The sequence below is a fragment of the Eublepharis macularius genome, chromosome 13, assembly GCF_028583425.1.
Source record: "Eublepharis macularius isolate TG4126 chromosome 13, MPM_Emac_v1.0, whole genome shotgun sequence".
NCBI lineage: Eukaryota > Metazoa > Chordata > Lepidosauria > Squamata > Eublepharidae > Eublepharis > Eublepharis macularius.
In genome coordinates this window covers 55,467,400-55,611,578 of record NC_072802.1, presented here as the reverse complement: position 1 = coordinate 55,611,578, position 144,179 = coordinate 55,467,400, and the positions used below count along the sequence as shown (strand labels likewise).

Genomic DNA, 144,179 nt, shown 5'->3' with positions numbered 1-144,179 from the left:
CCTATCATTAATAGACTTGCTCAGATCCGGCAATTGGAGGACGTGGCTTCTTTTACTGAGTCAAGCGATCTCGTTTTAGGTCTTCCTCTTTTCCTACTGCCTTCCACTTTTCCTAGCATTATTGACTTTTCCAGAGACACTTGTCTTCTCATGATGTGATCAAAGTACGATAGCCTCAGTATGTCATTTCAGCTTCTAGGGAGAAGTCAGGCTTGATTTTATCTAATACTCTCTGCATAAAGCTAGTCAAGAAGGTCACTTTGGGGGTTTATTTTTCCCCCTGTGCTGTTTTCCACCCAACAGAGCAAAAAAGCAGCCCCCAGGTCAAGAAGTGGCTTAGGTGGAAAGAGTTAAATCTCCTTCCCCCCCCTGTCATGTTTCTAATTTAAATTTAGTCTCCCTGTTTTTGCTGTTTAACAATTTAAATAACCATGCTTGCAATCTGTTCATGGGAATTCCAGCATTTTGCCTGGTTTGACTTTTGGCATGATTGATTTTCAGGGGTATTCCTTGTGCTTTTGCAAATTTGCACTCATTTGTATCTATTATGGGAAATAAAATCCTGCCCTCAAGTCATAGCAGACTTATGGCAACCCCTGGTGAGGTTTTCATGGCAAGAGACTGACAGAGGTAGTTTCCCATTGCCTGCCTCTGCAGTCCTGGTCTTCACTGGAGGTCTCCCATCTAATTGGTAACGAAGGCTGACCCTGCTTAGTTTCTGAGATCTGATGAGATCAGGCTCTCATGCGCTATCCAGGTCATATAGAAGGAGTTTGTTTCAGTTTTGTATGGTGTGCTTTAAAAAAAAAAAAAGAGCCTGCAATCTCCTGATCTGTGTTTTTAAATTTACCGAGCAAGAGTGCGTATTCAGGATCTTTTTCAAGCTTAGGAGTAATTAATCTGTGTTTAGATGAGTACGCACTTTTGGTTAGGAACATAAGAAGTGCCTTGCTCCTTCATATTGCGATCTGTCCAGCCCAGCATTCTTTCCAAGAATCGCTGCAACCAGCAGATATTACATGATCCAGTAGGCCATGATCTACTTCTGCCTGCCAATGCTGTAGTAGCGAAAGTTGACATGGTGTAGTGGTTAAAGTGTTGGATGAGGATCTGGAAGACACAGGTTCAGATCCCAACTCTGCCAGGAAGCTCACTGGGTGATCTCTCTCTCAGCCTAACCTACCTCACAGGGTGTGGTTCGAAGACAGTGTAAAGAAAGGAGAGCCGTGTTTTTCACCCTGAGCTCCTTGGAACAAGAGTGAGATAAAAATAAATAACAGCCAAGCCTGTGAATTGGAAACAAGTTCTCCCCGCTATGCTTTGATGTCCTGCATGAGGATCAATAAGTTTAGATTCATAAGCAGCTTGGGTCCCATTGCTCCACAGGGATCCTGGCATTTAGGAACAACAGCACTGTAAAACTACAAATTGTGCAGCCCGAAAATTCTTGTCTTTAAAATAAAGACAAAAAGCAGCAACCCTTCAACTGGGAATAAAAACAACAACAACAACAACTTACTCAGTAATAATAATAATGTCATTTATAGTCTGCCTTTGTCACTGAAATTCAAGGCGGATTATACAGTATGAGATTAGTACAGTCGATATCAAGAGCATTTCCGTAAACAATGCCACAGGGTAAATAGATACAAGTTCACAAAGACGTAGCATTAGCAGGAATCCAATACAGCATAGTGGTGAAATAAGTAAGTCTGTGGTTCCTAACTCATTAGCGGATCATCTGAGATCCCCTCCCTACTACAATACAGCCCTCTTATCTGAGTAAAAAGCCTTTTTGAATCATTCAGTTTTGCATCATTTGTGGAAAGCCAGGAGAGTGGGAACTCTCCTGGCCTCTTCAGGCAGGCCATTCCACGGGGTGGGGGCCACCACAGAGAAAGCCTTACTCCACTGCATAAAAGGATACGATGATGGCCAGTGGCTGAGACAACAATCACACAGATTCATGATCTATCAACAGCTATTAGCCATGATAGTTAAGTAGAGCTTCCATGTTCAGAGGCTAGCTCTCCCTATATATAGCTTCTGAACATGAACATATATATGTGTGGTGGATCATAGCTTTATTTAATGATCAAGGTTCGAATTGCCAGGGGTTTTACCAGTTTTTGCCAAAGGTTTTACCGGTTTATGTCCCCCTAATATCAGGTAGATTTTCAGACATTATCAGTACAGGGTAATTCTAGTCGTCCAGAGCTTTGATTGCTGATATCTGCAGACTGAGTGGCTGTAATGATACAAAAGCAACCCAAGTATATTATTTTGGTTCATAGGCAGCCCTTAGACCCAACCTTAGTGGAAGCTCCCCTCTCTCAAACTTGTTTTAGCAGAAAATGTTCTCATTCTCTGAACAAGAGATAAGGAATTCCTGCAGCAAGCACCCAAGTCTGTGCTGGATTCCCACAATTGTGTTAAGACCCACAGTTTACATTGCAGAGCTCCCTATGCAAGGCAGCCCTGGGAGTGCGTTGAAAAGAGGGAGGGCATGTTTGAAGCTCTGTGGAGGCCTGGCCTGAGTAACAGGCACTCCCCATTGTTTGCCGGTGTTTAGCTCTCTTTGCCTGCTGGGTTGGGCTGGTTCAGTTCCTCACCTTCCTCCAGGGTTGTGCCAGCAGGGAGGCATTTGGCCCTCCCGTGTGCGTGAAAATGTCTCTGATCTGGCAGGCAGGCTCTCCTGCTGGGTGTGTTTGGAGCAGATGCCTTTCTATTGAATTAGTCCTCTCTGCATCCAAATGGGGGGATAATTAGGTTTCCATTAGTCGGGGATGATGTATAACATCTGGATGTCCCAGGCAGGCCGAGGGGTGGAGGGGAACTGGGCCCCTTTGGCATTCTTCTACTGTCTTTGGTGAAGCAGTTTTTATTTCTCTTGTCCTCATACTTTGTTTAGGATGAGTGATCTTCCTAGATGTGGAACCTTGAGCTTCATCCTTCTACCCCACACCACCCCTTGGAGGCTACTGGGACCAAATTATTTTGGTACCCAAGTTGGAAGATGCAAACCGTCTCATTAATTAAACATGGCATTCTGTCCAGCAAACGCCCAGCATCGAACGGAGGGAGAAAAACAGGACACTGATTTTTTTGGTGTAGTTTCATTGCTGGGTTTATTCACTTGCTTGTTTTCAAATTTGTTTGACAAAGAGGTTGCGATATTTATTGGGGCAGCATTTCCCTGTGTGTAAAAATAGTTTTATTGCATTTTATTGTATGCTGGAAACCAATCTGAGCATAGGAAGAAGGGGCACTTCTTAAGTAAATGCATCCTTTTCGGTGGGCCTTACGGAGAAAGCCTTCCTGGTGGATCAGTACAAGAGGCCAACTGTTGAATATACAAAGCTGCCTTTGGACCATCAGCCGTCTACCGTACCTGGCAGCAGTTCTCCAAATTCTTGGACAGAAGGTTCTTCCCAGCACTGCTAACCCTAGGAGTCTGCCTTACGATACTAAAAACTCGAATAAAAAAGATATTAAAAAAAAGATACTAAAAACTCGAATAAAAAAGATATTAAAAAAAAGATACTAAAAACTCAAATAAAAAAGATATTAAAAAAGATACTAAAAACTCGAATAAAAAAGATATTAAAAAAAAGATACTAAAAACTCGAATAAAAAAGATATTAAACTCGAATAAAAAAAGATAGATAGATAGATAGATAGATAGATAGATAGATAGATAGATAGATAGATAGATAGATAGATAGATAGATAGATAGATAGATAGATAGATAGATAGATAGATAGATAGATAGATAGATAGATAGATAGATAGATAGATAGATAGATAGATAGATAGATAGATAGATAGATAGATAGATAGATAGATAGATATAAAAGGAGTTTGCCTTATACCAAATCAGACCATTGGTCCATCAGAGTCAGTATTGTCTATTGTTATAACTTGGGCTCTCCAGGTTATAACAACAGCGTTTGATTTATACACCGCCCTTCAGGACAACTTAACACCCACTCAGGCCGGTTTACAAAGTGTGTTGTTATTATCCTCACAACAATCACTCTGTGAGGTGGTTGGGACTGAGAGAGCTCTGAGGAGCTGTGACTGACCCAAGGTCACCCAGCTGGCTTCAAGTGGAGGAGTGGGGAATCAAACTCGGCTCTCCAGAGTCCTGCTGCTCTTAATCACTAAACTGGCTCTTGGGCAGAGGACTTTCATATCACCTAGTGTTGTACTCTGTTCCTTCTTTCAGCATCATCTGCCTATATTTAGTGTCAGGGAAACTAGATGGTATCTTACCTAGGGTGCCTGCCCCCCGGAAACCAGGAACCCCTGCCCTGTCCAAGTGAAGAGCCTTTGTTTTATTTGCCTTTTGTGGCAGATTTGACTCTCTGCCTTGCTGTGCTATTTGTGTCAGGCATTCAACTTGTTTTAAAATATGTCTATTTTCTCCTTCAAAATGCTCGTACCAATGCGGGCATTTGATTTTTAATAGTAAAAACTGAGTGGCAGTTGAAGGGTTAAGTCCCCTCTCTCTTCCCTGCACAAGCCGAGGCAAATGGAGTCTGCAGGAGCCTGCAGTTTTGCATCTGATGGAGGGACCAAGATATGCGGTGCTCTTCAACATGTCTGTTTCTGGAGATGTGGACCCAGGTTTCCTAGTCCACTCTAACCATAGCACTGCACTGTTGGCTGTTGCTTAGCCCCTTCTGAGCCCCTGTGCAGGCTCTGGGTATCAGTTCAGGCCCCAAACAGGAAACTCTCAAGGCATGTTTAGTTGGGGTACTGGTTTTGCAAAAAAACCACTCCCAGTCTGTTCCTTGTTGGAGTTCAGCAGGCACAGAAGACTTTTTTTCTTTCACAAAGCTTCAATAAGAAAGTAACTTCTAAGACTCTTCCTAGCAGACTTGACATTCTATCCAGGCCTGCTCTGCAGGGTTCAGTAAACTTCTTCTCTTCTTAAGGAAGATGTAAAGTTCATTACAGTCAAAAGACAGCCTACGCATGGCATCAGTTCAGTCAGCTGGAAGCAGAAATCACTTCCCATTAGCACATTCCTGTTAAGCTGTTCAGTGATTGATAACTTAAAATGGAAAGAAGGGGCCCAGGAGTTGTGCATGCAGTCTGCTCCTGTGCAGGTTTACTTAGCAGCAGTCTCCACTGAATGCAGTGGGGCTGAAGTTTGGTGTAGTGGTTAAGAGTGGCAGGACTCTAAACTGGAGAACCAGGTTTGATTCCCTGCTCCTCTGCTTGAAACCAGCTGGGTGGCCTTGGGTCAGTCGCAGCTCTTTCAGAGCTCTCTCAGTCCCACCCGCCTCACAGGGTGATTGTTGTGAGGATAATAATAACACATTTGCAAACCACTCTGAGTGGGCTTTAAGTTGTCATGGAGGGCAGTGTACAAATCAAATGTTGTTGTTGTTATAACCTGGAGAGCCCAGTCTGAGTAGACTCAGTAGAGTGAGACTGAGTAGACTGAGTAGACTGAGTAGATTGTTGTGGGGACAATAATAACATACTTTGTAAACCACTCTGAGTGGGTGTTAAGTTGTCCTGAAGGGTGGTATATAAGTCAAATGTTGTTGTTGTTATTGTTGTTAGGCATATCTCACACACTGCATAGGATAAGGTTAGGCTGAAGCTGAGATCCAGTGTGGTATGGTGGTTGGACTAGAATCTGGCAGAACCAAGGTCAGATCCCCATTTTGCCATGGAAACTCAGTGGGTAACCCTGGGCCATTCACACACTCTCAGCTAGCCTGCCTCACAGGGTTGTTTTGTGAATAAAATGGAGAAGAGCTACATGAGCCACTTTGGGTCATCAGTGGGGAGAAAGGTGCAGTATAAATAAAGTAAATAATAAAATAATAATGACGTCCTCTGCAGACTTGGAAGTTTGCTCCTTTTGAACTTAGCAGTCTTAAATCCACAGAATTGGGCTCTCCGTATTTGGCTGATCTGTGAGGTTTCAGGTGATGGGTCTGGAGCAGAGGAAATGGGAGGAGGCAGCAGGAGAACCTTCTGGCCTGGGCCTCAAAAGTGTCCCTGGATTTTAGACGGTTGTTAATTTTTTGGCATTTGAGAAGTTGTGGAACTTGGGTTTAGGTGCATCATTCCCCCCCCAAAGACCTCTAAAGCTGGACGTGGCCTGGATGTCTCTGGGCCTGGTCAGGAGTGTAGGAAAGATGCTCTGTATATGGTCAGAGATAGTCTTTTTTCCTATGTGTGTGTACCTACAGCGGCGGCGGCTTTATCTTGGCACTGAAAACCAGCTCTTGGGTTCCAAAAAGGCTGTTTTTGTTAATAAAGTTTTGTGATGCTTAAACATAGTGGAGAGCAGAAGGGTCAGTTGGTTTCCTTTGCTGGCAGTAATTGAGGGAACCTGAAAGCTCTGTGCCCAAAGTGCCACCCCTCCCTTTGGTATTTAGGTAAGTCTTCTGGGACTGGAAAGACCAGGTTTCTGCAGAGCCTCCCTGCCTTGGGCTGAAAGGGGCAGATTTGCATGTGCCAACCGCAAGGACTGGCCCTTTAGATCTGGCTCCCTTTCCCCTCCTTCTCTTCCCCCTTTCTTCTTTTGAATTATTTTTTTTAATCAGGTGAAAAGAAAACTCTTGATCAAGAACAGACTTTGTGTATATATATCTGTGTATGTGTGTGTGTGAGTGTGTGTGTGATGTTACCATGGAAATGAGGAATCATTACAAAGACGGAGGGATGATGTCAAACGTGAGATCCTCCGTACTTGAGCAAGTGCAGGTATGGAGGGAGTAAAGATAAAAAGGTGGTGCGGGAAATCTTTGATTTTACCTGCGGCTGTCCGAATCAAACAGCTCCCGTTTCTACTAGGGGCAGCTCACTCTTTGTTGAACTCATTGAGGTTACAGTGTAGTATGCAATAGATAGGGTGTTGTACTTGGTTTCTGGAAGGGCCTGACATCAAATGACTTCTTACCCATTAAATTTGGGAGGGGGGAGGGGGTTGAGAGGCTGGGCTCTTGTCTCTTAGCCAAACCTAGCCAAAATAAAACAAGAGTCCAGTGACACATTGGTCAGCGTTAGATAGAAGGAAGGTGTATATATGTGATCAATATTGTTGGAGACAGAGGAAGAATAGCACATCATATAATTATCTTGTTCACGAGAGTGATGTTTTTAAAACCGACGTTTATCTTAGCGTACAGTGGTGCCCCACATACCCAAGTATCAGGATGCTCCATGTGTGTGATAATCTTAGTCTATAATCAGCCAAGACTATTTGGGAATTGTGTCTTGGCACCCAAATTCTTTCTTCTTTACCCTCCCCCCCCTTTGTTAAAGTCAACACTTGTTTTTAGATTTGTGCATTGTAATCCAAATTGGTGACGGTAAATGTAAACGTAGGTGTTAATCCTGATTAAAATCGATGGCCTATGCCTGCTAGGTAAATCCTACTAAATTTGTAGGGGGGTTACAGCTAGGGAGCACGCCCCACCAAGCCCTCTGTGGTTTACTCAGGAGTAAACACGCACAGACTCAGCCTGTATCAAGCAGGTCCCGACAACTGGGTGTCCACCAAAGGAAGAGAGTCCCATTGAGCTCAACGGGGCTTACTTGTAAGTAAACGTGCAGAGGCTGGGCCCCCTCCAGAGGCCTTTGAATGACGGAGCTCCTTCCGAGCTCTCGCCCTCTTTGCGGGTCTGGCAAGAGAGCCAACTTCAGGTTCCCTCGGCGGGGCGTGGAGCTGACGACGCGCTTATATAAAAAGCCCGCCTGACGAGGTGGCGGCGAGGCCGCCTCGTCGCTCGCTGCGCCCCACTGGTTGGCCGTCGGGCTTAATTCGGTTCCGGGCAGAGCGCATAAAGGAGGCCCGGCGAGGGAGCGGAGGGCGCAGCTCGGCTCCGCAGCCGACTGGCCGGCTGGGCTCGCGTCTGCCATCCCCACCCCAGTCCGGAGCAGCAGCCACGAAGGGGCGGGGAAGGGAAGGGAAGGGAAGCGGGGCGCCCTGGAAGGCTGCGGAGGAGCGCCGGGCAGGACTGGACGGGAGCTGCGGCGCCCGGCCCCAGGTGAGCGCCGGGCAAGGGTGGCTGCAGAGCTAGGGAGTCTACTCTGGTGCATTTCATGGGGGCTGGGGCGGGCTGCGAAGGGGCTTCTTCTCACCACCCCCGGGAGGGGGGGGAGGAAGAGTCCGGTTCCAAACTCTGGGTTCGCTTCAGCCGTCGAGATTCAAGCGCGCCCTTTGTACGTGCTCAGAGGCCCTCTTGATTTGGGGGTGGGGCCGGGGAATGGGCGGCGGGTGCAAGGCTGCGCAGGGTTTCCCCCCGCCCCCATCCTCGTGTGGAAGCCCGGCTCCAAACTCTGGGCTCGCTTAATCTGCCGAGATTCAAGCGCGCCCTTTGCCCATGCTCAGGGGCCCTCGTGATTTTCCGAGACTGAGCACTGGCGGGGAGGGTGCCGGGACCGAGCTGCGCCCCGTGTTTCGGCTCTGTTTTGAACAGGCGAGGAACCAGGGGAGGGTGCGGAACTAGCAGCCGGTTTTTAGTGCAGCGGTCGACGGAGGACGCAAGAGGCGGAATGCAGCGCAACCTGGCTGCAGACGGCCCCGCGCCCTCCTCTCTCGTTTTTGCTCCCCTAGTCCTCTTTGTAAAGATTCCTTCGACGCCTCTGCGAACGGATCAGAACCGACCGAAGTACGGCTGGCGCCCTTGGTCCCACAGCCGGGCTTGGGTCAAAGTCGCCGGCCGAGAAGGTTTGGGTGTTCTGCAAACTTCGTGGCGGTGGAGAAGTGACCCCTCCTTCTGTCGACCCAACCGGAGCGCCCTTGAGCGATTTCTTCCCCAGTCCCCTCTTCCCGGTTTCGCCTTCTCTGAACCTTTTTCTCCCAGGAAGAATCTGGGGTTGGGAAGAGAACGGAACCAGCAGCGACGCCCCCAGCCTGGTTCTCGCCTTGCCAGGGTGGGTAGAACTCTCTGCCTGCTTCGTGGAGTTCCTCGGAACTCTGAAGCTGTCAACCACGGAGATCTGCAGCAAGAGGGTCGTTCTTTTACGTTGCTTTCTGTCTCCGCCAAGGAATGGGAGCTGCTGGGAGGTCGGGATTCTGGGAGCACTAAATCCGGTCGAGAGTAAACCCCATAGAACAAACTCGGGCTGATTTAGGAGCAAAAGGGGGTCAGGCTGCCCTTCCCCTCTGTCCTTCCCTCAGTCTTTACCATGGCAAAGGGCGTTCCGTAGGTGTTCAAAGCAAGGTCTGCCTGTGCAGTTTTCCATACATGGCTCTTGACATAAACAGGTTTGGGGGACGAGCCCTAAATCACACACCTTTCCCCCTTCTAGTTGCTAATTGAAGACGGGACCAGGGGAGGTTCGCATCTCCGGATGCCCTCTAGTCCCGTGCCGTTTCATGCCCCGGGCTCCAGTTGGGGACTCCGACCTTCCCGAATCTGCGTCGGTTTCTGCGCTGTGGCTTCTCCTTTTCGCGTGGAAAGAAACGGCAACTGCCAGCCCGAATTAGTCTCCATAAATTAACCTCTCCAGCTGCTAGGAGATGAAAGGATAGAAAGGGGAGGCGCGAAAGAAACGAATACAGGCAGGGTTCTGGGGTTTGGGGTCGTTTTGTTTGCATCAAGGTTCGGATTTCGAGGGGCGGGTCGTTTCTGGATTTCTTCCTCCATCCGCATCACATTGTAAGGTTTCCTTCTTCCCATTTCGCAGACGATAAGCGAGTTCGAAGGGGATGGCTTGTCAATCCATCGCGCTATTGAGGATCAGGCCCAAGAGTAGCACCCTTTGAGCTAGCTGGCATATCTGGTGGGAATGGTCCGAGGAGAACCCGTGCCAAATTCTTGGGAAAGGGACTGCAGCTGAAACTAGCCAGCCTCCGAGAGACGATAATGCACATAAGGAGATTAAATGTATTTCAATAGAATATGTGGTCCCCAAATCTTTGCATGTTTGTGGGGAGTAATATGTGGATGTACACAGGAAGTTATGTTCATCCTAAACTCGAAGTTTTTTTAAAAAAAAAACTTGTAGAGAAGTGACGAATTTATAGGCAACTTCAGGAAAAGATTGTCCCATAGGGAAACAGAAACAGAGCTGACCCCGGGTGGCTCCAGCGCCTTCACACTTCGTGGAGAATCGACCCCCCAGTTTAAAATTGACCGTCCCCCACTCCCTGTAGCCAGTGTCCCCTGCAGAGGCTAAGCGTCCTCCGCCCATCGCTAGTGGCTCCGACAGCGCCTGCGATCGCTTGCTTGGCCGGTTGCGAGTTGAACAGGCAGAGGCGAGCTCAACTCCGGAGCGCTTAGTGGAGGAAAAGAAGGGGGGAGAGAATTTAAAGAGGTTCTAGGAGGCAATGAAGGAGCTTTACGAGACGCGCCGGAGAGTTGCTTCCGCGCGCTGGAATTTCTTGGTCTTTGCTAAGACGCTTTCTGCGCCTTTCGAAGAAAGATGTCGCGATCAGCACCACTGACAGCTCCCCGCGGCAGTTATCCGGAGTCGCTTCTGCCCGGGCAGAGCGTTTGCGCCGAGCTAAAACTCCGATTCGGCTCCGGCGCTGGAGCCGAGGAGAACATCAGGTCTTACTTCCTATCCTAGTAAGCAAGAATACTAGAGAGTCTTTTTTCTCCATATGTTCTCTCTCAGAGGGTTTACTTCTCATGTCGGTGTGTTCAGAATGTGAGGAGCTAGCACTCTACTACTTCTTTGCCATTAACTTTAACCAGTTTCCGCCCCCCCCAAAACAATCCATTTCCTGAGGTTCACCTGTGCTTTTCACAGCTCACTTACTCTGAAACTAGTTTTTGACCTCTTGTCAGCCATCCAGGATTTGTTTCTTTATAAACCATTCAACCACCTGTAAAACATCTTAATTGCATTTTTCCTTCTGCGGTGCTAATGGCCTTTGGCAGGGGGAGGTTTTAGATTGGGCATGGTGGCAGCAGGAATAAGGACTAAACAGTCTCTTGGATCTTCTGCTTAACGAGTAATGTGGCTCTGAAATGTAGTATAAAGATGGGGGCAGGGGAGGCTCTGATGGTCTTTGAACCAAAAACATTTAATCCTTACAAGAACCAACCCACTGAGGTAGGTTAGGTAAGCAAGTATGACTGGCCCAAGGTTACTCAGTGGGCTTCCATTGCAGAGTAGGTAATTCGAACTTGGATCTCCCAGATCCTAGTTCAAAATATTGACCACTACACCAGACTGGCTCTGTTAAGGAGCTGGAAACCAGCTTTAGTACAAGCGATCCTTGAACAGGACCTCAGTAAAACATCTGATTTGCCTTGTGGAATATGCTCACATATGAACAAGTTTTACAAAAGCAATCTCACAGCATGACTAGAGGAAACTTCCTTCCACGGAAAGGTGCTTCAGAACCATGTCTTATTTTTCTAAAGGCAAAAATGGGTGATAGTGCTTTCTGACATAAGGCCATGTCACCCATGTTTTGTCTTAGACACAAACAGCCCAAATGTGCTGGGTACACATCTTTGGTGGCCATAGCCACACCAAAATTACAGAAGCAGCAAATAGCAATTCCAATAATAGCAGCAACAGCTCTTCTTTCCTTTGCTATGATCATGGGAATGGTCAGCCAGATTACGGCTGTGGTCAGCCAGTTCCCACATTATGATTGCCAGCTGGAACAGATGTCAGAAGGTAGTTTGGACTCTCCTGTAGTGCGAAGTATTTTCTGTGAACTGCTCTAGCTGGCTTGTAATAGCATGATCAATTGTAGGAAACAGCCTACTTTGCCAGAAGCACAAAGAGGGTTTAGCTGCATTACATAATTCATGCACTGCTGTGTTGACATGCTGTGCAGTTTAAACCATCTTGGTGATTAACGCTACTGACAATAAGAAAATCAATGTGAGAAAGTTGTTGGGGTATCAGGCTATCGCTAGGGAGATCCAGGTTCAATCCCTGCACTGCCAAGAAGCTTTCTATGCAACCTTGGACAGTCACTATTTCTTAGCCTAGTCCATATTCTGGGGACAGGGCTTGGGGGAACCATTTATACCCTAGAGGAGCAGGGTAAAAATATAAGAAATGGCTCATAAATGTAAGTAGTTTAAGAAGTAACAACCTTAAATGGGGGAGGGAAACATTTCGGCTCCCAAGTAGAAGAATCAGATTCTTCATAATGCAGTTTTCCTTCTAGAAGTAATTAAATGTGTCCTACATGGTTGTATGTATGCGTGATACATTTAGCACTCTAATCAAGTAAAGTGTGCTTCATTATCTTAAGGTATTGAGTATGATGCAGTGACTGCTTAGAGCCTAGCAGTTTGGCAATCGGATCTCTGTGGGGAACCAGTTATCTGTTGCGCTGCCCACCTGATGAAGCTAAGCCTTGCTGCCACAGGGCTGCTCTTGGAAAGGTTCTTTCCCCTTACTCATTGCTTTCATTATTTGGATCCATTTTTATTTGTATATATCTGTTAATCTGCAGGATCTCCTGTGTGCTAGGACACCGTCTATTTCTTAGGGCACCTTAAGCCGAAAACTTGCCTGTTCGTGCACACTCACTGTTGTGCATTCTTAGGCTCGGGAAAGGTTTGTTTTGCACATCTTGATACAAATTGCCAAGATTCCCTGTTAAGATTCTAATGCTGTTTTCTTCTTGAAGGGCACGTTTCTGAGAGCAGTTAACAGATAAGTAACAGTTATTCATTAACACCCTATTTCATCAAGGTGGCCAAAGTGTGTATTATCACCAGTCTTTCAATGTACGTATTGTTCCCCTCCCTTCTCCAGATAATCCTGGAAGAATCAATGCACCTGCATTTAAGGATTTGGCCTTGCATACACTATATAACTGAAATAACTACCTGAAACACCACACCCTTGTTGCTGGCTCCTTATCAGTACCAGGCACAGGATGTTTGACTGTCTTTAATGTTTCAGTTCTTCCGTCGTTGTATCGCAATGTCCACAAATGGTTTTCTGGTGAAGCTGCTTCAGCTATAGCAACTTTGTTCTGGATTGTCCCAGTTCCTTTAGTGCAGAAGTCTATCTTTTCTGTATTCAACCACTTTTATCTAAGTTGGATATTTTGCTTGTCCCCCCCCACCCCGCCCTTGTTGGCAAAAGACCACCGTTGCCTCTCTGTATCCTTATGCGATTCTCTCTATTGTAAGCAAACAAAAATATGAGATTCTGTCTGCAGCAATAAGCATGCCACCCATCCCTTAGCAGTGAGAAATCCAGAGGCAGTGCTACAGGGCTTAGATTGCTTTGGGTGAGACAGCGTTGGAGTCTTGGTGCATCTTCCTGTTTATCTGTTTCTTATTTATAAATGTGCAAACAGAGCGTAGTGGAGTTGGGCGACACAAGCATTGATTCTACATCATATTGCAAGATAAAGCAACTGCTGAAACCTCCCAAAGCCCTAGTTTTAGCTAACTCCAGCTAAAAACTGCAACTGTATTTCCCCCTTGCTCTCTTCCAGCTTGTAAGCTGTTTTTCTACCCTTTCTTCTAGCTGAAGGATCTCCCTTTCAAAGTCGGGGGAGAGAATTCCAACCATTCATGGACATCATCTTTTAAAGCCCCCAGCTACTGTTAATTGGTCAGGGAAAACCAGAGAGAGGGGCATGCTAATTGTCACAGCCAGATCTCTAACACCATACCTGTGCACATTTGCAAGAGATAGAGGGCATTACTAGAACTTTTGAAAATGACTTTTTTTCTATTTTCTATTCAGTGAATTTTTGTTCAGTGGAAGGATTTTATTATGACACAACATTGCTCTTCTCCCAGCTGCAGAGAATAGAAATATCTGCTCTGGAGCATTTATTCCACCTTTAAGGTTATCAACATACCATTATGCCTTTTCTGAAACAGGATCTTCTTACTGTCATTCTTCAGATCATAGCAACATGGGCCCTTTCTGTGTGTGTGTATATGTGTGTGCGCGCGCGGACATACTTTCAAAGTCCAGACTGTTCTGTTATAAACCTTACAACAGCCCTGTAAGGTAGGCCAGTACTTTTATCCCCATATTGTGGATGGAGAAGAAACTGAGAAGGGTGCCAAAAGTTTGAGCTCCCAAATCCTAGTCCAACCACTATACCATGCTGGCTCCAAGCAGATTGCCTTCGTATGTGTAGGTGTTTCTGGCTATTACCTGCATGTATTTTCCCTGGGGATTCTTATACTTTAGGGACTCTTGTGTTGCTTGTCAGGTCAGTCAAGTGCCCTTGACAAAAACTGGGTACAGCAGTTTTGCCGGCTGTTTTATAATGAGGATTGTCAGGAAGACAAGCCAGATGGCTGTGCTTTTCTAAATTGACGCCTATGTGTTTGCACTGGAAGATACAAGTGGCAGGCATTGCCAGCTCCCTGGGGGATAGAGGGTGGCTCGTATAAATCCATTCCTAAGTCAGCTCACATGAAAGGTGCTCATGAATTTCCAGGGAAATCTAGATGAGTGTTCACAGGTTGGTAATCAGGGGTCTGTACCTTGGGTGGCAGACAAATAGTAAGGGAATGGTGACAGCCGATGGCTGCAGTCACACTACAGAGTACAAAAAATGTCCTGTTGAAGTGCTTATTTAAACCTACAAGTGTCAAGAGCCCTGGAACTGTAAATGCAGCCTCTTCCAAAATCACAGGTGGCCCCTGCTCAAACTCCAAAGGAAAGAAACAGAGGACCTTCGTGCGTTCTAGCAGCTGGCCTCCTTTGAACTGAGTTGCTGTTTGATCTGATGCAAAGACTGTGGCTTGCCTTTCATGGCAGGGACCTCGCCTGTTCTCCAGGTTCCGGGAAATGTTGCTTAGAGTAACGAGAGGCATGGGGGTGGGATAAAGGGAGAGATCTGAGGACTTGCAGTGAAGTCACTACAGGGTGTGAATACAGTACTGGCTGATCCCATTCTGAAAGTGTTAGTGAGCTGACCAAAGCATTAGAGCCGGAGACCTAGAGAGCTTTCAGAAGGTTTTGTTTAAAGTCACGTAATAAGTGGTAATGACACTTTTGAAAAAAGTATTCACTTTTCTTAAGTGCTGAAAATGCTTTGCATACATTGACTTGGTAATTGTTATGTCAAATTGTAAAGTAAACTAGCTCTCTCTCTCTCTTTCTCTGTATGTTAGATGGGGTGGAAGGGAGGGGAGAAGGAAGGAGGCATGGTTTAGCCCGATCTCATTAGATCTCAGAAGCTAAGCAGAGTCAGTACTTGGGTGGGGGACTACCAAAGAAGGCTCTGCAGAGGCAGGCAATGGGAAAGCACCTCTGCTTCTCACTTGCCTGGACGTCCCCTTGCTGGGGTTGCCATAAATCTGGGGTTGCATGCACAGAAGGGAAGGGGATGTGGCTGAGGGGGAAAATGACTTGTCTAAGGTTGTGGCTGTGTTTTAATTATTTATATGTATGGAGAGAGAACACATGCAAGCGAGCACTTTTGTGGTGGAAGAACAGCCTGTAGATTTCATTATCAATAAAGTGGCTGAAATGAGAACTGAACCAGTAACGTTCTGGTGCACAGTTTAACTTCCACACGAAGTACTGTCTTGCTAGTCATCTCTGAAAGGCACAGAGGAACCTTACAGATATATGTGTGTGTTATGAACCATCAAGTTGCCTCCAACCTATGACAACTCTATGAATGAAAGGCCACCAAAATGTCCTATCATTAACAGACATGCTCTGATCCTGCAAAACTGGAGGACATGGCTTCTTCTATTGAGTCAAGCCCATCTCATTTTCGGTGTTCCTCTTTTCCTACTGCCTTCTGCTTTTCCTAGTATTATTGACTTTTCCGAAGAGTCTTGTCTTCTCATGATGTGACCAAAATCCTATAGCTTCAGTTCTGTCATTTTAGTTTCTAGGGAGAATTCAGGCTTGATTGGATCTAGTACCCACTTATTTGTCTTTTTTGGCCATCTATAGTATCCGCAAAACTCTCCTCCAGCACCTTACAAATACTCACTGGAAAAAAATGGAGCGAAAGCAAGCTCATTGACCTCGTGATAGAGGGATGGAAAACATGAAAGTGTTGATGAAGAACATTTTTAAAAAGGCACTTGATCTCAATCCAACTACTTTCAAGCCGATCTGTGATAGAAAAGATTTCCTGCACTTTGAAAGAGAGGTGCAAGAGACCCATGGATCTGAGCAATCCAAATAAAATCCAGGAATTAACTGACATGGTTCATAATAAGACTCATTTGTTTAAGTTGGAATTAAAAAGTTGTTTCTACTAGTGGGAAGGAGTTATGGACATTTGCTGCATTCATGCTGCAGAGTGTAGTATGTACTGAGTCATGGTCTATATGGCTTGGTCTTGTTTACTCTCACTGGCAGTAATTCTCTAGGATCTTCAAGTCTGTTTCTATTCCTCCTTTCTGAGGTCCCGGAAATGCCAGCGATTGAGCCCGGGACCTCTGGCCTGCAAAACATGTGCTCTTCTACTAAAGTGCAGCATGCTTCGAAACATCCATGCTCCAAGCGCTCTGAATTTCTGTCTTCATTACCCCAAAATGTTGGGAAGTGGGTTGGAGGAATTAAGCTTAGTACTTAATTCAAAACTTTCAGCTTCTAGAAATTAGAGAGACGACTCTTTGGGGAAATTGCAGCCTTATGACATTTTTGGCATTTTGGGAAACCCTTGATGAATGCCAAATACTCTTTCTTTTTTTTTTACTGAATAAATACTATTTCTTTTGTTCCAGTGTATCAGCAACAATAGGCAGCATCTCTGACTTGCTCACATAATGCATAGCCTTTGCACATGTGTTCACTTTATATAAATTAAAGTTCTTTTTGGTGGAAGCAAGCTGGCTTGGTCAGCAACTCGAAGGGGCACATTTTCCCAGAGGTATGCCAGCAGGGTTCCAAAACCTTGCTGGGATTGGATAGTGTTCTACAGAGTTGCGTTGCTGGGTCAATCCTCTTGGAATAAGAAAGCAAGTCAAAGAAGGAAAGCATCAACAAGTCTTGAATGGGCCGTCCTCTGTCCATGAAAGAGAATACGGAAGAGAAAGAGAATATAATAATATATTGCTATATTATAATTTTGATTAAAAATCCAGAAGTCTTTTCTATGTCTGCTGTAGACTCCACACAGTCAAACTCTTGTCTGTTTTCCCAACCAAAACAAAATTAGTTATCACTGTTTTAATGTCGTAGTTCTAAAACCTTTATTGCACAGTCAACAGACCTCTAAAATGCCACAATTGGTCGTTTAAAGGGACATGATTATAATAGCCCTCAAGTATTGCTGATGGCAAAATGTTACAATGTGGTGGTAGGAGGCTCTCCTATATTTTGGGATACTTGGTGTCCAGTAAATTTTGATTGATATCCTTCACTGCCACTGTCACCACAACCTCCTTAATGCATACTCAAAGCTTCCAGGATATCTGGGAGGAGTCTCGATCCAGAGGAGTTAGCCATGTTAGTCTGTAGTAGCAAAATAGTAGAGTCCAGTAGCACCTTTAAGGCTATGCATCTGACAAAGAGAGCTGTGGTTCTTGAAAGCTTATGCTACAATAAAGTTGGTTAGTCTTAAAGGTGCTGCTGGACTCTTTACTATTTTGGGAGGAGATTGTCTATCATAACTTGTATGCACTCTAGAAAAGGACAAACAAGAATAGATACGTTTTCTGCTGCATCCTTTCTAACTCGTCCCCGAAGCCTGACCCTGCAGTCTCATACAATCTTAGTGAAGCATAACACTACCTAAACACGTTATACAGTGATACTCTTTTGAAAAAAGACCGTTATCTTCTCTTTATATCTGTATACCTAGTGGGCTTGATTGATTGGTTTTCAAGAGATGGGGTCTGGCGGCCAGGAATGAGGTTATCCCTCCTCCATTGCACTCCAGTGATATTCCTGAATAGACATGTGCAAGAAAAAAATCCAAACATGGTGTTCGTTGTCCGTTGCATCAATGAACAACGAACATTGACGAACATGACCTGTTCACGAACATGTTCATTGTTCGTGGGGGCCAGCAGGCTCTCCTCCAGCCATCAAAATCCCTACCACACCACTCCCAGAAGCCTTACTTGAGCAGGCAGCAGGAAATGTACCAATAATAAATAATAGCTTGGCCCCAGAGCCTGGCAGCAGCCCTGGAACCTGAAGGGGTAGATCCCTACCGCACCACTCCCAGAAACCTTACCTGAGCAGGCAGGAGGAAAAGTACCAGTAATAAATAATAGCTTGGCCCAGAGCCTGGCAGCAGCCCTGGAACTTGAAGAGGTTCCACACAAAAAGAAAATTCAAGCTCCAATGCACTCTCCCTGTCTCTCTCTCAAAATGCCAACAACAAATGTCTCTCCCTCTCCACTGTCTGCAAAACCAGAGCTGGGAGCCCCCCTTACCCCTTCTCTTTGCTTCCTTGTAACAAATTTGGAGCTCCACACTTGAAAGGAAGACCTGCCTATCAAGCTAAATTGGGCTTAGATTGGGGTTTCCAGGGCAACAGCAGGAGTTCAGACAGAGTTCAGGCAGTCCCTGCCTCTGGTTGCCAAGGGAATTGATTGCAGGTGCCAGGCTTGCAACGACCACCTGTTCGTTTATAGTTCGTTTAGAATGGGGCCTCACAAACAGCTTGTTTGCGAACAGCTGATCGGGCTGTTCGTGGGTTCGTATTGCTGTTCGTGCCCATCTCTATTCCTGAATGCCCTTCCCTTTTCCCAATAAAAGTGGAAATGTTTGTAAGGGAGAAATCAAAACACTAGACTGATAGGTGGGGGGGGGAACCTGTTAAATAAAGTATTGCATTAGGAGCAATACTTTCTGCATCTGACACTGGGTAGCTTGGCTGTCATTGAAGGTGGGGTGGGGGAGGTCTTACAGCAGGGTGAAATATGTCTCTGTGAGGAACCAAATGCACTGCACCGTTCCTGATGGCTGCTTGCAATAGGTAAACTCACCTTCTATACCTTATATATCCACAAGCTTCACCCGGTATAACTAGGCATTTTGCTAGTTACTAGGTTTTCTTTTCAATTCACTTTTGCCGTAAAATGCATGGATTTTTTTTTGTGAATTCTGTTTGTGCAGTGGTCTGGCTAGGTTGAAATTTTGTAAACAAAAAAAAAATTGCTAAAATGCTGGGTGCACATTTCAGAGACAATGTGCCCCCAAGATTTAAGAGAGACCTGAAAGGAGCAGCTTAGTATTTGGAGCACCACTCATCCGAAGCTGAGCGGTTTTCAGATCCGTTCATTGCAATGGGAGAGTTAAGCATTCACTTACATTTATGTATTTGTTTGCATTATTTGTACCCTGCCTTTCCCCCCCAGTGAGGATGCAAAGCAGCTTACGTTGTCCTCCACACCTCTGTTTCATCCTCATAACTACCAGCTGAGTGTTTATGACTGGCCCAAGGTCACTCCGCAAGCTTCGGTGGCAGAGTGGGGATTCAAACCTGGGTCTCCCAGATTTTCATCTGATACTGTAACCTCTCTTGCTGAAGTTAGTTGGCCTTTAGAATACTTAGCTTTTGGTTTTTACAGTGGAATCCTATGCATAGTTACTCCAGTCTAAGCCCATTGAAACCAATGGACTTAGACTGGAGTAACTCTGGTTAGGATCTCACTATTACTGATTCCATTGCAATTGGTTGTCCCTTATATGAGCTGGTGCTGGAACAATATATATGTCATATGTTCATTTTGGTCAATGCATTGGCCAAATGTTGTAGAAGCAATAATTTTATTAGAACAATCCAATATCCTTTAATTATCAAAAGAATAGATAGGCAAATAGTTACAAAAATAGTTACAATGAAGCAATGCAATTGACTTTCTAAAACTTATAATGAATGTTAAGTTTAACAATGTTAGGTAAGGTTTTCTTTAAAAATTATTTTAAATATGAATGATTCACTGAACGCTTCTTCTCCCTGGCTTTTATCCCAGAACACCAGAGTCGGTATATAGTTTGCTTTATTCTATTTTAATTTCCTTTTCAAAATATTCACAGAGTAATAGCTTACTATTTTAAAAAAAAAAAACGAAATTCAGTTTTAAAGGCAATTGTGCTGAGTAGGTGGCAGGCCAAATTTGTCCTTTTTAGGGGGATAGTTAGCCCATGAGCGAAGTTTTGCTACTCTGCTTGGCATGCCCATGCTTGCTGTGGGGTTAGGGGGCACGGCACCATGAGCCCTCACCAGCAACATTCCTAATTAAATTGCAAAGGAAAGTTGCCATCTACATGAAATATTTGACCATGGTCACATTGTGTGTGTGTGTGTGTGTGTTATGTGCCGTCCAGTCGCCTCCGTCCTGTGGCAAGTCTGGCGACCCTATGAATGAAAAACCTCCAAAGTGTCCTATCATTAACAGACTTGCCCAGAACTTGCAAACTGAAGAACGTGGCTTCTTTTATTGAGCCCAGCCATCTCGTTTTGGGTCTTCCTCTTTTCCTTTTGCCTTCCACCATTACTCGCATTATTGACTTTTCCAGAGAGTCGTGTCTTCTCATGATGAGACCGAAGTATGATAGCCTCGGTTTTGACATTTTAGCTTCTAGGATGAATTCAGGCTTGATTTGATTTGGGTGGTCAAGTGGCCAGTGTGCCAATCCTAGTAGACCAACTTGTGTTTTTCTTGAAATTAAATTTCAGTACAAAAAAAGAGGTCAAGATTCCCTTTACTGCCTCTTGCTATTAAAGATAAAACTATTGTGCCCTGACTTGGATGGCGCAGGCTAATCTGATCTCGTCAGATCTCAGAGGCTAAGCAGATGAACCCTGGTTAGTTCCTGGATGGAAGACCACGGAGAAAGTCCAGGGTTGCTATGCTATGCAGAGGCAGGCAATGACAACCCACCTCTTGTTTGTCTCTTGCCTTGAAAGCCCTGTGGGGCTGCCATAAGTCATCTGTTACTTGACGGCAGTTTCCCCCACCAGAGCTGCCACGGAGTATGCTGAAAATCTGGATGCCGCATGCTTTTGCCCTTTGTGGAGGACTGTTGGTGAACTAGTGCATTTTGGACTGCAATTATAAAGAGGAGGCAGCTTTTGGCAAAGTGTTAACTTCCCAGTGTGGAGAGAGAATCTAGCATTTCTAGCTGATTCCTAGAACGGATTGCTTGGAGAGATCATTCAAGGCTTGTTTGTACATATAGATTTGTTATGTAGAGCCAAGCTACAAGTGACAAATTACACTTGCCTGGCAAGTGAACAGACTCACGTGTATTCACTTGTGCTCCACTTAATCAAGTGGAGAGCAAGTGAATGGCAAGTGAACAGGGAGGAATACATGTGAGTCTGTTCACTTGGCAGGCAAGTGTAATTCATCCCTTGTAGCTTGGCTCTTAGTTGCTGCAGTTTCACAGGGGAAGTTGCATGTAACGCACAGCTCTGCCCTAAGCTGCGACAGATGAGATACCGATGAGACAATCCTATTCTCTTGTTTTGTTTGAGACTTGATGACTTCCAGTGAAGTCTGTGGACAAGTCCAATAGTGAGTGGTCAAGTGATGTATATAATTCCAGAAAGGCTGCCACATTAGCGTGTTGAAGCAAAATTAAATGGGTGTCCTGTGGCCCCCTTAAAGACGAACAACATTTATTCCGTCATGAACTTTGGTGAGTCAAAGCTCACTTCTTCGGACGTGTTGGCGAGTCTGTCCAAAGCAGCTGCTTAATTCTTGGAGTTCAAGCAACAGAAAAAGGGGCTGGGGAGAAGTTTTGCACTGCTTGAACTCCGAGTATGTATTGAACTGCTTTGGATGGACATTCTTCCGCACCTGAAGAAGCAAGCTGTTTAAGACACGAGGTGTTTGTGCCTGGATGAACCGGCCTTAGTCTGAGACCATCCTTGCTAGCTGAGTTCAGGATGGAGACAGGTCCCAAGCAAGAAAGGACTGTAATGTCTGTTTCTGTCCCTCTTTCTGTGACTTGACGCTAATGCTAATGTTTCTCCATTATTTGAGGAAGAGGAGCAGTGTGTATGCCTCAGAACTGCGATGCAGACACATCTCAGAAGGCAATCCCATGCAAGGCCGTATCCTGATGGTCTGATTCTCAGCAGAGGGACCACTGCTGGCCCATCCACTCCCATCTGGAACAGGAAGTTCCTCCAGCAGCCCTTATACTTTCATATGGGCCACTCAGGCACTCTCCAATTTCATACTGAGAGCCGAGCTACAAGTGACGCCTTACACAGGTTGGACACTTGTCAGCTTCCCTCAAGTTTTGATGGGAAATGTAGGCATCCTGGTCTTGCAGCTGTAGTGGAGAGCCAAGCTGTAAAACCAGGACGCCTACATTTCCCATCAAAACTTGAGGGAAGCTGACAAGTGTCCAACCTGTGTCAGGCGTCACTTGTAGCTTGGCTCTGAGAGAGACAACTTTGGGGAATAGTGCAATTTTTGTAATGCTCCTTTTAGCCTTGTTAGTGGAGATTAAAGCACAGTGAAAGAGCTGGGCTTTTCTCCTTCCTCTAGAAGGGTGCATGTATTTATGCTTAATTGGGGGGCATTGGAGGGGGGCATCTTGCTCAGGCCCCTCTCTTCTCAAACCTGGAGCTGGAAGCTAAATTGACCAAAGAAGGCTTTTGTTGATCATCCTCACCAGGTGAAACTCTCTCCCTCCCAGAAGTGGCTTTAAAAAAAATATTTACTCACTATATTCTGCATTTCAAGCTGAATGCTGAATCTTTATAAAAGTTCTGGAAATCTGGCAAAAAAAAGTCTGACTGAAAACAACTATATTTAGCTCTGCTCACATATTGTCAGCTTTTTCCTCTTCCAAGTTAGGCGCATAATGTTCAATATGTGTTAATACGGAGCAGAAAAACCTTTTTGAGCAGGGAACTGAAGCTGTGGCCGTGGTGTTAGCCATGCCACGTTTACTGCATCCATGCATTAAATCCCGCAGATGTGGATTACCGAGGCTCTTACAGTGCCGTAAATAAATACGCAGGGCCCTAAAAATAGACATGACCAGAAGCTGGTGTCTTCATTGAAACAAAGTGATTCCTCCCACCTGCTTGACTGAAGCAGATGCTCCAATGCACACCAGACCTGTCCTGGCCAAATGTGCTTTGGCCGGGTGTGATTTTTGGCACAGGAATATGTCTTGCTAGATAGCAGCTTTGCAGGAAGCCGAGCTAAGCCTGGTGTTCTTACTGTTCCTACCGCTGGTTGACTTTCCTAAGGACTGCAGCAGCATCTGAACACTGCATTCTTTCTTTTGCCTGTTCCACAGGTTAAGTGTGTGGGGCTGGCAGCGGGGATAGCCAGAGTTGCATACCTCTTTTTATCGGAAAGCATCATTTCTAAACTGCCCTTAAAGGAAAGCAAGATGTCCCTATAGGCCTATCTCCTCCAATTTTGTGACATTTTTTCTGGCAAGGGACACAGTAAATCAATGTGAAATAGCAACAGCTAAAATCTAGATCTATTGACTATTGACATTTATATTTTCAGAGTGGGAACAGCCCACTCCACGCTTCTGTAGTGGGAGCACTCCACACTTCTGTAGTAGTTACATAATGATAATATTTGTCCAAATATGCATTTTATTTAAAAAAAACAGTTCTGGAACACAGCAATGGGAGATGAGCAGAAAGAATACACATGCAGTTGTATTCTGCAGTATAAGCAATTTGGATTGGAATGTTTTGTTCTCTGACACAAATTATTGTTGCGGAGGAATTAGGGGAAAAAAAACCCAACATATATAACATTTGCTTTAACCTCTTTTGTACCTAGTACCATCTATTAAGTGGCTGCAGCATCACTGGACTGTAAGACTCTTTCAGGGGGTTTTCATCATCTCTTGAAACATCTTTCTTCCCCCTAATCTTTTTTGAAAAAAATTTTGGAACGGGCAGAAGGTTACTGGAATCCAGACTGATGAAGACTTCTGTGCCAGTCTAGAACTTGCTTGATCAACTTTGTGATGTTTTAGTTGGTCCTCATGATTTGTGAAAGGTTTTTGTGTGACTGTTTCTAGCGATCAAGTACAGCTTTCTGAAGTTTGGAGTTATTTCTTAATGTAGTTAATTTTTATAGAACTGTAGTAGATGGAATAGTCCAGGAAGGTGCCTTTATAATGGAACAGGATTGTAATCCACTGGAGGGATTATTATTTTGATAAAATCTTGCTTTTACTTCGTTGTCTTCTGCCTTTGTAATTCCAGTATACCTTGCCTGGGCAGCTGTGGTTCTGCATTGTAGAGACAAATTCTTTAAATCTAGTCCAGTTGCATTGTTCAGGGGATGCCTTATGTTGGATCAGCATTGTTTTCTTTTATTCTGTAATCCTCTTCCAGTCTCAATAAGAAAGGCAGACTGTAAATAAAGTAAGTGAATTCAATTATTGAATTCTAATAAATTAACAATGCTGTTCTAGTACTCATCCAGAATCCCAGTATTTTTGCATCCATTTCCATTTAAGTAATGGAAGGGAGGAATAAGCTTCCTCCTTCTTCATCAAATTAGTAGAACTTAAATCGGCTATTGTTCCTTATATTTTTTGCAAGTTAAGAGGTGTTCAGACTTCTTTGGAAGTTGAAAGTTCAAGGAAGGCTCTGCAATATATCCAAGAGGACTATTTCTCCCATCCCTCGTATTTTACTGCATTGTGTCTAACTAGCAGAGTTGCAGTGTGACCTACAGTTTTAATAACAGATGTTTACAAACCCCCAAATCTTATGTACAATCCAGGGCAATTGTATTTTGTGTCCTTTAAATCCTTTAAAAATATGGTTGTCTTCATTTAAAATGCTCCTAGCAGAGCAGAGGAACCAGTTTTGGATAGTGAAAGGAAGCTAAAGTTGAAAGGATAAACCTGCTCTTGTGTTCCTGCAGAGCTCCGAGGCAAATTGAGGCTGCATGAGTCCGCAATTTAATTTTTTTTTTTTGCCCCATTCAACCATGGTACTTGCTTACTGGATAATGTTGGTCAGTCTGTCTCTTAGTGTAACCTATCACACAGGGTTATTGTAAGGGTGAAAATGGTTTAAAGTGCGATGCTAGAAGAAGAAAAGCAGTCTCGCTGTGGAATATTGTTGGCCCAGTCCAGAAAGCAGATTTCTTCCTGCTAAGAAACCTGCTGGGGCATCAGTTGTGGTTGATGCCTGAGAATCTGACGTTATTTGCAAAGATGCTGAATAGTTATGAGTCATTCTTTATGAACATCTCTGACAATGAGGTTCATTGCCAATTTGTGTCTTAATTGGTCTCCTCATTCTGTTAGGAACATTTAAACAGTGACTATCCTGGGATCTTGCAACAAAAGGAATGTGGCTTTCTCTGAAGTTAACACCCATGCACCTGGTCTGGGGTCTGAACTAGCTGAGACTGCAACTGAAAGAGATCTTGGCATTGTTGTGAACCACAGTTCTCTTCATCAGATGCATGATGAAGAGAACTGTGGTTCTTTAAAGCTTTTGCTACTATAAAGTGGGTTAGTCTTAAAGGCGCTACTGGACTCTTTTCTATTTTGCGACTACAGACTAACACAGCTAACTCCTCTGGGGTTGTTGTGGAAAGCTTGATGAAAATGTCGCCCCAGTTCGTGGCAATGGTGAAAATAGGCAAACTCCACGATAGGAATTATTAGAAAAGGGATTGTAAATAGAACGACCAATACTGTAATGCCCTTGCATAAAGCTGTGCTGCAGGTGGCCTCAGTTGGAATGCTGTGTGCCGTTCTGGTCACTATAACTATAACAAGGGCATTGCGGAGTTTGGAAAGGGTACAGACTGGGGGGGGGGGTTGCAGCACCTTTCCTATGAGGAAAGCAGAGTCACCTAGGATTTTTCAGTCTAGAAAAAAGTTGGCTCAGGGGAGATGCGATAGAGGTTTATAAAATTATGCATGGGCAGAAAAAGTGGATGGAGGGAGCTTTTTCTCCCACTCCCGTAATACTAGAACTTGGGGGCACCCAGTGAAATTAATGGGCAATAGATTCAGGACAGACAAAAGGAAATACTTCTTTACTCAATGAGTAATTAAACTGTGGAATGAATAATTAAACTATGGAGTTCACTGACAAGAGGAGGTAATGATGGCCACGAGCATAGATAGCTTTAAAAGGGAGTTAGATCCATGGAATAGTGGGGTTTACCGTTTATCAATGGCTATGAACCAAAGTGTGTAAAGAGAGCCTCCATATTCAGAGGCAGCAAACCTCTGATTAGTGATGCTGGCAGGCATCAGCAGCAGAGAGCCTCAGTCACCGTGCCCTGTTTGTTTGACCCTCCAGGGCAACTGGTTGGCTGCTGTGTGAAACAGATGCCGGACTAGACGGACAACTGGTCTGCTCCCACAGGTTCTTCTTATGTTCTTATTTCCCTTCTAACATTTTAAACCCGGTTTTTGCTATTGGTGTGCCTGGCCTCTAAGTCGGCTCAACTTTGCTGTGACGATAAACGTCTTATTAAACGTGGGCATGTTTCTTCTCATGAGCCATGATTGGATTTCAAAGCCGTCTCTGGAGTGACATTTTCTCATTTATTTTTCCATCCGTCTCTGTTGTGGTTTTTTGGAGAGAAGTTTTTTAGGGGGGCAAAAGCAGCATCGTGTCGGCTCCATCCTATTTGTTAAATTGGAGGCTTCCAATAGAGCCACCTTTCGGCTTTGTAAATTGATCTCAAGAAAATTTCATGCGGCTGAGCCCTACTCTAACAAGGACATTAATTTTGCTTTTGGGCGGGTTGAAATTGACTATTTAATGAAAATGGTTTCATCTCAGATTCCAGGTGCCCTTACATTCTCTGTGAATTAGTGCAATAGAAGTGGCGATTGCCTTACTGAAGTATGTTGAAGTCCTTGGGATTCTAGAAAGCCGTTTTTTATCACAGGTAAAAAGCAAATTGAATGGCGTAGTTTAAACTCTTTGAAAAAATGTTTTTAAAATTCATTTTGCTCAGTCCACAAAGATAGCCACAGTCAATTTGAGATGCAAGGTATTCAAAACCAAAGTTTTGAATATGTAACCAGCCATACGGCTTTTCTCCCCAGGAGGAAAAAAAAGGAATTCTATGCAGTATTTTAGAAACTTTCATTGATATTGTACCTAAAGAACTAGCTTGAATTTTCCCCAGACAAACGGCATTGTGTTGGTGAAAAAAATCCCCTGGTGTTCTTCTGTTACAAGGCTGCAATCCATAATCTAGTTAGTATGAGTTACTTGAATTCAAATTGCTTCAAAATAGGTTTTAAATTCATAGGCCTAAAAAACTCAGAACTGATACAAACAAAGGTCCTGGGCAGTCCTTTGAAATACCTGTGATACATAAGCTTTAGTATCAATGTGTAGAGTGCAATCCTGAGAAACTCCAATTTTATTTAGCGAGTCTTAATTTAAGAGGGAGAGTGGCATGGGATAGCCTTATCTCATCAGATCTCGGAAGCTAAGTGGGGTCGGTACTTGGATGGGAGACCACCAAAGAAGACTCTGCAGAGGAAGGCAAGGGCAAACCACCTCTGCATCTCACTTGCCTAGAAGACCCCTTGCACCTTACACTCACGTTCTTAATTTGCATCCTAAGGTTGAAAATGAAGTAGTCAGGGAAGGGCCAGGGCTCAGTGGTAGGGCATCTGTGCAGACAGTTGCAGGTTCAATCCCCAGTATCTCCAGTTAAAAGGATAAGAGAACGGGTGATGTGAAGGACCTCTACCTGAGACCCTGGAGAGCTGCTTCCAGTCCAAGTAGTCCAGACCAAGGGCCTGATTCAGCATACAGCAGCTGTGTGTGTTCATGTTGTCTGCAGGGTGGGTGATTATTCCTCTGATTCAGTTTTATTCCATCTTTCCTCTAAGGAGCTCAGGGGGGTACCAGTTCAAAATGTGATGGAGTGAGGTCATGCATAACTTGCATAGTAACTCATCATCATTTCAAGCAGAAGCTCTGTTTAACAGGATGCCTTTTAAAATGAACATATTTACAAACATTTCCTTGAATACACCTTCAGTCACACATATCACTATTTAATGAAAGGGCCTTGAAAGCCCCTTGCTGGGGTCGTCATAAGTTGATTGTGACTAGGCGGCATGTAACGCCAAAGCAGCTTTTAAAAACCTGCACAGCCAGTCAGATCTCCAGTGGCCAGTCAGAAGCCCTACTGGGCAAAAAGTCCCACGTGACCCTGCCCACTTAGTGGGCACCAGGAAAAGTTCCATGTTGGGGACTCCTGCTAACAGTTCCCTTGTGCCACTGGGGACTGTTCTCAGTAATCATAAGAAGTCCCCTGTTGGATCAATTTCATCTAGCAATTTTTTTTCTCATAGTGGCCAGCCAGATGTCCTTGGAAGGCTTACACACTTACATGGAGACCAAGCCCCTGTTTCTCTTCCCCCAGCAACTGGTATTCAGAAGTATATTTTGAACTTTAAGTTCTATTTAGCCATCATGGATAATAGTCATTGATGGCTCTCTCTTCCACATATTCATCTAATTCCCCTCTTAACTCCATCTAAGCTAGTGGCTATCACCACATCCTGTAGCTGTGAGTTCCACAAGAAGACTAAGTGTTCTTTGAAGAAGTACTTTTGTCTCCCTTGCCCCAGTCAAGGCCGGTATGCTGTCATTAGTCCTAGTTGTGTTGGCAGGGAAGGAAAGGTGGCATAGTATAGCCTGATCTCATCAGATCTCGGAAGCTAAGCAGGGTCAGTACTTGAATGGGTGACCACCAAGGAAGACTCTGTGAGGAAGGCAATGGAAAGCCACCTCTGCTTCTCACTTGCCTTGAAAGCCCCTTGCTGGGGTCATCATAAGTTGATTGTGACTAGAGATGGGCACGAACTGAAATACGAACCAAAGTTCATCATGAACCAGGCTGGTTCGTGGTTTGCAAACCAGCGGTTCATCAGAGCCCATTTCTGATAAACCACCACGAACTTTAGGGCAGTTGGTTTGGTTCGTTTTTGGTTTGTCACTGCAGACAGCCTGGTGCCAATCAATCAGTTTCCTAGGCAATGGGGGTTGGACTTTCTGCAGACCTTATGCTGACCCAGAAGTGACCTGTTGCTGACCTGGAAGTGGTGATTTGCTGGCTAGGAAGCGATGTCTTCATGAACCAAAACAAACCAGTTCACGAACTGGGGCAGGTTCGTGAAAGTTCATGGTTCATGAAACGTAACGAACCACGAACCGCATGGTTCGGTTTTTTTCTGGTTCGTACCCATCTCTAATTGCGACCAGACAGCATGTAACACACAAAGTTGTATTGGCACATATTTCTTTTCTGCCAATAAGAGGAGTTGCCCGGTGAGGTGACTCTGGGAGGCTATCCCTTCATCTTGAGAGCTCCCAAGATACGGCTTCAGGCTCCTGTCACAGGTTGTTTATCTGGAGTTCTGTGGCAACAGGATGCATTCAGGACTCTCAATTTTATCCTTCTCTTTCTTCTTCCAAAGAGGGCCGGGCAGCAGCAATAGTTCTGTCCTCCTGCATTTTATGCTCAAAACAAGTCCAAGAGGTAGGTTAGGCTGGGAGCATGAGGTTGGCCCAAGATCACATAGTGAGCTTCATAAATGAGATGGGGAGACTAGAATCTGGATCTCCCCAGTCTTGGCCAGATGCATTTCACAGGCTGTGCTAGGAAGACCACATTCCTTGGCCTTGGGGCTACATGAGTGCCAAGGGCAAGCCCAGCAAACTAAGTGTTTAAAAAGTGCCACTTCTTGAGCTGTCTGGTAAATCCCAGCTCTGTAGGTTATGTGATGGGTCTGAAGAAGGAGACGAGAATGATGGCTGTCGTTTGAATTACTGACCCGTAAAGAAGGGAGTCACTCTTGTAGAACTGTCAAGAAAAATTAACTGGCACTGGGAATAGGGGAGGGATTCATCTGTCCTTTCCTTAGGGTGATTGAAAAGGAGAAGGAAACCACCTGCTGGCTTTCTTGCTCCCCCCTGAGAAAAGTTGCTCTCTGCGGTGGAGAATGATTTTTTTTCTCCAGCTTCCAGGTGGTGGTGGCATATGTGTGTGTTTTTTAAAAAGGAACCACCATTGACACTGGCAAAGCACCCGATGCAACAGCAAAGCCCTGCCTGTCTCGTTTTTTAAACTGATGCTGGCAGGGATACAGGCGGCTGTCAGTGAGTCATCTCTATGCTCCACTTTCAGATCGGCGTGCGCAGTGCTAGCTGTGCATATGCTGCTTCCCATTGCCCTTCGTCAAGATCCACTCGGCTTGTAAAAATTAAAACTGCATAAATCCATCAGCCTCGGGGCTCTTTGTCTAACAACATAAATCCCGTGAAAACTGATTAAGCGAGACAATAGTGAGCGTTTAAATCTGGCTCGTAAAAATGGATGCCATTAAACTAGACAAGACGGATGGAGAAGGAGAGGCGATTGACTTTGGGAAAGGCTGTTTCTGGGGTTGGCGGGAAAGGCGCTTTGCTCCACAGGGAGATGCAGCCCTCCGGGGGCACTTAGATAAAGACCTGGCAGATTTAAATACCTGCAGTCCTACTTCTAAATTAGATCTGATCATTAATGTACATGCTCTGGTGTTCTTGACTGACCGGCTCTCTATCTAAGCTCTTTGTTAGGGGTTTTAAAAGGTCTTTCTCCTGTGTTTTTTAAGGCCGAAACTTTAATGCTCTTTAAGAAGTTGTATCTCCAGCAGCAGTTATCTATTGTTCAAAAGCCAAGACAGCTGAGAACTGATGAAGCCAAGTAGCTAAAACAATGAACAATAAATCAGGAGGTCCCCATTTTAGAATGTTCCATCTACTGTAAACCTCCCAGGTGACATTTTCATTGAGCCACTCTCTTCGGTATCCTTAAAATATAACCCTTTAAAAAAAAAGAATTTCAGTATGGTTAGTTTGTGAAACCAGGCTTTGGCTGGCTCACAGAAGATTGCATAAATCCTAGTTTAAATTGCCTTTCTCTGGCCAGGCTTCCCTGTAGCTGTGGAATGAGAGGTTATCTCAGGGGAACAAGCTAGAATGTTTGCATTTGAGCATCACAGGAAATCTTAGTTAAGGCTAACTGTGGTTAAGGAACTAACTTCACACCAGGGATTCAGCTCCTTGTCTGACATTCCCTAGTTCACTCTAGCTAGCGGATCGGCCAGCGTTGGGACAAGCATAATAACCAGAGTTAGTTTAATTAAATCAGGAGTCCCCAACAATTTTGAGGCTGTGAGCACCTTTGGAATTTTGAGAGAGGGTGGTGAATGCCACCCCAAAATGTTTGCCCCAGGAGGTGGAGCCAAATGGAATATCTCCCTCCTCATACCTCCTGGGGAAAAAACATCCCGAAGGGTGAATGAAACTACACACTGACTAAGGAAAGCCCTGTCCTCCTGATCCTCCGTAGAAAACTCTTTCACTTGAAAGAGGACAGCCAATAACAAGCCCCACCTTACAATAGCTGTGCCCACTTTCTTAACAAGTTCTTTGGGTACCAAGGGAAGAACTGGTACGTGCCATGGTGTCCCACTATGGTATGCACAAGAACCTCTCTTGGTGTCCATGGGTGCCATGTTGAAGAACTCTGAATTAAACTATGGTTTTACATGATGGCTGAGCCAAGACTTAGTCTTCACCACTACCCATCTGCAATGTGGGGATAATACTTGCTTACCTTACAGGGTTGTTGTAAGGATTCTATCAAGATAGTGTATTTGAAGCATTTTGAACACTTAAACAACTTCATGCATTTGTATGTTAAGATAGAACATTGCTCTATTATGGTCTGTATTGTCTCCTCTAACTGGCAGTGGCTGTCTAGGTCTTGGGCAGAGATCTTCACGTTGCCTGATACTTTTAACTGGAGTTGCTTGGGATTGAACCTGAGATCTTCTGCATGCAAAGCAGATGCTCTTAGTGCTGAGTCACAGACCGTCATTGCTAGATGCTCTGTCTTAATATTAATAATATTGGATTGTATCCTAGCATTCTGCTCTGCTAAGTGTGGAGCCGTCTTCTGGTGCAAGGTCAACCAGTTTCCTCATTTAACCAGATTTTTAAAAAATTCGTGATGATAAAAAAATACCAACACAATACTATGATACAATTTTAAAGCTAATGATGATCCCATCCAATCAAATATAATACCTATACAGGGCTTTTTTTCTGGGAAAAGAGGTGGTGGAACTCAGTGGTGGAACTCAGGACCGCACAATGACATCACTTTGGGTTAGCTGGAACAAGGGGGGAGTTTTTTAAAGTTTAAATTGCCCTCTGCGAAAATGGTCACATGGCCGGTGGCCCCGCTCCCTGATCTCCAGACAGATGGGAGTTTAGATTGCCCTCCGCGCCGATGAAATCTAAACTTCCCTCTGTCTGGAGATCAGGGGGTGGGGCCACTGGCCATGTGATCATTTTCAAGAGGTGCCGGAACTCCGTTCCACCGCGTTCCCACTGAAAAAAAGCCCTGCCTATACTAATTCTATTTTACATAAACTCCTCCTAGAATGCACTGTTCTGTTATATCTTGCCCAGATTCACCCTAAGGTACAATCTAATCCTGAACTTTATCATTTCAATACCAAATGAACATGGGCTGCTACTCCACAAATTTATCAGAGATAACTTGATCATGATTTCCTATAACAAGTTAATTTTATCATTATCTCTTTCCATATTCTTAAGCATTACTCCTCCGTAGTTGGCAGGTCTGGTTTTCTCCCCATCTTGCTGCCATATACATTTTAGCCATTGTTTAATAATACAAAAATAATTTCCAAGTCTGTTTCTGCTAATCTCCCTTCCAAGTCTCATAACAATATTATTTTAGGGTTACACAGAAGCAAGTATCCTATCATAGCAATCAGGATATTAACCTGAGTATGAAGCTGGTTGAGTGGAGATATCAGGGTTTAAGCAGGTGCTGGCAATATGTCAGGATTAGAGAGGGGCACAAACTGAAATATGAACCAAAGTTCAGCATGAACCGGGCCAGTTTTTGATTTGTAAACTGGCAGTTTGTTGGAGCACATTTCTGATGAATCACAAACCACTATGATTTTTAGAGTGGTTTGTATGGTTCGTTTTTTGGTTCGTCACTGCAGACAGCCTGGTGCTGATCAATCTGTTACTTAGGCAATAGGAGGGCTGGGCTTTCTGCAGACCTTCTGCAGCCCCGGAAACGACGAATTAATGAACCAAACAAACTGGTTTGCGAACCAGGCAAGTTCATGGCTGTTCGTGGTTCGTGAAACGCGATGAACCATGAACCGCCATTTTCCCGGTTTGTGCCCACCTCTAGTCAGAATATAAATATGTTTTCACTCAACCAGCTACTCTGGATGAGGGATGGCAATTTTCTCCTTGGTGAGGCTGGGGGTGTGAAATCTTGCATCCTTGAGCTCTTGACCAGGATGCCAGTCCGCATGCCTCTCCCAGCTTGAAAGCTGGTGGGGTTGCAGACCCCACCAGCTTTCAAGTTTAACCAATCAGTGCTCATGGGCTGACATATGTTAATCACTACCAGAATGTATTTTATAGGCAGGTAGTGAAGCAAGAGAGCTGCAGCCTCTGGATGCATCTTTTACATAGCTCTTATAGGGAAAAATATGAATTAGGAGGCTGCCTTGACTAAGTCTGACCGTCCATCTAACTCTGCTCTGTCTGCTTGGCTTGGCAGTGATTTTCCAGAGACTTGAGCAGAGAAGAGACTTTCCTAACCCTTGTTATCTGAGATCCCTTTAGCCAAAGATGGATCTGGGCCTTTTTGCATGCAAAGCATGATCTACTCTCGAATGGTGGTCCCTTCCCCAAACGATTTGGCAGATGCAGGGAGGCATTCTGAGAAGGGAATTATTTGGGGTAGGGGATTGAGGGGGGGCACAAACAGAGGCCTTTTCCCTCTCCCCCCTTTTAAAGCCTCCAGCCTGATGAAGAGTTCTGGAGAAATGCAAATGCTTGCACACTATGTTGTATGAGCTTGGTTGGTTTTAACAAAAAGTATCACACAATTTTTGTTTGAAAATGTAATGTCTTCCTTTCTCCCTTTTTCATGATGCTGCTAAAACACCCATTGAAACATCTACCTTTTGATGAATGACCTCCCGTTCCTCTCTGGGCCGTTCTTCTGAACACAGACTTCCTAATCTGACTCCCCCACGCCCCCTCCCTTAGTTTGGCCAAGCTATCCTCCCTTTGTCTCCCCTTGACAATTTCCACTGCCCAAACCAGTGCAGTCCAGATTCTGCACCCTGCTCCTGCTAGGGCCACATCACCCTCTTGGTAAAGGCCTCTGTCCATTTTGGCTGTTGAAACTTTACCACTTGGGGCAGAAAGAGGGAAGGGCTGGTTTGTCTGGTTATTTGCAGGTGTCGAGTCATTCTGAGCACCAGTGGTTTGGGGGGATGCATTTGGAGAGTCTGGTCACAGTGAAGGTGAGGGAGTAAGATGTGGACTTTGATCTGAAGGTAGGTCCACAATGATTCCAGACTTTTCCTGAAGAATTGAGGCCATGAGGAGAGCTATGGCTCAGTGGCGGAGCATCTGCTCGGCATGGAGAAGGACCCAGGTTCAGTTCCCAGCACCTGCAGTTGAAAGGATCAGTTATTAGTTGATGTAAAAACCCTCCACCCTCCAAAGCTGCTGCCAGTCTGAGTAGACAATCCCGACCTTAATGGACCGACGGTCTGATATAGTATAAGACAGCTTTGTGTTCAGTGGGGAAACCCAACTTTCATTAAACTGCTGAAAAAGGCGAACTAAGCTTGGGCCATTTTCACACATCATTAACGTCATGCGATGTCGTGCAACATTGTGCAACACTCACGGAACGGTGGCGTCTTCATGGCACGGTTTCTGATGTCACCCCCTCATGATTCCATTTTCATGGCGTGATGACATCAGAAATCGTACCATGATCGTGTTCCGTGAGTGTTGTGTGATGTTGTACGATGTTAACGATGTGTGAAAATGGCCTTAATGCCTGCGGTTTTTGTAAGCTGAATGTTTGTTCGCTGGCCGTCACTCTTAACCTGTCTGTATAAAATACAATTGTGCTTTGATTCTAGTGAAACACATTGTTAATCTACAGGGAAAGTGAATGGGGCCAAACTACTCACCATGGCTGTTTCCATATGTCCCTAAAGGGACGACTCACTCACTGAATGCTGCCAGCTTTTCCCCTTCACTCCGCACGTCTCCAATTTCAAAACAGTAGCAAGCTGTTTGGCTTCTGTTTTGTCGGCGCCTGTTCTGAGAACACACTTTCCCACGGTCCCCAAAAATGCACCGACAAAACAGAAGCCAAAGAACCTGCTACAGTTTCAAAACTGGAGATGTGTGAAGGGGGAAATCCAGCAGAGTTCAGTGAGTGGGCCATCCTTTTAAGGACTTGTGGAAACAGCCAATATTGAAATATGGAACGGACTAGACATTTAACTTAGCAGGAAAGTTCCTGATGTGTCTTTGCCCGAGAGAGCCAGGAGCAAGTAGAGAGAAGGCTCTAGCAGCACTTGGGCTGCTTGGCTTGGGACCCTTCAGTGGTCCTGGCTGTCTTTTTCAACTCACTGGTTGCCTCTTCTTGCAACACCACCATGTGAGAAGATGCAGTGGGCGAGCCTCACTCATTATTTGGTTCTGCTGGCCAGGTTTGAGCTAGAAACTGCTGCACTGCTAGGCCATAGCCATTGCTGACCTTGACTTGCTCCTGAGCTATTTTAGCTTCCTCATATGCCCATTTTAGAGTTCTTTTAAAAAATTGTATCTATTGATTAAATAATAAGTGTTTACAACATATTTACAGTTCTATTTGGAATCCACCGATTTATAATTACAGCATGTCAAAAAAAAGTACGGACATGTCCTGTCTTGGACAGTCCCAGTACATCCGAAATATAGACCAGCGTTCGTAAAATTTATTTACTGCAAAATGTAACATATTATGGGTTTGCAGATAGTATGCTAATTAATGACACTCCTTTTTCACATTCTATTAAACCATTCCAAGCTTTTTAGAGCATTTTAATTCTTCTTGTTCGCAGCCGTATGGATTTTTGCTACCTTTTAATAAATTTACCAGCATTTCCCAGTCTGTTTCAATTACTCTGCCTTTCAAATAGCCTAATAATATTACATTGAGATCCATTGGTAATCCCCTGGTTGGAGTTCTGTAAATGAATCCTCCAATGTGTAATTTAGCCTCAAAGGTCTGCTGGGATGGAGAACAAGGTGAATTGCCACCCTGGAATGGTTCTGGGGAAGTGGGATTTAACTCTTTGCTCTGCACTTTCCATGATTGAAACTGCCCCCCCCTCCCCAGTTGCTTTTAGCTCTGACAGAGGAAAAGACAGAAAATGTATTGTGCCTGTCTTTTTTTTTCTTTAAGCACCCTCACAGGGCTAAAAGCAACCCAGGGGAGCCAGCAATAATCAGAGAAATGGTATTGGGGGGGGGGGGCAGGGAGCTAAACCAGTTTGGTGTAGTTAAGAGCAGCAGGACTCTAATCTGGAGAATTGGGTTTGATTCTCCACTGCTCCGCTTGAAGCCAGCTGGGTGGCCTTGGCTCAGTCAAAACTCTTCCAGAGCGCTCTCAGACCCATCCACATCACAGGGTGATTGTTGTGGGGATAATAATGACATACTTGGTAAACCACTCTGAGCAGGTGTTAAGTTGTCCTGAAGGATGGTATATAAATCGAATGTTGTTGTTATGTTGTTATTCTTGCATATTGGAGAATTTGATTGTGGATCCCTAAGTCCATGCATAGTTTAGCCCTAAATCTTTCCCTTTTCCACAACTGTGGCTTAATTTGGGCACAATGAGCTGTAACCCTTATTTTAATACCATTTTATAAATGTACAGTTACAGTGAGGAAGCTGGTATTGCCTGAGCACATATGCAGAGGGTCTTTTCTTTGCCATTGCATAACCAGAGCCAGCCTCCAGAGATACTTCTGGGGCAGAGGCAATGCCCTGTCTTGCTGTATTTTGCAGGGGTACACTTCAGAGCAATTTTGTAGCATAGTGGTTGAATTAAAATGCCTCCTTTGCAGTCAGCAGCCAGATGCTGTTTCATCTCAGGAGTGACTTAGGGCCAAGCTACACATTCAGGTTTTGTAAGAGTGCAGCTGCAGAGAACATGTTGTTTGACTTGAGGTACAAAGGCAACACTGGAAATAATGAAGTGTTTCTCTTGTTTCCTGTACATTCAAAGTTTTGCCCTGGATATTTCCAGTACTGTTTTGTAAGTAAATTATTCCCAATTGAGCACGCAAGTTTCTGTTTGTTTTCGGGCCATTCTCTCATGACAATAGGCAATGTGGCTTCCAAGGAAGTTTGAACTCCAGCATCTCCCAGGGTAGTCTTAACCAACGGGCAACAAAGGCAGCTGCCCAACATCTATGTGGGGGTGGGGAGCAGTCCTGTCAGCCCCCGCCCCGTCCCCTGATGGAGGGGACAGCTAACTCAGCAGCAGCGGCTGCTCACACCCACTGCATCTGGGGATCTGACAGCCAGCTTCCTGTGGCAGCATTGACTCCTGCCTGCTTCACATGGGGTGATGCTCCCTCCTTGCTTGGACTGCAGTGGCATGTAGGTGTGGTGGTGGGGGGCTGCTTGAGGTAGCAGTGGTTTTGGAGTCCCATCATGTATTTTTGCTGAGGGCCCTAGAATCACTCAGAACTGCCTCTCAAATCTTTTAGTCGATCTGTGGCATTCTGCCCCAACTGGAGTCTCTGATTTGACGTCAAGGGAAGACCTATGTAGAGTGCATTACAGTAGTCTAGTCTCAAAGTCACCGTGGCATGGATCCAGGTGGCTAGATTAGCCACGTCAAGGTAGCAGGTCATCTTCCAGGCTACTTACATATGAGAAACCCTTTGTTGCAGCTGCATTGCCTTTTTGCAGCAGTGTTGGATCCAGTATAACCTCTAAGCACCTAAATGAGTCTGTAAGTGTCAACTGAACCGTGTCGAAAGTGGGGAGCGCAGTATCCTTTGGGATCTCTGCATTTTAAGACCTGGCTGAGAGAGAGTGTTAAATTTCTTGATGAATATTAATTCAGCAGCTTACCTCTGCATTCTCCCAGGAAAGTTCTCCTTTGGGAAAACAGCAGACTTCAAGATCAGCAACCGAAGGCTGCAGCAGAAGTGCTGAACTTTGCTGGTGAATCCAATCATCTTTTTATTATTTGTCTTTCAGTTTTCAAGACATAAAATCCTAATATACTGCTATATTAAATGCTCATGTCAAATATAGCTGACTCTTGAAAAGATTATATGCGTATCTTCGCCTGCCCCAACCGCGGAGAAAAGGATGACAGCACAAAGTACAATGAGAACGGAGGGGGGGGGTGACTCGAATGAACGTTTCCCCCCTTTCAGAGCCTTAAAAAAGGGCCTGATCCTGCAGCATTGAGCCTCTTTTCTTTCTAGGGGTTGTCAGCAGTTTTTTGGATGTGTGAGCTGTTGAATGTTTCCTCTTTCATATGTAAATAGAGGCATCACCCATCAAAGTAAACCAGACTCATCTGCATACCCATTTCAGCCAGTGCAAAGGGAAGACTGTTAATATTCTGCTGATTATTTAAAATGTCCTGGAAACCTCAACTAACAATGCCCCGATTCTCTCCCCACCCCCCACCCCACCCCAATTCTGGGATCTGCCAGACGGTTGAGGATGAAGTTTGAGCCCCAGGTGACTTGAAGCTCTTGGTTCTTTGAGCCTTTCAGGTTGTGAACTAGTAAGAAAATGAGCGCTGAATCAGAAAGATCTCTGGTTCAAATCTCACCTCTGTCGTGAGGTCAAAAGGTAGACTTGGGTTAACCAGAGCCCAGAGATCAGTTGTAATCTTGGGTGACTTCCAAGTGAGGCCTGGAAGTCTCCCAAGATTACAACTGATCTCCAGGCTCTGGACCTGTCATTTTCTCCAGGGGAACTGATCTCTGTAATCTGAAGATCAGCTGTCATTCTGGGGGAACCCAAATGGAGGCTGGCAACTGTAAGAACTCCTTCCTTCATCCCCATATGGTATGAGATGAAGCTGTGATGATGGTCCTAGTATTTTAGGTAGGGAAATTCCCCCTTGGTTCATCTAGAAGTATGTAAAAACACTTGAGACATTACAGGTTGCATAACCATTAGAAATAGTTCCTCCCATAGCTGCTACTATAGAAGGTTTTTTTAAAAAAGTGTTAGTACAACTTGACTTTGTCGACGCAGTTAAGAGTACTACCCCCGCCTCCAGTTCTGAGCTATTAAATTCCAGCATAGTTCTGAAAACAATTTATTAGAACGGTGTGTCTTTGATAAGAAGAGAGCATTTATGGATCTTTTTGGTTTAATGGCTTTTGCATGATTTTAGCACAGACTTGATAGCAGTCTCAAATATGGAGTGGGGGGGGCAATCGATCCCACAAGTCAACCTGCACCCCACCCATATGGGTAGGTTTCCAAAAACAAAATATAAGGGTGGGGGCACACAAAAATATGGGAACTATTGTCCATGGATTGATAGCCTTACAATGAAATCTTCGTTTCAGGGGGGTAGCCATGTTGGGCTGTGGTAGAAGAGCAAGATTCAGGTCCAGCAGCGCCTTAGAGACCAACTAGATTTCCAAGGTGTGAGCTTTGACTCTTGAAAGCTCCCACCCTGGAAATCTAGTTGGTGTCTAAGGTGCTTCTGGACCTGAATGAATTCCTAATAACACTTTTTTTTCCCCCGGGAGTAAGCCCCATTAAATAAAATGAGGTTTATTTTTGAGTAGACCTGCTTAAGATTGCTCCGTTAGTTGCTTTTTCATACTTTAAGGGCACAGCTGCAGGGGGTGGCTTCAGGCTTTTATGAGCACTTGGGATGAGGGGATCCAAGAGGTCAACTTGCACGGTTCCTTCCACCCCATCCCAGTAATGGATTCTATCCCCGGCAATTGTGGATTTTTTCACCCCAATCACAGCACCTTTTGCATGGCATCCTCCCCACCCTCCCTTGCAGCTACGCTAGAAGGAGCACAATGCACATTTTCTGCATTCCTTTTAGCCCTGTTGGTGCCAGAGGGTCTAAAATAAGCAAGAAAGAGATGTTGTGATGTTGCCAAGGGTTCCTGGGCCACTTGGGAGGGGTGCCCGGAGGAATCAACAGAGTGTGATCCTTCACTGTCTCTGCAAGCCTCTCCCATTAGGAAATGGGAGAGCAACTCAGCATCTGCAGAGAGAGGCAGGCTCTTACCTAGCCCGTAGGCTGCCAGCCTCTAATCTGGCCCTGTGTAACACTGTCTTTGTAAGTTATTAACTGTTTTGTGTAGAGCTGTAACATTTCTAGAAATGTCCAGGAAAAAAGGAGGGGGGGGTTGTGCATGTGTGAAATTTGTGCAATACTTTTTAATCAATCCTAAACTTGTAATGCTTTAATAATATAAAATAACACCATTTATAATTTCACCAATCATACAGAATTGTGGTTTATGAAAAGTACAAATGCCTGAATTTTCTACCAACGAAATTTCTAATACAGCCATTACTAAAGAGAAAGCTACAGACTGCTGCACCCCATGATACCCTAGCACCTGGGCTTGTCATTTTCCCATCTGAGAGTTAGGAGACAAAGTTGAAAACAGAGAACATAAATTTAGTAGTAAAGAAAAAGAAAGTGTGTTATTTGGCCAGAAAATGTTGGTGGGGAGAGTTTTCCCCCTAAATATTTCTGGGGGCGGGCGGTGTCTTTGCATCTCTAGAGCTGCTGTGTCATATTGATTAAGTGGCTGGGATGTGAATCAGCATTCTGCTAGTTTGACTCCTGCCACTGCCATGAGCTCTGCAGGTGGCCTTGGGTAACCCACTTCTCTCGGCCCCAGCTCCCTGGTGGTACGGCACGAATAATAATACCACTGACTTTGTTCACTGCTGTGAGTGGGGCACTAATCTGTCCAGAACAACGGTTATAAGTGCAGTTTGTATTATTCAATTTGGGCTTGACCAGGGCTTTTCTGGGAAAAGAGGTGGTGGAACTCAGTGGGTTGCCCTAGGAGAAAATGGTCACATGGCTGGTGGCCCCGCCCCCTGATCTCCAGGCAGAGGGGAGTTTAGATTGCCCTCCACTCCGCTAAGTGGCGCGGAGGGCAATCTAAACTCCCCTCTGTCTGGAGATCAGGGGGCGGGGCCACCAGCCATGTGACCATTTTCAAGAGGTTCTGGAACTCTGTTCCACCGCGTTCCCACTGAAAAAAAGCCCTGGGCTTGACCTTGTGCATTTTCCCGTCAGAAGGGAACACTCCCAGCAAAACATTGCCAGTGTTCCAACCATTGTCAGGAAATGGTTCCGCATTCCAGGTCTAGAAACTGCCCTGCCCTGCAGAGAGCTCTTCCTTTAGGCGTTGAGAGTTTTGGCTTGCCTGGAGAGTGACAGAGCTCACATCTACCTGACATCTCCCCCCCAAATAAAATAAAACATTTTTTGAAAAAGAGTATCTGGGAACTGACACATGATGGTCTCTAATGGAGCTGCGTGTCTTGCAAAACAACCTAATGACCGCGGCGTTGACAAGCAAGCTTCTTGATTTGTGGCTGGCTCCCCTGCCAGTCCCCCCACGCTCTGCCTTCTGCCTTTAGAGCAAACCATCTGTAATGACACTGCCTGGCCCATTAACAGGAGCTTTGGACGGGGCTTGGTAGGCAGGGATGCAAATTCAGGGGTTCAGCTCTGTTGTTGCAGCAAACTGGCGAAGCACCTCCAAAATGCGTAGGGATCCAGGGATGCTAGCAAGAAAGCTGACTGCAAAGAGGCATAGAAGCAAAACAAAGACTGGAGGGGGGGGTGAGGGGAAGGAAGGGTTTCAGAAAGGGCTATCTTGGCTGACTGGGGAACTGCACCAAGTTGTCGGTCACATGTGGACAGATGTTCACTGGGTTTTTTTACCACGGCATCTTCCGGACTGCCATGGAAGCCTGGTTTGATTTAGCCACAGTTAATTAAGAAATACACTTTTGCATTTTGCTTTTGTTTTTATCTAAGCACCGGTGGAGATGAGATCATGGACAGATGTTTGGAACAGAAGATTAGGAAGGGAGTAGATGATACCGTTTGTCACTTTGTTCTTCAAGCAAAGTTCTTTTTAAGAGGGAAAAAACGGTGATTGCTTTTGGAGCACACTTTATTCCTTGGGGGAAACGATATTTTAAGAGAGGAATAATCAGCCACTAAAACCGGTGTCCTCTGGTAGCTTCTGTTTTCCCTGAAAAGCAGCTGGCTAGATCCAGTCGTAGATTTCTCTTACCATATTTCTGTCCTGTCCCCAGGGTGGCAGACCTGCCTCCACTGTAGCCTCAAAACATTCCTGTGAGACTGTAGATGAGGCTGAAAGAGAGGAATTGGCCCAAGGTCATCCAGCTTCATGATGAGGTGGGAATTTGAACCCGAGGTCTTTCCCGTCCTAGTCCAATGCTAACAGCTAGATTGCACTGACTCGCCAGCGTCTTCTGTTCTTGGACAAAAGCCCCAGTGCATACTTTTTAGGGAGTAAGAGTTGGTGCACACATACATTAGAATGAGATGGTAGAATGGACTATGGCACCTTAGGCAGCAGATCTGAATGTTCATTTGGATAAGAAACTCCGTGGAACGAGAAAACTGGCACAAGACAGAGAAAGATTCTCCTCTCTCTTTGCATGCCATGTGGCTTTCCTGTTTGCATTTTGATTAGTTTATTTAGACCTTTATATTCTGCTTTTCTCCCCAAGGAGGTCCCAAAGCAGCTTGCAAAATCATTCTCCCCTCCTCCATTTTATCCTTACAACAACCCTGTGAGGTAGGTTAGGCAGAGACTGACAAGCGGAAGAACTACCAGGGCAGGGAAGAATCAAACCTATGTCTCCCAGATCCTAGTCCAGACTCTAACCACTACACTACACTGGCTGTCTTTGTGGCTTTTCATCTGAAGTAGTGAAGCCTGAGAAGCAATGCAGACAGGCAAACATAAAACAATTTAAAAAATAAATAAATACTCTGCCATCTCATTTTCCTGCATGTGTGAATCTGTCCTAAAGTCTCACTTCTTTTAGTGAAGCTTCCTTCTAAGTAAACATGCAATTCCTGCAGCCAAGGTTGCTTGGAATCTGTAAAAAGCTCAAGATATGACACACTCAAAAAACTAGGCCCTGGGCTCTCCCTGTGGTGATTAATTCGTTTGTGTCTGGAAAATGTGTTAAGTCAGTCCTAAATGTTTTTACTGTGTAACTAGTGTAAAAACAAGGCTTCCTGCCTACCTTCACAAGCCACCTGACAGATTCCCTAGTTTAGGTGCTGTCTTAGTGGAGATCGTTTTTTGTTGTGGTTTACATTTACAGCACCTGATAACAAACTAGGCATTAATCGTGGCAAAAGTCTGTATGGAAGGCTGTGAGGTTTTTATAGATGCACTGTACAAGGTCCATTGTGTTCTTTCTCGGAACAGTAGAATAACGTCCAGATTTAAAAGGAAGCTGCTTCGGTATTTTGTGTGCACCGTTTGCTAGGATAATGGGACCCTTTTGAGTTCTGCTTGGTGGCACATCCTCCCAATGTCTCCATCGACTGGACATGGTCCTGATTTTTGTTGTCCTAGGACCTGTCCCTTTTTTTGCCAGTGTGGTTGCAAGAGGGGTTACTTCAAGCTCCATCTCTATTTCTTTGTGTGGGTGGGTAGCGCATCTTGTCTGTAATGTGCATGTATATAAATGCATGTGCATAAACATTCAGGTGCCATGCATTGCATATCCTGCCATTTCACACTTTGCAGGTGCTCAGGTATATTTGGAACTGTGATAACATACTATTGGGCAATTGTTCCATGTATGTTGGAGGCACCTGACATCTGCGGATTATAGTCTCCTTGAAATGGAGGCCAGGGAGATGGATATTGTAGGCTTAACTAGATTAGATGGCCTAAGGCGCAATATTAAGATGCACCCTTGGTTAGTGGTGTAGAGTAGCAAAAAAAATGAGCACTTTCACTTTGAAGATACATAAGCCGGTATTTAGATCTATTATCAGCATTACTTAGAACGCACAGTCCTTTGAAAGGCAGAGAACAAAAGAAGATCCTGGTATTCTTTGATTAACAACACTGAAGATTAAACTCCCTCCCTCCCTTTTTGGTATCGAACAACAAGCCTGAAGAAGAGTTCTGGAGATCTTGAAAGGTTGCTCATCACTTTTTTAAAGCTTATTGATCCTAATAAAGAAATATTGTATTGACCTTTTGTTTGGGCGTTTTGGGAAGGGGCTGTGGCTCAATGACCGAGCATCTACCCATCACCTCCAGTTCAGTCCCCATCATTTCCAGTTGAAAGGCTCAGGTGGTAGGTGATTGGTTCTCCCCAGTCTTAGGTAGACTGTACTGACTTGGATGGACCAAAGGTCCAATTCAATATAAGGCAGTTTCATGTGTGGTGTTCTGCACCTACAGTTCTTGACTCTTTTGCAAACAAAGATAGCACCTATTTTACAGATGGGAGACTGAGGCTGAGATACACCCCAAAGTCTCTCACCTGGCAAGGATCTGAGACCACTCCCACTTGTGGAACCGCTCGAGCAGGCTTCCATCCTGCTTCTCTTCTCTGATCTGAATGGGAGGGGAAGGGTTTTTGGAATCTTCTTTGCTCTCCAAAATGCAGTGACAATTCCAGTTCTTCAGATCTCTTCTTCCTTTTGACAACTTCACCAGCTCTGTCTGATCGCTTACTTGAGGCTTCTCCCTCCCTCGACCCCAATCCCCACTTTTTCTATAATGAGCCAGCAAAATCAGTAAAGTACGTGACAGCTGAAAAGATGTTACAATTCATTGTTTCTGTTGTCACTCCCTTCAGCTGGATCATTAGAAGGATGGAAAAAGAAAAGCTACTTCACAGCTTGGAAATGTCAAAAAGAGAGAGAACAAGAGATAGCAACGGGTTGTCAATCCATAGAGGTTCTCGCCTGACTCTGCAGAGAGCCTGGAATCACTGGACATTTCTGTTGATTATGAGATTTGTATACCACTTTCCAACACTGATATTCCAGCCTTAATATTCTCAAAGATATTTTGTATTCTCTTTGTATCAGTTACAACATCATAAAACATGAAATTTATTTAAAAAAACAAGAATAAATAAGACTGGGACTTCCCGCAAAGTGGGCTTTTAGCTAGAGGTTCGTCTAGGCAAGTTGCATAGCTGCTCCCTTCCTTCCCCCTCGTATCAGCATGGGCAGATGGAAGCTGGTGGCTAGGTATGCTGAATTTGTGTGTCCTGAAGAGCAGTAAGGAGGAAAATAGTCTTTTCAACCATGCAAAACTTCTAAAGTATGCAGGTGGGTGATAGAATATGTAAACTGAAAGTACTAGTTAGGCTTCATATGCCTGAAAATAAAATATTTTTGTTTATTTATAATATTTTGTAAATACTATTTATAATATTTTATTATAAAATATATTTTTTAAAAAAACTGTTAGTTTTGATCATGGAAATCCCAGGGTCTCAGCTGGTTTGCCCAGAACCTCAGTTGCCATCGCATGGAAAGGGTTGGTGAGGATCCAGTTTCCAATAGTTGCCCTTTTCTCTCTCTCATATGTTCAAGCACATGGTATTTTCTGATATCTATGCCTGCTAAATCATTGTTCCTATATTGTCTTGGGTGACAGTGGCATCTAAGCTTGTTTATTTGTTTAGAGGATTTGTATATGTTGCCTTTCTGTCAACACTGTCATGAATTAAGGTTGTTGAAAGACATCTGTGATGGACAGGACTGGCTCCAGCTCCACCTCTTCTGAGCCAATGGGAGTGGGCGGAATGCTGGGCCAATGACAGTTAGTGTCTGTTGGAGGGAAAAGGAGGCTTTGGGGAGCTGCTGAAGGAGAAGGGTTTTGATTAAGAACATAAGAACATAAGCAAAGCCATGTTGGATCAGGCCAGTGGCCCATCCAGTCCAACATTCTGTCACACACAGTGGCTAGAAATCCAGTGCCATCTAAAGGACTGTCAGTGAGGCCAGGACACCAGAAGCCCTCCCACTGCCTTCCTTCCAGCACCAAGACAACAGAGCACCACCTCCCCACAAAGAGAATACCATCTATCTCCTGTGGCTAATAGCCACTGATGGACCTCTGCTCCATATATTTGTCCAGTCCCCTCTTGAAGCTGGCAATGCTTGTAGCTGCCACCACCTCCTGTGGCAACGAATTCCATGTGTTTATCACCCTTTGTGTAAAGTAGTATTTTCTTCTATCTGTTCTAACCCGACTGCTCAATAATTTCATAGAGTGCCCACGAGTTCTTGTATTGTGAGAAAGGGAGAAAAACACATCTTTCTCGACCTTCTCTAACCCGTGCATTATCTTGTAAACCTCTATCATGTCTCCCCTCAGTCGTCTTTTCTCCAGGCTAAAGAGCCCCAAGCGCCTCAATCTTTCCTCATAGGGAAAGTGTTCCAACCCTTTAATCATTTTAGTTGCCCTTCTCTGTACTTTTTCCAGTGCTATGATATCTTTTTTAAGGTGTGGCGACCAGAACTGTACACAGTACTCCAAATGAGGCCTCACCATCGATTTATACAGAGGCATTATGATACCTACTGAGGTCATTATGATTCTACTGAGGAGAGGCAGCAGAGGCTGCTGGCTGATTCCAACCGTGTTCTTAGATGCAGAGGAGTTAGCCGTGTTAGTCTGTAGTAGCAAAATCAAAGAGTACAGTAGCACCTTTAAGACTAACCAACTTTATTGTAGCATAAGCTTTCGAGAATCACAGTTCTCTTCGTCAGATGCGTGGAGGGCAAGAAGAAACTGGTCAGATATATAGATGGAGAGGGGAGGGCAGAGTAGATGCAAACGGTAGCTTCTGATATGGAGATCAGTTTGCTTCTGTTAAGGAAGTCAGTTACTTTTGATAATGAGATAACCATTCATAGTCTCTATTCAATCCCAGCTTGACTGAGTCAAATTTACATATGAATTCCAATTCAGCACCTTCCTGTTGGATTCTGTTTTTGAAAGGTTTCTGTTGAACTACAGTGACCTTTAAGTCCTTGATGGAATGTCCTGGTAGATTGAAATGTTCTCCCACTGGTTTCTGGATGTTGCCATTTTTAATGTCGGTTTTGTGTCCATTTATTCTTTTGCGCAGAGGTTGGCCTGTTCTGTTACACTGAAACGTTCTCGGTTTAACTCCAATTTGCTTATTAGTTTAAAATCCATTCACTCCTATGTTCCATCTTGTAAATAAAGTTTATTTTTGTTTTGTTTAACCCTGGCTGGCTTGAAAATGTTGGCTGAGGGAAAATATCTTACATACAGGCCTTGAACAGTCTGGTCACGTTAAATGGGCCAAGTTTAAATGGTGGCAGTGTATATATAGGGACAGTGATCTCTTAAGTTCCCTTTTCTCCAATAGCCCTGGGCTGGGTGAGGGGAGGTACATACAGGGAACTAGCTGCCTATTTGGTGGAGCCTCTGGAAGAGGAGAGAGGAGACCCTGTGAGGATTTGGGTCAGGGCTCTTTGCCTGCTGTAGTGGAGACTAGGCAAGTGGCACGTGGTGGATCCCCAGCCTTACCTGCCTGGGAGCTTCAAACTTGAAAAGGGAGGTTTGGGGTGGGTGGCAGGGGGTGTGAAAGGCTGTATGCAGGGCCCCTGCCATAACATCATTATACAAAAAAACCAGAGTCAGTACACCTGTAAGGGATTGTTCATCTTGAAGTCCAGTTCATTCTACTGCCTGTTTATGTGAGCCTCAGAACTGGTGTCTCCTCTCAAAAAGAGTTGGCTTACAGGGGCAACAATGCCATGTCTTCCAGATGCTTGCAAATCTTTGCAATATTTATACTTTTTTTTTCTCCCCGTTTTTGCTCTTTTGTAGATAAAAATGTGAAGTGGAATTCCAAGCCCAAGGGCTGCACCAACACTGTCTTTTCTCTGAGTTGTTGTTCATCTAGGAGATGTTCGGTTCTGCTCATGTTATTTTCTGCCCAGTGTTCCATGTGGGACTACTAACTTCACTGTGTGGTGAAGAGGCCAGAGAATGAAACTGATCCAGAGCTGATGCTCAACAAGTGATGCCCTGCAGCACGTACATCAGGAGCTCAGTGCGACGTGTTTGAAAGCCAAAGAAACGACCTACCGTAGTGTAGCGCTCACAGCAAAAGCACTGTTTTCTTCCCTCTAGTGGCTGGCATCACAGTTGCAGACCAATTGAAAGACACTGTGCGCTACTTCCTTCGGCCACTGGGCTCAAAGATTTAAGGACTACAATGGAAGAGAATGTGTTCAGTGTACAGCAGATTCAACCCAATGTCATCTCGGTGAGGCTTTTCAAGCGCAAGGTTGGGGGTCTCGGGTTTCTTGTGAAGGAACGTGTCAACAAACCTCCGGTGATCATCTCAGATTTGATCCGAGGAGGGGCAGCTGAACAAAGTGGCCTTATTCAGAGAGGGGACATTATTCTAGCAGTCAATGGAAGGCCTTTGGTGGATATGAACTATGGAAATGCGCTGGAGGTCCTGAGGAGTGTCGCCTCGGAAACTTACGTTGTTCTCATCTTGAGAGGCCCAGAAGGCTTCACCACTCATCTCGAGACAACCTTCACCGGCGACGGGACACCAAAGACTATCCGAGTCACCAGGCCCTTGTGCACAACCCCAACTTCAATCGACTTGCCGTCCAGTCCAAGCATCCAAACCAAAGACCAGCAGCTAGGAGGAGACCTCACAACAATGGGCAGCTCCGTCAGTTCTCGATGTACCCGAGAGAATGGGCAGGGGGACAAGGCTTTGGTGCATGTCAATGGGGTGGTTTCGGGCACCATTGCCGAGGACTCCCTGAAAAGTAACAGTGATAATGTTTCTGAGCATTGCCTGAATGGTAGTGTTGAAAACAGTGAACTGTTAAAAGAGATTGAGCCAGTACTGGACCTTCTGAAGAATAACAGCAAGGAACTCAATGGAGAAGCACAGTCCAAGATGGACACACGAGACGCAGAGGTCCAGGTGGACGGGTAGGTCCCTGCATATAATTTTTTCTGTGCAAGTGCAACTTTCCTATTGTAGAGCGGCAGGTAGAGAGACCTACATTCAGTGCTTTGAATGTAGCTCACGCCTTCAAATGCTTGCTGGAGTTACTGGGTATGGTGGTGTCATTGTAGAAATTCCTGCTCAAAGTAAGCTGATTGGGGCTTTGAACCCAAGACCCCAGTTCCTTGTTGCTGTCCCATAGAAAGTAGCATAGAATCAATCAGGACCATTGAGTGATTGTGATTTGCTCAACTAAAATTCTCTCCTTTTCATATTGAATTGGACTGTAATCAGTTGGTGTATGTTTGAAAATTTATTTAATTGCATGCTCTCCAACTGTTTCCTGTGTACCTGGCACAGCTCCCATTTTTACGGGTCCCAGTCTCTGGTGAATCATCCTCCTGTTTTACTCTCTGTATCTGCCTTTTGAGAATGGCTTTTTAAAATGTTGTTAATGTGAGTTTCTAGAGTTGTCATTCTTCAGAGTTCAACATCTTCCCTGGGGGTCTCTAGCAATTAAATTTCTGTATAGGTTTTGGCTTGCATATGCACATCTTGTCTCTAATGTACACATGTGTAAATGCTCATGTGTGACTATCAAGGCGCTGTGTGGTACAGGGATTTTTTTTCTCATGCTGGTGAGGTTTAATTTGAAATTTCTGATAAGAGATTTGTAGAACAAATCTAGATTTCCCCTCCCCCACCGCCGACATATCTTTAACCTAAACAACAAAGCCATTCTTGGCTTTTAAAACAGGCTGTTTCCGAGTCAATTAATAAACTGTATAGCAGGCAGAATAGAACTTTTAGCAATGTTTAAAGGAGGAGGAAGGCGGGGTAGTTCAAGCAATGATCCTTAATATGAGAACAGGGATATTATAAGCGGGTCCCTGTTTTCATCTGTGACACACTGAAGAATATGTAATTGTTGATAACTTTACTGCATTTTGTAAATGGCTTTGAAACGCCTAAAACCAAGTTATGGTATGACAATCTGGTAAATAAGATAAGAAATAAATAAAATTTCAATCCTCGCTACATGTTCCTTTTTGGGCATGCTGGGCCGTGAAAAAGAGAGACACTATTTATTAAGCAAAAGTTATTACTAAAACTCGGCGTTAGACAGCCATCTTGAACAGTTTTGTTTCATTCGCTGTTCTACATCCAGAACTAAAATGGCGCCTGCAAAAGGCCAAATGGTCCCTTCGCATGCAGGCTCACTAAATTTGCCTTTGCCAGTTAAATTTGGCCCCTGCAGATCAATTAATGGAGTCTTTAGTTGGCAGATCTTCCAGTTTGAAGCACGCAGCTCTGAAAGCTGAGGTGGCAGAGAACTGGTGTGGTTCCTCAAGTGTTGGACTAGGTTTAAGGAGACCTGGGTTAAAATTCCCACTTGGCATCAAATCACTTGTTCTCAGCTTAATTTACTTCATGGGGCTGTAATGAGGATAAAATGGGAGATGAAAGATCCATGTATGCTCTGAGCTGCTGGTATGAAAAACATGAGATAAGAGATTAGTAGAGGGGAGTGAAAAACTAAAGACCATGGCTGTTTCCACATGGCTTACCTGAAGCTGCGCCATGCCTCAACGTTGCGGATTGTGCCGGGGAAAACGCGAAATATTGCGTTTTCTTGCGCGAGAAAACGCGATATTTCGCATTTTCCCCGGCACGATCTGGAATGTTGCGGCATGGCGCAGCTTCAGGTAAGCCATGTGGAAACGGCCCATCTCTGTGAAATCCCAGTCTCTGGAATTGTGCAAAGCACTTTCCAACTCAATTTCCTGCACTTTTGACCCAACGAAGGCTCCCAGATCTTTTAAAAAACATAAGCTGCTAAAACTTTTAACAGGGGGCTGAAAAACCCTACAACTTAACAACTTTGGATATTAAAAGCTTCCAAAGACACCTGTCTGATACTTTCCTGTCAGAGTCAACCTTGATAGTAAAAGGCGAACAAATTGGTAGGTATAATCAGAATATCACTTTAGCTTGGAAAAAATTCTAGATTGCAGCTGAGAGTGTCAGACATGGAAGGAGCAGGGCTTTTTTTCAGCTGGAACGTGGTGGAACGGAGTTCTGGAATCTCTTGAAAATGGTCACATGGCTGGTGGCCCTGCCCCCTGATCTCCAGACAGAGGGGAGTTTAGATTGCCCTCCGTGCCACTTAGCGGAGTGGAGGGCAATCTAAACTCCCCTCTGTCTGGAGATCAGGGGGCGGGGCCACCAGCCATGTGACCATTTTCTCCGAGGGCAACCCACTGAGTTCCACCACCTCTTTTCCTAGAAAAAAAGCCCTGGGAAGAAGTACTGCGTTTCATATACCAGTAAGGTTTTCTGACAAAAGAGAGAGGCTATGGAAGCTTACTGGGTGACTTTGGACATGAACTCTGAGCCTAACCTACTTCACAGGGTTGTTGTGACGATCAAACGGAAAGAGGAGGACCACGTATGCTGTCGTGAGGAAATGTGGGATAAAATGAGAGAGCCTCAAAATAGGAGTTGGAACAACGGCCAAAGTTAGGATGGCAATTAGAGCAAACAATACAAAACAAAATTTCTATAGCTAAGGGTCACTTCTTGTGACACTCCCAGATTACGTGAGAGACGAACACATTTAGTACGTGCCTAAACCTGTAACATTTGGAGCACCTACTCGTCACTTTTTTTAAAAAAACAAAGCCATTGTGTTCACTGCTACGGAAACCTACTGTTTAAAAACAAAAAAAGATCTTGCTGAATTCCAATGTTATTTTTTAGATGAGTCTGCATCACAAATTTTGTAACACATACCTGTTAAAAGTATGATGTACGAATCATCTCGGAAGGACAAAAGAACAAAGCAAAATGAACTTATTTGAGACACTGAAAATCCTGGAATCATGACCAGTTGTACTGAGTGACATTTTTAACGTATTTACCCGTAGGTAGGTAGGTAGGATGAGAGAGAGGAAGGTTGAGGGAGAGGAAGGGAAGTGGGAATTATCAGGGCAATAATCTGGGATCGGATTGTGATGTGCAGTTCCACCCTTAGTCTTGGGGTAGTCAGAAGTAGGTTGCCTTGCTAGATACTGTTTACAGGTGCATGCAGTCATTCAAAGGGGATTCAGCTTTGTACGCAGACTGATTCCATCTTCTGGATGTGTACAGATGAGCATCTGTCGAGACCCCTAGGTGCATTGGTTTTATACACTTGATTGGGAATCCAGCAAAAAAGCAGAGGCCCGGTCATGAGTTCAAAACCTATGTGCACAAAATTATATGCACACAGATGTTTGTACGTATAGATGTCTGAAGGCTAAGCCGTCGGCATGGTTTCACTCCCTTCTGCACATGTGGGGTTATACATGTGATTTGAAAGACTTCTATCTGATCCTTTTTATTTATTTTAAAGAGCTCGTCTCAGGCATATCAGGCAGGGCTGAGTGCATGGTATTTTCCATACGGGGACAGGCTTGTGTAATTTCCCCATTGCTGCTGTGGCAGCCAATACAGTGTGGTAGCAATGGAGCTTGCACATTGCAGGTTCCCCTGCCCAGCCCCAGCCAGCAGGCATTCCCTCCCCCCATGCTATCAGGGTTTTTTCAGGCTTTTTAAATAACTAGCAATTGAATATTTTTACATCATTATAACAATCTGTGAATCAGTTTCCCTGAATTTCCAGCTTTTAAAAAAAGTCTCTAGCCCCTTTCATCACAGAGATATGCCTTTCCCCTGCACGAACGTGAAATTAAATGTTTGCAAGACTCCTTCAGAGCACTCATTTAGGATAAAACAATGTACAGAGAGAGGGAGCCGGAATGAGCGCACTGGTTCCACTCCGCCTACATGCACTTGGTGCAATAGGAACGCTGTGCCTATGGAGGTGTAGGCACCATGCTCGCGTTCTGGTAATCTTGCATTTGCGGTGGGTGGGTCAGAGGATGTGGCCAGCACACTTGGCTCCTGCATTGTTATCACCTGAGATCTGTTGTCTCATACAGTGTAATGCGTGAAACACTTTTAATTGTGGGAATCAGGGCAGGCAGTCCCAAGACATTTTGCTACCTGAGGTGGAAAGTTCATGCATCATCCGCCAGCATATTAGCTAACGTGGGATTCAACCTCCTGCAGACATACAATTTTTTTTCATTTTGGGTTCTTCCTATTCCAGTGGAGGAAGGCTAGGATTAGATCCTTACCTTGGTGAAGAAACATGTGGGCGCTAAGAAACTCATCAGCAGGTACTATGGTACCCATGTGTACCATGTTGTGGATTGCTAGCCTGATCTCTCCAGCTTCCACTCTGCCACCCTGAATGGTGCCTAGAAGCTGCTGCCTCTCATCTTTGACTGAGTCCCATAGTCCTTTGCTCAAGGTGACATGACTTTACCCATTTGTTAATTGCGTCCATATGTGTCCTCAAGTTGCAACGGACTTCTGGCAACCCCAGCAAGTGGCTTTCAAGGGAAGTGAAAAGCAGAGGGGGTCTGCCCGTGCCTTCCTCTGCAGAGTCTTCCTTGGTGGTTGCCCGTTTTGAGTACTGACCCTGCTTTAGCTTCCAAGATCTGACAAGATTGGGCAATACCATGCCGCCTTCCCTCCCATTTGTTAATTAGCATGCTTTAAAAATCTGCAATTAAAGCAGCAATTGACTAAGGGCCCCACTTAATCAATTAACACATGCAACTCTAATTTTTTATAATTGTATATATTTTTTTTAAAAAAATCTTGATCCCAGCAGAATTCTTCTCTGTTCATCAGAACTTGCTTCATGGACTGTTTCAGCTTGTTGAGCTGCTTCAGTCTTTCGGGTGCCCCTTTTGAAACACCCCGAGACACTTGGCATCCTCTCTCTTGTTCTTGCTTCTTTCTGCCCCCCTCCCCCTCCACGGCATTCTGTATCGGAGTGACAGGGGGCTGTGATCAAAGCTGCTAGCAATAATTCCTTCCACACTTCAGTTCCGATAAGCAGCTTTGACTCCAAAGCCGGCGGGAAGGGAGGGGAGGGGAAGACTCTGCAAGGAGATCCTGGTTTCTCCGTTGCCAGCACATTGCTCTCATCCCGTGAATCACATGTGGAATACCTTGGGAGGGAACGCGGAAGGGAGAGTCGGGCTGAGAGCAGGGTTCCCCTTTTTTGTTCAAAATGCTCTCCCCTATTTCAGCACTCTTTCACTCTAAACAAGGGTGAAATTGTTTGCCTTGTTTAGTGATTTTGGGGGCCTGGGCAAAAGTCCAGGATGGGCCCCCAGAATCACTGCACTCGCATTGCCCCCAGGCTGAAGCAATGGGCAGCCTTTGGGCCAGCTACCAAGGGGGGAAACTTGCTAGTGAGCTAGCTGGGCGAGCACCGGAGAAGGGGGTTGTGCCGGTGCTGGAAGCCTGCTCTTTCTATTCTTTCTCCTTCCATTGAGGGGACAGGCACATGGGCAGTTGGGGAGCTGCCCAGCCGAGGGCAGCTGCCCCCGATGCCCTATGGCTAAGACCGACCCTGCTTAGCAGCACTATGAGGATCCTGATTTACCCTTTCTCTCAGCAGGAGATGGTCAGAACCGGGGTCTGCATTTTTTGTGGATCATCTGACTTCAAATTTAAAAGTTGTTGAAATTCTACCATGCAGCATGAGAATGAGTATGGTAAGGCACTGTCGTATCAATGGCGCTCAGGGATCTATCATGATGACCCAGACTGGGGTTTACCAGTAAAAGCCCAGCCTATCTTCTGTCCACCCCTGCTGTACCAAACTATAAGGTTCACGCACAGATGCACAACAGTGCAAGGCCCAGAGGCTTTGACAAGGCAAGATTACTTTCATGATGACCCTGGTAGTCATGAGATATTAGCAGGGCTTTTTTTCTGGGAAAAGAGGTGGTGGAACTCAGTGGGTTGCCCTCAGAGAAAATGGTCACATGGCTGGAGGCCCCGCCCCCTGATCTCCAGACAGAGGGGAATTTAGATTGCCCTCCGCACTGCGGCGTGGAGGGCAATCTAACCTTCCCTCCGGAGATGAGGGGGCGGGGCCACCAGCCATGTGACCATTTTCAAGAGGTTCCGGAACTCCGTTCCACTGCATTCCAGCTGAAAAAAAGCCCTGGATATTAGACCAGTCCAGTACTCTTGTGTGTTGCGTTTTTCACTGCTTGCACACAGCTGAGGGACACTGAAAGGGCAAATAGCCAGCCAACCTTGCTAAGTGGGGTGAAGCCCACAGTGGCTTCAACAAAACAAATGGAACCATCTGTGGTTTCCTCACAGCTGACCGAAACTTCTACAATAACCTGGCCAAGCCCAAGCATCATATATGTAGCTGTTTTGTTTATTTTGAAATATATACCATTTTTCTCCCCCCAAAGTGCTTTTCAATATCATTATTTTCTCCTCCATTTTATCTTCACAACAACCCAGTGAAGTAGGTTAGGCTGAGAGAGAGGGTGACTGGCCCAAGATGACCCTGCACATTTCCATGGCAGAGCAGGAATATGAACCTGGGTCTCTCAGATCCGAGCATGACACTCTAAATACTACACTACATTGCCATTAGTGTTAAAAATTAATTTAATAATTCTTATGTTTAAGAACAGCTCTTTTTAAATGTAGACATTTTTATCCACTTGTGATGGGCCCTTTTCTTCAACTTGCCCCTTAATGTCTTTAAGTATCTTACTTACAGTCAAAAAGGGCTTAAGCGTGATAGTGATTTTGGGAAATCCACCGTGAGGCAGGAGAACCGGACCGGTCATAGGAGAGGAATTAGGACAACTGCTATTTTTGATGGGTACCAGCTGCTATTGGATTTTTTAAGACCCACCCCACCCCCCACAAAAGTTCATTCTTTGAGTGGAAATGCCAGAACTTTTTAAAAAAATATTCTTTGAGAAATCCTTAGATGGGGTGAATTAGTGTTTTAGGTGGGGCAGCGTTAGGGTTGCCAGCCTCCGGGTGCTGGCTGAAGATCTCCCAGAATTTAAGCTGATCTCCAGGTGACAGAGATCAGTTCCCCTGGAGAAAATGGCTGTCTTGGAAGGTGGACTCTATGGCATTATAGTCCCTCTCCTTCCCAAACCCTGCCCTCGCCAGGCTCCACTCCCCTAATCTCCAGGAATTTCCCCACCAGGAGCTGGCAACCCTAGGCAGCGTATTTGCTAACCCCACCATTTCTGTAAGAGAAAGGAACCACCACTGCCGTTCCACACTTGGCTTGGAGAGCCCCCCCCCATACATAATGGCTTAGATCAGATGTCACACAATATCCCTATATGCCCGCTACAGATGGCCACCTTTTGGTTATTCCCTCGTTAAAGGTGGCCTGCCTGGTATTGATAAGGGCCTGTGCATTTTCTATGGTTGCTCCTGATCTATGGAATGAATTCCTCGAGGAAGAAAGACGGTGCCATCCTTGAAACTTTTAGAAAGTACTGTAAGGTGGTTTTATAACAAGAGCTTTTAAGTGGCGGGTTGGCAGGTATTTTATTAGCCTGGAGTTCTGTTGTTGGCTGTGATAATTATATATTGTAAAGTGTCCTGAGCCATGGGGAAAGGAAGGGTCTAAATGTTTTAATAAATAATACAGTATCATGGTTTAATAGAACTAACTGTGGTTGTTAGTGTGGTTGTCATTCCACTAACTATGGACAGTCAGGATGCAGCAGATCAAGTTCTGAAATGGTGATTTCATAGGAACATCCATTTCCACACTACTTACCTTCATCTGGAACGCGGCGGAACGTTGTGAAAAAAAAGGCGGAAGATAGCGTCTTCTTGCGCGAGTTTTGCGCAACATCGCGCAAAACTCATGTGAAAAGATGCTATCTTCTGCGGTTTTTTCATGACGTTCCGCAGCATTCCAGATGAAGGTAAGTAGTGTGGAAACAGCCCTTGGCATAAGCCTGCTTTGACCGTACCAAAAGGTAGGCAGCAATATCAGCCGGGTCTTTGCGGGGAGGAAAGAGCAAAACGTAATGAGACCTGCATTTGTCAAAGTGACCTGGGGTTTGAATGATTGTCCCTGAACCAAATTCTGATTTCACAAACTAACCATAGTGTTAATAAAACATGATTTTACATTGTGGGTGAACTGAGCCACAGTGTGTGAGAAATAAATTTCAGTATGGGCTAGGGTGGAATTGCAGCAGCTGTGTTACCACAAGTTAAGCATGCAAAAGATTTATCCCCCAACCTTTTTGCCTATTTGCCTCCCCAGGTAACTTAGAGCAGCCTGAAAATCATACCACCCCACACCCAAAATTACAGATCAAATAGTGTCACATCTGAAATTCTGTGAAAAGCAAACTGGAAATCGGTAGTCTAATCAAATTGGCAGTAGTCTGCTTCAAGTGATAAATGCAGTGGCTCAAAGATTAAATGTCATTGGAAGTTTGGAGGTAAAGCTGTTTTAATCTGGTGCCTCGAAGATAATGCAAGCACGAGATATGTTCGTGCGTAGGGTGAGAGCATTCCATAGGTGGGGGTGCCACAATATTGGTGGAAAGTTCCTGAACAGGATTGGCACAGGTGACATAGCATTGGGGGTGGGGGTGTTAAGCAAATGATTGCTACTTGGGTCAGAGGTACTGGAGCTAAGGTGGTTTCTTTGGAGGGGGTGCAAAATAGAGGCAGCTGGATGCTACCAGGCTTACCTGCTTCCTGATTTGTTCACCCGTAGCCAGAGACACAATGCTGGCATGGAAACATTGCAAAGTACACTGGCACGGAGGTAAGAATAATCTTGATCTCTCCTTTTCCTGAAACATTTTCTTAGTCTCTCAAACTGCAGGGAATCAGGTTTCCCTATTAGCAAGATATATAGCTAATTGTTGAGTTAACCCTAACAATGACCAGGGACACACAATCCATGCCAAGTTTAGAATGCAGCTGGTTGCTTTTCCAACCAAGTGGGACATCATTCCACCTCTGAAACCGAACAGCTCCGGGGTTTGCAAAGAGAAACTGGTAGAGTAGAGCCTGTGGAGGTTGCAGGTGACTGGCACGGAGGAACTTAGAGGGAGGGGACATGACTCCAAAGGTATGTGCTTGTTTGGGGGAACTGGTAGTACTTGAAAAGCTAGCCTTGGCTGGATGCAAACCCACCTACTCTGCTTTTATAGTGGTAAATTAAAAAAAGAAAGCTGGCCCTGTATAAAGTGGTAGCTATAGCAGTAACAGAGCCCCATTTTGGAAGAAAGCCTATATGGAGAGGCTCTTAAAGTAATGAAAGAAATACTAGTGGGAAAATCTTCTTTGTGAACCTTTCAAAGTGTGCCATATAATTCAATACAGTATGTCAGCTTATAACAAGGCTGCTCATAGTAATTCGCATTAGTATACCAATTGGGCAACTGGGATTATGGCAGCTGCCATGGCATGGTGGCGATAAGAATAAGCTCTGATTTGGGAATTCTGCAGTTCAAATTTCCCTTCTGCCACAAACTAAATAATGGCCTACTTTACAGGAACCCTGACATGGACAGGCCCAGGAGAGCCTGATCTTATCAGATCTCAGAAGCTAAGCAGGGTCAGCCTTGGTTAATAATTGGATGGGAGACCTCTAGCAAAGACTAGAGTTGCAGAGGCAGGCAATGGCAAACCACCTCTGATAGTCTTGTCATGAAAATCCCACCAGGGGTCACCATAAGTCCCCTATGACTTGAGGGTACACACGACACACACACCTCTTACAGGAATGTTGCAAGAATTACAAGAAGATCATTTATATGGTGCTTTTATCTGAAAATGCTGTATAGATGCTAAGAGGGTGATGATGATAATATGATATGCCATTGTACATGTATACAGAAAAGACTGGAGAAAAGGTTTGGCACGGGCTGTAATAATACTTATGCATTGCACTGTCTGTCCCCATGCCCCACCCTATACCCATACTTAAAATATGGATGCAGAGAGATGATCCAAAAGGGATGTCATGGATATAGCTAGAACTATAGAGTTGCACGGTCGTATTGCCATGTGTGGATTAGAAGAGGCATCTAACTCATGTCAATATATACAACGTGCCAAGACCCAGGTGCAGGGAATAGGAGTATGGCAGGAATGTCTAACTTCATGGAGGATGGTAACATTATTCAAGGATACTTGCTCTGGTGGAGGGCCAAAAGATATTCAGATGTATGAGAAACTTGTAATCACTAATGTTACATAGACTTTGTTAAGATAAGAAGTAGCAAGAATGAACTAAGATGCTTCAAATATGGATAACTTTGGTGTATGAACTCATATAATATAGTAAGTTAGCCAAGAATTTGAATAATCAAAGCAGCCATTGTTAAGAAAAGGTTCTGAAACCCTATATATATCACAAGCTGAACTGATCCAGAGCTGCTTCTATCAACTAGAGTAAAATTGCCCCCCTCACCGCTGGCAGCATTAAATCCAGTCATAAATTATTTGAGTCACTAACTCCAGAAGAGCAACTCTGTTTCCTTGCATTTACCCTTCCCTCTGTGTGTGTGTGTGTGTGTGTGTGTGTGTGTGTGTGTGTGTGTGTGTGTGTGTGTGTGTGTAGGCGATCAGATTGATAAATATCCAAGTATCTCAGAAGGGTGAGAGATTAGCTCAATTGCCTATTGTCTGTGGATGGGTAAACAGCCTTTAATAGCCCCAATAATAATACACACTAGACAACGTGAGAGTGAGAAGCAATGTTGGTCTCTTTTATGACCAAGAGGCATTTGGGAAACATTTCATCCCTGGGGAAAAACAGAACATGGCTCATTCGTTATCCACTAACCTCATTCTATTTTTGCCCCTTTGCCTAAAGAAAGTTGTCATGTCTGATCTCCTTTACCAGCTTGCCACCTCTTTATTCTACATTTCTCTCCATGTTTTGTGCCTCCTGAGGCTGCGCCATACAATAATTTATGCTGTGGATCAGGCTAGATTATTTGGGCTCCAGGACTAGTGCACCAATGCCTTTAGAAAAATCAGGTGCTATAGCCAGGGCTGGTGGAAACACAAACCAATATACCAGAATTCCAGTGGTGTGTAACTCCTGCTATTTAAATGACTCGTGGAAAGAGCCCCTGCTTGCAATTCTGGATTCAGCCTCTTTTTCTTTGAAAGCTTCCAGCTGAAATGGGTATTCTAAACTAGGTTAACAACAATGGCCAGGAATATGGATGTAGTGTTTAGTCCATAAAACAAATACTGGATTAGTCCACCTACCTGATTCGTTTTACCTGAATGCTAGAGTATTGCCAGTTATGTAGTCACTTCTGATGATGCCCAAAGTGACATTATTCAGTGATCACCATCCTCATTTTTCTCCGGCCACCAAGCTGAGTGCTGGAGGGAAGGGCTAGCCAGGGGTGGAAGATGTCCTGCCAAAACCGGGAACCTAACAACCCCAGCCTCAAAGCACCCATTGCAGGATCAACACACACACACACCACGGTTTTGTATTCATTTAGCCATCATGGCTAATAGTTCTTGGTGGGTCTATCCTCCACACATTTGCTAATTCCTTTAAAGCTATCTAAGCTAATCACTGTGTCCTGTTAGCAGCAAGTTTCATAAATTATGTATTGTTCGGAGAAGTGCTTCCAGCTTAACTAATGTGGAACACAATAGCATGATTTGTTAAATTACTTAAATTAAACATGATGTGAGAAAACAGTATCCTGAGCAACTCGTTCTCATTCAACGTTCTGTTATTGTGCCATCCACCATGAATGATGGCATAGGAGAATGGGAGTTTTAATTTACCTAGGCAGCTAAAATGTCTGGACACTGTCCTCCTAAGAGCAGGCATGTCTCTTCTGCAAACATGTGTTTCCTGGTTAATCATAATGCCGTAATGGAGGGCATTTGCTGGGGGAAGTGGTTGGGGGAGAGGAGGATGGCTTAACCCTTTCTCACAGATTGCCCCCCCCTCAGTACCACTCCCTCAGATTTCTCCCCTCTCTCTTACAGACTTATATCTGGTCTGTGGTACTCAGCTGGGAGAGAAATGGAGGGGAGACAGTGAACAAACAGGAGGAATCACCATTATTATCAGTTGCTTATAGGTTAGCCTTTGACATCACTGATGGGAATCTCATGTTTGCTAAGAATGTACCACTTTTTTACACATACAAAATTGCATTTTAGAATACTTGCCCATGTTAAGAAACCTCTTTGCCTGTAGAAAACTAGCATGCCAGGTTGAATCTTAACCTTGATGTACTGGAGTGCTGACCTGGATAGCCCAGGCAAGCCCGATCTTGTCAGATCTCAGAAACTAAGCAGGGTCAGTCTTGGTTAGTAATTGGATGAGAGACCTCCAAAGAAGACCAGGGTTGGAGAGGCAGCAATGGGAAAATCACCTCTGTTAGTCTCTTGCCTTGAAAAACCCAGCGGGGGGGGGGGGTCACCATAAGTCAGCTGTGACTTGATGGCACTTTCCACCACCACCACTGGTTTGCTACATGGAATTGTTTTTACTACAGGGGAGCGGTGACTTATGGGAGCCCCCACTTGCCCTTGGAAGCAGCACAAGGGCTGTACCACCCAATTCCTCTGGAAGTGTAGCTTCAGCTCTAAACTCTCTCCAATGCATCTGGCAAATCACGCGTCAGTCATTGGGACCACTAAGAGTTTGTGATGAGTCACTCACTGAAAAGAAAGAAGCAACAGAACCTGAGGAGCTCACAACTCCCTTAAGGGGAAAAAAGTCAAATTAAACACCCACACATATACAAGGGGATAAATAACACAGCCATGCAAGCTTCAGTAACCGAGAGGCTGCCTCGGAGGCAGGAAAGAAGTCATGCTTACAAATAGCGAGAAACAGAAAAGGGCAGTATCCCTTACAAGAGAAGCTTCGTCTGGCAAAGGAGTCTGCAGGCCACACCCATCCCTGCACAGAACAGCGGAAAGTGCCAAGCTCCCCGTTATATTGAGATTTCTGCGTCTGAAGCACCCAAGCAGTTTTTAAGCAACGGGGGCACCAGTTCAGATGGAGGGAGCTCATGGTAGAAGGTTAATCCTTTCCCCTCCTCTGAGCCATTTTCCTGACTTGAAATAGCCCCCCACCCCACCTCGTAGCTGCGCTTTGCTCCACTGGGCAATCGCCCAAGCAAAAGGCAGAGCACCTGTACGTTTTTTCCACCAATAAGGCAAACCATAGCTATACTGGGACCGTTCCAGGTCAGGGAAACGGTGTGGAGGAGGGGGAAGGTCAAACCTACCCACTCTGCACCCGAGGCCCCAACTGGTTATTTTAAAAGAAAAAGAAATCCTTATAGATTGGCCCTGTGCCCCAATTTAAATGTGATACTAGTGAGGCTGAATTTACCTATGCACGTCTGCATGCACCCAGTGTCTCGTTTGAACTGGACCGCTACCTGTGCAGAGCAGCTCTTTGGAAAAAGTTAGCATGCTACAGATCCATACATTATCTGTGGGGGTGTTGTGCTAGTGTGCTAAAGTTGCACTTTGCACAGTTAGCAGCCCAGATTAAAAAGACACTGTGCTGAACATGTGCAAAGTTTTATTTTATTTGGATTACTTTAAACCTGCTTTTTTCTGAAACCAGAAACCATGGATGCCGTGAGAGGGAAGGAGGTCATGAGGAAGGGGAAAACAAGCCTTGAGCCCCTCCTGAACCCCTCCTTCCAGTTTTTGGAGCTGTGCAGAACAATCAAGAGGTTTTTAAAGGCTTGTGTGACTGAATTAGGTTGGTCCCCTGTGATCCAACTCCTGTCGCAAGTAGTGTTCCTTTTGGCCCTCCAAGTGGTTTCCAGTAATAATATACCATATTTACGCAAAAGGAATGTGACTCTGAATATAAAATGAAAATATCCCCCCCTATTTTTACTGTGGAAGCCTTTCTATGAACTTTGCACAAGGAAGATATTTTGCTTTGCCAGAATTGTGCAAAATGAGTAAGGCACAGGATAAAGGGAGGTACAGCTCACCTTCCTTGCTCAGTAGGACTGTCATATTTCCATATGGGGGCTTCAGAGAACTGAACAGAGTTGCTGGTGCTCTCACAATAGTTAGAAACGTTGAAAATCCTTACCTTGTGCTCAGTTTTTCATGTCAGAAACGTACAACTAGCATCCAAACAGGTTTTTTAAAAAGTTTTTTACCCACTTAAAATGAACACTTTTCCTAAATAATACACTTCCTTGATCTGCCTCAAGCCCTTTTTAATTGGTAGGCAGGATATAAATATCAAAAATAAATAACAATAAAGTTAATCCTTTAAGCAGCCTTCTATGGTCACAGGCATAGTAACAAAAGATGTTTTTTCCCCTTTCACGATCATTTAAGTGATTAGTGGTTATGAAAAAAATCTATCAGGGGGTGGACAGATTGGTGGAGTGCTTGGAGCTCTAGCAGTTTGGGGGGGGGGGAGGGGAGTATGAGCTACCATTAATTTTTTTAACTGGAATTTTTCATATCCTAAAAAGCAGTTCTCATTTTTTATTACACTGATCTGTCTCAAATTCCAAGGTTAGGGGTTTTTTTAGGTGGGGCTATCACAGCCCTCCCTCCTCAGTTGAAGTTCTGAGTGTGAATATTGCAGGCTTGGTTTTTCTTTCTCCAGGAGTGGGTCATATAATAAAGAGATATGAGCTTACTCAGGGGTCATTGCGTAGAAAAAGAGCTGGAGGAACTCATTAGCATAATCAGTTAGCATCACTGATTTGCATATGCCACACCCCCTGACATCACCTATCCTGGTTGTTTTGGACCCAATCCTGGCCATTCATGGCCGAAATTGGGCCCAAAATGGCAAAAGGGGGCTGAAAATCACCGAAAAGGGGCCCAAAATGGTCAGGATTGGGCCGCTGCTGAGTGATCCACCACCCATCAGAGGCCCGATCTGGGCTGTTTTGGCCCCAATCCAGGCTGAAACGGGCCCCAAATGGCCAAGAGTCAAGTGGGCGGGGCCACCTGGCATGTGACCTCTTTAGGGAACTCCCAGAACTGCGTTCCTGCGCGTTCCCCCTCAAAATGAGCCCTGAGCTTACTTATTCTGCATCTCAGATTCTCTGTTCTTGCTAAGTAGGTGGGAAGGAGAAGGATGGCTGCTGCCCTGAATGCTATAAAACCTGCTCACCCACCTCCTGCAAAATCCAGCTTCTGAAATCTCATTATATGTACTTCCAAGCCGTATGAGCTAGAAATCTGACTTTTTAAAAATCAAACTTTCCTGGGTAATTGAATTCTGTGCCCAGGTCCAAATTTTTATTCATTTTACTTCACTGTAATTTGAATTTCATTCGTTCATCTAACTGTCTCCCAATGGGGACCCAGTGTGGCTTATATCATTATCCTCTCCTCCATTTATTCTTCACAACAATCGTGGGATGAGAGTATCCCAGCAAGCTTCCAGGGCAGAGTGGGGATTCGAACTGGTTCTTCCAGATCCTAGTCTAACGTTCAAACCGCTGCGCCACTCTGGCTGTCTTGTATTGCAGAATGTACCTACTCCTGCAGATGGTTGTGTGAGTTTATGTCCCATCGAACATGCAAAGCCGCCTTAAACCGAGTCAGACCACTACTCTCCCGGATCCTGTTTCTTGTTATCTTGGGGAGTGAACGTACGGTCTTGTCACGTAAACTGTCTCTTTTACCACTGAGATTTCAATATCTGTCTATTATTTGTAACATTCCCCCCACCATTCCTCCAAGGAGCTTAGAGCAGCATGCATAGTTCTGCTTCCCCCACTGTATCCCCATAACAACCCTGTGAGGTAGGTTAGACTGAGAGAGGGAGACTGACCCGAGGATTCCCAATGAGCTCGATGGCAGGGAGTAAGGTTCAACCCAGATCTCCCTGTTCCTAGCCTAACACTCTAACCACTATACCACATTGGCTCTCGTAGCGCAGGAACACACTTGGCTAATGGTGGCGGGAAACCGTATGTGGAAGGCACGCTGTATGTAAATAATGGCTTTGGGGCAGGATTAATGGAAGGGACGGAGATGCTCACCTAGGACTTCACAAGCCATGCTTGGGTACTTCCTGGGCTCTTACATTCTTGTTATGCATCATCCTTAATACCAACTGAGTGCATCTTTATTGGTTCCTTCATGGTATAACCGAGAAGGTATTTTGGCTTCCCCCAGATGTCCCTTCCTGCCTATTGGCCTCATGATCCCTTTATCTTTCCACAGGACAGCCTCATGTTCTTGCGTAGGTAGCATTTGTCCTTTCTGCTTGGTACATTTCAAGCTTGCCTTTCTTAATGATGCCTAGACAGTGGTCCTTCTCTTTTCCTTTGATCCCTTGTAGACTGGGCTGAGTCCCACCTCAGGTCCCCCTTTCAGCATTTCTGTCATCCCTTAATTAGGATTGTGTTCTGGGAGCTAGTAGTAATCCTGTTTGCTGGGTTTTCAGATTAGATCCACTTCTTCCCCTGAAAATGCTTTCAGAATGCATTCCAAGGCCTTCGGCTGCAAAATAAAAAGTTGTTGAAGGCTTGTGAAGAGGTCTAGCTAGGGATAGAGACTGAAGCTTGGGCAGGGGGAGAATGGGTTCTTTTGACCAGAGTTTAAGGGTCTGCTGGGGGCAGTCTGAGTGGGAGGCCCAGAACATAATACAGTCTATTTATATCATTTTTGTTTTTTTTTAAAAATGTGACTCACAAGATTACACATATAGAATGGGATCATGTGCTTGGAAGGGCCAGTATTACAAGTTTGTACTAGGCTCACAGAAGATATGCTTGGCTCAGGGGCATCCATTTTAGCTACAGCTTTTTTTTCTTCTGTTCAAAATCTTTAATCGACAGCTGGAAATGGGAGTTTGGGATGGTGGCAAAATGCTTGAATCTTGAATACAGCTGGTCAGATTCCATTCTAATGCTAGGGTTTGCTAGCTCCAGGATGGAAAATTCTTGAACATCTAGGGGCAGAGCCTGGGACAAGGTTTGGGGAGGGGAGGGGCCTCAGTAGGGTATGATGCTATAACTTCCACCCTCCAAAGCATCCGTTTTCCTCAGCGGACCAGGGGAACTGATGTTTGTAGTCTGGAGATCAGTTGTCATTTCGGGAGCATTGGGGAGAGGCCATGGCTCAGTGATGAGCATCTACTTGGCCTACAAAAGCTCCCAGGTTTAAGCAGGCAATCAGTTGATGATTCCGCACACGTTGGATAATGCACTTCCAATCCTCTTTAGAGATCATTTGGAATGGATTTTTTTATGTGCGGAACAAAAAATCCACCTCAAACGATTGATAAAGTGCATTGAAAGTGTATTATCCAATGAGTGCGGAGTCAACAAGTGTGTGAAAGACCTCTACCTGAGGCTCTGGAGAGCTGCTGCCACTCTAAGTAGACATACTGACTGTCATGGACTAATGGTCTGATCCAGTATAAGGCAGCTTCATGGCATGTGAAATCTCCAGGCCCCACCTGGAGGTTGGCAACTATATCTAAGGCTCAACAAACCAATAAGTCCCTTCTTCCATATTAGACAAACAATTTGTCCCATTTTTCATAATTTCAAATATTTCTATAAACCTTAAACCATATAAACCATACATTCATATAAGTCAACCAATTAAATTATACTCTATATGTTACTTTTTTCGCATATCTTATCTTCATTCTACTTTAGTTATATTTAATTATATTATTATTTTTATTCTACTTATACATCTATATAACTATCATCAAAAATTATCATTCCATTTGACCCATATATATCTTCAGGTATACTTATTCAATTTAGTACATTATACAGTTTTTACCAAAAGTAATATTAGTTAGTCAGTCCTTATAATTAGTTATTTTCTATCAATATTCTATGTATTATTCTATATATAATAATCTAACAAAATAACTGCTTAGAAATTCTCATTTGCCTCTCCACCCCCCGGTAAAGTCACCCCCCTCTGCATTTTATTATGTTTCAATAGTTCTCAAACTGCCACAGTTCTCCTCCCACCTCCCATTTCTTCACCAAATATTGTTTCAGCTTCTCCCAGTCTGTGTTGAACTGTCCTGGGTCAAGGTTTCTCAATTTTCTTGTCATTTTGTCCATTTCCGCCATATACAGCAATTTGTAAATCCAATCCTCAATAGTTGGCACTTCTTGTACTTTCCATTTTTGCGCATACAAAAGTCTAGCCGCTGCTGTCATGTAAAATAACAATGTCCTGTGTTGAGCTGGAATGTCCTCCATTCCCAAGTTCAGTAGCAGGAGTTCTGGGTTCTTACTAATTTGAAATTGTAAAATCTCACTTATTACTCTTATTATTTCCCCCCAGTACTGCCTAGCTACCTCACACGTCCACCACATATGATACAGGGAACCCTCATGTTTTTTACATTTCCAGCATTTGTTAGAAGGGTTCAGATTCCCTAGCGCAATCTTCTTTGGTGTCATGTACCAACGATATATCATTTTGTAAATGTTCTCTTTAATATTAGTACACGTCGTAGTCTTCATTGTATTCTTCCACAAGTATTCCCATGCCTCCATTGTTATTTCTTTGTTGAAATTTATGGCCCACTTCACCATTTGTACTTTAACTATTTCATCTTCGGTATACCATTTCAGCAGTACTTGGTATACCTTGGAAATTTCCTTCTTGCCCTCTTTTAAAAGTGTCTGCTCTAGTTCCGAATTCTCTGTTCTTATGCCTCCCTTTGCACAGTCCGAATTATAGAGATCTCTGATCTGTCTGTACTGAAACCAATCATAGTTTGGTGATAACTCGTCCTGTGTTTTTATTTTAAGTTTAGAAGATTCTATTCGGGTTATCTCCTTATATGTTAAACACTGTTGCTCAGTATCGACAGCTCTCGGATCTATTACCTCATATGGAACCACCCATCTTTTCTCTTGTAGGAAAAAAGGACCTTGTGGGAGGGGGATTTTCAGAGGATCAATGTTAGGGGTAGAAAAGTTTAAGCAGTCCCCCCTTCCCATATACACATACCTCCACTGAAGTTTGCAACTTTCTAGTGCTGCTTTTCATGAGCAGGGGGATGACAAAATCCATGTTCAGTTTTGTGTTATCTATCAGTTATAAACATAGCTGCAAAGGAAGGACTGGGCAGTGTGTAAACCTCCTCCTCTGAGGTTGGTGCTGCTTCTGATTTTGTGACTCTGTGGCATTTCCATGTGTCTGCACGTGCTCCATTACAGGAGCATAAATACAGCTATGGCCTACAAAGGGTTCAAGGCCCCCTCCCTTTTGGAGGGGGCCCTTTGGGCCTTTTTGTAGAATTAGTTGAAAGCCCCCCCCATCATTGACATGTAAACCTTTGTGAAATAGCCCAGCAGCCCTGATCCAAATAATCCCCTCTGCATGATCTTTGTATGACATTATATTTATTTAGCAAAAGATTTACATTATGCCTGCCCTGTCCATAGGGCTGCCAGATCCCCTGGTGTGTGTGTGGGGGTCCCCTGCTTCCAGTCTCTGCCCCCCACCACTCACCTGGTTGGCAGGGAGAAAAGGCCCCAGGGAATGGGCCCGGGAGGCAAAAAACCTCCAAGGCCAGCTCATAGCGGGCCTGCTCCTGTCAGCCACGACAACATCACTTCCGGAAATAACGTCATTGCACCCTGCTGGGCATATGCACACAAGGAAAAACAGAAAGGTAAGTTCCAGGTCAACCCCCCTCCCACCGGGAGAGTAAGGGGGCCTGGCACTCCTACCGCCCATAGGGCTAAAGATGTAAGAACTTGGTTGCTGAAACTTTGATTTAGGATGTGATAGATTGACACGTGTCAATCAACTACTGGTAACTATGTAAGGGTAAGAGAGGCTTCTGGGACACTTTTGTGCTACTCTTCCAAGCAAAAACAAAACAGTGGTTCCACACAGCACTTCACTGCTCTGAGGGACGAGCTATAAGTGATGAAGGACACTTCAATGGCAACTGGATCGAGTGGAGGGCAAGTGAACAGGGAGGAATACACTTGCCATTCAAGTGTCATTCGTCACTTGTAGTTGGGCCCTGAGTTAATGACGACAACAACAACAACAACAACAACAACAACAACAACAACAACAACATAGCGCTGTATTAAATAAGAACATTGTGTTCAGTTTCAATTGTTGCTGTTTTCCTCTTTGCAACCGGAATGTATGCTTATTAAATTCTTGTGTTAGAAGACTAGTAGCATAATCCTAAATAGAGTTGTACCCTTCTAAGACTATTGAAGTCAAAGGGCTTAGAAAAGTGTAACTCTGTTTAGGATGGCATTTCAAAATTTTTGCTTTGAATAGGGCTGCACTGAGTTTTCACGTGCATATGTCTTGGGGCATTAAAAAGGAGTTCTGGAGGGTTCTTCTAAAGACACCGCCCCCCCCAAAAAAAACTTTTACCTAGTTTATATTTGTTTATTCATGTTCTTCATCCTTCCTAGCAGCTTCTTTTGATTTTTGTAAAAGAGTCCCTCTTTCTGGCTACATGATCTACCTGATCAGGGAATCATGTAGCCAGCATGAATTCACAGCGCCACCTAGCCAGTCAGATTTGGCTGTGTGACAACATCATGAAATAGGGTTGCCAGCTCCAGGCTGGGAAATTCCTGGAGTCCTTGGGGGTGGAGCTTGAAGAGGATGGGCTTTGGTGAGGGGAGGGACCTCAGCAGCGTATAATGCCATAGACTCCAGTCTCCAAAGCAGCCATTTTCTCCAGGAGAACTGATCTCTATGACCTGGAGATCAGTTGTAATCCTGGGAGATCTCCAGCCCCCCACAACTGTCTGAAGAAGTCTGAATTGATTCTCATTGCACAGTGTTATATATGCAGGGGTCATTTCGTAGAAAAAGAGCTGGAGGAACTCATTAGCATAACTCATTAGCATATGCCACACCCCTTGCCATCACCTGAAGTGTGCTATTAGCATAACTGATTTGCATATGCCACGCCCCCTGACATCACCTATCCTGGCTGTTTTGGACCGAATCCTGGCCATTCAGGGCCGAAATTGGGCCCAAAATGTCACAAAAGGCTGAAAATAGCTGAAAAGGGGCCCCAAACGGTCAGGATCGGGCCGCTGCTGAGTGGGAGAGTGATCCACCACCCGTCAGACACCCAATCCGAGCCACTTCAGCCCCAATCCAAGCTGAAATGGGCCCAAAATGGCTGAGAGTCAGGTGGGTGGGGCCACCTGACATGTGACCTCTTTGGGGAACTGCTGGAACTGCGTTCCTGTGTGTTCCCCCTTGAAATGAGCCCTGTATATATGTATATACCATATTAATTTCCCAGATTTATGCTATAAAATTTCTACCCTACTTTGTGGTAAAAGCCCCCAAACAGCTTGCAATAAAATTAAATTACAACATATAATTTTAAAAGAAAAGTCAAAGGCAGCTAGCAGATAATAGATAACCAGGAGATCAAGAGACCAAATCCAGCATGTACAGCTACTTCCCCCACAATCCCCAACTAACACAAACCAAAAGCCCGCTCTCTGCCCTCTGCCGCTGCCACCAGGGGAGGTGCTTCGTATCCAGACTGGATCCAGTTTTTTCCATCTGGGAGCCTTTCTCTGTAAGCTTAATAGCGCAAATATCCGTTCGTTGTGATTATTCAGAGGTGAGGACATGGCACTCTTTAGATGCTCAAAAGCACTCTTAATACTTGAGATTTTACTCCAGCTCAGCCCAAATCATGCCCCACCATGCATGAATGGTCTCATCCCTTGCACAGCTTTTTGGACACCGTGTCTCTCTCAACCAGGCCTGTGTTTCAGACTTCCATTTTCTCATGCTGTTACCACCACAGCATGCAGTCTTATTGTGCAGTTATCTTAAGTCCGGGGTGTGTTGTGCTTGGCCAACATGTGAACTGTGGGTGGGGTTCTTCATTCTCTTTTATCTGATCGAGGCCTTTTCTCAGCAACATAAAAGCTAAACTGGGAAAAGAACACTTCCCTCTTCGGTAAAGATGGGAGATCATTTACTGAGCAGTAGAACCTCAAGTTTTAGGACTCAGGTTTTAAAAATGCACTTGAATCATGTTCCCCCACCTTAGTGGGGAACATTAAACTGTACTTGCAGTGTTCCATACTTAAGATGTTGGAAGTGACCTGGTAAAATTTAGGGCAGCCAGTGAAAGGACAGACCACAGAAAGTGCTTCTTCATACAATACATATTCAACTTAGAGAACTCACTGCCACAAAACGGCCAGTTGCTTTTAAAGGGACACAATAAATTCATAGAGGGAAGTTCTATTAACAACTATTGTCATGATGACTAAACAGAACCTCCATGTTTAGAGGCAGTGTACCTCTAAATAATAGTAATGGGGGGTGGCAATAACAAGGGAAAGATGTGCCCTCATGATCTCCTTGTGAGTTTTTGGTTTGTTTTCTTGTGGAATGTTTCCAAAACCAGAAATTAAAGGCTGGGCCATATTAGGTTTTCTATGATATAACCACCCCCCTCCATACATTTACTTCGCACAAACATGAAAGGGTGACAATTAAGTGAGCCCATATTATGGTAAGTTGGCAGCAATTTCTGAATTCCAGCTTTTAATTACACTGTTTCTCCACGGAAGCGCATGCCTATAGTTAAGTCATGCATTAATGCCTTCTCATGGAAGTCGTAAATCTGTGTGTGACCTGCCCATTTCATACTGCAGTTGGAAGTTCACGGCTGAATACTCCTCTGTACAAAACCATTCCTTGCATATAGAAAACTAGAATGTCAGGGACGCCTAAAGCAGTACTGCTCAGGAAGACAGGTGGGGAGCCATATTGGTCTGCTTTAGAACAGCAGGATATGAGATCAACAGGTCAAGGAAGACAGGAAGTGTGCAAATCTACTCTTATAGAATGATTGATTTAAGAATAATCGGTCCAAAACTTGGGTCTCAACCTTTTATTAGGCTTCTGGTCCAACACTAGTATTCCTCCAGAGTCTTTTTAAAGGGAGGAGGCAGCTAGAGGGTACTGGCCCAGGACTACACCTCCTTGTTGATGCTGAAAGCCACCACTCCCTTTAGGCACCCCAGATTTTGATAAGCATGAGGAGGGTAACTAACTGGTATGTTCCAAGGAGCAAGATTTGGCCCAGGGCCTCCAGCTACTGATCTGCATGTGAAGGTATGAACTAGGTTTGCCAGCCTCCAGGTAGTGGCTGGAGATCTCCCGGAATTACAACTGGTCTCCAGGCCACAGAGATCAATTCACCTGGAGAAAATGGCTACTTTGGGGGGTGGACTCTATGGAATTATGCCATGCCAAGGTCCTTTCCCTCCCCAAACCCCACTTTCTCCAGGTTTCTCCAGATTTCACCCCCCCCCCCCAGATTTCCAGGAATTTCCCAACTTGGAGCTGGTAACCCTAGTATGAACCACATTGCAGATGGGTATGTCTGGGATTGCTTTGTGGTGTGTGATATAGGCCACTGGTGACAGAATTTGATCCCATGTAAAATTCTGCCAGAAATCTCTCTTGGGTTTGGAGCAGTTTGTATGATTTATGAGACTGTTCTAAACAGTTACACCCTCTTAAGGGCATGGAATTGGAAGGGTATAACTCTGGTTAGGTTTACAACAGCGTTAGTTACCAACTAATATACCAACGCATATTAGTTTCAGGTTCAGCATCTGGCACTGCTCCCTGAGCAATGGTTGCTGGAGGGGAAGTAGGGTTGCCAACTTCCAGGTGGGGCCTGGAGCACTCCCAGAATTACAGTTTACCTTCAGATCACACAGATCAGTTCCCTTGGAGAAAACAGCTGCTTTGGAGGGTGGACTTTATAGCATTATACCCCACGGAGGTGCCTCTCCTCCCCAGGCTCCATCCCCAACTGTCCAGAAATTTCCCCACCCAGAGTTGGCAACCTTAAGAAGAAACATCAGGAGGAGCCAGAAATGAAATCTGAAGAGCAATCAAACCCAGGATGAATCAAACAACCAAGGAAAAACAGTCTCCTACAGGAAAAGTGTTTTTGCCATATATCAAAGGAATTACTGATCAGATGGGAAAGCTTATGAAAAAGCATAACCTTCAAGCAGTATTCAGACCCACCTGAAAAATACAACAGATGCTATGATCAGCAAAAGACAGTAGAGACCCCCTCACCTCTGCAGGAGTATACCGTATACCCTGCAGCTGTGGACAAGTTTACATCGGGACCACAAAGCGTAGCATCCAGACAAGAATAAAAGAACATGAAAGACACTGCAGACTTGGACAACCTGAAAAATCAGCAGTGGCTGAACATAGCCTAACTCAAACAGGGCACAGTATCTTATTCCAGGACACCAAAATACTGGACAACACTTCCAACTACTTTGTCAGACTGCACAGGGAAGCCATTGAAATTCACAAGCATAAGCAAAACTTCAACAGGAAAGAAGAAACCTTAAGAATGAACAGAGCATGGTTTCCAGTTCTGAAAAACACCAGGCTAACAAAACATTCTATCCCCGACAATAGCCCTGCAGAGAAGATTAGCACATCAAACACCAATCCATATGCAAAAGAACCTCCTCAGGATACAGTGAAGCCTCCCGCCATTAGCATTCCACACCCTGGGAAACTCTTACAGGATGACTCAGCTCAACCCCACCCCTCCTGAGTAGATAAAAATGACCTACATCTTTTCCACACTGTGACACTGAGAGATCTCTGTCTTTTGGTGCTACACCTCTGAAGATGCCAGCCACAGCTGCTGGCGAAACGTCAGGAACTACAATGCCAAGACCACGGCAATACAGCCCGGAAAACCCACAACAACCATGGAGTCTGTATTGTTTTACTGCCTTTCTTGCATTTTTATGTTCCTACAGGGCTGTTCTTATTTTTCTGAATAAACTAGGAATTTTAAACAAGAGCTGAGGGAGTGTCATTTTTTCCTTATTAATCCCACCCCCTAACCCACCAAACACTGTCCCCTGGCCCACCTAGACTCAAAAGGTCCAGTCGTGATAGGGTTGCCAGGTCCCTCCCTCTCCCAGCAGGAGACTTATCTTATTGGGGGGGGGGGGGCTCCCCAGTGATGTGCTGACATCATTTCTGGATGCACAAGAAGTGACATCAGCATGTCAAGACACTGCCTAGTATCCCCTCAGTTCCCTGCCATTTTTCCCCTCCCATCCTCCAGCTTAGCAGCAGCAAGAAGAATCCACCAGTGGAAACTGGTAGTCACAATCCCTGACCTTACACAACTTGCCACGTTTCATCCTGTTTGTTCCTTCTAAAGCTTCCAGGCATTGGCCTCTGACCCACCTCATGCAAATCATTGGCTCTCTATCTCAATATTTTAATAAAACGGGAGATACAGGAAACCTTCCTTACAGGGCAGTAAGCAAATATGAAAGAAGGCAACAACGTTTGTGCGTCTTTAGTAATAATACTAAATAATTTAGATAGTGCTCTTCTAGGGTTGCCAGATCAAAGTTGGGAAATTCCTGGAGATCTGGGGGGTGAAACTTGGAGAAACTTGGAGAAAGTGGTGCTTGGGGAGGGAACGGACCTTGGCATGGCATAATTTCATACAGTCCACCCCCAAAAGTAGCCATTTTCTCCAGGTGATCTCTGTGGCCTGGAGACCAGTTGTAATTCCGGGAGATCTCCAGCCACTACTTGGAGGATGGCAACCCTATGCTCTTCCCATACACTATCCAGTATTCTTTCAACACCCTTGTACAGACATTGTGGTGAGGTTGAGAGAAAAGGGCTCTCTTAAGCCCGCCTAATAAGTATATGGCAGAGAGAGGAGAGATTTACAGTGCAGTCCTAAGCAAAGTTACTCCAGTCTAAGCCCATTGATTTAAATGGGCTTAAACTGGAATAATTGTATTTACGATTACGCTGTTGAACTGGCAACGTAGTTTATAGCTCAGCCTCTCTCAACCTCCTTGGATTAAAAATGAAATAAATAACCCCTTTGAAAGTGGTTTTGTACAAAAGTTTGGCAGCTTGGCTGTGAGAAATCTTTATGCAATCAAAGTTGCTGCTTAGACTAATTGCTTACTTGGTCTTAAAAATAGACAATGAGAGATCTGGTCGAAACGCAGGCCTTTGTGCCAAAAGTACTGTTTTCTGTGAGACTGGTGATTGCTTGCATGTTGAGTTTTCTTTTCCTTTTTTTAAACTATATTGATATAATGAAACAGCAGCAACCCCCTGCTGTGGAAAGGCATTTGATTGATTCTTGAAAATGGGCAGGGGTAAATTTCTGTGAGGTAGAAGTTGTTTAATACTGGGAGAACAAATGAGGATGCTGCAATCATGACGAAAGTTAGAACAAGAAGGACTCTGTTTTTGACAATGGGCTGCGTTCTGCGTTTGGCACTGGTGCTCAAAAATCTGGGCCAAAGGAAGACAACAAGATGGCTGCCTTCAGCATGGAGGTCTGGGCCAAAGGAAGACAACAAGATGGCTGCCTTCAGCATGGAGGTCTGGGCCAAAGGAAGAGAACAAGATGGCTGCCTTCAGCATGGAGGTCTGGGCCAAAGGAAGACAAAAGAGGTCTTTTGGTTTTCCTGCTCCTTTAGTGCAGTTCCAGTGGTGGGGATTTGCTCCATGCTAGGGTTGCTGGGAAGCAGGGATAGATGTTTTCTCTAGCAAGAATTCCAAAATGGAGCTTGCAGGAGCATTTCCTGCTAGCTGTTAATGGCACAGTATAGCTCAATCTTGTCGGATCTTGGAAGCCAAGCAGGTCTACCACCAAGGAAGACTTTGCAGAAGAAGGCTATGGCAAATCACCTCTGCTGCTCACTTGCCTTGAAATCCCTTTGCTGAGATTGCCATAAGTTGATTGCAACTTGACAGCACTCACATACATATAAGGTTCACTTGGGACAGGACACTTCCAGAATTCTCATCTGAATTTCTCCCTGCGTTTTTAAGTTCCTGGTCATGTTTCTGAATTAGAATCAATGCATTAGGAATCCTTCATTTAAAAAAAATGCATTTTGTACTAAGGTGCTGTGCGTGCAGTTTTCTACAGTTCCTTAATTTCCTGTGCATCTTTGTTCTTCTCGGATACTGATGCACACATGCACAGTGATAAAATGCTGCCAAGTCTTGATGTGATTATACATACAGATGTAAGAAGATTCTTTTTGTGTAGTGCACTGTGCAGGAGCACATGTGCAAAACAATGCTCAGGAACATGAGAGTCAAGTTCTGCATTAAAAGAATTGTGAGGCCGTCATATACAACTACAGCAAGGTTCTGGGTTGGGTTTTTTTGTTCTTGTAGTGTTGGTAATATAATGGAAGGTGGGTTGTAAATAAACCCAACTGAAAGATCAATTCATACAAATGCAAATAAACGCATTGGTAGAAGTGGAAGCTGGGGGCAGACTGCATATTCTTGGAAACCAAAATATTGCTGCCAATACTGGAAAAATCCAGTCAGCCCATGATGCATGCATTTTCTCAAGAGAAGGCACCTGGAGCAACAACTGTGTCGGAAAGCAATTGAGTTGGAAATTCCCTATCTTCAAATGTGGGTCTTGCAGTTCAGCGAGTGTGTAGTGACTTTTGGACATTCTGACTATTGTAGTGTTGTTATGACATTTGTGACAACCCCCCCCCCCCCAAAAATATACAGACTTGAATGACTTCTGATGATTAATTTGTGATTTCTGGGTTGCAGGAGAAGTGCATATGGGCTTCAGAAAACATGCCACCAGATTCTTTAAAAGCAACTGGCGTGTACCTCACTAGATGAAGAGATGCTGCAGCCCATGTTTTAGCACGTGGTCCATACCATAGACCTGTATAGCGAAACTAAGGGGTCATTTAAAGGAAAAGAGGAGCAGATGAAACAGGGTGTGTTAAATCCTGCCAGCGACTTTCCCCCCCTACTCTCTGGATTTCTTTTGGCTAGTCTTAGTTCTAGAGCCTGTACGGAAGGAGGCGTTGCAAGGGGCAAACCAGCAAATAAGGAAGATGTTTACTGCCCCCTCTCTTTCCTACACCACTAGGGTTGCCAGAGTCCTGAAAGCTTGGAGGTGGTGCCTTGGGAAGGCAACGTTTGGGAAGGAGAAGGAAGCTCAGTAGAGATGTGATACCATTGAGTCTTGCCTCCAAAGTTGCCTTTTCCTGTAGGGAAACAGATCTTTCTAGTCCAGAGAGCAGTTGTGATTCTAGGAGAACTGTATGCTGCACCTGGAGGTTGGCAACGCTACTCTCTTCCCTCTTTACAGCTTTGCAGCGGATGGGCATTCTAACATACGGATCTGCCGCTCCCATGTATAGTTAAGAGGACCTCATTTGGCTTAATTGCTATAATTTGCATTCTGTGTGCAATTTAAAGTAAAATGGATGTATCTCTCGCCGTTTCTTTGTCAGTAATTGTTAGATCACCTGTAACTACTCCTCGTTCTCCTATTGTGTCTATCCTCATCCTTCATGCTAGAAATAGCTATAATCCCAGACTCCCTTGCAGTACTGTGTACATATTTATGTGTGTGTGTGATGTATGTACAGACCCAATTCAGATCAGGACCATCATCCACAGAAAGAGGGGTCTTGGATTCCCCCCCCTATTTTCTTGGCTTTAGATGGTCCTGAAGGGGTTATTATTTGCCCCAATGCAGCCCCCAACAGGGCACATCATGCATGCACACATACACACATATCCTCAGAAGGCTTTAAAAGCAGATTAGACAAATTAATTGAAGGAAAGGTTTTTCAGCAGCCTTTAGCTAAGATGGCTACACAACCTCCATGCTCAGAGGCAATATACCTTTGCTTGTAGGTGCCCAGGGACATGGGGTTAGCACCTCTAGAAGACAAGGTGCTGGACTATCGAACCCTTGCTCTGATTCCGAAGGGCACTTCCTCAGATGCTGCTGCACATAACAACTGTGTAACTAACACACTGTCTACCAGGAAAGCACATCTCTTCTAGACAATCCTCAGCTTGCTGGAGCCAGGAATCTTCATGGGTTCTCTGTCCTATCTTAGGATACATTGTACTCCAGATGAGAAGCTGGGAAGTGCACTGCTCCGCCCACATCCCTAAATCATTACTGTTTTAAGGACTTTCATTTCCTGGTATTTTTTAGGGTTGGGGCTTGTTTATGTTATGAATTTCCCATTGTTGTTACTCCAGCGAGTGCTCGGGTGATTCATTACTGCGTTGCAATTGGGCCAAGTTCCCTCCCCTCTGGCCCCAAACTTTTCTTGAAAGTGTTCAGCTTTTGTGGGGGAACCAGAGGTATGAAAAGCTTGAGACTTTCTTACCTGGAGGTCACAGCAAGCTGGAGGCCGTGGCAGCATATCTGCTTGAGCTGAGTTTCCAGATGCCTAAAACAGGTCAGCTTTGCACTTGAATTCGTACTGGATATGGCCATTCTGGATTGGAAAGGGATGCTGAAAGGTACTGGGGGGAGCAAGCAAGTCAGGAGGAATTGCCTCTGCTTCTGGCATACATCCCACTGTGTTGCATAGCTCCCTGCAATTGCATAGGTGGGGAAATAAAGAATGGACGCACCTGTTGCTGAGCGTGACCGTGCCTGAGAACCCACAACAGAACGGCCTGGGGCTGGTTAGAAGTTCTCTCACAAAAGTTCCCACGGACTTGGTGCCTTGTAGCACATGGGTGTGTGAATTGTGGTGCTTCTGAAGCAGTTCATTTATGCATGCCCAAATGATATTTATGAAGCTCACAATGTTTTTCGAGGCTCCTTTTAGTTACTGGGATGCTGGCTTTTTCTACCTTATCTGGTGGCGTGCATGGGATCACTTCCAAGGGAGGGGAGCAAGCACAAAATTTTGGCAACTCCATTGGCAAGGCCTTGCAATCCATTGATGATCCTCAACCATATACTGGCCAGGTTCTACCACCTGCTGATTAACCTTCTCCTCTCTTCCAGTTTCAGGGAAGCAGACCGGAAGTCTCTGAAGTCGCTGCCAGCGGGGATGGAGAATGACCGAGTCATTAGTGACCACTGGGGAAAGGCTGACACTTCTGCCATTGTGAGCAACCCCTCTTCTGAGAAGGACCAGGTAGGCATCTGACTTTCAAGTGTGTGCGGAGGGCGACCTTTCCTCAGGTGGAGAACCGGTGGAATCATATCACCCGTTGGCAGTGCTGGCTTCTGCACACTTGTTGGTTTTCTTTGCAACTGTTCATTTTGCTGATGGGCCACCAGTGGAGGGAGCCAGTATAGCACAGGAGCTAAAAGTCTGAGCTGTGAATCCCAGCATCTCCTGGTTGAAATTGGCCTCCACCATGAATTTACTGGGTGGCCTTATGGCCAAACTACGCAGCACATGTGACATGAATCAAGTTGGGAGTACACCAACCCAACCTGCAGTCATACAATACCTTGGGGAACTACAGTTCCCAAGAGCTCTGGGGCCCAGTTTGGCTTGAGACTGGCATCTGGGCATTTACCCACTTTTGAGGGCTCCGGGTTGGACGCTAGATCTTCTTTGTTTCTGGTACTGACAGTTCTGTGTTACTTCCAGAAAACCCTTGTTTGCATTTGGGCTGGCAATGCTGAGGAGCTTCCAGAGGCTGGGGCTTGCTTCAGGCAGAGTTCCAGATGTAGCTCTTTCTTCCGCTTCCCCAGTCGGAATGGTTCTTGGCCATTAGGCTGCTTAATTTTTATGGGGAACCAGCCTAGGCATGTCTTCGATGTGAACAGTTCTGCTTGGACCAGAGGTCCAGCTTTGTCAGTGAGTGGCATTAGACAAGCTGAAATAATCAAGATGTACTAACTGGCATTGGTCAGAATGTTCACTTCCTTTACCAATGTCCTTCCTCCTACATGCATTAATACATCTCCGAGGTTAATGTAAAGAGGTTCAGACTGCCTTGGGAGGTAGTAAACACCTCTTTCAGTGGAATTCTTTAAGCAAAGGCTGGGTGGCCATCTGTAAGGGGTGCTGTTCTTGCATTGAGTGCGGGGGAGGTTGGCTTAGTGACCTCCAAGGTCACCTTCCAACTCTGTGATTCAAAGGTAATTTAAACTGTGAAAATAACTCCCTGCCTCTCAGCCACAGCATTCCAGCCATAAAATGGGACTGATAAGAGCAGCTTGCCCTGACCTGGCTGACCCAGGCTGGGACGATCTTGTCTGATCGCAGAAGCTAAGCAGAGTCAGCCCTGGTTAGTACATGGATGGGAAACCACAGAAGAAGTCAAGGTTGCTGTGCAGAGGCAGGCAATGGCAAACTGCCTCTATTCATCTCTTACCTTGAAAACCCTAGGATGTTACCATAAGTCAGCTGCACTGGCACTTTTCACCACCACCACAGCAACCCGTGTGGGTGAATGCACCAAAGACTGTCAAATGTTTGCAGATTACAAGTGCTGCAGAAGTTATAAGCACCCCGGAGGGCACTTCAGGCAGAAGGGGAGGCCTTCCAAGCACTGCAGAGAGATTGGCCTCTGATTTAAATGAGCATGTGTGGTAGTTCATTGTTTCAAGGTTCAAAAACCAGTTAAGGTCACAGAGGTGCTATGTATGAATTGTTGCAGATCTCTTACCTGAAGCAGCAGCTGTTCAGGATGAAACTTGTTGCTTGGCCAGAAGCCAGCTAGATGTCAAGGGTTGCTTGAGATAACTTTTTTTTTAAAAAAAACCAGCATTTATTTAGTGTTTATACTGTACATACATTACCCTGTTTATCTTTACAATGACTTTGTAAGGTGAAAATTGAAAATCGGGAGGGTATGGCAGAGAATGACTTACCAAACACTGTTGTGTGAGTCTGTGTCAGAGACAATGATTTTCGGAGTCATTGATCAGATTCTTGACTCTTACATTACACTCTTTGTGCATCTCTCTTATAATATCAGCACTTGGGGCATCCTATGAAATTGACCAGCAGTAGGTTTAAATGAGAGGACGGGGAAAAAATGAAGCTTACAGAACTCACTGCTGCAAGATACGATTATTTTAGTTACTTTTTAAGAACATACATCCTGCACCTTCCCCAAGTTCACAGCAGCATGCATCATTTTAAAGAAATAAGTAAAAAATACTTAAGATGAGTTTATCAGCTAGCCAGAATAGCTGGATGGAACCCCCATGTTCGGAGGCAATGTACATCTGAGTACTAGACATTATGGACAAACAGGAGGAGAGTATTATTCTCTTCTGAAGTTTCCCAGAATTTGAGCTTCCTAGCTGTCCACTATTGGAAACAGGATGCCAGATGATACAGATCAGTTTTATCCAGCCAGATCATTATTTCTTAAACCCTTGTTCCAAGATTTAGCATTATTTGGGTATGGCCGCAAGGGGTGTATAAAAGGGGTGTATAAATCTTAACCCTCCCTGTGAAGGCTGTCCACCATCCTGTTTTAAATGTGTTGTTTTTAATGAACACAAATTTTTAATTGTATTTTTAATATGTTGTTATCCGCCCTGAGCCCGCTCGCGGAGAGGGCGGAATACAAATATGAAATAAATAAAATAAATTCCTGCGCACACCTGCTCACATTTGCATATTTCTATTCCAGGGAACTCAGCTGTGCTGCTGGGGAAGGAACAGGCCTTCATTTTGCAGTCTCTCCCCTCAGTGTGGCCTCATTAACTTCCAGAGAGATTCCGGTTGTGCTGGGTATCGGTTTCCAACTTCCCACCCTGCAGAGAGAGATCCTGTTTCCTTATCAAGGGAGCCTCTGCAAGAAGCAGGGCACCTCCTCAAGGAGAGGAACTGGCAAGCCTCTCTAGGAGTGGGCCGTTTCCGTTGTTCACTTTCCTCTGTGCGCAAAGCATAAGGACTTGGGTGTGCATTGCTGCGTTGCTGTTCCAGGCTGAATTTCTCACACCCAGTTCCAGAAAGTGCCCTGAGAAGAGTGAAGGAACAGCAGAGCTTGAAATTAGAGAGGAAGAAGGGTTTTGCAATTTGGGAGAGAGGTCAGAAAGGCGCCATCCTAGTTTGGAAGAGTCACCCCAGTTACAAGCCAAACCATATCTCACCCCCCCGCCACCCCCCCCGCCCCAGACACATTCACCAAAGTTCAGGTTGATTTGCTCAACTTGGCAGTTCAATATTCAGCCATTTTTCTTTTTAAATTTATTTTTAAGGAATTTATTTATTTATTTACAACATTTATATCCTGCCTTTCTGCCCACTCAGTGCCCCCAAGGCAGCTGACAGTCGAACACCTGAAGCTGCCTGATACTGGATCAGTCCTTTGGTCCATCAAGGTCAAACTGCAGCAGCTTTCTAGAGTCTTAAGTAATGTTCTTTCACATTGCCTCAGAGGATAACTAATGATAACAACAACAAAAACAACAACATTCACATTTATATAGTGCCCTTCAGGACAATTTAACACCCGCTCAGAACAGTTTACAAAATATGTTATTATTATCCCCATAACAATTACCTGTGAGGTGGGTGGGGCTGAGAGAGCTCCGGAAAGCTGTGACTAACCCAAGGTCATCCAACTGGCTTCAAGTGGAGGAGTGAGGAATCAAACCCGGTTCTCCAGATTAGAGTCCTGCTGCTCCTAACCACTACACCAAACTGATGGACTTCCCTCACCATTCCATGGCGCCTAGAAGCAATGAGCATGCTCAATCCTCATTAGGATGGGTTTATAGGGATAGAGTAGGATCATTTTTATTCATTTACAAATTAATGATTTTTCTGTATACCTAGGGAATCCTTTATGTGTGTGTAGAAATACCTGCCTTGTTTGTGGGTGGCCCTCTATGATGGGACCTCCCTTCACTCTCCCTATTGTGAGGCATATTTTCCCTCCAAAATTCAGTTTCCCTGCATGGACTGAGCAGCCCTGAGTAGCGTGTTAATATTTGTGATTTAGAAAGTCTCTCTCACCCAGACACACAGATATAATTTTGGCTTTTAGCCCAGCCCAGGAACTTGATGAGGAAAAGCAAGAGCCCTCTTCCTTTTTTGCTTGGAAATGGCACTAGAGGCTGTATAACATTCATAAAAAAATAACCAATTTATTTAATAGGCAGAGATTGAGTAAGTGTAGTCAGGGAATGGAAATGCGGAGGTAAAATTTTGTCGGTATTGCAGAATACACTTTGTGTAAGAGGCAAAATAGTATCCTTGAAGCTTTTTTTCATATATTCTTGGTTCTTAATAATGAGAGGTGTGTTACTTAGTAATTTCGTTACAGCAACAATGTTTCTTTAGGAAGTTTCTTTTTTAAATAGAATTTTATTAAAGTTTTAAAGTTAGATAAGAACATACAGACAAAAAAGGAAAGAAAAAATAAAAATAAAAATAGCATAAAAAAGAAAAAACTTATATAGATAGGAATACATGCCAAATTTTCTATTTGAAAAGGTGTGACAACATTACATATTATATACCAACTTCAAAGGTACCATAGGTAACCACTTTCCCTTTCCATCCATACATTCCTTCCTTCTCCCCAATCTTCAAAAACACAGATCATTAGTTCATTTCTTTCTGTTTCTTGCAAAAAAAAAAGTCAATAGGGGGTTTCCAAATGCTGGAATAATTATCTAATATCTGATCCCTAATTAAAGATGTCAACTTAGCCATCTTGGCATAGTTCATCATTTTTTCTAACAAATCTTCTACTGTAGGTAATGTTGTAATTTTCCATTTTTGAGCATATAATAGTCTCATTGCTGTTACCATATACAAAAAATAGCATGCCATGTGTAGCTTCCAGTTGTTTATCCATGCTTAGTCTGCAGTAGGCTGTCGTGGGGGGGGGGGCTTTCCTTTTTTATTTAATTTTCAAAGTCTTATTTTTTCTACACACTTGGGAAGTCCTCCTGAGGAGTCCTTATATCCTGTCTGGCTTTCATGATTGGCACATATCACCCACTTTACTATTAGACAGATACAGCCAGTGTGGTATAGAGATAGGGTTGCCAGGTCCCTTTATCCTCTTGGTGGGAGGGGGGGCACCTGGCATTCATCGCGTAGGGGCCGGAAGTGCTCTCATGCTTCACAGTGGGCCAATATGGGCCCCAAACGGTTTTTATTAAGATAAAATGGAAGAGTAAGTCACTTTGGGTGCCCATTAAAGAGAAAGGCAGGGGATAAATAAAGCAAATAATACATTGATTGAATAAAATAATTATAAAATTATACCTCACTTTCCTTCTGAGGCCAGTTTTAGGTGTGTAGCCATGTTGGTCTGCAGTAGAACAGCAGGATATGTCCAGTGGCACCTCAGAGACCAACCAGATTTTCAGAGTGTAAGCTTTTGAGAGTCAGAGCTTCCTCCATGTTCTGTTAAAATGCTTGTAATAGACCTTCAGGAGGCTGCAGAATACAATGCCCAAAGGATTCTTGGAAACCATTTATTCAGATACATGTTGAACAGTAACGTTCTTGAATCCTGACAACTTGGCAGGCTGAGGCCCTCAAAAGTAACCTTCCTGCATTCCTTTTCCCTCTTTGCTCCCAGCCCCCAGGTGTGGACACAGCCTTCCATAGAAAGGGTTGCCCCTCCGGAGGCTTCCTCGTGCCGAATCACCTCAGCTGCTTCCTGAGGCAACCCCCAGCCTGTCTGGTGGGGCTTCCTCCTTCTGTGTTATGCAAACAGTATATGATGGATTGCATGGAGAAGTTCCCTCCCCCACTTTTGCTGGCTGGTTTTAGGTTTTCCTTGCCAAAGTGAATTCATTAATGTCAGGGCTTTTTTTCTGGGAAAAGAGGTGGTGGCACTCAGTGGGTTGCCCTAGGAGAAAATGGTCACATGGCTGGCAACAAAGCTCGTTGTGTTTAACAATACAACGGGCTCTATCTGGGCCTTGTGAGGGCATGTTGCTCTGCACCAGCCTGATTTGGTCTCAAACAGGTAGAAATCAGACTGGTTCAGAGCACAGGAGCACTCTGGGGCACCAGCAACATTCTTGTGCCTTATACCGGCCTGATACGGCTTGCCTTTTATATAGTAGGATATTTGTAGTCCACCTTTCTCACTGGGACTCAAGGCAGATTACACAGTGTGGGTCAATGCAGTCAATATTAAACACCATTTAAATAAAACATGTAATGCATGTTTGGGCAGATTTTAAAACCCTGCAGAGATCCACAAAAGAGCTGAAGAAATTTTGAAACAGAACACAACTGATTCTATGTATTAAACAATACAGGAACTTCCCAATAGGATCATACTGAATAGCAATAGCAGCGGAGTCTATGGCCCCTCAATTTTTAATGAGTTTTGTGGTCCCTCTTGGCCCCTTTACCCAGGGCCCCTCTGCTCGACTCCATGCAAGTCTCAAGCTCTGGCTGCCCCAGAGTTGGGGAGGGAAGCAGCCCCTTTGGCCTGGCTCTTCTGCAGCTGAGCTGTCATTGGGTCCCAGTATGGGGATGTACTAAAATGAACGATGCTGGAATTAATGGGAGAGGCTTGAAGGCCCATTGGAGAGAATGGGAGCAACAAATGCCAATTTACTTGCACAGGTTCCAATGAACTACATTACAGCACAATAAAAGTTAAAAAAAATGTGGAATGGATTTTCCATTAAGGTCTCTGGCCCCAGATAGACTATTCTGGGACTGGAATGACAGCCCCCAGAGTGGAATGACAACCCCTGGGAGTAGCAATTGGCATTTCTGGCTCCCATTCTCTCCAAAGGACCTTCAAGCCTCTCTCATTATTTCCAATGGGCCATCCTGTCATTTCTTTTAGTACATCCCCCCACCCCCAGCCCCAGTGTATGCAGCTCAAGGGGAGCTTTGGAGAAATGAGCGGGAACTGGGCTACATATGTAAGCTGACTGGAACCCTGCTGAGTGCTAGTGAGGGAGGGAAGTGTCACCTTGTAGGCTTGCCAACCTTCAGGTGGTGGCTGGATCTCCAGGCCATGGAGAGCCGTTTTCCTGGAGAAAATGGCTATTTTATAAGGCAGACTATGTCATTATACTCTGCTGAGGTCCCTCTTCTCCTCAAACCCCACCCTCTCCAGGCCCCACTCCCCCAAATCTCCAGGAGTTTTCCATCCTGCAGCTGGCAACCTGGTGGCCTGCTGGAGCACCTGCAGGGTGTGGTGGGCTCAGGGAGGTGCAGGCTGCCTGCTTCTCATGCTGGGGCCCGGCAGCACTTGCTGGGAGAGGGGTGGCATGCCACTCTGTCTCCACTTCCGAGGCTGCACTGCCCTCCCGGGAGCACTGACAAGTCCCAGCTCTGTTGCTTCGGGCCTCCCCCGGCCTCCCGCTGAGGCCCAGCAACCTAAAGCACCACAAGGTCCCAGACTCCTTGCTTGCAGGGGCAGCGCCGCCGCTTGCGAGGCTTCTGAGGGGCCCGTGCCGGAGCCTCCCGCTCAGCAGCTCTTCCTGGAAGTCCACTGCTTGGGGCACTCTGCCCGCTGCTGGAGAGGGGCGTACAGAGCAGCCTCCGAGGAAGCAGAAGGCAAAGCGTGCTGCTGAGACGCGCTTTTTATCTCCACATGTGCGCATGTGCAGGAAAAAAATGTGCATCGTCCGAAACACGCTTACAGAATTATATAGTAGGATATAGTATACTTATGAGAGTATATATGTGGATAAATACATATGTACAAATATTGCTACAGTGCAGAGTGCAAAGTGCCTTTAACTGTTGGAGCCCTAGGTCACAGGTAACAGTGCCTCAGCAAAAAAAAATGATGGGCCCCCTAGTCCCTGCAGGGCCTCTAGGCTTCAGCGTAGTCAGCTTTATGAATAATACGGCCCCGGCCAGGGACTGCAATTATGATCTTCCACATACGGCAGGTACTCCACAACTGAGCTATAACCTCCCTCTTTCAACTTACCAGCTTCTTAACGCCCTTTAACACCTGTTCTCTCCAGATTCAAACAACTCAGCTTGAAACTCTCTTTTTTAAAGTCCTTTCTTGACCCTGTTCCTATGCACAGGCATTTTCTTAGCCCGGAGGGTTCCCCACTCTCTCCCCCGCCCCAACAGCTAGAAGGGAAATGTTGCGCAGTTGGTTTCTCTGCCAAACTGTGCTATATAAAGATGAGAGAACCTGCGAAGAGGCTGAAACAATGTAGAAGAAAAATCTATCCTCTACCTTTGAGGAAAGGTTCACGCAGAAAACATCAATCTCCAAACGAGGCTCTTTGTTTGCTGTAACAATATACCCAGGAGTTTGATCAGACCAAAGCCTGAAGACGCCTCCTCCATCTAGCTTGTGGACATTCAGCATTTACTTATCCATTGACATAATGTGCTTCCATTCTGTCCTTCTCCACATCCAGGTAAGCTTACAAAGCAGAAAACACAAACCATACAAGAAAGATCTATAAAAATGAAGGCAGCAGTAATAAAAAGCAATAGCAAACAGTAAAACTGTGAATACCCCAACTAGACAATAAAAGCAGTAATTTGGAAAAGATTCCAAGCAGATAAAAATGCTCCAAACAAACCACAATTGTAAAGACAGCCATCTACAGTTCTGGGGTCAATTATAGAAGGCTACATAGATTGGGAGGGCAATCAGTCCACCCCAGAGACAGATGGCACTTCTGACTGGCATGCTGTGCAGTTGGCTACTGGGCACATGATGGAATGGGGGAATTCATATATCTCTTATCTCTGGTTCAGAACACAGCAGTGTAATTGCTCACTTGTGTGAATTGGAGAGGTTACGTCTCCCCACTTCTAGAAGATCTACATTGCTTGGCAATTGCATGTGCTCGAAAGCCTCCACAATGCTTTGTGTAATTTTGATTGTCCCTAATAAAAAGATACGTTTTGGATTTTCCATTGGCCAACACGCCTTGTTTCAACTTCTGTCTCATATAAATCCCGACACAGTCCAGGGGCAGGATTGCTTCCTCCCATGTGAATGTGTTCAGTTCCCTACTCCACCCTTGACGATGGGAGAGGGAACACGGCTAGGGTTGCCAGCCTCCTGGTGGCCTGGAAATCTCTAGGAACGATAACTTCATTTCCAGATGACAAAGATCAGTTCCCCTAGAGAAAATGATGGCTCTGGAGGGTGGACTCTGTGGCATTATACCCCACTGAGGTCCTTCCCTAAATCCTGCCCTCCCCAGGCTCTGGGAGAAAAGGTTAAGAAACACACAGAGGCAATTGCTACTATGAGCGAACTAGTAGCTTCCACCATCGTTGCATTTTATGATTCATTTATTTGCTCCATTTATATCCTGCTTTTTCCTCAATGGGGGCTCAAAACGGCTTACAGCAGTCGTCTTTTCTGCATTTCATCCTCACAACAACCCTGTGAGGTAGGCTGGGCTGAGAGTGTGTGACTAGCCCAAAGTCTCCTAGTGAGCTTCCTTGGCAAAGTGGGGATTCGAACCTGGGTCTCCTACATCCTAATCTGACACTGTGACCACTAGGTAAAGGTAAAGGTGCAAGCACCGAGTCATTACTGACCCATGGGGGGACATCTCATCATGATGTTTTCTTGACAGACTTTTGTTACGGGGTGGTTTGCCATCGCCTTCCCCAGTCATCTACACTTTACCCCCAGGAAACTGGGTACTCATTTTACCAACCTCGGAAGTATGGAAGGCTGAGTCAACCTTGAGCTGGCGACTTGAACCCGGCTTCCGCCAGGATCGAACTCAGGTCGTGAGCAGAGCTTGGACTGCAGTACTGTGGCTTACCACTCTGGGCTCTTCTACTGTGACCACTATACCACTGAAAAGGAAAAGCAAGTGAACATATAACAACATCAACAACAACAACATTCAATTTATATACTGCCCTTCAGGACAACACCCACTCAGAGCAGTTTACAAAGAATGCCATTATTATCCCCACAACAAACTCCCTGTGAGGTGAGTGGGACTGAGAGAGCTCTGAGAGAGCTGTGACTGACCCAAGGCCACCCAGCTGGCTTCAAGTGGAGGAGTGGGGAATCAAACCTGGCTTCTCAGATCAGAGTCCCGCTGCTCTTAACCACTGCACCAAACTGGCTCTGTCAGGTGATCCAGTGAGTCAAAGGTCTCCCATGAAATATGGGCCATTTCCACACGACTTACCGGCCTCTGGAGCGTTGCGCAAAATACACGGAAGATAGTGGCTTCTCGTGTGAAATTGCACCAGGAAAATGCTATCATCCAGGAGTTTTGTGCGACATCGCATCTTCCTGGCGCGATTTCACGCGAGAAGACACTATCTTCCATGTGTTTTGCGCAACGCTCTGGAGGCCGGTAAGTTGCATGGGAACAGCCATGTTGTTTGGAGATCCAAAAGAGGTCAAGCAGGCTGTTACTCTCAGGCAGGCTTTCACTTATCAAGAGCTCTTGCTTCCCTGGTCTCTGCTGAGCTTTTATAACTCTGTATAGGAACTTGAGAGCCTTCTGTGTTAAGAACTGAACTCCTTTCCATGTTCAGCCTTCCCAAACTCCTCCTTTTTAAGCTGCTATTATTGAACTCTTCCCTACTCTGAATAGAAACTGCAAGCTTTCTTTTTGTCCTCCTTAAACTTGTTGTTCCACATCCTCCTTAGCTACCAACTCTGCAGATACTTCGCACCTCTACCTTTTGGGTTGCCAGCTCCAAATATTCAAATCAATACTATCAAGACTTTTTAAAAGGGGCTGAATGTGGCTCAGAAGTGTTGATTTTCATTGAGGAGGGTTAATGAGTCCCCCCCTCACCGCCCTTGAAAATGCAATTCAAGCAGCTGCATTTGGAAAAGAAAAGGGAAAAAACTTTTAGATTCGTCTGGATGTAATGTGTTATTCCCACTAAGATCTCCTCAAAGAACAAGAGGGTTTTTTTAAATGAAAAGTAGAGATTATAACATCTTTACTTAATGCAAGGACAGAGTCCAGAGGTACCTTAAAGATCCACAAGATATTCAGGGTATAAGCTTCTGAGAGTCAAAGCTCCCTTCTTCACATACAACTCTCAGAATCTTATACCCTGAAAATCTTGTTGGTCTTTAAGGTACTCCTGGACTCAAATTTTGCTGTTCTGCAGACCAACAAAACTGCTCACCTGAAACTTTACCCAATGCAAATGTAGCGAATCATTGAATAAACTTTGGGGAAGGGGGGTGCGCTTAGCAAGGGAAACTGTTTTTCCACATTTGACTCTCACTTTTATAATTACTCAGGGAGGAACCAGACTTAGTTGTGTTCAGTGTTAAGGGGAAAAAACCCCAGTCTGCTTGTGATGAGCATGAATCTGAGGTTCGTAAAGGCTTGCATGATTTAGAAAGTCTTTGATATAAGCAAAATTTGTTGTGACATTTGAATTCAGAAGTTTAATCAAGTTGTCTTTTTAAACCAAAATTGAATCTTTCTAAGCCAGTAGCCTCAGTTGAAAGACAGGTTTATGCACCCAAAGGAGGTCTTTTAGATGCTTTTGTTCTAGGCTATTTGAGGCTTTTAGAAGGAAGAGGATAATTTTGAATTGTACTTAGAAGCTGTTGAAGAGTTTTGAAGTGCCTGGGGGAATATGTCCCTCTGCACGGGACCCTAGCTGCTATTCTATAACAACTGGAAGTTCTGGATCCCTCTTTTACAGGGCACCTCATGTACAATGAATATGTAATGAGGGGGAACAAACCCCCACCCCCACCTCCCTGGGGCAAACCCACCCATCACTACCCACGCACCCCACTTACCTGGCTGGCAGGGAGAGGGGGGCCCAATCAGCTGGGCAGCAGAGAAGTCCGGAGTCGGTGCCTGCGGGGCCCACACCGCCTCCTCCTCCACCTTAGTGGCCAGCTGGGCAGCGGGGAAGGCTCAAGCCAACTCCTGCACGGCCTGCGCTGCCTCCTCCACTGCCTTAGTGGCCAGCTGGGAAGCTGTTTGGCGGGATATGAATAGCTTTGGGAAGCTTTGATTTGGGGTTTCCGAATCATTGCAAATCGGGTCCAATTTGGGTACTTTACCTGCATCCGAAACCCGAATCACACACTCCTAGTAATGATCAAACAAAATATGGATAACGGAAGTTCACCCAGTATCATTCTTCAAACTTGATGCTGGAACAAAGTTGCACCTGATATCCTATTATGACCCCAGATTTATATGCCATGTGGGCTTATTAAAGCATGGAGTCCAGTTGAGAAGCTAACTCTATTTATTTATTAAAAAGTTGTATTCTGTCTTTCTGCCCAATTAGGGCTCTCAAAACCACGAACAGCACTTAAAAATACGTTAAAAATCAACTTTAAAAACAGTACACAGGCACACGGGCGGGCACACACACACAAATAAAAACCAGCAAAAACAAAGAAGGAGGGTCAGTAAGGAAACACCAGATGAATCAGAAAAATCTTCAGCCAAGGCAGAAGATGATAATTGAAGGGGATAGATGAATCTCCCTGGGGAGCAGATTCCATAATTTTGGTGCCACAGCCAAGAAAACACTTTCTTGAGTTGCCACTCATAAGCTTCAGATCAGGGCTTTTTTTCAGCTGGAACACGGTGGAACAGAGTTCCAGAACCTCTTGAAAATGGTCACATGGCTGGTGGCCCTGCCCCCTGATCTCCAGACAGAGGGGAGTTTAGATTGCCCTCCGCGCCGGCGCGGAGGGCAATCTAAACTCTCCTCTGTCTGGAGATCAGGGGGCGGAGCCACCAGCCATGTGACCATTTTCTCCGAGGGCAACCCACTGAGTTCCACCACCTCTTTCCCCAGAAAAAAGCCCTGCTTCAGATGATGATGGCACCCAAAGCAGGGCCCCAGACAATGACCATAACAGACAAGTGGGTTTATATGGGAGTGGGCAGTCCTTATCATCCTACAATTCCTCTTATACCTTTTTAGAAGTAGAAGCCTCATCTGAAAATGATGTTTCCTCCATAAGCTTTGGGCCTACTTTTATTTATTTTTATTTTATTTATTTATTTCAAATTTGTATTCTGCCCTCCCCGCAAGCGGGCTCAGGGTGGATAACAACATATTAAAAATACAATTAAAATACAATTAAGAATTCATGATAATTAAAAACAACACATTTAAAACAGGATGGTGGACAACCTTCACAGGGAGGGTTTTATACACCCCTTTTTTCCAGGTCGGTGGAGGCCCAGCCTCAGCCATATGCCTGGCGGAACAACTCTGTCTTGCAGGCCCGGCGAAAAGATAGTAGGTCCTGCCAGGCCCTGATTTCAGCAGGCAGAGCGTTCCACCAGGTGGGAGCCAGGACCGAAAAGGCCCTGGCTGTAGTCGTGGCTAGGTGGGCCTCCTTGGAGCCAGGGACCACCAACAGCTGTTTGTTCCCTGATCGGAGTGTCCTCTAGGGAATATATGGGGAGAGACGGTCCCGTAGATATGCTGATCAGTACCAGAACCTTGAATCTGATCCGGTAACAGAAAAGAGCCAAGAAGCAATGGTTCATTTTAACAGATTTCAGTCAATTTGCTTTCCTCTTTCTAAGGGTCAGATTGGATAAATCAAGGGTACCTACGTTCAGATTATTTCCATGTGCGCGTGTGTGTACGTGTGCACGCTAAAAGAGATGATTCCATTCAGAGCCATGGAGCCAAACTGGAGCGTAGGTTTTGGGGGGGGGGCGGGTGGTTGCAAAATATATATTGCAAGGTGAGAGGGATTTCCCTTAAGAACTATCCCCCCTCCCACTGAGCAATGCATTTTCTACCTCCTGGCCCCATTTTTATTTTCTCTGGGGCTTTAATGAGCAAACCAGGCGAGACCAAATGCACGGTAGCTGGCATGCATTCTCCCATACATGTGTAATAATTGCTGAGGGTTCACTAATCTTCACATTAGTAATAAGCCGTTAACACACTCTCTCATAAAAGCCTTTTTTGCATAATGTATGTGGACCTCTGGCAGCTGCATTAATTTCTTCATTTCACATAACCTGGATTCCCCAAGACAGCAACCTCATTATAAGGGAGCTTGGCTCCAGACGCAGCAAGGCCAAGGAGGGGAGTCGATCCCAGTTCAGGCTGCAGATGAGCAAATATATTCCATTTCATTTCTTTTCTTATTTTTCGCAGTAGTTTCACATTGGTGCTTCCCGGCTGTTGGTTTTTATAGATTCATTTGTCGTGTGGCCACAAGTTATATTGGGCTAGACTCAATTTATTCGGTAGGCTCAATGTACATAATTTATGCATACAATGTATTTAGAAATAATGCTGATTTCTTGAAACTCATGTAGTAGTAAAAATGCATGATTTTTACAGGAAGATTGTGTACAAGGAAACAGTGCAAAATGGGGGGGGGAAATCACGGGTTTGATTCGCAGAAGCGACAAGTGAAATTGAAGAGGGATTTGGAGGCAAAAGTAGCAGGGATGAGAAATGCAAAGTCATCTCCCATGTTGGCCTTTCAATCGGTTGCCATGACCAATTCCTAGAAATGGTTTACACATTATCTTTCTCTTTATGGCTAGATATGACTTGGAATATACAGGGCTTAATTTGTAGAAAGAGAGGCTGACATTCAAGCAGGTTTGGAAGCAATATACACACTGGCTAGGAAATCTGGCTTGATCCTGCTCTCTAAGATTACCACCACCACCCTTCCCCCGTGTCATAAATGGCGCTTGCCAGGCAGAAACTCAACAGGTGGAGTTTTCGTCACCCTTGCTTTTCCATACTAGGGGGAAAGGTCCAACTCATTCCCCTTCTGGTGCTGCTGTTTCTACAGGCATTGTCCACACATTGTGAAGCTCCTTTGAGCAGTCTAGAAATAAAATCCCCAGATTGCAGCATTCTGCATTCTAAACCCCTCTGATTCAGTCACAGGGCTGCAGAATATACACAGAATACCCATTTCCTTTTTTCCCCTAAGCAGCTAGAATGTTACCATTTAATGTTCTGCCCTGATTCTTCCTCATCTCTCACAGCCTCCACCATCGGACCGGCAATCGCCAACCAAGAACCTGGTGAATGGGAGCCCTTCCAAGTGCCCACGCTTTGCTAAAGTCAGGAACTGGGAGACAGGTTCTGTGCTCAACGATATCTTGCATCTCAAGAGTACCATGGTAAGTGAGACAGCATCTCTGGCCCAGGTTTTGCCAGATCACAGTGACATGGGAAACGGCTTGGGCAGGGGAGACGGGAACGGTTGCTTTGGAGAAGCATTATCTGGATTGCATGCTGCTATGGCAACATTGTGGCTATGGCCTGGCAAGATTGAATCAAACTGAGGTGGGAAGCATCACCAGCTGGTGCAAGGAGGTGCTAAATTCTAGTTGCCTTCATCTGTTGCTTCCCTTTCTGTCCTAACGCTTGAATGACCAGGTGTGAACCTGGCCAGACATCTCTCTTCAGCTGCAGCACATGGTATTTTGATGCACAGAGCTCTCTGTGCACAGTCCAGAGTACATTAGTTTAAACACAATCTATTCCTGTTGCAGTATTGTTGTTGTTTTAAAGTCAAACACCACTTATGAATTGGAAGGGATAATTGTACAAATGGTGTTTTAAGCAAGCGACCAAAGGTGGACAGCCCGTCAGCAGTACAAGGAAGGGACCAAACCAGTGAGAAAATTAGAGTTTGTGGTGAAGGCAGATGCTGGTGGTGTTCAGAGAGCAAAAGACTGCCAAATTGTCTGTCTTTCTTGCATGTGCCATCAAAAAAGCCATCCTAACATAGGCTAGTCTGGGATTGCCCGTTTAAAACTGCAAGGAAGCTCCGTTGACTTAATGAGCCCCCACCCTCCACCCCTGTAGTCCGCCTTTCTTTTTGAAATTCAAGGTGGATTATACAATATACATCAGTACAGTAAATTCCTGGGACATTCAATAAACAATAAAATAGGGTATTCTTTGCAAAAACTTGAAAAGAATGATAATTTCAATACAGGCCTACAGAGATGAAATTGCTGAAACTAAACATAACTAATGTGTTGTGACCTATTAACGCAGAGACTACCCAGTAGAAGCATATCTGCATCAACAGACAGTACCCAGTAGCATAGTCTACAGTTTTTATTAAAGCATATCTCTGAACCATTTCCGTACAGCTACAAATGATAGGCTTATACGTTTCCTATGGTTTGAGTCCTTTCTATGAGTGATTCCGCACACATTGGATAATGCACTTCCAATCCTTTTTATAGATCATTTGGAATGGATTTTTTCATGTGCAGAACAAAAAATCCACCTCAAACGATTGATGAAGTGCATTGAAAGTGCATTATCCAATGGGTGCGGAATCAGCCATTGTCTCTCAGGTTACATTCTATGAGATGCCCCCTAGTGGATGGTGTAGGGGCACACTCAAGAATGGTGCTTATCAAAGAAGTGAAGCTATCTCAACTTCGTCATTTTAAGAAAAACCTTTATAGACTACCCAGTCATGATGACCTGGATAGTCCAGGCAAGCTTGATCTCATCAGATCTTGGAAACTAAGCTGGGCCTACCTTGGTTAGTAACTGGATAGGAGACCTCCAAAGAAGCCCAGGGTTGCAAATGGCCAACCACCTGTGATGGTCTCTTGTCTTGAAAACCCCAGTAGGGCTCACCATAAGTCAGCTGTGTATTAAAGGCACTGTCCACCACCACCAGACTACCTGTCAGCCAGCTACATTTGGAGTAGTTTGCTTGAACAGGCTTCAGAGAATAATGCCCTTCCCGCCGCAGTTCAGTGGGCCAGAGTTTGGTGAGTTTGGCTTAATTGAGGGATTTCTTGATAAGATTTGGACAGTGGCGATGCTAGAACCTACCAAATCTGTTGTGGCATGGCACAGTATGTTGCCAGGTCCGTCCATGCCCAGGTTATGAGGATCCCTGGATAAGATGCCCCTCTTCACTAAGTGAACTGCTCCATTGAGTGCACACATACGCCCTCCTGGTGGCAGGAGCAGAGCACGAGCTTTTCACATTCTTTCAACCCCTTTTAATATTAGTAGGGCTTTGAAGGATCCAACAAGCTTTACAAGAGTGTGGAAGAGTCATACTGCATTCCTTCCTCTATGCCTCACTCCTATCAGCAAATGAGAGAACATGCAAAGCCCCTGCAACATCTCTGGAGCAATCTTGCATTCTTGGTGGGAGACGGCAAGTCAAGCATCTTTCGTCTTTTGCCAGGTCATGGCCTTGGCAGGTGCCTGACGGTGCTGATGGTCTGCGCCATTCTTTGCAGACCAACTGAATGAATACAGCTGGTACAGAAGCTAAACAAGACACTTGCCCACATATTCTTGTGGCTTGTACCTTTCAGGTGACGCCCTGTAGTGAGCAGGTCTGCATGGGTTCCATCATGATGCCTTCCCAGCACGTCCGAAGGCCGGAAGAAGTCCGGACGAAGGAGCAGCTGCTCCCGCTAGCAAAAGAATTCATTGATCAGTACTATTCCTCTATCAAGAGGCAAGTCATACATGTTAACAGTCCTGGTCTCCGCGTCTGACAGAACTCTCTACCAGAAAACATCTAGCTTTCTGCACATAGAGCTGGACTGAATGAGAACTTCTTGTGCAAATGTAATAGATTGTCGAGGGTGCATGTTTTTTACTTTTCCAAATAATGACTGTTTCATGATCAGCCTTTGCCTCATGTATGTGTGAGGCTGTGTGTATATATGTGTAGTAAAACTAGACTGTATGCTTGTATGAGACAAGACAGCCTTTCCTAGCATAACGATGCTGGTGGTGACAGCTGCTGGCTCGTTTCTCCACCCTGCCAGGTTTGGCTCCAAGGCCCACATGGAGAGGCTGGAAGAAGTTACCAAGGAGATTGAAGCTACTGACACTTACCAGCTGCGAGATACTGAGCTGATCTATGGAGCGAAGCATGCCTGGCGCAATGCCGCCCGCTGTGTGGGCAGGATTCAGTGGTCCAAGTTGCAGGTAGGCGAGAGAGCGGCTACCCTGGGCACAGCTAGTGGGGCATCCATACAAGGGACATGCCTAAGGAAGAACCTGTTTATTGGGAAAGTGGCACAAGAATACAGGCTGCTAATCCGGGCTTTGGAAGGCATTTCTACTGGAGGCTTTTAAAAAGAGTGGATCAAAGCAAGGATGTTTGGGGAGGTATGGCTGGAGGAAACCCTTCCTCTGAGCTCCTTTTCACGTTAAAAAAGAAGACAGTTTTATTTCAAACCATGTTTTCAGTACAAATATTGATCTTTATTTAAACATGTTCAGGATTTGGGCTATAAAAATGTTTTTAAAAGAACTGCTTTTCCCCTTTGTGCCACCTCTTTGCATTTTCAGAGCGCCAAGGTCTCAATTTCACATGGCATTTCTCCAGGGTCTGAGCAGCCATGCTGGATTAGACCAAAGGTCCTTTTAATCTACATTTCTGTTTCTCACAGTGGCCAACCAAATGCCCCTAGGAAACCCACAAACAAGACAAAAAGGCAATAGCCCCCACCCCCTGGCAACAAATCATCAGTGGCACACAGCCTCCTCTCTATAAGCATGTATTTAAAATAGGGTCCATTTGTGTCATCAGGAAAGATGATCATGAAGTGGCCTGCTGTGGGAAATCTCTTCCAGGTTTTGCAAAGCAGAGCCTACCTCTGGACTATCACTGATGTCCATTCGGTGTTCTGGGGGGGGGGGGAGCAGCAGGGGGAAGACAGAGGACTGTTTACCAAGTGGTAACTTACCCCCCTGCGTGTTTTCAACCAGTTGGGTAAGCCGGTTACCTGCCAAGCAGCCAGGAGAATCTGTCTGCAGTTCTGCCCCTGATCAGAAATGCAGGGATGGAGTAGAGTGCTAAGATTCTCTTCCTCCCTTGGGTAAGATGAAACAGTTTACAATGTGGAGCCAAGCGCTCTGTGGCAAGTTACCGCTTGGTAAATGATCATCCACCATCACTCTGTCAGTCGCTTTAAGATCCACTTTCTCCGTTTGCTTGTTTTTCTCCTCCTTTTCCGTTCCTTTCCCCTTTGCTCTTATATGGATTATGTTATGGGCAATTATTTTGAATTGTAAGCCATCTTGAATACAAGAGCAAAGAAAGCAGCACCAAAATGAACTGGATGAACAATGAAGTGTGTACAAAGTTGCGCCTTGAACGCACATTCTCTGCGTTCCAAGGCTGTTTTCAGGGCAGCGGATGTGTGCTCAACTAAGGGCCAAAGCAGACAGATCTCCGTTTGTCTGTATAAGGCAAGTTGCAAGTTTGTGTAGCAGGGATTCAGTTTGGGGCTGCATAGGGCAAGGGTGGGGGAGAGTTTAAGCCTTCAGCCCTCTCATGACTTGCTAATCAACTCTCCTCCCCCATGCTGATTAGCACTTTAAAGGACTTAAAAATTGGGCCTTTTAAACCCCTTATCTTTTTTTCCCTTTGAAATGCTGATAACAGCATCATCGAGGATGTCAATAGGGCAACCACAAGTGGCTTAAAGGGTTACATCCCTTCTCCTGTCCTCACATGGTCCTGATCCAGAGTGAGTCTGGGCATGCTTGTAGTTTGCCTTTCACAGTTAAATGGAAGCAGATAACGCTTGGTAAAGAAGAGGAAAAGTGGACAGGGAGCCACAGAAAGGGATAGACTCGAGGGCTGAAACAAAGTGGGTCTTGGCATTTCAAGATTAGGATTTCTTGAGGTGGGAGTTGAAAGCAGCTCCAGAAGGGGATGCTATCAGCCCCACATGGGGAAATAGATAAGTACCCACTGTATTTTTTCCACTACAGAGCAAATAACAGTTCTGGAGTGGGGAGCGCAGAGGGGAAACAGGCGATTGAGATCAGGAGAATGGCGCATGAGGGGAAAGGGTTAAATCTCCCTCTCCATCCCCAATCCATTTTTCAGACTAAGATTAATTGCCGGTTTGCCTCTCCTCAGCTGGGGGTTTAGGTAGATGAGACATTAGATCTCTCAGGCATGGGCTTGTTTGAGGTTCAGGGGAAAGAGTCAAATCCCCCATGTCCCAGCCCTATACAAAGGGGGGGGGGGGTGGACAGCAACTGCTATTTACTACAATTTAGGAGATCCAATCTTGCATCTTATTTTAGTGAAACATTGAATAAGTTACACAATAGTCATCCTTAGCTTAGGGCAGATAAAGGAACTGCTTTCCCACACTATGGCTTTGAATTCTTCCAGGTGTTTGACGCCCGGGACTGCACAACTGCCCATGGGATGTTCAACTATATTTGCAACCACATAAAATACGCCACTAACAAAGGAAACCTCAGGTGCGCTCTCTGTGTGTGTGCGTGTGTGTGTGTGTGCGTGCGTGTGCAATTTGGTCTGGTCCAGTTTGGCAGTTCAGATGGATTCCCTGAAAACATACCTGTGTTCATTTTGATCCAGCGAGCATCTCTTCTCATGTGAAAAGTGGCGCCCGGGGTCTCCTTTCTCTGCTTTCCCTCCTAGTTGTCATGTCCAAGTCAACTTGTGGGGGGAGTTGGGGGAACCTGGGGAGAGGCAAGGAGCTTTGGGAGCTTCAACCAAAGGCAACACAACACCAGTGATCCCTGATAAAAACTGCAAAAAAAAACTAGACTCACACCCCATCACATGTCTTATTGGCACTTCCAGAGTAAAACTGAACTGGTTTTCCTACTCTGCTTTTCAGAGCAAAGCATTTGTACCCTAGAGATGCCAAAGGATAGAGTAACGCCCTCCTGTTTCTGTCGAGCTCCCTGGCCAGTGACAACTTTCAGTTTTAGGCATTTCCTGCTGTATGTCATTCTAGCCTCTTATTTCTCTATGGAAGCCCTCAGTGGCTAAGCCTGACCTAGGAACATTTATAGCATCGAGGAGGATGTTATAGCTGCAGGTGGAAGATGACATTTTGGAGTGCTGTCCCATGTTGCAATCCTACCCCCCCCCCCACTAATGCAAAATGAGCACAGCAAGCAAAGGAAGGATAGAATCCTTCTCCCTGCTGAGCTAGCTGACTAACTGCAGGGTTTTTTTTTTAAATATGAAGGAACACTCAGAGCTGGAAATCACTTTCTGCAGTTTGAAGTAATGTGGTCCATTTTACCACCTCAGGGATCCCGCTTGGTTGAATTAGATCTGGATCCCTGCCTGATGTCCATCTTCTCTAATGTTCAGGGTTTGATGCAAGCTAAAATCCAGGAAGCAGCAGGTCTGAGTTCTCTGCCCTTTCCTGTGATTATGAGCAGGGGCAGGGGCAGAGCATTGCAACGGGGAGAAACAGGCTCCTGCATCCGAGGGCAATTGGAAAGGTGCTGTTAGTCCTAGTGAATGGAAGGTAAAGATAATGCCAACTTATTTCTGCAGCTGCTCTGAATGTATGGAAAGGGAGGCTCTGCCATTCAAGGAAAGCATCAACAACCTAGAAGGGATTCTGACTCTGGACCTAAGTTAATCCATGGCAGCTGTAAGGAGAATGAATTGTGACCTAGTTTCCGCCGAGATTGTAAATCTGTGTCTGGGACTGAAGATGGTATCTCACATGAATGAATGGTCATTACAAATAATACCTGCATGTAGAAAACTAGCCTGTCAGGGAAAAGTCTAAGCAAGAACGCTTTTTCTCTGGCTAGGTTTCTCTGCACAACTGGCTTGCTTTTATAGGAAGGAACCTTCCATCAGGTGAACTCTCACCTGATATCTGAAGTGGTACATCCCTGGTATGGGTTTACCATGTCCAGTGGGACCTTGGCCTGTGGCTAGGGGAGGGATTGATTGTATGTGGTTTCAGTGGTGCATCAATTCCTGTATAGGGCTTGTTGGCTGTGCAAAGAGGGAGGAAAGCTCCCTGAAATCCCTCTGTAAGGATCACATTTCAGGATTTGTGGCTTCCAACAGAATGCTGTCAAAAGCTGTCTCACACCCCAAAGTCTGGATTCTGCTTCAGTGCGTATCTTGGGTGCTCTTGTTTTGGGATTGCTGACGTTAGCCTTCCGTGTTCTTCGTCCAGGTCTGCCATCACCATATTTCCCCAGAGGACGGATGGCAAACATGACTTCCGAGTCTGGAACTCTCAGCTCATCCGATATGCTGGCTACAAGCAGCCAGACGGCACCATCCTGGGAGACCCGGCCAACATTGAGCTGACAGAGGTCAGTGGGCGCGAGAGTGGAGGTCACACATAATTACATGCTGCCCTTTGTTGCCATCACAGGACTGTGTCCCAGGAGGTTGCTTTATGGACTTACGGTCACCGGCATAGCAGCCCCTACAATACTTTTACAGTCACGAAGCCAGCAAAGCTAGCTGTGTCATGAGTCTCAAAGGAGAATGCTGCAGGGCTGGTGTCTCTAGAGGCTCAGCACAATCCATGATTGACTTCCCTTGTTGGTCTAGTTCTTTACACTTTCCCAAGTCCTTGTGTCCCCTGTGTGAGCTCCTTGGGTCCTGCCAATCAAACATGCTCTGGGAGTTTCATGCTTGTAGCTTAATACCCCCCTGGCATGGTAGCCTGATTTGTACTGGAACTGTGATGTATGGGGCAAGGGGACTTAAGCGTCTCCCTTCCACCGCTGTTTACTTGATGTCCCTGGGAGCCACTATTTCCTCTTTTGGGAAAACTTACATTTACCTCTGAGTGCTATTATTAGTGGGGCTAATAGTGACTTTCTGGGCTGCTTCTGGTTGCAAAAATGGGTTGGTGAGGAGGCTTAAGCTGCTTCCCCCCTCCATTACATGATTGCGATCAGAATCAGGTCCATTCATGTCTGGGGATTAAGTTCTGAGTTCGAAACTCAGACCACAGCTGTCAGCCAGACACGTGGAGACACGAGGAATTTGTAATGTGGGAATTGGCCCTGGACTGTGTCTTGGCAGCACCACTGCTGACTGCAAACAGAGACACAAATGAGCAAATGCTAACCCATACAAAAATGCATGAAATAAATACTTTCAAATAGAAAAATAGCATGTTGAGGAGAGGAGTGTATTAGGAGACAGAAGAGGGTATTAAGAATAAAACTGATGTAAGCTGCTTTGGATCCCTGTTGGAGAATAAAGCAGAGTATAAATGAAGGAAATAAATGAAGTCACCAAGCACTGTAAAATATATATATTGAAAAATACAGATCACTTCCCGTAGGCTTATAGTAAAAAGGGGGATAGGATCAAAGAAAATGTGGAGGGATTTTATGTATTTATTTCATTTGTATCCCATATTTCCCTCCGGTGGGAACCTAAGACAACTTACATCATTGTCCTCTCCTCCATTTTATCCGCATAACTACCCTGTGAAGCAGATTAGGCTGTGAGTGCATGACTGGCCCAAAGTCTCCCAGTAACCTTCCATGACACAGTAGAGATTCAAACTTGGATCTCCCAGATCTTATTCCACAGGCTAACCCCTACTTTGCAGGATGAAAGAGGCAACAATGAATTAAATTAGTAATGAGAATGATTAAGTCAGATAAAAGGGGCTCAGAATAGGGCGGGGGGGCACCACATTGGATCCATCGTTGGACAGCCATGACACTGGACAGAGCCAACTACCTGAAACTTTGTCAGGTTTGCAGGGTGGGAGAAAAAGGCTGTGCTCTTTATTCCCTCCAGTGTCTTGGGCCCTGTAGACTGGGCCCAGTGACCACCTTTTGGCCAAGCGCAGCGTGCCTGGATATTCTGCTATAAGGAAAGTCACTGGCCAAATACTCTTCTTTTGGGTACAGATCTGCGTACAGCAGGGGTGGAAAGCCCCCAGAGGCCGCTTTGACATCCTGCCACTTCTTCTCCAAGCCAACGGCAACGACCCTGAGCTCTTTGAAATCCCACCCGAGCTGGTGCTTGAAGTACCCATTCGGCACCCCAAGTAAGTGAGAATGTCATGTCTTAGTGGAAAGCCGATAAAGTGCTCTGCGTCAGGTGCTCAATCCAAGGATGAGCATATGAAGAGAATGTAAAGCAGCTATAGGCTGAGTCTGCCCATTCCTCCACCTCGCTCAGTATTTTCAAGTTTGAGGGGCGTCAGGTTTCCAGGGTCTCAGCAGTGAAAAGTTTTTCTCAGCAGTCTTTCTAAGTGGAGGCGGCAGGGACTGAACTTGGGGCCTTCTGCATGCTCTGCCACTGAGCCACAAGCCCCTTGGGCATCTCAAAGGAATGCAGACAGGTTAAAAGGCAAGGAGGCCACAGAGTGCAGACTAGGTAGCCTCTTACGTTTCCCATGTGGAGGGAAGTTAGCAGGTCCGCAAGTCTTTAAGTCTCTTGACAGCACCAAGTTAGCCATTCGCCTGACCTCACTGGCTAGGAAGATCACGAGTTGATACATCCAGCGTGGGCTATCGTGACCTCTAGCCCCCAGCTTCTAAGCAGCAGGCCGAGCAGGGCAGGAAACCAGCGCTTGACCCTAGTTAAGACTGCTCTTCCCAATCCCTTTTGCAGATTTCCCTGGTTTAAAGAATTGGGGTTGCAGTGGTATGGCCTGCCCGCTGTTTCCAATATGCTGCTGGAGATCGGAGGCTTGGAATTCTCTGCCTGCCCATTTAGTGGCTGGTACATGGGGACTGAGATCGGAGTCCGCGATTACTGTGATAATTCTCGCTACAACATCCTGGAGGTAAACCAAGAAATGTCATCTGCTTTAAGGCATAAGAGATGATGCATGCTTTGAGGGGTGGGGGTAGGAGAAACCTTACGAGAGAAAACAGTAAAAATATATGAGGAAGCGTTGAGGCTGTGTATAGGTGTGTCTTCAGACAGAAGCGGGGACAGGTCTTACTGCTAGAAGGTGGTCTTAGCTTTCCTCTACTTTTACTCCTGTATTGACACATTTAATGCTGAAAGGGGGCCTACCTATGTACGTAGGTGCTGTTAAGTTTCAACTGACTTACACTAACCCTAGCAAGGGGCTTTCAAGGTAAGTGAGAAGCAAAGGTGGTTTGCCATTTCCTTCCCTTGCAGAGTTTTCCTTGGTGGTCTCTCTTCCAAGAACCAGCTCTGCTTAGCTTCTGAGATCTGATGAGATTGGGCTGTATCCAGGGCTTTTTTTCTGGGAAAAGAGGTGGTGGAACTCAGTGGGTTGCCCTCAGAGAAAATGGTCACATGGCTGGTGGCCCCACCCCCTGATCTCCAGACAGAGGGGAGTTGAGATTGCCCTCCGAGGGCAATCTAAACTCCCCTCTGTCTGGAGATCAGGGGGCGGGGCCACCAGCCATGTGACCATTTTCAAGAGGTTCTGGAACTCCATTCCACTGCGTTCCTTCTGAAAAAAAAACCTGGCTGTGCCATACCACCTTCCCTCCCAGAAGAGTGTCTGGCTTCTGCCTATTCCCCCCATAGCCTTGATGTTCGCAGGACTGCTGGAAGGAGGGGAGCTAGTTCCCACTGCAGCTCATTCCCAGGCCAAATGGACAAGTTCTTGGCTGCTGCTCCTTCTCCCTGTGGCCTAAGAAATAGCAGCAAAGAACTGGGAGGAGGAGCTGTGCTCAGACCCAACAGAGAACTGCAAGGTGGCAGTCTCTTCTCCCTTCGGCCTCACTGGTGTGTTGGCTTCAAATTCAAGCCAGTTGTCCCTTTTCTAACTGGGACAGTGCCGTTCCTTATTGAATTACAGATCTTCTCTCTCATTGCATTTCAGGAAGTTGCCAAGAAGATGAATCTGGACATGAGGAAGACATCTTCACTGTGGAAGGACCAGGCCTTGGTGGAGATCAACATTGCTGTCTTGTACAGCTTCCAGGTACCAGGGAAGAGTTCTGCAGCAAAAACAGCCATTGGGTGTTTGCTCCAGCATCACTGCTGCAAAGCCCACATATGAAGAGCACATAAACATACAATGAAGAGCCTTTATGTGCGCATGCATGCATTGTGGGTGGCATAGTGTAGCATCTTGTGAGGTTGCCACCATCAGCAGGACAAAAAAGTGCACAGATAATTTGTTCCTATAGGTTAATGTCCATTGCTGTGGCCTTCAAAGTTGACATAAAAACCTTTCGAAAGTGCCTTATGATTGCATTTGCACCATGGGGATAGGGGAGGCTGGGCTCCTGGTCAGGAAACAGAGTGGATAAAGGAAATGGGACAAACCAGGCAGTGAGCCCACACACCCTCGCACTTTGCAAATGTGCCCCCTGCAGACATCCAGGAAACACTGGCAGTTGTGACCCGGGCAGGCTGTGGTAGTGTCACCTTTCAGTTTTCTTAGAAATAGTTTACCTGGTCCTCCCTCCCCTATAGAGCGACAAAGTGACCATTGTAGATCATCACTCTGCCACCGAGTCCTTTATCAAGCACATGGAGAACGAGTACAGGTGCCGGGGAGGGTGCCCTGCAGACTGGGTGTGGATCGTGCCCCCGATGTCTGGCAGCGTCACTCCCGTCTTCCACCAGGAAATGCTCAACTACAGACTCACCCCTTCCTTCGAGTACCAGGTACCAAGCATTTCTCTGTTCTGTTGCTGCAACCGAGGGTTGGCCAAAGGAGAGAGGTGGGAGGCACATCAAAATGGTCATGCAGTGGGGGCAAGCTGAATTCTTGTGCCAGGAACAAAGAGTGGGGCCAATTTCTGTATGGCTGTTTGCACCCCTATTTCCTCTTTCCCATTCTTGATTTCTCTAATGCTGATTAGATTTCCCCACAGTATTATTCTGGCTTGTGGACATGAAAGACCCTTCGGTTCTGACCTCGAACAACTCTTCCTTCTTAATTGAGGCTTTTATCTCTCCTCCCAGCCTGACCCTTGGAACACGCATATCTGGAAGGGCATCAACGGCACTCCTACCAAGAAGAGAGCCATTGGGTTTAAAAAGCTAGCGAAGTAAGTACACCATTGGGTGTGTCACGGGGCCATCCTTGCGATGGAGTGGGGACAGTTGTTCGGCCATGATGTTGCTTTTGGGCGTGCTGCAGCTGATCTTCCACCAAGTGAAGAGGCAAGAGTATATGTAGCTAGTAGGGTTGCCAAAAAGGCCTGGCTTCTTCACACAGCAGTTTGATCTGGGCATTTCCGGGGGGCAAGCCTTATAAACCTAACCCTGGTTGCCGGCTGAAAGACATGCCTCCATCTCTGTTTCTGGGCATCCCACAGACAGATAGCTGGCACTTTTTGGAAACAGGAGCCTGGACTAGGTGATCCCTTCAGGCTGGTCCATTAAGGCAATTCTGTTCTTCATGTAGGATTTGACAAATGAGTGGCAGACAGACCTATCAGCTGCTATTAGCCACAGGGAGTGGGAACATTCATGTTTTGAGGCAGTCTTTACCTCTGAAGATCAGATATGGGAGGGGAGGGACAGAGGGATGGCCAGTGCTTCCTGTCTGCCGGTGAGCTTCCCAAGAGGCGTCTGTCCACTGCAAGCGCAAGAAGGACCTTCAGTCTGATCCTGCAGGGCTCTTTATGCATGCGCTTGAAAACCAGAAGTGCCAAACAGATTACATTGAGACTGCAATCTCTTGGGGAGTTTCCTTGGGGCATCCTTGGCAGCTACCTGGTTTGCTCCGATGATGTCACTTGCTCAAGAGGGGCCATTTGGAAAGGTCATTCGGTAGCCCAGAGGGCTGAGCAGTGGCCATGATCTTCACATGCCTTCTGATTGAGCAAATAATTCCAGCACAGATCATCTCTTTCTTCTTTTCTTTTTATTTGGAATTCTTGCCTGCAAAGGGCACAACAAAGGTTTTTGAACCACTGAGTGGTCTTGTAGAGATCGGTGTTAGGAGCTCTATACATGGAGCTGCTAGCATGACATGAGCTCTGAGGCCCTAGAGCCACTGCCAGTCATCATAGATAATACTTTCGAGCTGTTTGCACCAAACGTGCAATAAGGCAAAAGTCATTTTCATGTGTTTGCACTTTACTGCGACATCAACTTAGCAAACTATGGTTAGCATCTGAATCTGTGGTTAGCATTTCCCTTCCAAACCAGAATTGGGGGACATGGCCTGAAACTTAAAGCAGATTTTTGATTCTGGTTTGGAAAACAGGTGCTAAGCCTGGTTTACCAATTCAGGCAGTTAGCACCCAATAGCTTTTCCTTGAAAGGGAAATGGTACATGTGGGGGAAAGGGAGCCTTTGGCTATAGGAAGTTGCCTTATACAGAGTCAAACCATTGCCTAACCTTCTGGCAATAGCTTTCCAGGGTCTCAAGGAAGGGATGAGTCTTTCTCAATATCTTCTGATGAGTTCCATTTTTGCAGGAGACACCAAGGACTGAGCCTGGAGGCTTCTGTGTGTAGAGTCACTGAGCTATGCCCCTTCTTTGCTGGTACTATAAATCACTGTTGGTTTGTACACATGGGATTGCCTTCCCCAGCATCAATGGGGAAAATGCTTACTCCTGCAGAATGTGTGTGAATACTGGAGCCACCTGGGTGAAGGCAGTGCAGTCCATGAGCTCGAGAATCACCCAGTGGGGCCAGTTGCATGGGTCTTTCCTACTCAACTTTTTTCCTGGCAGGAAAGAGAGGGTTAGATCCATGCACCTGGCCCCACCATGTGGTACTCATGCACATAACTTGCATTGCACATGAGATAGGTCTGTCTGTCCCATAGTTTGAGAACTCTGGAAGCATACTGCTGATAAATCACAACTGGCAATGTTGCAGGAGCTGTGCCTGGAAGCAAAGAGTTGAGAATAGATATGGGTGTTCAAATTTCAGCAACAACCAGGGGTTGAGACAATTTGGGAATGTAGCCACGGCATGGCTCAGAACTTGGGAATGCACAAGCAGAGGCCAGAGTCCCAAGCAATTGGAGCGGGGAGGTATTTACAAGGAAATTAAAGGAGGATCAGAACCCGGTTGAAAAATGACATTAAAGGATCAGAAAAGCTAGGTCAAGCAAACCAAATTATCACTTGTATACCTCTGGGAAGCCCACAAGCAGAGCATGAAGGTAACAGCCCTCCACTGTCATTGTGCCCACCCAGTGACTGGTATTCAGAGGTATACTGCCTCTGAAAATGGAGGGTCCACTGCATTATTGATAGGCTTCTGCTCCAGAGCCATGGGATCTGAGGCTGGCTCTCACCTGCCACTCCGCTATAGCTCATCCTTATAGCCAAATTTCCACACAAATTCCCATCCAAGAAGCAATTCAATGACTGTTCATTTTTCTGAGCAAGTTAATAACTCAAGTGATATTAACGGAGTCTGAGCTGGACCAGGCACAACCTCCAGCCCCGGTGCACAAAGCAGGAAGTGTGTGTGTTGCTCACAATATCCTCAATATTTAGCCAAGCGCCTGAGCTCTCCTGTCATCTGTGATGCTGGAAACAGCCTACAGTTCCACAAATGGAGTCTGGGCATGGCAAAGGGCAAACGCGGCCAGAATCAGTTCAAAACATCGATGCATTAACCTTGATGCTGAGGGCCTCGATTCAGGTGGTGTTCCAAATCCCTCTTAGCCTCTCGCACAGCCCTTGTGAACTGCAGTAATCTTGTGAACATGCCAGAGGCTGATTTGAAATTGTGTTAAGAGCCGAGCTAGAAAGTGAGTTTGCGCTAACTTTTCATGCTTGATGAAGTTGGAAGAAGAGCCAACACCAGCCCCGGTTGGTATATCGGAAAGGGAAGAATCCTCTGTCAGCTGGCCTGGGTTGAGAAGTTGTCTGTATTTTCCCCCCTTTCTCCTAGAGCTGTGAAGTTTTCTGCCAAGCTGATGGGGCAAGCGATGGCAAAGAGAGTCAAGGCCACCATCCTGTATGCCACAGAAACAGGGAAGTCCCAGGTCTATGCAAAAACCCTGTGTGAGATCTTCAAGCATGCCTTTGATGCCAAGGTAGGGTCCTGGGTTATGTGAGGGATGTGGGCGGGGGGGCAGCAATCTCCAACCCCCAACAAAAAGCCGGCCTTTGAGGTGAAGTCACGCAATCTTGGTAGAGCAGGGATGACATTGGAAGTACGCTCCAACCTTCAATGTAAACATACCTTTTATTGGCAGCAGAAGCCAGTGATGGATAGTGACAGTCAAGTCAGCAAGGCACCTCCCCCACCCTGTCTCCAGAGTACTTTTGTCACAGCTCTCTATTGGCTGGTGTGGCTGTCTGTCATACCAACGGCAACGCTGGTAGCAAGCTCCAAGAACCCACAGCAATGTCTCTCTAAATGTTATGTCTGCTTGACATCTTCAGCCGCAGGGGATTTCTAATACCCCATTGGGCTAGTTCACGGTTTCCAAACTCTTGACAGCTTTCAATGAAAAGCAAAGATTGACAGAATTTGAGAAGCTGGTGGATGGTCAAGAAGCAGGCCTGGGGGTGGGGTGGGGGGGCTGACTTCTGTGCAAATAGCACAAGAGCTTAGAAGGCCACAAACAGCCTTTTTGCAAAGGTGGTGGGAATGGTAGAGTGCTTTTCTAAGAAAGCATGACTACTTATAGGTAAAGAAAGGGAAACAGGATTATTATTGGCAAACAAGGAAGGGAAAAACAAGAAGCAAACACAGCTTGGGGGTCATGGATAAAAGACAGCTGAAGGGTAGGTGAAGAAAGCCTCTCTCCACACACTCACACAGCTCAGCTCCGAAATGGTGGGAGAGTCAAAGAGTGGTTTTGTTAGAACCATTGCATAACCAGAAAGTGAGATAACCACTGTCCACCCACAGAACAAATGCAGCATCTAGCCCTGTATAAATGCAGGCCAAGGTCAGCTCTAAAAGCTCAGGGAAATCAGGAAGTTTGAGAAACCTATGTTCAAACCTCTGCACTTAGTAAGGGAATGTTTTTTTTAAAAAAATTACCTTAAGAGCTTGGTTTGAACTGGAACTTAGCTCCAGGGACCTGCGAGCTCATCCCTGAACCTGCTATCAAGCACTGGAACATTTGACGGTATAATCAAGGAAAGTGCCTCTGAGTATGTGCAACTGGGATGACCTCTGCACAAAATATTAACTTTGGGGGCCAGTTGATGGAAGGAGAGGCTACACGGCCTGCCCATCATTCTCTGTAACCGCTGGCCTCTAGCACGCAAATCTAAGAAGTGCACTTATATCTCTTCTTGGCCTTTACAGCCCCAAAGCCTTGTCAGATGTCTAGTATCTTGCATGTGCAAGCATGTACAGGCACACACACACTCTCCTGCATTGCATAATACAGGACAGAAAAAAACTCTGCGTTTTCTATATCGGCCTTTCTGAATAGTAACACGGATCCCTCTGATCAGCCTCCCACCCCCCCTTTTTTTTTTGACAGGTGATGTCAATGGATGAGTATGACACTGTCCACCTGGAGCATGAAACTCTTGTGCTGGTGGTCACAAGCACCTTTGGCAATGGAGACCCACCTGAGAATGGCGAGGTAGGAAGGGCTGTTGGCCTTGTTTTGTATCCAGCCCTTTCCTTTCATTGGTAGTACCAAGAACGCTTTCCCACTGTTATTAGTCTCTTGAGCCATGGAGGTGCCTTATACCAATTTTTTTTCTCTCTGACGGTTGTTCTCCAGATCTCTCCTAGCTCTGCTATTAGAGATCTTTCTAGCTTGAGGTGTCAGGAATTGAACCTGGGACCCTCTGCATGTGAATTACATGTTTTATCTACTGAGCCATGAGCCACAGAGGGGTAACAACTGGGGAGTATGTCCTGGAATTTCAAGGCCACTGTAAATGCTCCCTCGTTGTCTTGCTTTCCCAGTCAGCCATATGATTTGCTTGTGAAAAGGCTGGGCAGGGCGATGAAGCAACTCATCCCAAAGTGGGAGGGGGAGCAATACAAAGCAAAGTCCCCAAAGGAAGCTCAGTTGTACAGGGCTGGGTCTTCAGCATTATCCAGTGCCTTTTTTCTTGCTTTTTTCCTTGATGTTTCCCTGTCTTTGTGGCATTTGATCTCTTTTTTAAATTTCCTTTTGCTTCTCAGAAATTTGGCTGTGCTCTGATGGACATGAGAAATCCGAACTCCAACCTGGAAGAGAGGAAGTAAGTGGGGCCAGGCGAGGTTCCCTCATATGTCATCTGCTTTCACCATACTGGCTGCCATTGTGTATGCCAGTCCACACAGATGCTGTTGGAAATCCCATTTCATTTGAGGGTGGTGGTGGTGGTGGTGGTGATGAACTCCCTTGGGATCTGCAAACAGGAAATGCAATACACACTTCTGGGCTGGTCTCTGTCTTGTGGATGAATTGGCTTCAGTGTCACAACCGTTCTATTTGCATATGATGGATAGGCTGTCAGGGGTGTGTACTGGCAGTTTTAACACATGAACCTGAAATCAGTGATCTGTGAAAGATCTTTTATTTGAGAACAGGAGCAAGCTCAGAATAAACAAAAATGACAAAAAGAGAGATACACAGAAATAGAGAGAGACATGCACATACACAAAGCTTCACAGCTGTGGAATCACAACTGTATCAGCCGAGGAAGCAGATGAGTTGTAAGTGCCATACACATTTTCAGCACACATATAAAAGGACTTTGTTGTAAGGGAAGTGATATATCATATGTTTTTTTTATCTCTTGAGCTCAGATAAAAACTGTGAGCTCGCTATTCCCATTTTTATCTAACCACAGTCTGTTTGATTAGAAATTCTGCATCTCTTGTTTAGGACAGAACATGAAATTTTCAATCTCTGGTGTCATATGTGATAAGCATTTTACAGGACAAAGAACATGATACAAAGAAAGAGAAAGGCATTGTGGTATACCATAGAGTTTAAGGGAAACATTCCTAGAGTGACATCACATCCCCCAAGCTCCCTCCCCTCCTCTAACTCAGCCCTCTGCATTCACTGTCCCTGTATCTCTAGGAATTTCCCAAGCTGGAGTTGGAAACCGCACCTCAAATGTACAAAGAACTGAAAGAGAATGTACAAAGGATAAAGCCCTTAACAGGAGCAGGAGTTCACATACAAGAGCTAGTATCCCCGTTCACTTCTTTAAAGCACAGAATCTCTTGGTTCGCTTCTTCTTGGAAGAAAGAAGGAAGAGAGAACAAGGAGCAAAATGTGGTCTGAAGAAGGCCCAAGAGGGCAAAACAGAACAAAATACAGGAAGAGCACCAGTCTGCATGAAAATGAACTGGGTTTCTCCAGTTTGCAGACTGGAATTTGTCTGGTTTCCTTGTATTATTAACTGAGTCCACCTCCCTATATGGGTTTGGGGGGGTGCGTATTTAGTTGCAGCGAGCCAATTTGATATGGCAGGATGAAAATTATTCGTTTCTTTCATGTTACTGTTTCCATCCCTCCTCCCGCCCAAGATGCTTAAGGCGGTATATAGACAATTATCACAATATGAACCATTTAAAAAATACCGGCACGAAATAATCCCATATTACAAGAGCAGTGGGAAAATAAGCATCACTTGCCCCCAAACAGCAGCACTCTCAAGGAAAGTCAGCCTGGAACAGTAGCAGCAATGAAATAAAAGGCAAACTAGAAATGGCAAAAACAGATGTTAAAAATGTGCAGGGGCGTTTAAAAAAATTAACACACTAGCACACAATCTAAATAGAATCAACAGAGAACCCAGGTAAACAAATATATCTTTAGCTCATCCCGGAAACTTGGCACGCTCTGTGCCAGCCAAATGTCTGCAGGGAGGGTTTTCTGCAATTAAAATTATTTTAACAAATAAATATTTGCTCACTTAGGGCCAAACACATTCTGTGTCATTCAGCCATTCTTTTCTTACTGCTACTTTTCTCCTCCATGCAAAGCAACTGCAGCTGCCATCAAGGATGAGCAGAGGACAAAAGCGGGGAAGGAGGTGGGGGACTTTCTCTGACAATCCTTTGACACACACACACACCCAAAGTGCTTTTCTCTCTGGGAGGAAAGGTGCAGGAACCTTGTATCTTTTCCCCTTTGGGATGAAGTCGTGATTTAAAATCCTTGATCCAGCTCTTCAGAATTGGATGTAGCCCTGAATCGCTATTGTGGAAGTGTGAATGCTAAAACCATAGCCGTTTGCAATAATACTTCAGGCAGAAAAGGAGCAGTGTATTGCTGGAGAGAGCTGGTGTCGTGTCATGGTTACGGAATGCAGGGCACCCCACCAGGGTTTTTTTTCAGCTGGAACGCGGTGGAACGGAGTTCTGGAACCTCTTGAAAATGGTCACATGGCTGGTGGCCCCGCCCCCTGATCTCCAGACAGAGGGGAGTGTAGATTGCCCTCTGCGCCGCTGGAGCGGCGCGGAGGGCAATCTACACTCCCCTCTGTCTGGAGATCAGGGGGCGGGGCCACCAGCCATGTGACCATTTTCTCCGAGGGCAACCCACTGAGTTCCACCACCTCTTTTCCCAGAAAAAAAGCCCTGCACCCCGCATCAAATCTCACCTTTGCCATGAACTCAGTAGATGATGGTATACAAGCTACCCTCAGCCCTCTTAGGCAATATGGGAGCCTACATTATAGGGTTGTTGTGAGGTCTGAAATGCTTTGGACACTTGAAAGTGCTCCATAAATTATTAAACTGAACTTGCCTTTCGGCCTCCTCTCTCTCCCCACCTTACAAACTTTTTTCTGTAGGTCATTTTACTGCAAATCAGAATTCTGCTGGTTCGAATCCCACTACTGCCCTGAGCTCAGCAGGTGGCCTTGAGTAACCCACCCCTGCTCTCCAGCTGTATCGTGGTGATAATGATAACACTGACCTTGTTCCACGCTCTGGGGCTCTAATCTGTCTAGAAGAGCAGTATATAAGCGCAATTATTATTTTAAGTTATTACTATTATTATTATTTTAAGGTTAGCAGTTACATCAAACATCTATTAGGTGCCACGCCTTCACATCCTTTCTCTCTGTGATTGACTCAAGTGTCATGGGGTGGTTCCCACATTGCATTCTCCTGATAACATCCTACGAACCAAGTAAGGAGGTGGTGCTTCCAGACAGGGAAATAAGCATGCTCAGCCGCAGTCAGAATAATTGTGTGAACTGTTCCCCATACCTCCCTCTTCATCGTCTTCCGTTCCCTGATCTAGTCTCTTGTTCTGTAACAATGCTGTTTGCAGGAGCTACAAGGTGCGTTTCAACAGTGTCTCCTCGTATTCGGATGCCCGGAAATCCTCAAGTGATGGACCTGAATCCCGGGACAACTTTGAGAGCACTGGGCCTTTAGCCAATGTTAGGTGAGCACAGAAGTGTCCCTAAGTCTGTGTAGATGGGCAACCTTAGGATGATGGAAGAGATCCTGGGCTTGAATGTCTAAAGCGGAGAACCAGTAAATCTTGTTGCGGCTCTGGGGACAGATGTCCCCTTTCCTGCGCGTGGCCCACATCCTGGAAGATGGTAACCCTCATTGGCTCTGTGCCATCACCAGCCATCTTTCCCTGACCTGCTTGCAGATTCTCTGTCTTTGGCCTGGGGTCACGTGCCTACCCGCACTTCTGCGCCTTCGCCCGTGCTGTGGACACTCTCTTGGAGGAACTGGGAGGGGAACGCATCCTGAGGATGGGAGAGGGGGATGAGCTGTGTGGGCAAGAGGAATCCTTCAGGACATGGGCCAAGAAAGTCTTTAAGGTACCCTGCTTCCTTTTGTGTATGTTGGGGCTTTGAGGGAGGGGATCTTTGGCCACGGGAAACTGCTGGAGCTTGGTGTCTTACTGTTGCTTCAGTCGGCAGATTCCCTGAACAAGTTGCTACTGTCTTAATAGCTTTCTCTGTGCATTAACAAAGGGTGTGTGTGCCATTCTGATATTGGCCCCAGCCACCGGTTCATATAGATACTGGGAAGCTCAGTGGAAGCATGCAGATGGTGCCAGGATGAATCCTCAGCATCTTCAGTTAAAAGATCTCAGCGAGCAGATGTTGTGAAAGGCCTTTCTCTGCCTGAGTTTCTGGGGAGCTGCTTTCATTCTTGGCTAATAATGCTGCACTAGATGGTCTGATGCCATCTGAGGCAGCTTCATGTGTTCATCTGTGCCCACTATCCCGCCTAAGGGCCAAACAAAAAGTGACAAATGACACAGTTTGGACACTTGTCGGCTTCCCTCAAGTTTTGATGGGAAATGTAGGCAGCTTGGCGGAATGTTGGACAAGTGACAGTTGAAAAGTCCATTAGACAGCAGTCGGAGAGCCAAGCTGCAAGACCAGGACGCCTACATTCCCCATCAAAGCTTGAGGGAAGCTGACAAGTGTCCAACCTGTGTCAGGCGTCACTTGTAGCTTGGCCCTCAGTGCAATGGGTGCACAGTGCCTGGTGCTTTTCCATTTCATGCATCTGCATATGGTTTGAGGTGTGTGTGAGGACAGAGGGACTCCCACTGGGGCCTGTTTTCCCCTCGTGTCTTGAGAACCTGGTGTGTGCTGCAGGCAGCGTGTGACGTGTTCTGCGTGGGTGATGACGTCAACATTGAGAAGGCCAACAACTCCCTCATCAGCAACGACCGGAGCTGGAAGAGGAGCAAGTTCCGCCTGACTTATGTGGCTGAAGCCCCCGAAGTCACACAAGGTATTGAACAGGCTCACATTAAATTACAGTCAGGTGCCATGGAAAGCTGTATTCGGTGTGACCTGCATAAATTATGCGGATGTTTGCAAGTTGTGTGATTTAATTGATTCTAGTTTTGCTACTCCAGGGAAGGGCAAAGAAACAAAGCAGGGCACTGAAGTACTGCTTGGAAATCCCACTCAACCCTTCTTCATGTTCCCTGCATGGACACTGTCTGTCGACATTGTCAGTACACTTTTGAGTCACCTTTCAAAGCCATAAGGACTAGAAATTGGAAAAAAGCAAAAAAATAAAACAGAGATCTTCTTTTATGGCAGATTCTGCAGCCAATATCAGATCCTGTAGTTGTACCAAATCACAGACCACATATAGCCCTGGTGGATATTGATTTATTTTATAAATATGTCAACATTTTGCATGCAGGTTCCTAAGTATATAACATGCAGGTACAGCAGCCTGAATTTTCTGAGCAAACTGAAGTTGTTGTGTGCCCCTCTCCCACTCCCTGGGAATCAGGGTCAAGCACCCCTTCTCCCCTCCTATTTCTGTTACGTGCTGGTGCAAAAGACAGAACTGCTTTGGTGGGAGCCCTCTCAAGCAGTGACAGTTGTGCACATAAAACAACATCCAAGGTGAAAATAAACCATTGGTTAGCTGCCCATTGCCTGTGAACAGCACCCTGTTCCCCACTACTGCTAGCCAGATGCTTCCAGGAAACCCACAAGCAAGGCATGTCTGTTTGTTGCTTGTCTTCCTTCATCTCTTACGTTACCTCTTTATACATGGAGGTTCCATGTAACGGGCACGACTAATAGCCTCCGATAGTCCTTTCCTCCATGAGTTGGATAGGCTTGTTGGGGGGTTTCACTATGTGCAAAGGATACACATCCTTGGTTACCAATAAGGAGAGAAAGAAGAATTATGAATCCAAGAATAGAGGCATTTTTAAAGTGTCCAAAGTGCACTTCCAGTGAGTGCAGAAACAGCCTGATATGCAGACCATGTTTCTAACGGATTCTTTTCATCCCCAGGTTTATACAGCATCCATAAAAAGCGAGTCTTCGCAGCCCGGTTTCTAACTCGTCAGAATTTACAAAGCCCCAAGTCCAGGTAGGAACTGCAGCCCAACCCATTTGCCCCCAGGTGGCTGGGATCTATTGCAGGACCATGCTGTTAGATCAAGACCCCGCAAGTAGAAGACTCACCTCCTTTACCTAACTTCTTTCAAAGGGTTTTCGATCTTGCAAGGAAATGTCTGGATTGTGGACGGCACTGGCGCAGCTGCCTAACTTTAAAGGCCACTGGCTTCCAAGTAGGGTTGTGCGCTTCGGGCCTGATTTGGAAAGATTCGGGATTCCCGAATTGGCCCCAGAATTGCTGAGCTGATTCGGGAACCCCAAAGCAAAGCGGCAGCAGCCGCAGCACTTTCTGGCTGTTTGCATTTGCAAACAGCAAGAAAAGTTTCAAACTTCCTGCCCCGCTGCTTTTTTCAGTTGATGGGAGGGGAAGGAGGGAGTCCCTCCTCCCCCTCCCATCAGGTGAAAAAAAGCAGCGGGGCGGGAAGCTTAAACGCAATACATTTCTTCCTGTTTGCAAACAGCAACAAAAGTGCTGCTTTGAGCTTCGGGTAAACCCGAAGCAGGAAACCCAAAACTTTTTCGGGTGCACACTCCTACTTCCAAGCGATTTTTGTACTTGGTTCAATTATCTGTGGCTGTTTCTTGTCTCACATTTCTGAAGAGAAAGAGATGAGGTGGTTTCCATCCTATAAATATTATTTATTCTGTAAAGAGACTATTCCAGTTACCCTTTCATTTTGTGGTGGCCGCGGCTTTCATCAGTAGCAAGAATGTTCTTTGGAAATAGTGGGCACACTTAAAACCTTCCCTTTCCCTCCAGCCGCTCCACAATCTTCTTGCGGCTTCATACCAATGGGCATCAGGGACTACGTTACCTGCCCGGAGACCATCTGGGTGTGTTTCCAGGCAACCACGAAGACCTGGTCAGTGCCTTGATTGAGCGGCTTGAAGATGCACCTCCCACCAACCAACTGGTGAAGGTGGAACTCTTAGAAGAAAGAAGCACCGCTTTAGGTAATCTTTTAATCCAATAAAATTGAAAACCCTTAGTGCAGGCTAGGAAGGAATCAGTAAGAGGCCCTGTGATTTGGAAGCCTAAATAGGATTCTCGTCCAATCAGGGACAAGGTCTCAGGTAGCCAGTTAGGGATGCATGCGGGGTGTTTTCGTGGCTAAGGTTGTGAAACATCATACAGGGTTGTACAATTCTTTCCTTTGGATTTCTTTTTAGGAATGTGCAAATGTATTTGTTGTTGTTTCCTTTAACTTCCATGCATGGTTGGGAAGACTGTTTTCATCCCACCTATTCTTTGGCAAGTTTTCTTTTTTTGTTTGTATACTTTATGCCATTTTTGTGTAGCTGGTGCAAAAACAGGCTTCAAATTTAAGGATAATATTGCTATTGAATTTTCGTTAGTAAAGTTGGAGAAAGTAAGAGTTTCAGCCTGAGAGGGAGCAGCAAGTATAAAAGAAACTTCATCTTTGGAGTCAGCATGTTCACAGAATTTGGATACAACTGTAGCACTGGGGGTTTTAAAATCCCAAACACCTAGTCAGGCTGCAAGCTGGAGTGGAGGAAAGACATGTGGAGACAAGCTATTTATAACAAATAACTTTTGAGGTACCTATATGTCCTCCCCGCCACAGGGTAAATAGCACGTGAGACAGGGGCAGGATTTGCCTTTTAATTTATGCTCCCTTTCCACCTTCACAGGCCCTTGAAGCAATAACATTTAAAGACTTAAAAGCAAAGCTACAAGTGACGCCTGACACAGGTTGGACACTTGTCAGCTTCCCTCAAGTTTTGATGGGAAATGTAGGCATCCTGGTTTTACAGCTTGGCTCTCCATTACAGCTGCAAGACCAGGACGCCTACATTTCCCATCAAAACTTGAGGGAAGCTGACAAGTGTCCAACCTGTGTCAGGCGTCACTTGTAGCTTGGCTCTAAAATGACACATCGTATTTAAAACCAGAAAGCGGGCAGGGACAGTGACAATCTCACCCTCCACAGTTTGGGGTAGCAGCTGGAAAAGCCACCCCACAGGTCCCCTCTAGTCTGGGCTCTGGCAGAAACAGTTTCCACAGAAAGGCACCATCCACGGTCCCCTCAGGCATAGGTCAGGTGGAGGACTCAAGGCCCTGAAGGCCAAAACCAGCACCTTGAACTGAGTCCAGAAACAAATCAGAAGCCAGTGCAGCTGAAGCATATGTAATAGGAGGAAAGGGTTAAACCGGCCTCCCCCAGCACCATGGCTCTGATTCAAATCATTCTCTCCCTGTGGCAAGTTGGCATCATCACCTGTCTTGGACTTTTCCCTCAGAAATGTTTGAGGAATATAAGAGCACGATCTGGGTCCTATAGCACCTTAAAGACCAACTAGATTTTCAGGGTATGAGCTTTCGAGAGTCAAATCTCCTTTGATCAGATTCGTATTTGACAAAGGGAGCTTTGACTCTCAGAAGTTCATACCTTGGATATCTAGTTGGTCTTAAAGGTGCTGTTGGACCCGGATCTTGCTCTTCGGCTGTAGACCAATATGGCTACCCACCTGAAGCTACCATCTAGATGAATAAAGAACATGGAACGCTGCTAAGATGTAACTTGAATCTCATGCACAACCAGGGCTTTTTTTCAGCTGGAACGCAGTGGAACAGAGTTCCGGAACCTCTTGAAAATGGTCACATGGCCGGTGGCCCCGCCCCCGATCTCCAGACAGAGGGGAGTTTAGATCGTCCTCCATGCGTGGTGCGGAGGGTGATCTAAACTCCCCTCTGTCTAGAGATCAGGGGGCGGGGCCACCAGCCATGTGACCATTTTCTCCGAGGGCAACCCACTGAGTTCCACCACCTCTTTTCCCAGAAAAAAAGCCCTGTGCACAACACTGACCCCTGCCCAACTCAGAGCGAGATATAGATTTAAATCTAGTAAGACTATATTCCTTCATTTCACTGTGGAATAAGCAACCTTATTTTGATTTTAGTGATGAACTGATTGTAGTTGGTTTTCCTTTTTCAGTTTTTTTTTCCTTTGCTTTGGCACGACCTCTGGTTTTTAACAATGAAACCTAGTTGATTTGAGAATCTGTCCTGGCTGCCTTGCTTCAAAGATGCTTCTGTGGGCTTACACCCTTTTGTGCTTCTGTCCTGGCAGGTGTCATCAGCAATTGGACAGATGAGAACCGTATTCCAGCCTGTACCATCTTCCAGGCTTTCAAATACTACCTGGACATCACTACCCCTCCCACACCACTCCTCTTGCAGCAATTTGCCTTGCTAGCCACCAATGAGAAGGAGAAGAAGCGGCTCCAAATTCTTAGCAAAGTAAGTTTTGAGGGTGGGATGGGACAGGATGGCAGCAGGGTGGTTCATTCCTCTCCCCGCTGCCCTGATGTACATATTCTTCACAATGACACAGTGTCTACAGATAACTATTTGACCTCATGCTCTACAACACATTAGATCACAAATCTGCATTTGGTAAAATGATTGACATTGTCTAGAAATGTACGTCAAAACCAGACCCAGAACATTGTTTTACTCTTGTAGGATGAACTTGGCTTTCTTCCTAAAGTGACAGCCATGTTTTCCTGCACAGATTTCCTTGCTTGCTGGTGGTGGCCTCTCTGTCCTCCCCCTCGCCCCCCCCCATTTCTTTGAAGTACTACTTGTAGGATTAGACAGGAACTGTAAAGTTTAGCTGATTTGATTGTTTAGATTAATTGATTTTTTTAATATAAATTTTTGATTGAGTAGGAAGGTGCCCTACCAATTAATCAGGCAACAGACTTTTAAAGGATTGTTCATCACTTTCACTCTCTCTCTCTCTCTCTCACACACACACACACACACACACACACACAACACCTGATGGCATTTTAAAAGAGGCATCCCCATTCCCTCTCTAATATGAAAGAATGCCTTTGCTAGAAAGGAGATGCATGCTGCATCCACATATGCATGGTCCATCTAAAAATGGGTATGCTTCTTTTCTTTAGAAGTATTGCTTTTAGCTAGGTATAAAACTGCTGTGTCCTGGATAGCCCAGGGAACTCCAATGTCATCAGATCTCTGAAGCTAAGCAGGGTTTGCCTTGGTTAGTAATTAGATGGGAGACCTCCAAAGTTGCTCTGCAGAAGCAGGCAATGGGAAACCACCTCTGTTAGTTTTTTGCCTTGGAAACCCCAACAGGGGTTGCCATAAGTCAGCTACATTTTGACAGCACTTTCCATCACTACCATATACAAGGTTAGGTTGATTTTATAGGTCACTTCTTAGTTTATTCAAGGCACATATGTCTTTGCTTAATCAAGTGACCACAGCCCTAAATGTAACCTAATTTATCTGTAACATTCAGGGCTTTTTTTCAGCGGGAATGCGGTGGAACGGAGTTCCGGAACCTCTTGAAAATGGTCACATGGCCGGTGGCCCCGCCTCCTGCTCTTCAGACAGAGGGGAGTTTAGATTGCTCTCTGTGCCGCTCCAGCGGCACCGAGGACAATCTAAACTCCCCTCTGTCTGGAGATCAGGAGGTGGGGCCACTGACCATGTGACCATTTTCTCCGAGGGCAACCCACCGAGTTCCACCACCTCTTTTCCCAGAAAAAAAGCCCTGGTAACATTCATATCTTGCCCTTCCTCCAAGGAGCTCAAGCGGTTATCCTTTCATTTTAATCCCCATAATAATTCTGCGAAGTGGGCTAGGCTGAAAGAGCAAGGCAGGCCTGAAGCTGCCCAGTGAGCTTCATAGCACTTAAAGGATTTGAACCTGGGCCTCCAACACTACAACCCCTGAGCGCCAGACTGGTACCTTTTCTTTCCTGTACAGGGCCTGCAGGAGTATGAGGAGTGGAAATGGTCCAAGAACCCCACAATGGTCGAAGTGCTGGAAGAGTTCCTGTCGGTGCAGATGCCCTCTACCCTCCTCTTGACCCAGCTTCCATTGCTTCAGCCTCGCTACTACTCCATTAGCTCCTCCCCTGAGATGTTCCCTAATGAGGTCCACCTCACAGTGGCTGTGGTCTCCTATCGCACCAGAGGTAATTCACACCACACGTGGGCCTGGAAATCAAGCCCCCACCTAAGCCATGCCTAGAAGGCCAAGACACTGGGCAAATCCACACGCCCTTGGTGCATCCCGGCATTGCGCTAAATGTTCGCTAAACACCTGGAAGTATAGTTTCAGAAATCGCGCTAGAAAGACGCTATACTTTAATTTAGCGAACATTTAGCGCAATGCCAGGGTGCTCCGAGGGCGTGTGGATTTGCCCACTGTTGGCATCCATGAGCTGGGCTTTTGAGCCCCCTACCCTGTCCTAATTTTATATATTTAATTTTTACTTCATTTATAATCCACCTTTCTCACTGAGACTCAGAGCAGGTAAACCAAATTAAAAACTTGCAGTAAGAGCAGTATAGTACATACAACCAACAACGTAATAAATTAGAGAACAGCTGACCCAAAACAATACAATACACACAATAAATGGGTAAGGTACGTACAACAGTGCCACAAAAGCTGGCTTTCTCTCCTGCTACCCAGAATCTCTAGAGCTGCCATTGAACAATACAGGTAACTTCTGAAATCCTGACTCTTGCCTCTGCAAAAATGCCGTTACCTAAATGGCCTTCAGGGTAAACAAATTGTCAGGCATCCTTTTGCCTCATTAAATTGTTCCAAATACTGTACAAAGGCCGTTTCCACACATGTTGGATAATGCACTTTCAATGCACTTTCGCAATCCTTTGGAAGTGGATTTTTTGTTCCACACATGGAAAATCAGTTTCAAATGTTCACTAAAGAGTATTGAAAGTGGATTATCCAACGTGTGTGGAAGCAGCCAAAGTTTCCTGGGCAGAAAAACTTTGTACTGTGTTCAGACAATGAGAAAGGAAATGATTTGCTACCAAAAATTCTCCTCTGAATTCTCCTTTGAGGATTTGATGCCGAATATTCTGAACTTGTATGAGATGCTTAATCCAGCCAAAGACTTCTTCCCATACATAGGCTGGACCTCCATTTTCTTTGTTTTCCTGGCAGCTGAACATTCATTTAGTATCTGACAAATGACATCTTCTGAGACCTCATTTTTGATGCCTGCCAAAACAATCAGCATATGCCAACAGGTCTAAAGCTGCCAGTTTTTCAGATGTTGAAGTAAAGTTGCATATTTGGAATATGAATTTTTAAAATGCCACACTTTAAAATTGGGGGGCGGGGGGATAGACATTCTTTCAAATATTTCCTAATGTTATTTTAGGAGTCCAAATGACCAGTCTCATTTCTGCTTTTTTCTAGATGGAGAAGGACCACTACACCACGGGGTCTGTTCTTCCTGGTTCAACCGGATACAGACAGATGAAGTGGTGCCATGTTTTGTCAGAGGGTAAGACTCCAGGGGTGAGGATGCAGGCTAAAAAGTCAGTTTTGATCCTGTTGATATTGCCCTGAGAAGAGGGAAATAAGGTGCTTAGTGAAATTTTGGGCATTCAACCCATCCAACCTCAATAAAAGTCTGTAGTCTTGACCACACTATGCTAAGTTTGCTTTCCAGAGCATACTGGAAATTGCTTTTACATACATCTCAGTTCTTCCTTCTCTGCTTGTGGATCCCCGCCTTGATAGCGTTACCATATTACGGAGGTCTTTAAAAATGGAAGTGTGGTCTAAATGCTCAGAGATGGGATTGGAAGCACTGTCAGTGTAGTCTGCTTGTAATAAGCTAAGTCTGATCAATGCATGATCACAATGAAACTCCATGTTCTTCGCTCAGAGCTCCTGGATTCCACATGCCACAAGATCCACAGGTTCCCTGCATCCTGATTGGCCCCGGGACAGGTATCGCCCCTTTTCGGAGCTTCTGGCAACAGCGGCTCTTTGATGTGCAACACCAAGGTAAGTCCAATCCTGTGTAAGTAGTTGGGTGAAACGCCTTGCTGTTTCTAGGAGGGGGCAGATAGGGTCATGTTAGCATTTAACTGCTTTTGTTAAAAGAGGAGCCAATTCTACTTCCAGTTGGCTTCAGAAGTTGCAAGGGTGGTCTAGGTCCCATCTTCCCTCTCCTTTAAGCCTGGAAACTCATATTCCAGCCTACAACAGAGTTGGGGAACACATTCCAGAGATGCTTGGCTAACAAATATTAGCAATTATAGGCCAGCTCTCTTTCAGAGAACCATGTCAGCCACTGTCCATATCCCCATCAAGAAATCCTTTATAAGCTTTTGCCAAACGCAAGGGGTCCCCCCAAACAGGAATTTAAAACCACTGATTCAGTGGGCCAAGTGATCATCTCAGAGTCTTCAACTGGAAATACGGCTGAGTTACCTCTGGCCTGAACTACCAGGAAAAGAGGTAGTAGAATAACATGATGCTTCCATTCTCCCATTCCCCCCTCCTCAATCTTTCCCCTAGGGCTGAAGCCGTGTCCCATGACTCTGGTCTTTGGTTGCCGACAGTCCAAGATAGACCACATTTACAAAGAGGAGACCCTACTAGCCAAAAGCAAAGGGGTCTTCAAGGAGCTCTACACGGCCTACTCCCGGGAGCCAGACAAACCAAAGGTAACCCTTCCCATCTACCTGCCCCCGCCCCCCCCCCCAGGCCTGCCCAGCACAAAGCTTACTGATAACAATGCAGAGAATGCTGAGCTGGGTAAGGTTTCACAAGATACAGAATCCTTAGACTAATGAAGAGGCAGGACCCTCGGACCCTGGTTTCTTTGCACTGATTCACAAACATACACGTGCCCCACCCAGTTTCCCCGTAAGCCACAACATTTCCAGCGACAGGCCAGCCTTTTGGTCTAGCCAAGCCAGCTCTTCAGGTCAGAGGAGAAGGGAGGTTGTCTTCACACTCCCAAAGTGAAAGCACCCCTACAAGAAGGGGTGTGCACTGGAAAAAAATTCGGGTTTCCTGCTTCAGGTTTTCCCGAAGCAGGAAAAAAATCTGGAATAACCCAAAACCTGAAGCAACAAGCTGCTTCGGATTCAGGTATTAAGCTGCTTTGGAATGCTCAGTAAATATTCTGAGCGCACCGAAGATCAAGGCAGTCTTTTTCATTGGATGGGAGGGGGGAAGAGGGAGTTCCCTCTTCCCTCCTCCCATTGGATGAAAAAGCCTGCCTGGAGTTTTGAAAGCTCAAAGCAGCACTGCAAAGTGCTGAATTGAGCTTTTAAAACTTCCAGGCTGGCTTTTTCATCCACTCCCTCTTCCCCCCTCCCATCGGGTGAAAAAGATGTCGGGAGCTTTGAAAGCTCAAAGCAGCCCTGCAAAGAGCTGATTTGAGCTTTTAAAACTCCCAGGCTGGCTTTTTCATCCAATGGGAGGAATAGGAAACTCCCTCTTCCCCCCTCCCATCGGGTGAAAAAGATGTCAGGAGCTTTGAAAGTAGCAGCAGCACTTTTCTCGCATTTGCAATGGGCAAGGGAAGTGCTGCTGCTGCTGCTCTACACAAAGCTTTCCGAAGTGTTCCGAAATGCTTCGGAAAGCTTTGCTTCGGGCTTCCCTAATTGGCTCAGCAATGCTGGGGCCAATTTGGGAACCCCTGAATCTATACAAATCAGGCCCTATTCGGGTTAATAACCTGAATAGGAAATCCGAAGCGCACACCCCCACTTGTGAGGTACAAGGAAGAGATGTGGATCTGCATTTAAACGCAACACGGCCTGCTTTTCCTTTCCTCTCTCCTTCTCCAGGCCAAGGTCCCCAGTTCTCTGGCATGTTAGCCTGCAGGAGGCAACTCATGACCTGGTCACCTTCCTCCTTTCTTCACATGCGATATGACTCCCAATGCTTTCCTTTTTTCCTCTCTTTCAGAAATATGTTCAGGATGTCCTGCAGGAGCAGCTGGCGGCAGCCATGTACAAGGCATTGAAGGAGCAAGGGGGTCACATCTATGTTTGCGGGGATGTCACCATGGCAGGTGATGTCCTCAAGACCATCCAGAGCATTGTGAGGCACCAGGGCAAGCTGATGGCAGAAGAGGCCAGCGCTTTCATTAGCAAATTAAGGGTAAGGAATAGCAAATTACCCAGCATGCAGTACTGGAGCCAGTGTTCCATTCCCCACAGGTTACAGCTGTGAATCAGTGTCAGTTTAGTGTAGACATCGTGTTCTGCTATGGCAAGACTCAAAGGCCAAGAAACTTTGGTCTCTCCATTAGGACTCGGGCTACATTCTGATTTCACAACCAATGGGGTTCCAAATGTTGATCTGATCACACATGCCCTTGGTCCTCCTCCCTGTCTCCCCCTTTTCCAGTGGTGGCGATGGAGACAGCTGTCAAGTTATATCTGACTTATGGCAACCCGTGGTGGGGTTTTCATGGCAAGAGACTAATAGAGATGGTTTGCCACTGCCTGCCTCTGCTACCCTGGTCTTTGTTGGAGGTCTCCCATCCAATTATTAACCAAGGCCGACCTTGCTTAGCTTCCAAGATCTAACAAGATCTTTTCTAATGACCAGCTTTTTTATCGCCCCCTATTGAGTGTAGGTCTTTCATTCATAGAGTCACCATAGGTCGGAAACGACTTGACGGCAGATAACACACACATTGAGTATATTGCTTCTTGTTGGTGATGGTGTTAAATAATTATTTTAACATATAACCTGCGGACTTTTCATTTTTAGAGGGTTTTTTGGTCTCCTTATTTTCCGTTCTTACTTATTTGAACAATCTGTACCTTGCCCCTTAGCCCAAAGTCTATTTATTTTTGTCTTATTGTGTCTTTACTTACATGATAATTTTTTTAAAAAAAATTAAACTAACATTGCATTTTTAATTTTTTATTTATGTCATTTATAGTCCACGTTTCTCACTGAGACTCAAGGCAGATTACACAGTGTGAGTCAGTACAGTCAATGTAATAGGACACATTTGCAGAGATTTAAAGCCAGCAGAAATCCAGTACAGAGTTGAAGTGATGAAACGAGGCATGAGCAGTTCTAAGACTGACATATTAAACAACGTAAAAACTACCCAGTTTGTATGGAATGTGCTAGCTTTGTGCTGATATGGTGGGTCACAAGTATTTAAAATAAATAAATCCAATAATGTTAAGGCACAATTCACAGACATCAGGGCCCTTTTCAGATTTGTTTTCAGTGCCCATGCTTTGCAGGAAAATAACCGTGCAGTGGATTTTCTTTCTCATGCTTGTGTGTCTGCCCTCTCCCCCGCCCCCTGCAGGATGACAACCGATACCATGAAGATATATTTGGAGTCACCTTGCGCACCTATGAAGTGACTAACCGCCTCCGATCTGAGTCAATTGCGCACATTGAGGAGAGCAAGAAAGACACGGATGAGTGAGTTGGATTTTTCTTTTAACCTGGGCTTTTGTTTTTCTGCAATGCGTGGGCTGAGGAATCGGAGTCTTTTGTGTTGCTCGGAGGTATCAGTGGTGCAGCCTGACACTGTCATTTACATTTCTTGTTAGGAGTGGGCGGGGATCACGGTGTGGGTTGCCATCTTGTCGAGTTTTACCTCTCCTCTCTCGCAAACCCGCTGGTTCATTTTTAAGGCTGCAGCTCACAGATCTGTGTGCTTTTACTGCTGACCTCCCTTTCAAATGTCTGGGGCAGAAAAGACTGGAAGAGTTGGACTCGGAAAGTTCCAGAGCCAGCGTGCAAAGTGAGAAATGCAGGAGCTCCTGATTGGCTGTCCCAAACGCTGCAGCCTTCTTTTTAAAGGCCTGGCGCAGACATGCAGCTGAAAGGACGGAGTCCCGAGGAGGCGGAATGGACTGTACCATTTGAGATTTCGAGATAGGGAGGCCATGCTCAGTATATAAAATAATTTGCTTCAAATCAAAAACAAGTACATGGGGCATACTTGTCTTAGATCCTTTCTCCCTATAAGTAGACTTCTTACTTCTGGGGCGTTTTTATAGGAGGGTGCATTAAAGGAATAGCATCCCACACCAGCAATATAAAGTGGCGTGGTCCATTTAACTCACACAGTTGCCTAGGAGAAGGGCAGGCCTATAAATGTTTTGAATAAATAAAACCCACAGCATGATCCTTCCTGTGTAGGCCAAGCTGTATGGAACTTGTTTCCACAAGAGCTCCATAGGAGATATACATAATCAGTCCATTCCCAAGTAGTGTTGCCCAATCTAGGCCCATTAGTTTCAGTGAGTCAATTGATTTCAATGGGTTTAGACTAGAATAACTCTCCTCAGGATTGCACTAGATATCGTCTTGAGGCAGCTGACCCACAGGAATAGCAGTGGGTCAGCTGACTTGCAGGAATGTCTCCTCATCCAGTCAGCTGGCTTCCAGAAGTATCTCTGGGATAGGCTTTGGTTTTACTCAACAGGTTTGGGAATATAAGAAGGGGAGATTCCTGCATGAAAAACTGTTACAATCCAGAGAAATTTCATATGGATAGCCATGTTAAGTCTGTTGCAGAGAGCGTGAATAAAGCGTGTCCTTTAGCATCCTGAAGGCTAAAAGATTTATTATGATGGACTCCTTAATTTAATCTTCAAAGTGTTCCATGGCCTTGCCCCCCTCCCCCATCTCTCCATTTTCATCTTTTGTCTGCTGTGGCTCCTCCACTCTAAGCTGTTCCAAGCTGTCCTGCTTCCGCAAATGTCTCTGTCCCAATCTTGCTTGTAGCTGCTAATTCCTCCCCAAACTCTGCATGATGCCACCTCTCACTTCCTACAAATTCTTCCTCAAAACCCTTTTATGCTGAAGCCTTTGGCACACACACATGCCCATTTCTCTTTCTGAAATGAAGCCAAAGCACATGTAACCAATGCATTCTTCTCCGCTACCATTTTCTTCCCCTCTCTTTCTTCTCTTCCTTTTCTCAAATGTCAGAGTGCAAGCTCTTTGAGGCAGAGAGCTATCATCTTGTACTCTGCAAAGTGTCGTGCATTGATGCCACGATAGGAATAATATTTCTGATGGTGAGTATTTTGCATAGTTGAATCTTGATGCATCTGATGGAGTGGGCTTCAGGCTGTGAAACTTTTATGCCAAAATAACTCTTACAATGCAATCCTAAGCAATGTTACCCCAGTCTAAGCCTATTGATTTCAGTGGGCTTAGACTGCAGTATCTCTGCTCAGGATTACACTGTTAGCCTTTCAGGCTCTTCTTGGAGCCAAAGAGGATATCCAGCCCTGGCTACTGGGCTAAAAGATCCATCAGGCTTAGTCAGAGAGAAATACTAATTCCACTCCCCAGCTATATTGTGGGGAGAATAATAACACTAATTTGTTCACCGCTCTGGGTGAGGCACTAATCTGTCTAGAAGAGCAGTATATAAGCATTGTTGTTATTGTTGGCTACTTATCTTTTTATTGCTGATTTTGCTTTTATTTGTTTTAAAGTTGATAGTGTTTAGGAAAAAAAGAATATTCATTTTTTAACCTGTTGTTAGGCTGTTGCTGCTGGTTGGTCTTTGTTAGTTTATTGTTTTAAATGCGTGTTTGCATTTGGAGGGATGTTTTTACGTACTTTTAAAAAAAATCTTAATGTTGTACATTGTAAACTCACCCAGCAGTACTGTTTTAGTAGTAGAAAGGGGACAGAGAAATAATTTAAAATAAAGAATCAAAATAAATAAAACTGAGTCCCTATTCTGCTAGATCACTGCTTTGGAGGGCAATGGGGATTTTAAGCCAGGAGATCTCTGGAGCAAAAGTGTGCAATAAAGGGCCAAGATAGAAGAAGCAAAGATCACATGGTAGTGGTTTTGATTACGAAAGTGAGGGGGAGGTGTTGAAAGGATCCAAATCAGGCTACAAGTATATGTGATTTGCCAATGAATGGAGGCCCAGTGAACTTAGCCTCCTCCCATAAATGACAGATCATTCCCCCTGGAGAAAATAGCTGCTTTGGAGGATGGACTGTATGGCATTATCCCCCCACTGATGTCCGTCCCCTCCTTAAATTCCACCCTCCCCCAGGCTGTATCCCCAAATCTCCAGAAATTTCCCAACCATATATGAATAGCTCCAAGGTGTTTGCTGCTTAAAACTTACAGCATAAGTCCTTATTCTTATTAATGACTCAGATGACCCAGAATTATCCAGATCTGAGGCAATCTCTCAGGTAAACAGTCAAGGGCCCCAAATGGCTACAGTAAGATGGTGAGTGAAAAAGTGGGAGTAGTGGGAGCAAATCAGCATCACTGTTGAAGATGTGATGACATCACTTCTGGTCACACCAGAAGTGATGTCATCATCACCAGCAATGTCAGTATATCACCAGCATGGGCCTCCCACCCAACTGGCAAGTCTCCTACCACCCCATGAGAGCAACCCTAAACCACAGTCATGCCAAGAAGCGTGGAACATTTTCTAATGTTAGTTTCTCTGCCTAAAATATCAAATATTTCCCATTTAGTAAGGTATTTGATCAGTGATCATGAAATGCCCTCAGCAGAGTAGCTAGCCAGCCCTTTTTCTGAGCTACGATGGTGGGAAGTATCTGGCCCAGCAGGGCTGAGTTCATACAGTGCAGGCCATGAACTTCTTCAGCTCTCTCATTAGGGCAGCTAGTCCATTTTCTCAGGCCCAAAGCAGTGAAAGCTCCAGACGTGGCCTGACTGAAGCTTAGGTCTGGGGAGAGTGTAGGCCAGAGTGCTCTTTTTTTTCTCAGTGGACTAGCATGTCTGCTTTATTCAATCATTTCTCAGTCACTGTTCACCAGTGAAGTTCACTAGGAGGAAGGGATGCAAACCCACTGGTCAGAGTGGGGGATTCCCCACTCTGAGCTCATGTTGTCCATCACCATTCCAAATGACAGTAGGTGTTTTTTTTAAGGGAAACCCTGGAAGGGAAAGCAGGCAACTCTAGGTGTCACCAGAAACTCTATGGCTTTATGTCATCGTGGCTGCAATAATGATGCCACACCTCCATGTCCCCACCCCTAACCTCCCACTATGGTTGCCAGATCCCTGGGGGGGAACTGGGGTATTGGGGACATGAGGGGAGTCACACAGGAGGGCTTACCTCACATATGTGAGAAGCTCGTGTATGCTCCAGAGCATCCTGCATCACCTCAGGAATGACATCATTCCTGGCATGACAGAAGTTATGGGTCATGCTGGGAGCCAATTGAGTGAAAATTGGCCACAAATTGGGGGCTGATTTTCACTCAATTGACTCCCAGCACAACCCATTACTTCTGCCTTTACTAGTAGAAGGAGACCTTGTGGCCAGTCACTCTCTCAGTTTCAACCAGTTTACTGAGTTGAAAGGAGAAAATGGGAGAGGAATAACCATGTATAACACCTTGAACTCCTTGGAGGCAGTAATTGGTACGTAGACTGAGCTTAGGTCCTCAGAGCGTATCTCTTTATTGCTCCTATATCCCATCTTTCTTCCATCCTGGAACTCGAGATGGCTTAGACACGGTTCCCAGGAGGCCTGTACCAGTGCCTTCAGGCCATAGTGGTAATGGGCCTGGAGCAACTCTTCTTCCTTCTTTCTCCCTCTTTTTGGGTCCCTCAGCAGAGTAGCCATTTTCCAAGAGTGGAAAATGCTAAGATTCACCTGGAGCTTAGTACAATAAGCAGTTTTCAAGGCCAGGGTCCTCTCCTGGACCAAAGTAAAACTTTTTTTTCCTTAAAGAGAATATATTGGAGAACATTCAAAGTGCTTTCGACTCTGTTGGCACCTCTTTGTGTTTAGAAATAAGACACTGGTCTGGGTTGGATCTTGACAAATCTCCAGAATCACACACACACCCCACCCCAGCTAGGACTCTGGCTTTGTCTTCATAGAATTTCCAAGTAATGTCTAATTGTCGTTAGTGTCACTCTCACTAGTATTGCTCCCTTTTCTATCACACCCACTATGGAATCCAAGGCCAACAGTGCCATCTACTGTCTAGAAAAACACTTCAGGCTGTTCGAGGTGGCATGCTTGGCCCGAGTCGCTTCCTCCTTAGTAACTTCACAGGCATTTCTTCTGAGCCTTTTCTGCTGCTCTTGGTGCGCATTTGTCCAAGGCAGAATCACTTTGTTAAACGTGCCTGCATGAGGTTTTTTAAATCAATGGATGGCCATGCAGGAAGGTGAGTTTGCAAACTGCAGTTCAACCTTCCTTCAAATTTAGCATGTGAAGTGGCCTTATACTAGGGTTGCCAGCCTCCAGGTAGTGGCTGGAGCTCTCCTGGAATTACAACTGGTCTCCAGGCCACAGAGATCAGATCACCTGGAGAAAATGGCTACTTTTGGGGGTGGACTCTATGGAATTATGCCATGCCAAGGTCCTTTCCCTCCCCAAACCCCACTTTCTCCAGGTTTCTCCAGGTTTCACCCCCAACCCCACCCCAGATCTTCAGGAATTTCCAGCTTGGAGCTGGCAACCCTACCTTATACCAAGTCCAGCTGTTGGTTCATCTAGCCCAGAACTGTTTACTCTGAGTGGCAGCAGCTCTCCAGAATTTCAGGCAAAACAGTTCTTCTCCCGCATCTGCAACCTGAGTTCCTTGGAGATGGCAGAGCCTGGCCCTGGGGCCTTCTGCATATGAAGTTACTGCCGTATCACAGAGCCATGATTTTTGTTTCATCAAGGAATGGCAGTGTTCCATCTGAAGATACTGCCTAGGGCTGTGGAATGCCCTCCTTCTGGAGGTTTGTTCGTTCTCATCCCTGGCTTCCTTTCAGGGCAAGTGGAAACCAGTTTTATGCCATTGGCTCTTTCAGGATTGGCCTGCCACCTGAGCAAAGCTGTCTGCCCTGCTTCGAGTTTTATTTCAGCTGTTTACCATTGTCCAGTTGTCCTTTATGATTTTAAATATTTTGGGGAATTGTATTTTTAATACACACCTTTCAATTTTGTAAACTGCTTTGCTAGCATAAAATGGTAAACAAATCAATAAAAGGGCAGTTTGGGGCCTCCACCCACCACTTTTTTCCCCACAGACTCCATTTCTTATTAATATTTGATTCTCCCCTCCCAGTATAGAAGTTCCTCTTCCCTGTTGACAGGTGCCGTATCTTAGAAGCTAGAAAGATGTGCCCCCTTGTCTTTCCTCTCCAATAATGGATTTTACTGCAACAAAGTTGCACTTGCAGGCCTCTTGATAAGGAATAGTAGGAAATAAACACTGTGAATTCACCAAAGGAAACAGGAGCACAGCAGCAGCAGCAAAAGCTACTATTGTCACCTGGCAGTGGATTTACATAGCCAAGGATATCCCCCACTCTGCAACAGCACCCCCTAAAAGAAATACATAATAAAAGCCAACAACCGTTCATGTTCTTCCATGCTTGCAATCATGTTGCCTACTCATACCTGCCTGTGTTCTTCTATCTCCTTCCGACATCTTCACACATTTTAAAGATTTATTTGTGTATGCAATAGACTTGGAGCACATATTTATTTATTTATTTATTTATTTAACAAAAGAAACCAGCTGATGAGACTCTGCAGAGATGAAACTAGCAGAAATGCTTCCCGGGTAATACAAGATGAAACTGGCAAGAACACTCGTGTTGTATAAAAGGCACTTACGTTGTGCTGCTTAAGAAAAGCAGACAAGCAATGCATAAAGTAAAGCTCACATCCTGTTGCAGGGGATTTTGCAATCGTAGGGCTATATTGGCCAGTATCCATGTAGCCAAGTGGTGGATTGCAACCAGGAAGAGTATAACTTGTGAAGGTTGATTATGCACACTCCGTGGGGGGCAGAGACAGGGGGAGAATCCCAAGTTATCAAAGTGCTTTAAAGATGCACATGTGCTTTTGGCCCTAACCGTTGCCTCTCTTGCAGGGTTTTTCGTTCCTAACCTTCACCGTGTTACCCCTGCTGGGACGCCAGGCCAAGCCAGGCCAGTCAGAGTCAGAGTAGCTCTTGCTGCCCTGTTCCAGCCCAAGGGGGCTGGTTCTGTACTGACCCGTCCACATCCGCTCCTTTTCTCCAGGGACTTGATGGCCCAAGACAAATGCTCTTCTGTGTCTCGTCCTGTTGTTGTGTCCTGAAGGATGTGTTGTGGACGCCGGCGAAGGAGAAAATGACGACGAGGACGACTGTCTATCTCTCCCCTTCCTCTTCTTGCGTCCTGTGGCGGTTTCTTTTCCCTCCGTGTGCCCTCCTCTGAAGCTCCCCGCTGAAGCGCGATGGCTTTTGCAACCTGCAGTGGCTCTTATACACAAACAAAACAAAAATGAAAAAACTTTCTCCTTCCTCCTTCCTCTTGTGGATGACGAGGCCATTGCTGCAGCTGCATGAAATTGCCACCTTCGCGATCATATGCGTCGTTCGGTGTTTCGGGGGCAGGGTTTGGGTTGGATTGAGGGTTCAGTTTCTGTTCAGGAAGCAGCACAGAGATGCAGAAAGCTGCCCTTGTTTGCCAAAATCTTGGCCCAGCATGATCTAGTGGGCCATGTTTTTCCTTCCCTGTCACTTTCTCTGAATTCTGGTGGGCTGGGGGAGAGGGGGGGGTGGGTGGCGAGGGAAAGTGGTGGCGGGTGGCTGCTCCATCAGCTTTGTTCTCAGTCCACTGGAGCGCAGGGTTGGTGTGTGTCAAACAGGTATTGATTTCACCTATGACAGCATGTTGTGTTCTCTTTGCACTGTTTTAACATTGACCGTCGCTCCTGCCCTCTTCTCCTTTCCCATTTATCTTCTCAGATCCCAGTCCTTCTCAATGTATCTCAGCCAGGGCTGCAGCCAGGGCATTTACAACCCCGTCCACCTGAGAATAGTTTAAAAAACAGATTTTTGCATTTGTTACCTGACAGCTTCTGTTTAAAGGATGAGAGCTTGGTTTTAGAATCAGAAAATATCTGTTTGTTTGGTTTTTTTTTCTAATCCATGGCAGCAGGTGTTCCCAAAAGTGGCAAGATCCATCTGTTTGATTTGCTCAGCCACGGTCTCCCCTGGCTCAGGGTGCATTTTTCAAGATTACTGTTATACTTAGTGATCCTGAAATAAATAAATCCCCATCCCCAAACTGCTCTGAGTCTGAATATGGCAGGGTGTTATAAGGAGTAACATAACTATTTAAGGAAGACTTTCGTTACAAGCAGGTCACGCCTTTTGAACGTAACAAATAATATTTGGTCTGTCTTTTTTTTCTGGCAATGCCAATTGTAGGCACAAAATACAAAGCTATTTGGATTAGGGGACAAGATTCTCTAGAACTTGATTGGCTGTGTGGGAAACAGTGATCTCCATTTATTGCTTAGAAGCCCCAACCAACAATATTGCAACCTCACCTGGTCAAAGAGAGGCTGGCATTGACATTGGTTTGAAAACTAAACTCAAGACTGCAGAAGTATTTGACCAGCAGATTGCAGGACTGTGCCCAGGATTCCGAGGGCATGGTGCGGAATGACATTTGTTTAGAAAATAATGGTCCAAGCCAGGAGACTCCTGCCCCCCCCCCCACACCTTAGCTCCATGGGATGTCCTTAGTTACCTCTTCCACAAGGCAGAAAGTAACAACTGATGCCAAAGAGCCACTTGTACAGAACCACAGCTTAAGGTCCAGGGGGCTGCAGGGGTAATCACCCCATTCATGAACTGTCCTGCTAATGGTTTCCCGTGTTGCCAGTGATTCTGGCTGCAATCCTAAAAACACTTTCCTGGGAGTAAGCCCCAGTGGGACTTAAGTAGATCAGTTTAGGATTGCTCCCTTTCGTAACTAATCTCACTCTTTCTGGGTCACTTTACACATCATTCTTTTTAGAGGAAGATGTTTGATGTTTTAGGAATACATGGGGGGGGGAACTGTGATGTGTGAAAATGACAAAGTTGTGTTTGTGATGGGTACACCTGTCAGGGGGCCATGATCAGCTCTTGCTTCCTGGTGAGTGTGTGCTCCAGGCAAGCTTGGGTTTGCCTCTGTGTAGTGTGTGAAAGAGCCCTGGGTGCCAGGGTCATCAAAATAATCCTCTGCCAACTCATTGCATCCAGATCTAAGAATATCCCTACTCTAACACAAACACGAAGATATGACCAAGATACAGATCTGTGACTTAAATGAATTCTGGATATCTGTTCTTGGTTATGCTTCTCACCTGCTTCTTTGCCAAGTTCCTGGCTCAGTATTACAGGAATTAAAGGCTGAATTCTCACTAAGCAACAACTTTGTGGCCTTTTTTGCATGAACAATTTTTGCCATGTATTGTCGAAGGCTTTCACGGCCGGAGAACGATGGTTGTTGGGGGTTTTCCGGGCTGTATTGCCGTGGTCTTGGCATTGTAGTTCCTGACGTTTCGCCAGCAGCTGTGGCTGGCATCTTCAGAGGTGTAGCACCAAAAGACAGAGATCTCTCAGTGTCACAGTGTGGAAAAGATGTAGGTCATTTGTATCTACTCAGGAGGGGTGGGGTTGAGCTGAGTCATTCTGTAAGAGTTTCCCAAGGTGTGGAATGCTAATGGCGGGAGGCTTCACTGTAACCTGAGGAGGTTCTTTTGCATATCAAGCACCAATCCATATGCAAAAGAACCTCCTCAGGTTACAGTGAAGCCTCCCGCCATTAGCATTCCACACCCTGGGAAACTCTTACAGAATGACTCAGCTCAACCCCACCCCTCCTGAGTAGATACAAATGACCTACATCTTTTCCACACTGTGACACTGAGAGATCTCTGTCTTTTGGTGCTACACCTCTGAAGATGCCAGCCACAGCTGCTGGCGAAACGTCAGGAACTACAATGCCAAGACCACGGCAATACAGCCCGGAAAACCCCCAACAACCATCAATTTTTGCCATGTTTGGCCCCATACTTCTTTGGGTTTTCTTCAGAATTCTGGACACTTCAGATTCCGATGTGGTTTTTCAAGGGTTCTCTTCCAAATTTTCTACCTGTCTTTTTTGTGTGCAGGCAGAAAATATGGAAGAGAACCCTTGAAATGTTGCATTGAAATCTGAAGAAGTTGATTGTCCAAAATTTGGAAGAAAACCCAAAGAAGTACGGGGCCAAACATGGCAAAAATTGACCATGCAAAAAAGGCCCATGTCTACATGGTACCACTCCATATGCTGCACGCAGGAGCCCACACAATCAGATGCTCCACCACACAAAGACATTCCCTTCCCATATTTTATTCAACTTAACATGCCACTCTGTAATTAATTTTCCAGTGGACAGTGCTCGCTCTTAAATGAAAGCTGCTGTCTTGTCCAAGCTAACTGCCAGCATTACATGCAGAAGACAGTTGGCTGGAACTGTTGTAAAGGCCAGTTCAAATAAAGCAGGGAAAGGCACTGGAGAGGGCACGCTTTGAGTTAGGTCTGGTTTATACGTTCAACTGAATAAAGCGGCAGCGTCTTGAGGTGATAAAATGGCCAGCACCACTTCAGATTCTCAGTGAGGGGTTAGCATTTTGAAATGTTCCTCCTTTAAAAGATTCTCCAGAAAGAAAGCTAAACACATCAGGGACAAAGATTCTAGCTTGTTTCCCATCACTCCTATTCTAGTTTTCTACTTTAATGGAAGACTTTTTTTTCTCATAGAGAAGTGTTTAAAATGTGATTTCCCTACTTGCAGTCTGAAATGGTATGGTCCTTTCTACTACTCTATCTGCTATGTAGATCCACCATTCTCCACACATAATATCGTTTCATTAACCAATCAGCTTCTGTTTTGATATGTTATGTGTGTATGTAGCATAGTATGTGGACTGTGTAAGAGGATGTGTGTGTGTAAGAGTCTGTGTAAGAGGATGTGTGTGCAGTCCCTATTGTGCATCCTCAGTTGTTCTGGGATGTACAGAAACAAATGAACTCCAGCATGCTGAGGCCCTCGTCCTCTGGCCCTGCTCTCTGTATTGCTTCACATCCTCATGAACTGGCCATTTTGATCATAGATGAGTTTCTTGATTGCTCCAAAAGCATCAACTTGAATTCTGCCCTTTTCCTCCAAATGGGAACATTTCACAAAAAGGTGCTTCACATTTGTTTTGCCTTCATGGAATACAGTTTACTGTTTAAAAAGATGGGAGTGAAACCATCGTGGGTATGTATTTGCTGAGGCACGTGCAACCATTATTAAATATATGTGGGTTTTGTGCTTTTTTCTGCAAAGAACTGTTCTCCATGCAGGAAAAGTTTAGCGCATAAATTAGGCCCCAAAAGAGAACCTTCAGAACGGTGTCCATCCATTTCAACTGCAAGGTTCCTGCAGGTTTCTCTCTCTTGTGATCCGCATCATGGTAGACGATGTCCATTGGTCAGGATATCAGCAGCAAAAGAGCGTAAGAAGAGCCTTGCTGGATCTAACTAGTGGTCCATCTACTTCTTCATCTGTTTCCCAGCATTGGCCAATCAGATGCCTCCATGCAAGACACGGAACAAAACTGCCTCTTCTTATTGCTCCCTAGCAACTGATATTTGAAAATTGTTTGATTCCTTTTTTAAAGCAATCCATAATTTCAATTGCCTTTTTTTTAAAAAAAAAAAAGCTAAACCCATAAGAAGCTGCTTGTTATTTCCTTTCAGCAAAAAATAGAATGGAAACATCTTTGCAATTGAAAAATGGAGATTTTTAAAAAGAAAATAGGATCTTTAAGAAAATCAAGATTTTGCTCGATAAATTGTTGTTTAGCTGCTGTGTGAGAGAGAATCCAGAAATCTTCTCCTAATGTAGTTCTTAAGTTGTGGGGGGGGGGGATTTGCATTTTGGGAGAATTCGTTTCACCAAATTCTGTACCTTGGATACCTGCCGTTTTTCTTTTCCAGCTATGACACGCATTGTGACAATAAGTGCAAATGGTTGGGTGTCACCTATTGAACAGTGCCTGTAACATCGCTGGCAATGAGAGAGAGAACACAACTGACCTCTCGTGGTTTATTTACCGGGTTTTCCCCCTTTACATTGTTTAAAGGCTGAATATTAAGCATTGTAACGTGAAAGTGTGGGACCACCACAAGTGAGATGGTTATACTGTAATTAATTGGGGGTGGGGAATCTAAGCACCCCCATCCCGCATTGTTCCCATGCATATGTCTATTGCCTGGGAACAAGTACTAATGCTGAACTGAGACCAACAATAAAGTCAAGGGTTTGGAGCCCTTGAAAAAGCCCCATACGCTACAAATAGATATGGTTATAAATTTATTGACTCGTCTTTTGAGTAAAATTTCAGGTTACACAAATTCTTTCCAGGTACAGGCCTAAGAAATCCATGAGACTCAAAAGGCTGCCTCCTGTTGTTCTAACAGAAATATGTCAATTCCTTGAAACGTATTACTCTGTTTTGTATCTTATCCTTAGTCATAATGCTTCCTTATTCCTCGAGATGATCAAGATCTCTGAACCCTGATCAACACTAGCTAATGAAATTTGGCTTTATATTGGTAGAATTCAAAATATAACATATGCAATATCTGCCTGCACATATTTGAAATAATGCATGCAGCTTCTTCCAAATGCATGTTTTTGCAGCGTTGCCTGGAGATTGTGTTGAGTCTTTGAGACTCAGGCCTGTAAATTCATTGGCCAAATGCCCATCTTCTCATCAGGGACCTCATGTCTTGAGTTGTGCCTAGTAATTCAAAATGGGACTGTATGCCAATTAAAGGAAGAGGCATCCAAATGGGATGATAAAGAACATTTCTGACCCCAGTGAATCCTTCTCTTTTTCCTACAAAAGAGATCATGATACATGTTAAACCTGATGTTCTGCACCCAATAACCATTGACCAGAAACCATAAAACAAAAAGGATGTTACTGGAGAAGGTTTGATTGATGGATGAGTCCCTTCCCCACTTTGTCGGCATGCAGGTGTTATCTTTAGGAAAGTCCTCCTTCTAGAGGAAGAAGGGAGGCTTATAAATATTACTTCGGAGGATGAGGGCTCTTTCATTTGTTACCCAATCATCTTCCAGCCCACAAAAGGAAAGGAAATTTCCAGGGATCTCCTGCCGAACTAGTCTTTTTGTCCATGTTCAAGGCATCAGCTATACTCTCCTCTTAATGATTTCACGCATTTCCCGTGGCAACTGGATTCTTTACTAGGAAGGATTCCCACCCATTTTTGTACATAAGTAAATGTACAATGATAGATTCCATAGCACTTGGTGTCACAGTAATTACACCCGATTTTTATGGTGACCACTTTGCTTCAACATACCAAAATTATCCCATGTATAATTAATATCCATTTTCTTCTGCATCCCCCTTCTATACTGAGATGTGATGTACCAAACTTCCTGGCCTACATGCAGGTAATGGCTCTTCAAGACCTGCTTGTGATAAGTTATGTATTAAGATTAATACTCTGATAGGACACTGTAACCACTAGTTGCTTTTTGGGAGGACAAAAATATAGTAGTCTCTTGCCGTTCATGGATTCATAACTCACAATTTCACTTATTTGTGGTCGATGGTCCAGTCACATGATGGGGTCTTCAGCCTGTTTCTGCTTCCACTGTGCCATTGTCATAATCTTTGCATAGTTAAATTTTGCAGGAAATATGGTTGTTTGGGGAGGTAGTAGACCTCTGTCTCCCCGTATTTGCAGACCTCTGTCTCCCCGTATTTGCAGACCTCTGTCTCCCCGTATTTGCAGACCTCTGTCTCCCTGTATTTGCAGAGTCCACCATTTGCAGTAATCTCAAGAACGTATCCCCCATGATTAATGTAACTGTTTCAAATGCTAGAATATCCACATTATCCATAGAACATGGATGGATCTTTGAGCAGTAACAAAAAATTCTAAACCATCACTGATGGTAAGGCTACTTCCAGTTGTGAATTCAGCAACAAATGAGTGGTAAGATAGTTTACTATTCATATTAAATTATCCTTAAATAAGTGCATTTCCCCCTTCATCTTCTTTTCAAAGGCTTTTGTTGGAAATCTCAAAAATGTAAACATTTTAGCACAGAAATTGAAAATGATGTCTAAGCTCTAGAATTTTAAATGCTTTTCTGTACCAGATATGAATCCCTTTCAACCCACCTTAAAAGCCATTGGAGACTTGCAGGTCTGCCATTTGGTAAAAACGTTGAAATGGTGAAGATGTAATCTCCTTGAAATCTTCAGTAAGGTGTATTTTCCCAAATAGCTACTTGGGGCAAGTGCCTTTGTGACGGAGAAACAACATGGTCTAGTTGGGTTTAAATACCGCAATTTGATAAGATATCTAACATGGCAAAACCAGTACTGTTTTTTAAAAAGTGACAAAGTGATGGAATCATTTGGAATATTCTTGACAGGGTGACTAGAGCCCTGTTCACATGTCACAGTGAACGCCCATACATCTTTCCTGTATGTACATATATCTGTTTGTAAGAGCCAATGTGCATTCACTTTATGAATGAAACTGCGTACCAGTACCTTGATAAATGTGGGGTCTGTATCACACATCTCGCTGTACATGCATTGACTGTTACATGAGAACTACTGTATGCTCCTACAAAGAACAATTAAGTGTACACTACATAGATTGTACACGTGTTCCGTGTAACTTGTGAACAGGGCTTGGAATATTCCAATTCAGTCTAGTTCAACACAAATTCCATATTCCTGTCCTTGGTAGCACTTGGTCTGCTACCTTGCAAAAAAAATGCCGCCACACTGTGATGGGTTCATATAATTTACCGCATTCGAAGGGTCCTCTAGAAGTTCCCAAATCCGTGCAACTGCATGAAGGATTTTTTTAAAAAAACAATCTTTTAGGAAATCATATGAGTTTGAGCTATTTAGAATAAAAGTGAAAATTCTGAGTCGTACGCTGGTTTATGATGAATTTACATAAAAACCCATTTGTGTTTATCTTTCTTGTATTATTCCATAGAGGTCTTTTGTCTTTCAACCTTTGTGGTTGAAAAAGTGTTCATCAAAAGATGGCCTCATCGGTAGCCAGTCAGCAAAAAAACACCACGCAAAGCCAATGATGTGAAACTGCAATTTAATAAATAGCTCCTGATGCATATTGATTATCTTTGCCAGGGAAAATTGCTCAAGCTTAGAGGTCCTCTGTCAATGGAATGCAAGAAGAAACACATGTTTCATTGTAGAACAAGTTCCTTCAATCAAGATAATCAAACTGCATTAAGAATAATTTATAAAATTAACTGTATAGCACTGGCTTTACTTGTATTTTTTTTTCTTAAAATGGTGGTTGGACACACTTTGAACTACTTTCTTTCTGTGAAGGCTGTACTGACCTGTCCCCCACCCCACACACACACCTGTTTGTCTGCATCAAATAAAGTACAGTCAGAAAATATTTCTCTTTATCTAGCAGTGTTCAATGAACATCTTTGTTCCAGAAGCTAATACTTACATTTCACCACACGGTGTTGCTGTAGTCCTTGTTAGCTGTGCAAGGAACAGTATAGCGGCACCTAGTGATGGAGCACAGGCAGTACAACTCACTATTAGCTTATTGTATTAAGACAGATTTGCCACATGTTCCAGTGCAGAGAAGATGCATGTTTAAAAAGAAACTTGTGCCCTAGCCCAAATTGCCATGTAAAAACACCTCCACATGCAGACTCACTGCTAATCCTTTGCATTGACTTCAGCAGATCAACAATGTGCTCTAATGGGGTTATAGAGTGAACACTAGCATTATTATTATTATTATTATTACTGTTTTGCTCTTGCCTCTGTAGGGCAATAATATGCCATGAATGAAGGCTGTCTTGAATGACCAGAAGTCTCCTGAGCGTCTGACAGCTGTGGGTTCTTCCTTGAGAACATCTCCCCGCCCCCCGCCCCTTTTTGCTCAGTCCCTTTGTGTCACTGTGCCTTCTTTTTGTTTTTCGAGTCACTGCCATAATTCAAAAATTGATGAGCACATCACAAGTTGCATTTCCTGATGTGGATGGGCAGCCTGATTCATTTTGTGATGTCTGAACACTGTACAAATGTATGTTTCTTTGGAGGGCGGGTGGGCGGGCGGCTGGGGATTGTATTTGATCATATCAGTGCTTTAAGCAGTCAGAAACATTAACATTCCCCTACCTCTGAGCTCTCAATGCTGCCAAGTCTTTGCCATTCGTACAATGTGCTCGGCACCTCTCATGGACTGATTCCTGCTCTTGTTTGCAAGGTATCCACACTGTTCTAGAGCATGCACCTCCTTCTGTATATTTCGGATCTTCTTATTTTATGGAACAAAATACTTATGCCTGTTCGCATTGCAATCAATTAAAAAAAGTGAACTGAATCCAGAGTACTGTTTTGATTTTGTCTTTTAGGACTTATCTGTATGCTTATTATTCAATCCCTCACCAAGTCAGACCATTGATTCTTATAGTTTGGTATTGTCTACTCTGATTGGAAGCAGTTCTTCAGGGTCTCAGGCAGTGAAATGTCATTACTATGTATGTATGTGCCATCAAGTTGTAACTGCCTTCCGGTAACCCCTGCAAGGGGCTTTCAAGGCAAGCGAGAAGCAGAGGTGGCTTGCCATTGCCTTCCTCGCAGAGTCTTCCTTGGTGGTCACCCATTCAAGTACCGACCCTGCTTAGCTTCCAAGATCTGATGAGATCGGGTTGTATCAAGCTGCCTTCCCTTCTCAAAAGGTCATTATTAACACCTCTTTATTGGATATACAAAGAGATCCTTTAATTAGAGGTATCAGGGATGAACCTGGAATTTTTTCTATGTCTAGCAAGATAAACGTTCCCTACACCACAGATTTTTAAACAAGCTTTACATTCCCTCATAGAGGAATTAGCCATGTTAGTCTGTAGCAGCAAAATAGTAGAGTCCAGTAGCACCTTTAAGACTAACCAACTTTATTGTAGCATAAGCTTTCGAGAGCCACAGCTCTCTTCATCAGATGCAACATCAGCTTTCGAGAACCACAACTCTCTTCGTCATATGCATCTGACGAAGACAGCCATGGCTTTCAACAGCTGTTGATGCATCTGACAAAGAGAGCTGTAGCTCTCAAAAGCTGCCGATGCATCTGATGAAGAGAGTTGTGGCTCTCGAAAGCTTCTGCTACAATAAAGTTGGTTAGTCTTAAAGGTGCTACTGGACTCTACTCTTTTCCTCATAGAGAAGGTTTTTTTTTTCTTTCTCTTTCTTTTTGTCTTGGTTATATAAAGGGGGGTGCAGTTTGTGAAACACTAAAAACACAAGCAAGAGCCGAGAGGAAGAGTACAGGACCCAGGGAAGGTCCTTGGTAAATGCCACTTGAAAGGGGGAAAGAAGAATGTTCATTAATAGATAAAAACAAAGGATTGGAAGGTAAGAATTAGAGCATAACACAGGTCATTTTGAAATACGAGATGGGTCAAATCAAAGAAGCACATCAGACTGACCACATGTTATAACAAGTAAGAGTGGCAGTCCTCAAACAGAAGTTTCAAGGGGAGATTAGTTACAACAACATATTGCTGAATTTGAGTTCATTTACAAATTCAGTACAATGGACCCTCTGGGGCTGAATAAAGACATAGGAGTCTTATCTCACTCTAATTTCCAGCATTTCCCACCCCTAAGAATTTCTCCCCTGTTCTATCAAGCGGATTCCATTTTATGTCGTACCTTTGCATTCCTGACTCCTTTCTTCACACACTTCTCTCACCTTCTGACTGGGATATAAGGGCTCAGGGATCTTCATTCTGACTTGTATCTGATGAAGGAAGCTTTGACACTCAAAAGCTTAGACCTTGGAAATCTTGTTGGTCTTTAAGTCGCTACTAGATTTGAAGCAAGTAAGAGAATACTGAAAATGCAAGTAGGAGCGGACATAGATGGACTCGCAAGAAGAAAAGCAGAATGGAAGTGATCTTATGAAAAAAGAATCTGGAGCTTAAATCAAAATAAAATGTTCAAGAACTTAGAAATGCAAAATAAAGAAGACACAGGGCAATAACTAGAGAAGGGAAGAAGTTCTGGAGAAAGTATCTTCAGAAATGGGGAAACACTATGTGCAGCAAATACCCAAGGAGTGGTGAAAATGTGCAATAGAGAAGGAAAAAATAGGAGACATTTTAAATTTAAAAAGCAGAAGAGTTTTGAGTACACAAGAACATAAGAGCCCTGCAGGATCAGGCCAGCAGTCCATCTAGTCCAGCATCCCGTGTCACACAGTGGTCAACCAGTTGCCATGGAGGGGCAACAAACGGTGCAGAGGCCAAGCCTTGCTGCCTCCAAGCAGAGGTTTACTGAATGTGGAGATTTTCTTTACTCAAGTAGGTGGTTTAGAAGATGAAAAATGCAGCATAAGATCATCAAAGATTATCAAAAAATCAGGGGGATTGAAAAAGGATGATTTTCCAGGAGAGCAATTAGAGGCAGAAAGGGGCAGAGGTGTTTCTCCCTGACTTGTTAGTTTTCTGTGTTTAGGGTCGTTGTATCTTTTCTCCCTTATATATAGTGCCATTCATTTGTGTGAGCCCACACCTACAGCCTGAAATAGTACACCCTTGGTACAACATACAGAAAGGTAGGTAGGCATAGGACTTCAGCATTTTATTAGAAGTTGTACCCAGTGCAATT

At 45.0% G+C, this 144,179-nt stretch overlaps 1 protein-coding gene across 1 annotated transcript; it reads left to right on the top strand.

Moving 5' to 3' along the window:
• The first annotated feature begins 47,809 nt into the window (after nt 1–47,809).
• Nucleotides 47,810–133,173, top strand: NOS1 (nitric oxide synthase 1). The gene is made up of 28 exons (XM_054996147.1): nt 47,810–48,790; nt 78,556–78,688; nt 93,406–93,543; nt 95,728–95,873; nt 96,190–96,352; nt 98,562–98,653; nt 100,354–100,495; nt 102,065–102,204; nt 102,774–102,948; nt 103,969–104,070; nt 104,568–104,762; nt 105,063–105,148; nt 107,966–108,110; nt 109,521–109,625; nt 110,180–110,238; nt 113,277–113,393; nt 113,610–113,784; nt 114,577–114,715; nt 115,747–115,825; nt 116,615–116,808; nt 118,947–119,116; nt 120,621–120,831; nt 122,091–122,178; nt 122,566–122,687; nt 123,204–123,352; nt 124,608–124,802; nt 125,980–126,098; nt 132,682–133,173. Exons 1-28 carry the CDS (start codon nt 48,048–48,050, stop codon nt 132,737–132,739), a joined length of 4,380 nt encoding a protein of 1,459 aa, XP_054852122.1. The 5' UTR covers nt 47,810–48,047; the 3' UTR covers nt 132,740–133,173.
• Nucleotides 133,174–144,179: the final 11,006 nt, after the last annotated feature.

Bases quoted from the DNA above. Each gene is read 5' to 3' on its own strand.
- NOS1 (XM_054996147.1), top strand. From the start codon at position 48,048: ATGGAAGAGAATGTGTTCAGTGTACAGCAGATTCAACCCAATGTCATC. The intron at 115,826-116,614 runs GTAGGAACTGCA...CTTTCCCTCCAG, and splicing joins TTACAAAGCCCCAAGTCCAG to CCGCTCCACAATCTTCTTGC. The intron at 123,353-124,607 runs GTAACCCTTCCC...CCTCTCTTTCAG, and splicing joins GGGAGCCAGACAAACCAAAG to AAATATGTTCAGGATGTCCT.